At 41.1% G+C, this 128,167-nt stretch overlaps 6 protein-coding genes and 1 long non-coding RNA gene across 19 annotated transcripts in view; 6 read left to right on the top strand and 1 right to left on the bottom strand.

Moving 5' to 3' along the window:
- The window catches only part of LOC132772346 (membrane-spanning 4-domains subfamily A member 8-like), a 16,345-nt gene extending 14,230 nt beyond the window's left edge, over nt 1–2,115 (top strand). For both annotated transcript variants that reach the window (XM_060771346.2, XM_067462176.1), the window contains one exon: nt 1–2,115. This exon is cut by the window's left edge and continues 55 nt beyond it. In XM_060771346.2, coding sequence (XP_060627329.2) covers nt 1–68 — 68 coding nt within the window. In that variant the 3' untranslated portion in view covers nt 69–2,115.
- Nucleotides 2,116–14,089: 11,974 nt separating this feature from the next.
- On the top strand, nt 14,090–20,543 carry LOC132761893 (membrane-spanning 4-domains subfamily A member 12-like). The gene is made up of 6 exons (XM_060754938.2): nt 14,090–14,320; nt 14,803–14,922; nt 18,374–18,430; nt 19,082–19,201; nt 19,732–19,845; nt 20,384–20,543. The coding sequence occupies exons 1-6, from the start codon at nt 14,090–14,092 to the stop codon at nt 20,498–20,500; spliced, it is 759 nt and encodes a 252-aa protein (XP_060610921.2). The 3' UTR covers nt 20,501–20,543.
- Nucleotides 20,544–29,648: 9,105 nt separating this feature from the next.
- Nucleotides 29,649–73,365, top strand: LOC132772285 (uncharacterized). Of its 9 annotated transcripts, none has more exons than XM_067462239.1 (14): nt 29,649–29,777; nt 43,944–44,148; nt 45,561–45,684; nt 46,037–46,093; nt 48,471–48,617; nt 49,347–49,463; nt 52,660–52,714; nt 56,256–56,479; nt 59,136–59,255; nt 60,111–60,167; nt 63,305–63,430; nt 65,485–65,550; nt 66,030–66,146; nt 72,806–73,365. In XM_067462239.1, exons 2-14 carry the CDS (start codon nt 43,961–43,963, stop codon nt 72,887–72,889), a joined length of 1,482 nt encoding a protein of 493 aa, XP_067318340.1. In that variant the 5' UTR covers nt 29,649–29,777; nt 43,944–43,960; the 3' UTR covers nt 72,890–73,365. The 9 variants fall into 9 exon arrangements, with proteins under 9 accessions (XP_067318340.1, XP_067318320.1, XP_067318326.1 ...); XM_067462219.1 differs by having other exon boundaries at nt 29,649–29,773; nt 52,660–52,744; XM_067462225.1 differs by having other exon boundaries at nt 29,649–29,773; nt 43,948–44,148; nt 52,660–52,744.
- On the bottom strand, nt 41,219–73,859 carry LOC132772339 (uncharacterized). The gene is made up of 5 exons (XR_010908861.1): nt 73,798–73,859; nt 71,615–71,651; nt 49,056–49,140; nt 43,532–43,779; nt 41,219–41,275 (listed from the first exon to the last, which is right to left on the bottom strand). It is a non-coding gene; the product is annotated as an uncharacterized lncRNA (long non-coding RNA).
- Nucleotides 73,860–77,169: 3,310 nt separating this feature from the next.
- On the top strand, nt 77,170–94,813 carry LOC132772276 (membrane-spanning 4-domains subfamily A member 15-like). The gene is made up of 7 exons (XM_060771226.2): nt 77,170–77,292; nt 85,094–85,269; nt 86,999–87,118; nt 87,711–87,767; nt 89,391–89,528; nt 91,126–91,245; nt 92,301–94,813. The coding sequence occupies exons 2-7, from the start codon at nt 85,096–85,098 to the stop codon at nt 92,307–92,309; spliced, it is 618 nt and encodes a 205-aa protein (XP_060627209.1). The 5' UTR covers nt 77,170–77,292; nt 85,094–85,095; the 3' UTR covers nt 92,310–94,813.
- A 1,324-nt stretch (nt 94,814–96,137) lies between these two features.
- CCDC86 (coiled-coil domain containing 86) lies at nt 96,138–101,618 on the top strand. The gene is made up of 4 exons (XM_060771214.2): nt 96,138–96,412; nt 98,698–98,827; nt 99,491–99,565; nt 101,099–101,618. Exons 1-4 carry the CDS (start codon nt 96,207–96,209, stop codon nt 101,216–101,218), a joined length of 531 nt encoding a protein of 176 aa, XP_060627197.2. The 5' UTR covers nt 96,138–96,206; the 3' UTR covers nt 101,219–101,618.
- A 4,422-nt stretch (nt 101,619–106,040) lies between these two features.
- On the top strand, nt 106,041–116,740 carry BAAT (bile acid-CoA:amino acid N-acyltransferase). Of its 4 annotated transcripts, none has more exons than XM_060771181.2 (4): nt 106,041–106,114; nt 113,662–114,146; nt 114,702–114,904; nt 116,069–116,740. In XM_060771181.2, exons 2-4 carry the CDS (start codon nt 113,684–113,686, stop codon nt 116,663–116,665), a joined length of 1,263 nt encoding a protein of 420 aa, XP_060627164.2. In that variant the 5' UTR covers nt 106,041–106,114; nt 113,662–113,683; the 3' UTR covers nt 116,666–116,740. The 4 variants fall into 4 exon arrangements, with proteins under 4 accessions (XP_060627164.2, XP_060627175.2, XP_060627153.2 ...); XM_060771192.2 differs by lacking the exon at nt 106,041–106,114 and adding an exon at nt 106,368–106,526; XM_060771170.2 differs by lacking the exon at nt 106,041–106,114 and adding an exon at nt 110,680–110,883.
- The last annotated feature ends 11,427 nt before the right edge of the window (nt 116,741–128,167 follow it).

Here is a 128,167-nt window from a genome sequence, read left to right on the forward strand (position 1 = left end):
AAATCCATCCTTCTGCTCCTCCAATTTATGAGTCTCTGGAGCCTTGTTTCAAGGGGAATGAAGAATAAATGGAGGAAATTATGAGAGCCATTGCACCAGCCATGTCTGCCATCCAGGCACCTCAGAAGTAAAATGTGAAGCATTTCCTTTTTCATATTTTGCAAAATGTATTACAGCTACTGAGAATATATTGCACTAAATGGCATTTAGTAGATTACTGTATATACTCAGGTACAAGTCAACCTCTTGTAGAAAGCAATGGAAGATTTGGGGACCAAAATCAGGGATTTCAATGTGACCCAAGGGAGACCACTTTCAAAAATGCCTGACCACCATTTCCCTGCCTAACCATTCAAAAAGGCCAAAGGCAGCACCATGCCAAAGAAGGTAGAAGAACTGAGTTCTTCTTTGAGGCCCCTTCTACACTGCCCTATATCCCAGGATCTGACCCCAGATTATCTGATTTAAACTGGATTATATGGGTCTCCACTGCCAGACAATCTGGAATAAACAAATAATCTAAGATCAGATCCTTCTACACTGCCCTGTATTCCAGATTATCAAAGCAGATAATCCACATTAGCTGCTTTGAACTGGATTATGAGTCTACACTACCATATATTCCAGTTCAAAGCTGATAATCTGGATTTTAGATAGCAGTGTAGAAGGGGCCCAAGTCTCTCCTGTGCCAAGGTAAACTCTTGCCTAGCAGAATGGGGTGGTTCCTTTTTAAATAGTTAGGATACAGTAGTCACATTCAGCTACGTTTTGGGGGTTATTTTTTTGACTAAAATTTCTACATTTATACATGAGTATATAGGGCAATGTTTTTATTTCAAAAACATCCGCTGAAAATGACAAGAGGTTGTCTTGCTGGGTTCAGAAGCTCCACAGGCTCCATCACCACCTAAGCAAGAAAGGACCTTGCAAAGACTATTCATATTTGGGTGCAGTAAGGAGGATCCCAGTCTGGAACCCAGAAACAGTTATCAAATGTATAAGCAACATTCAGTAACGTTCTCTGGTTCTTCTAGGCTGTGCACTATGGAGGTCCAAACATCACTAACGGAAAGCCTTTTGATCATTTTAAGTGATCTCTTCCTTCATTTTTCCAGCTTAAATGTATTTATACACAAGCAGTATTAAAAATATGAGTCAAAGGAGACACTCTTTCCTTCTTTCCCTTATGTAAAAGGGGTGACACTTCTATGAAAAGGCCAATTGTCACACCCCTTAAAGAAAATATATACTGTCTCCCTCATTAGAATGACTGTATTATTAATATGAACACAATATCACTGATTGATTATTGAAATATGTTTAAGCTATGTATTTTATTTGGAAATGACATGTCTATAAATATGAATAGTTAAGAAGTCAAAATTGTATGTGGTCCACTATGCTTTCATAGCAAATTCTGTAAGCAAATTACTTCAAAATGTTTGAAGCTGTAATGTAAAAGAATTCTGTCATCGGTTTACATGGTCAATGTTGATGTAAACAATAATATACATGGTTGAATATCATCTCAATATTTTGGAATTATGTATGTATAAATCATCTCCAATTTTTAATAAACTTGTTTGCTAATCATCTTTAAATAATTAATATGTGAGTTCAGTCAGAAGCCACAGACCAAATATACACTAATTCCAAATTGAGGATTGGGGGATTTGTGACCAGCAGGGGGTCTATTGGAGAAGTGGACACAGGATTCTGCCTGATCCAGCTGTCCACAAATTCCTGGAACATCCAAAGTAAATGATGTTATGGGAGGGATTGAGGCCTTTTAAAGTGGTTCCTGGCTGGTACAATCCTTTGTGAGAGCAACGTTGTATTCAGGTGAACAGCTCTTGGTCTTTGGCTCCATGTTCTTGGAATTTATGTATTCAAGTTTCTGTTCTTGCTTCTAGTTCATGTGTGGCATAGGTTGCCTGCCTTGGATTCATGCTATTTTGTTTATGGATATATTTGTGGATTATATCTGAAGATTGTATTTGAAAGAATTTTGGACTCTCGGCTATAATGGAAATAACCTTTTGAACTTTTATTCTCTTTTTTGAATTTGCTTATTTTAATATATACTCGTCTTTAAATAAACTCCTACTTACTGGATTATCTGGACAGAGTGTGGTTTGTAATAAAAAGGTGTTTCAGGGCTCATTTCAGTTGTAACTTGCAAAGATTTTCCGTTAGGTCTATGGCAGAGCTTTCCAAACATTTCATGTCAGTGACACATGTTTGAGACATAACTGTGTCATTTTGTGACACAGTCATTCAGTTAAACTGGCAAACTGGAGGTTAAACCAACCCCTTATAAGAGATACAGACACATATATAAATTGTAATAATAAAATATATGGGGACACAACATATCTCATGAGAACCTTTAATTTATATTTATTAAAATATATGATTTGTGAGATAATAGCATACATTTCCAAAATGTTTGTCATTTCTCATTTTGTTTCTGTGACACACTGCAGCCAATGCACCAACATGTTTGGAAAACTCTGGTCTATGTTTGTTAGCTACCCATCTCAGCCCATTTGTTGTGACATCAGGACTTACCTCCAAGTGGGAAGGGATAATCCCTTAAATTCTTTTTTTTTTTTTGGGAGGGGGGGACATCCCCTTTAACTAAGAAAATATGTTATCATTCTATGTGAGAGAGAGTAGATTGACAAGGCGTGAGCAACTGTGATTGGTATTTAATGCTTCATGCCATCACTGGGATGGGCATCCTTAGATCTCGGGCTTTGATCCAGGCAATTCTTGTCAACACTGACGTGCATGCCCTAACCATTTTGGCCAAATGGTATGCAGTCTTCATGGAGAAAAAAAATCCCCATTCTTGCCTTTAAAAAAGAAAACAAAAGAAGAAGGATAATATATACAGTAAACTGGCCACCAACTGAAAAATAGGTTAAAGAAAAATCTTTAAGGTATGAAATGGATTTTGCTTCTCTTTGGTGGCCAGATTGAAATCATTTTTCACTGTCATTATTTCATCAGGAGGGCTAGGAGTCCTATCTGTTCTTTAACTTCACCCACAGGTCATCCAGATTTTCAATGGATTGATACACATTGGTTTATGGACTATTTCATTTTTTTCTTGTTAGCCTGGCATATTTTTTTGCTCTTATTGGAGGCTACCCATTCTGGGGTAGCCTCTGATTTGTAAGTAATAGATTATTTCTTTTTCATTTTCTGTGGGGTTGCTCACACTGAATTTTGTCCTTGTAACTGAAGACCTATAGTCAGCAGTTGACTTTCTGTGTAAAGAAAAATGACAGCTGACAAACAGAATCATTTCTATTATTCCCCGTTTCATTTGTATAAAACTGAGTACAGACATCCCTCCACATTTGCCCTTTTGACCTTTAGAGATTGGATTGTTCACAGATTTCAGTAAAATATTCATTCTAGAATTCTCTAATTTCTCCGTTGTGACTCTATGCTCAGCTTCCTTGAGTCATTTTAGAGCACCTAGGGATTTCTAGAGAGAAGACTTCTCTATGAATCTCTAAGTCCTACAATGCAATTCTATATTCTGCTTCTAGACCAGTGGTTCTCCAGGTGTTTTGGCCCACAACTCCCAGAAATCCCAGCTGTTAGGATTTCTGGGAGTTGAAAGCCAAAAACCTGGGAACCCACAGGTTGAGAAGCATTGTTGTAGACCTTAGAGAGGTTTTTTTTTCAGGTAAAAAATTAACAATGTCTTTATTAGTGATTTTTCAGTTTCAGGAGACCACTTTTAAGAGACAGCTGCTGTCTCTTAAAAGTGTAGGGGATGGCATTTACAGTTATGGCAATCATGCTGCAATTGTGAATATAGAGGAGTTAACGTTCTGTTACTCTAGAGGTGATAAATCTAGAAAAGGGGGCAGTTAACCCCCTCCTTCCCCTGCAATGTGTTCTCACCCACAGCCGAAAGGCATCAGAGAGCTTTTGGCACTGGGACTTTGGCCAGAGAGTCCAGACATTCCTTGAATCTCAAGGCACCTCTCAAGTAGACCATTGTCATGGCATGATGTTTGCTGCTCTACAGCACTACCCGGATAGAAGCTAGATTCCTGCTGGTTTTCCCTGTTGAATCAATTGTTTAATGATAACAATTGATTACATCGGTAAATACCATTTTTTTTACGGATTTGCTCTAGTTGGGATGAACAATATGATGTAGACCCTACTATACTTGACAACTACAGACCAGTCTCAAATCTTCTATTTCTGGACAAGGTACTGGAGTGTTTAGTGGTTTCCCAACTCCAGAGGTTCTATATGAAATTGATTATCTAGATCCATTTCAATCCAGTTTCAGACCTGATCTTCTTCTGTGTCACCTTACTGAGATGGGACTTGGAGGAACTGGTTTAGAGTGACTCTGTTCCTTCCTGCAGGGACAAAGACAGAAGGTTATGCTGTGGGATTCCTGTTTGAGCATCTAGCCCAGACATGGACAAAATTTGGCCCTCCAGGTTTTTTGGACTCTAATTACCACAATTCCTAACAGCCGGAGTTTCCCATGCCTGATCTAGCCATTGGCCTGTGGGGTCCCTTGGGACTCTATTTTGTCCCCCATGCTTTTCAACATATGTATGAGATCTCTGGGAGGCTCATCCAGAGTTTTTGTGTTTGGTGCCATCTATATGCAGATGACTCCTAGCTGTACTACTTTTTTTAGCCCAAGCCAAGGAAGCTGTCCCAGTCCTAAACTAGTGTCTGTCATCAATAATGGTCTGGATGAGAGCAAACAAATTGAAACGTAGTCCAGACAAGATAGAGGTCAGTCAGAAGTCAGATTAAGAAACGGGGATCAAGCCTATGTTAAACAGGATTACATTGCTCCTGAATGCACTTGTGTGCAATTTGGTTGTAGTCCTGGACTTGGCATTGAATCTGGAAGCTTAGATTTCTGTGATGCAGAGACTGGTGCTGCATATTTAAAACTTGTGTGATACCTGTGTCCATTCCTTGAGATGCAGGAACTGGTCACGGTAGTACATGCCTTAGTTACATCCCACTTGGACTACTGCAACATGCTCTATGAAAAAATACACTTTAGATAATCATGTATAAGTCTCAAAATTTTAGTCAAAAAATCAACTCCAAAAACCTGGATCGACTTATTCATGAGTCAATGTAACATTAACATTACATTAAATGTTAATTTAAAAAGGACGAATCCCTTTCTATAGTGAAAGATGAGAGCACGGGAACATATGACTACTAGTCTTGACATCAGACAACTAGAGTGTGTTCTGTTCTGTTATAGAGGACATTTGAAATTTTCACTTTAGATGATATAGATATAACAATTATAACAAATCTTCCACCTCAATCCCTTTCCTCTTCCTCAGTGATATAGTAGACAACATTTATATAGTCCTAATCTACTAATCAGAGCTCCACAACCCTTATCCCATCCCCTTTTATTCCCCTTTTTCTTTGTGTGATTACATTTTTAATGCATAATAAAAATGTATAGATAAAAGATGAGAGTGTAGTCTATCTCAGAAGAAGCAAAAAGAAGCATCAACCCTTCCATGTTCTACTCTCTCCACCATATCACCCTTTCTGGCCTCTTTGAATGCTGGGGTGGGAAAATGGTGATGGAGGCCAGGAATGGCTGGTCTCCAGAGGTGGCAGAGACGTTTTCTCACCTCTTCAGAATGAGCCCTGACTTTTCCACATGTCATTTCACAATCTATAATGTTGGCCCCAGAACCTGTTAGAATCATAGAATCATAGAGTTGGAAGAGACCTCATGGGCCATCCAGTCCATCCCCTGCCAAGAAGCAGGAATATTGCATTCAAAGCACCCCTGACAGATGGCCATCTAGCCTCTGTTTAAAAACCTCCAAAGAAGGAGCCTCCACCGCACTGTGGGGCAGAGAGTTCCACTGCTGAATGGCTCTCACAGTCAGGAAGTTCTTCCTAATGTTCAGGTGGAATCTCCTTCCTTGTAGTATGAAATCATTGTTCCGCGTCCTAGTCTCCAGGGAAGCAGAAAACAAGCCTGCTCCCTCCTCCCTGTGGCTTCCTTTCACATATTTATACATGGCTATCATATCTCCTCTCAGCCTTCTCTTTTTCAGGCTAAACATACCCAGCTCCTTAAGCTGTTCCTCATAGGGCTTGTTCTCCAGACCCTTGGTCATTTTAGTCGCCCTTCTCTGGACACATTCCAGCTTGTCAATATCTCTATTCAATTGTGGTGCCCAGAACTGGACACAATATTCTCAACTTATTATGAGTTTGACTCTTACAGGAGTATATATGATAGGAACTTCTACTTACCGTTGCTGGTTCTTTGTGTTTTTCTTTTGGGTGAAATGGGGTGTGAAAATGAACATCATAAGTTCTATAAAGGCACTAACTGGCATCTTGCTATACCTAATGGATTTAATTGCAAATAGGCCTTCTCGGATATATTATGCAGGGGTAAGTAAACACATTCAAAGAAAAACTTCGTTTATGGAGAAGAATGAAGGAATGCAACATATGTAAATGGAGAGGAAATGTGCACACAATTTACACATTGCTGTTTTCAGTTAAGCAGTTAAGCAAGAGTAGCTTCTTGCTTAAATGGGAGCTTGTACTATTGGCAGTGGAAAATGCCATAGAAGGAAACGAATCCAACATTTCAACTGTGCAGCTGACTTGTCCTAATGATGCATATCCTTTTTTTTGGCAAGTTGATATGTGGTGTTAAAAATATGGATTTCTAGGAAGTTCAGGAATTTCTCTGAAATGTATTTGATTAGACAGGCAGCACATACAAACCAACAACTTTTTTAATGCACCCTTTAGATTTCATGACCATTTATTGTTTCAGGACTTTTTGATTAGTAGACACAAAGCAGTTAACACATAACCAGCTTTTCCCCTAAGTCATTGGTGCTCAGAATATGATTATTACATACTTCCTTAAATTACAACTGAAATATTTTCTTTTTAAAAAAAAAAACCCAAATGCTTCTTGTTCCACATGTTGCACAACTTTTGGTTTCTGCCCAGCTTTTATTGTTCAGCTTGCTGGAGTTTTGCATCAATTTGGATGCCAGGCAACCTGTTGTTACAATGCAATTGTAAATGTTTGAATCCTGATTACTTCTTAAATCGAGTGAAAGGCTCATGTAAAAGATGCCAAAATTCCTCTACGTTTTATTGCTCTCTGTTCACATTATGTCCATCCTTACATCCACTTAGGGACCCATTTTAAGCCACTTCTTTCTTTCAAAGACTTAGATCCCTTCTATACTGCCATATAATCCAGATTATCAAAGCAGATAATCCACATCTGTTTTGAACTGGATTATATGAGTCTACATAGCCATATAATCTAGTTCAAAGTGAATAATCTGGATTTTATATGACAGTATAGAAAAAGCATTGGAGAACCACATGGCCACTAATTACTGCTCCAGTACATTGCTAGAGATGTTCTTCTTCACTCCTTCATGTCTACCTCCCCTCCCTATCCAGATATTCTGTGCTTCCCTGAAAGACTTTGTCCTCTTTTCCATGTTGTTCTGAATTTTCGGAACTGCCCTTCTGAAAACATATGAGATGCAACCAGTTTTATGCACTTCAAACACTTTCTCAAAATCCACTTCTCTCACAAAACCTCTAACTCAACCTACTGGTACTTGTGCCTGACCATAACTCAACTTCCAATAAGCCTACGCATATCTATACTGAATGTATGCAGTTTGACACCACTTTAACTGCCATGACTCAATGCTATAGAATCTTGAGAGCTGCAGTTTAGTGAGTCGCCAGCACTCTTTGCAGAGAAAGCTAATGACCTTGTAAAACTACCACTCCCGTTAATTCTACAATATAGAACCAAACATGAGTTGCTTCCTTGTTTACCCTGCTTTTACACCCTTACCTTTGCTCAGTTGTTTCACAGTGTTGAATTTAAGATTATTAAACTCCTCTACTACAATGTTTTTACTTGATACAAGAACTGTGAGAGTGTAATCCAACAACATCTAAATAGCCACAAGTTTCCCAAATCTGCCAGAAGATGTTTGACACATTGATGGCACACCAACAGCATCACATCTGCAGTCTGCTGTTTAGTTTTCTTCTAGTTTCATTCCTGTAACTACTTCTGGAAGTCTTTTTATAGGAAGTGGGTGTCTAAAATCAGGAACAGGTGAGGTTTTTCTGTTGATGTCAAAACACAGGGGACCATTAATGGATGAGCAGAAGGACATGTTCTCATCCCCTCTTTTCTAGTACACTTGATGACTTGCTCAAAAAATGTATGTATTGTGCAACACATAACCAGACGGAGCTTTGGCTTCATTTACTCAAGTTGTATCCTGCCTTTGTTCCACTATGGAACCAGCATGTTCTCTCTTGATGCAATATAATGGTGACTTGGGAAAATGTCTCTTTTGGCTTTCCAATTCCAGATTCCCGCCCATCTCCCATGGAATAATGACCATTGCTTGCTGGATAAGAGATTCTGGCAGTTATGTAACATAATTCCCATCATCACCAGGACTGGATAAGATTTCTTTTGAAACTGGAAATTACCAGGAGGTCAAAAGCTTTGGTATGGGAATAGCTGTGGATTACCAAAGTCTGGCAGAATGCAAATTGATCCCCCCAGCCACTTAGATGTTGTCTATCCCTGAATGGTTAGCAGCTTCTAGCACACCTTGTTTGTTTTTATGCCAGAACTGCATAACTTCAAAAGTTCAGAGATTAAAAGCTGCACTTCTGAACTTCTGGGTTTTCACATTACAGAAACACCAGTCATATGCATGTTAAAATATTTTTTAAAAACACTTTGCAGTTTAAATACTTTTCCTATTGTGTTTATTCAGCAGGTGAAATGTGCGCTTTTGACCTTTATAGCTTTTGTAACGAGGCAAAATCATATATAACAGGGAAGTTCTGCAAAGTGTTCAATTAACTGGGGAAATACATTTTAGCGGGCTTGGTTCAGGCAAGGACCGTAACAGTTCCTTCATTTTTTTTAAAGGAAGTGATTGGAATAATTGGGATTGAGGAGAAAGGTGTAACCTTTCACTTTGAGGCTGAGAAGGGCAACCCAAAACACACCCCACAATTGACATCAAGTGCAAGGTGTACTTTGAACTTTTATAGTTTTTATAGAGTTGGAAGCGACCACATAGGCCAACCAGTCCAACCCCTTGCCATGCAGGAAAAGTACAATGAAAGCAACCCTGACAGATGACCATCCTGCCTCTGTTTAAAACCCTCCAAAGCAGGAGCCTCCACGACACTCTGAAGCAGAGAGTTCCACTGTTGAACAGCTCTTACAGTCAGGAAGTTCTTCCTGGTGTTCAGGTGGAACCTCCTTTCTTGTAGCCTCCTGTAAAAAAGCTAAAAGATTGGGAGTTCTGCAAAACGTTCAATTAACAGGGGAAATACATGTTAGAGATTTGGTCCAGGAAAGGACAGCACAGTTCTTTCATTTAATTTTTTAAAAGGAAACATGAAGAAATGCTTAACTTTGTGCTTTGCAGCCAAGAAGGACTAGCCACAACACACGCACAATGGACATCACAACCCCACTGAGTCATTATGTCTCTAGATTCAACTTACTGCATTATTGAATCCACTTTCTGAAGCTTTTTTAACGCATGCTCAGAAGTCAAAAGACAAGGAGAATTCATTTATATTTAATACAGCTACAACATGACTTAAAGATCAGTTTAGGATGACATTGTCCAATGGTGTTTTATTCATGTATAGGGAGCCTCCAACACACCTTACAGACTTGTGTGATACTCTCCACAGTAACATAAACCTACATCAGCACAGTTACACCACCGTTCCAGGAAGCAAAGGCAGCTTCTGAGGTTCAGTTCTGCCCCTGAGCACAGGTTCGCCATGGGAGAGGCTGTCTAGGCAAGAGCATCCAAACAGAAGCTGGATATACTCCTTTGGCCAAAGTGTGATCCAGAGGGGAGAGGTTGCAATCAACAGAATCTGGCACAACAACCTTGAGTAACAAGGTGCTGGATGCCTCTTTATGCAATGCCTAAAGAGGTAGTTATGCTGATGTTTCTAGGGGTTATAGGACCAAGCTGTGGCGCAGCTAGTTAGTAGCCAGCTGCATTAAATCATAACTAACCAAGAGGTCATGAGTTCGAAGCCAGCCTGAATTGGAGTGAGCTCCTGACCATTAATAGTCTAGCTTACTGTTGACCTATGGAGCCCAAAAGACAGTTGTATCTGTCAAGTAGAAAATTTAGTTACCACTTTATGCGGGATGGCTAATTTAACTAATTTGCGATGCCATAAAGCCTTCCAGCAGTGTGCAGAAGGATGAGGAAGTACTCCATCAAAGGACCCAGGGTAACAATTGGACGGTGAAGCAGCAGCTCCCCCTGTGGCCTGAACCGGGCATAACCTCATGAAGCCAGAAAAAAACTGGAATGTTATTAAAATGCTTCCATGTCTGTCGTATGTCGTATGCTGTATGTATAATTGGCACTGAATGTTTGCCATGTATATATGCATTGTAATCCACCCTGAGTCCCCTGTGGTGTGAGAAGGGAGGAAAATAAATACTGTAAATAAATAATAAATAAATTATTTTAACATAGACTGCCTATGGAGTTCTGAAAACCCCTTAGTGAAATTCTGGGCCCTTTAAATATGATTAAAGGGACCTCTGAAGAACACAACATGGTGTAACATGGCATGGCATAAAAGACAACTGAGGTAAAAGGTGCAAATCTATTGGGAAGGGCAAGAGTTAAATTCAGATTTAACATCCCTCCTATGCTTAGTGTCACTTACCCTTACTTCCTGGTAAGATAATTTACAAGGACTCTGAAAACAGAGGCAACAAGGAAGACACAGTAAGTACTTCTGATGGGAGTTAAAGTAGTTGGGATATGGGGGGTCTGTATTTCAACTGGGTGACAGCAATACCCTTAAAACATTCCCAAAAACTAAGAGAGATTATAATTCCCATCATTAGTTATTTATTTATTCATTACAGCATCCATATAAGAGGCAAAAGACATATACTTACCTGTTAGGTGTGTTTAATCCGTAACTGAGCCTTTTCCCTTTCCATCATTTCACTTGGAACAGATAGCCAAAACCAAAACAACTGTGGATGTCCTCTGTCTTTCATATTGAGTCTGATTTAAGACATCCTGTCCCCTGGCTTTCCCAGAGTATAGGTATATGTGTGGGAGGGCGTGCACACATTAGCCATATCCAGTGTGGTCTTATTATCACGTAATGGTAATAAGGTGGGCTTGCCTCCCTTGCCTCCCACCCAGGCAAAGTTGAAGGCAGTAACAAAGGAGGGGAAACTACTGCTGATGGGATTGACTCAATCGACAAAACCAGAACCCTAAGTTTGAAGGTGGGGGGTGGGGGGAGCTTGACAGGAAATTGTATATATACACAAACACATATCATGTATAGGTTAACTGATTTAGCTGCTATTACAGGTGGAAAATAAAAATAACAGGAAAATAAGGATTCAGAATGGTTAGGAGAGGGTCTTACAGTCAAATATTTGGAAATGCTACATTTTGGACCACAGCACCCAAAATCTCCCAGCCAGTGTGGCCACTTGGATCTGGAAAAGTAACATTTCAACTTCTGCTTGTGATGCAGCTTCAAGTTATGTTTCAGCGATCACTGCTTCAGTAGAGACACTTAGGAGTCACAGGGACTTAGGGCCACTCCCACCCACAGCTATACATATCGTGTTGCTGGCTGCTTTATGTGATAAAAACCCACTCTTTAAGAGAATGCTATACAACTTGAAACATTTGACAAAATCCTCATGTAGTGGTGACCCCCAACCATAAAATTATTTCCTTTGCTACTTCATAACTGTAATTTTTCTACTGTTTTGAATCGTAAGGTAAATATCTGATATGCAGGATGTATTTTCCTTTCAAAAATTAAACATAATTAAAGCATAGTGATTAATCACAAAAAAAATATGTAATTATATATGGCTGGAGTTATACTTAAGAAATTTACCTATTCTGGCTTACATGCAAATTCAACCTAAGAACAAACCTACAGAACCTATCTTGTTTGTAACTTGGGGACTGCCTGTATATAATTAAAAGGAGGGATGAATTTGCAAAGACTTGAACAGAGATGTGGATGAGAAGGTCTCTTCTTTAGAGGGAGGCTGCTCTGATGTTACTTCACATCAAGCCTGGCTTTTGGACGTCTTAGACCAAAACCATCAGGGTTTTCTTGTTGTTACCTTCCTCTGAGGCTGAGAAAAAAAAATAGGGAAGAAGCAGGAGAGGGAGAGAAAGGGTGGGGGAGGAAGAAAGAAAGAGAGGTGGCACAAGGGAGGGAGGGAGAAAGAAGGAAGGAGAGAGGGTCACAAGAGAAAGAGAAAAAGAAAGGAAGAAAGAAAGAAAGATAAAAAAGGAAAAGCAGAGAGGACAAATAAAGGGAGAGAGGCACAAGAGAGAGAAAGGGAGGGAGAGGAAGAAAGATAAAATGCAAAGGAGGAGGAGAGAGGAGAGAGAAAGAGAAAAGGAAAAAGAAAGAGAAGGAGAGGAGCGGAACAAGGAAGAAGAGAGATCAAAAAGGAAAAGGGAGGGAGAGAGAGGAAACAAGGGCTGGATAGGAAAAAAGGGAAAGAGAGGAGAGGGTGAAAGGGAGGGTGACAGAGAAAGAGAAAAAGAGATGGATAGAAAGAAAGGGCGGTGAGAAATGGAGGATAATAGAGGAGTAAACAGAAAGAGAAGAGTAAGAGAATTATCAATAGAAAAGGGAGGGAATAAAGAAGAAGAGATGAGAAGTGAGAGAGAGAAGAGGTAAAAAGAAGGGAAGATAAAGGAGGGGGAGGAAGACAAAGAAATGAAAGGGATAGAGAAGAGGAGAAAGAAAGGGAAGAGGGAGGCAAGAGAAAGAAAAAGGGAGAGAAGGAAGGGAGAAAGAAGGAAAGAGAAAGAAGGAGGGGAAAAGAAGAGAAAGATATAAAAAAGAAGGAGAAAGGGAGAGAACAAAGAGAGAGAAATAGAGGAGAAAGGGAGAAAGGAGGAGGAGGGAGGGAGAAAAAAAGGGATAGGACAAGAAAGAAGGAGAGTGGAGAAAGGACAAGAAAGAAAAAGAGAGGGAAAGAAGGACAGAAGAAAAGGGGGAGAAAGAGAGAGAGAAAGGGGGCCGCCTTCTTGCCTTCTCCCACATGCTTGCCTGCACCTCTGCCTCCAAGTACCACCCCATTACTCCTTTTTGCCCTATGCCACTGGAGGAAGAAAAAGAGGAGGAGGAGCTCCTTTTAAGACCTGAAGGAGGTGAAGCGGTGACCCCTGTGAATGATCCTTCAACTTCCAATAGGGGTCACGACCCACAGGTTGAGAACCACTGCTCTAGTGAATATTAGGTTCACTAGTTCTTCTAGTTCATTGGTGATCCATTCTTGGTGCTAGTTTCTAGTTAATACACTTTTATATTAATTTGTTGTACATTTTGGGGGTCAAGAATGATACCACAATGTGTGAAGAAGTATAAAGGCCAAAGATAGCTGCTTGCCAGTTTGGTCAGGATCCCAAACACTGCAGAACAAAGTCAGTTTTCTTGAAAATGTGAACCAAGCCTCCCTAGATGACCACCAGGGTTTTCTCTCTTGTTTTGTCTGATGCATTGCAGTAAGTGAGGTGAATGGTGCTAGTGTCGTAGAGCAAAAAATCTTTATGGTGGACAGAGGGGTGCAGCACACTAGTGATGGATCACAGCAGCCAATTCAGGGGCTCCACAACCCAAGAACGCTCCAGTCATCAGATGATCCCCAATGGGCAACAGGTAATGGTTTGCTACTGGCATAACAGAGCTCCAGGAAATGATAGACCCAAGGATGCTCCAGTCATCAGATAATTCCTGATGGGCAACATTCACAATTGGGGACCAAATATTCTTTCCCACTTCTGATGTAGAGTCCATAAATGAGATGCAACAGTAGTCTAAGTCAATATTGGGTACCTTTCTATGTTCTTTTGTGGGCTCAGGGAATGTTGAATGCATGATATTTGTCCAAATATAAGAGTGTGTTCTATTTGTCTTTCATGCTTCTCTCCATTCCCTAGAAAAATTAACTATGACAACAGGTCCACAGAGAATGAACAATGGGATAGTGGTCTTTATTCCTCCAAATGGAGATAATGTAATCCCAACAGGCCAAGGTTTCCCTGTCACTGCCATTTCAGCACCAGGTACAGTACAAGACCCTCAATTTGCAAATCAGCCACTTGGAAACAACCAGTTCCAGCAAAATCGGCCACTGGGAACATTGGAGAAATTCCTAAAAGTTGAGGCCAAGACTCTGGCAGTAAGTATATTTCTTATCTCTTCGTGTTCCTGTCCATGGTGATTTCAGAGGTTTCCTTGCAGAAGCCATAGAAGAAGTGCATTTATATATTAAAAGAAAATGAAATATAAAAACTTTTTTTGATGCTTGTTGTGAGTTGCGGGTAAATTTTCTGTCCTGTGTTCCATTTCTTTTCATTTTTTGTAGTAAGTGAAATACATTATTTGGCTTTTGTCTTAAATTTAAACTGATGTCTCTGGAATGATTTTTAAAGTGCACATAAATAACTAGACTCTTTTTTATCCTAGTTTTCGTGAACTATGTACCAAAAGCCCATAGAATAGATAAAAGTAAATAGACCTACTAATTGTTGAGTATTACATCAATATTTATGTAAATCCCAATGGCACAATGGTTGAGAGCAGTTAGCAATTGAGATTTAGGCCTATATATCCATCCATCATTCCAGAACTTTATTTTGTATGTGTATTTTCTCCCAACAGGCTATCCAGATTGTGATTGGATTCATCCACATTGGCTTTGGGGCGGTCTCAGCTATGGTTCTCTATCCCTATAGCAACTTGTCTACTCTTGGAGGTTATCCATTCTGGGGTGGATTGTTTGTATGTAGAATACCATTTATCTTTGAATACATGTTAGGAATAATGTGAAGAGAGTGTGTGAGAGAATGGGCACATTTATCTTGTACACACACTTCTTGTGACTGTCCCTCATCACCTTCCTTGCAGACCAAGCAAACAGTTGAATTCTTTTGTATCTATGCAGCAATGAAAGATTGCACAAAAGGATAGTGTTGTGGTAGTTTAAAATTTTATTCCAGTATCTTGACTCTAGGTGATTCAGTGGATCTTGCAAAGCAACACCATACCTATATATCTGCAATGCAGGATGTCTTGCACATCTTGATGTGCACACCAAGAAAAATAGGGTTCTGTAATACAGAGGCTTTTCTGTGTCCTCACTGACTATGAAGGGGACTTCCTTAATTCTGAATAAGAATTCAAATCAGTTGGGTGACTCTTGCAAAGAAGAGTTTTCTGAAGGAATGCAGAAATCGGTATTTTGGATTTCTCTGCTCTCTCGTGTCTTTGAGAGAGACCTGGAGAATTGCTAGGCAAAGGTGCTTATTTTATTAATCTAAACTGATGCTCATAGACTGAATAATCCATTTTTACAATGGTTGAATATGGTCTGAATGTTATCAGTGATCTCAAAGTAGACACACTGAATCAATTGTTTCATAACCAGTCAACATTTCTATAAGTCAAATTGATTCAATAGGAAATACTATTTATTGGAAATACCAATACATTTCTGATCAATGAAAAGGAGATGAATTTTTTTTCAAATAAATAAATCAGAGCTAGATCTCAAATACTTCTTTGATTACAGTGACATCTTTAACATCACTTCTGAACGCAGCTCTATCACTTTTGATATAACAGCCTGATCTGACTGGTATCTGAAGATTTTCTTTGGATAAACTCATTCCCTTGAATTTTGAAAGACTCTATAATTATAAACAAATTGGAGACAACTATAGCCTGTGCATCCTCTTGTCAGATTTATATGTGTTATAAGGTCAGTCCTCCACATTTGTTGGGACTACGGATGCAGGAGGCCCACAAATGTGGGAGGATGGGGGGAAAATAACCCCCCCTCACTATTTTTAGAACTAAGGGAACACCTCTTTAAGAATCTGTAGGCACTCCCGCACAGGTCTATAGCAGGAATTGACCATAGAAGACCTAGAAATTCCTAGAAAGAATGTATCACTCAAATCTATGAATAATCAAATCCACAACAGTGCAACCTGAATTTGTGGAAGGCTGACACTTATCTGATGCAGCCTGATGACATGGACCAGCTGTGTTACAATTTACAATCTGCTGCCTGTTGATCATAGCCCTTCATAGGTAATTATTCACACAGGCACTATACTCTGGCCTGAAACCAGCTTGAGGTTTTGGGTATCCAGATAACACCCCCTCCCCCACCCAGTGTGAACTCCAACTCACATCTACCTAGAAACAGCATGACTTACCAGAAATCCCAATTCCAGACAGGAAATCCACTGCATTTTCCTGTGTATAAACAAGTCACAGGAAGGAGTAAATGCCAAATAGGGAATGCTCATGTAAAAAACACTGGAATCATTCAAAATAATAAGACAGATGCACAGCTCAGCAGGAAGGTAAAAAAAAAAAGCCTCCCTCTGAACTTTCAATTTATTGCCTTGCTTTGCAAAGCTGTAAAGCAAGCGCAGGGAAAGCTATTTCCCAGAATTAGGTTAAAATATAAACAAAATTCTAGGTTTTGATACAAATATTTAATCAGGATCAGAATATGGCTTGAGAGATCTGGTGGATGTACAGATTTTATTTGATCTTTCACCCGGTTCCCAAGGTGCCTATGTAGGCACTTTGGAGGAAACTGGTTCTCGTAAATCCACATTCTGTTCTAGATTAAATGGCTGGGTGAAAGCAGCCAAAGGCCACCTAGTCAAATTAAGTTATCTGGGTTTTTCAAGGTAGCTAATAGCACAGCTGGGTGTCTTTTGAAGATCCTATGATGTGGCAATAAAAGCTGCACTAAAATTCTTCTTTGTGGCTAATATTGTGTCCACAAAGAACCGTCCAGCTGAGCTTGAGGATGTGGACAAGATCCTGGAAGAAGCTAGGTATGCCACCCTAGCTTTTTTTTTTATCATCCTGGCTGATAAAAAAAAAGGCCAGAGGGGGTTTGGCAGAAGGGTAAAGGTGATGGTTAATGCCTCCCTGCAGGAAGGCAAGCTTCCAGCGAGCTTAAAACAATCTGTTATAAAACCTCTGTTGAAAAAACCATCACTGGACCCCACTCAATTCGTCAACTATCGGCCAATTTCTGATCTCCCCTATTTGGGCAAAGTCATTGAGCGTGTGGTGGCTTTGCAACTCCAGGAGTTCTTGGAAGACACTGATTATCTAGATCCAGCACAGTTTGGTTTTGGGCCAAGACATGGAACATAAACAGCCTTGGCCGCCTTAGTAGATGATCTATGCCAGGAGCTAGACAGGGAGAGTGTGTCCCTGTTGGTTCTGCTGGACCTCTCAGCAGCCTTCGATACCTCAGTATCCTTCTGAGATGCCTCGCAGACATGGGACTTGGAGGCTCCAGTCCTTTCTGGAGGGACAGTCTCAGAAGGTGTTATTGGGAGACATCTGTTCGTCCCCACAACCTTTGTCTTGTGGGGTCCCACAGGGTTCATTTCTGTCTCCCATGCTGTTTAATATCTACATGAAGCCACTGAGAGAGATCATCCAGATCTTCGGAGTACAGTGTCACCTGTACGCAGATGACATCCAAATCTGTCACTTCTTCCCACCTGTCACTAAGGACGCTGTCCAGACCTTGAATCAGTGCCTGACAGCACTGGATGAGGGCTAACAATTTGAAATTGAATTCAGACAAGACAGAGGTCCTACTGGTCAGTCAAAAGGCCAAATAGAGCATAAGGTTACAGCCTAAATTGGATAGGGTTACACTCCCCCTGAAGACTCAGGTTCACAGCTTGGGGGTGATCCTGGATTCATTGGTGAGCCTGGAACCCCAGGGCAGCCTTTGCACAATTAAAACTTGTGCGCCAGCTGCGCCCATACCTTGGGAAGTCTGATCTGGCCACAGTGGTCCATGCTCTTGTTACATCCTGAATAGATTATTGCAATGCACTCTCCATGGGGTTGCCTCTGAAGACTGTTAGGAAACACCAACTAGTCCAACAGTCGGCAGCCAGATTACTCACCAGAGCAACATACAGGGAGCATACCACCCCCCCGATATGGTTCACTGGCTGCCAGTCCATTTCCAAGCACAATTCAACGTGCTGGCCTTGATCTATAAAGCCCTATACAGTTCCAGCCCAGTTTACTTGTCCGAACTTATCTTTTATATTGAATTTGAACCAGAAAGATGATCAATGCTACTATTATTTTTATATCGCATTTTCCAAATAGAAAACTTTCCACATAAAATTTTGATGAATTAAAATGGTTTTTTTTCTTTTTCTTTGTATAGTTCATTGCTTCTGGAGCCATTTCTGTGTATACTGCAAAGAAATTGAACAAGAATTTGGTGAGAGATAAAACAAAATAAAAATATTTTATAACCCACTTCTATCATCTTGCTTATGCAAACATGTAAACTTTGTCCAGGGTTGCATCCACCAAATGTCAGAACCATTTTCTGTTTTTCTCTTTATATTTCATGCTGTACTCCCAAATGTCAAGGGGCAAAACTGGTCCTCAGAGAACCAACTCATTCCAAATCTCCAAGCCGACATCCATGTTATTTCTTATTAGAAGAATGGTTGCTCCCATACCCTCCAGCACTCTTCACAAGGGAACCAGGACACATTTGACTAAGCAGCATCATGTGAAGATGACAAAAATATGTAATTAGTTTTTAGGAGATGCTGCCGTGGTGTGATTTCATCTGAGTATGTAGGAAAGGAAAGATTAAACCTTCTTTTCCCCTCTCCATGACCCCTCCTTACAAGTTGACTGAGTGTAACTACTTTTGCACTTAAGGAGTACTATGGTGTAGTGATTTGAGTGTTGGAATACTACACCGGAGATTAGAGTTTAAAACTCCAGCCGTACATTGGAGCCCATTGGATAGGCAAGCCCCAGTCTCCCAGCTTCAGAGGAAGGAACACATTCTGGAGATATCTTGTCTAGAAACTTCTGTGATATATTTGCTTCCTTCTTTATCATTTTCTTTCAGGTAAAGTGTAATATGGGAATGAATCTTACCAGCGCTATCATGGCATCAATTGGAATGGTTCTGTTTATAGTTCAGCTGACTATAAATTCTACTCATTATTATGGTCAAGATTCTTTACATGTAAGTGAACCAATTGCAGCAACAAACCATGAATGAGAGAAGTCCAAGAGCATCAACATCTCTGCTTTAAACCTCTGTGGTTTCCTTTACTGAATAAATCCATCTGTAACGTGCTTTCTCTTTTTCTACTTCCTTCAACTTTACAACGCTTTATCGTTTTTCTCTGTGTCATGCTATCTAATGATGTGTCTTTTTGTCTTCCAGTGAGAGTTCAGTGTACTTGCTCTTGGACCCATTGATTTGTCTTTTTGGCATGGTATCCTTGGAGCTTACCTCCAGTGCCCATTTCAAATGTTATCATTCTCTTCCTATTAGTTCTCTTCATTTTCCAACTTTTACAACTATGAATAGAAATTGGAAATACTATGGCATGGATGATCTTGACTTTGATAAAGATATAGATATAGATATTCTGGTACTATATTTTCAACTCAGAAAGTGGTTGCTAAGGTGCCTCTCCATGGCTCAATTATTGCCAATTCTGTAAGATATGTGAGACATGCCATTCCACCTGCTTCTTTTCTTTACAGGCTGTAGGTACTGGTCTCTGTGTCATGCTCTTCCTGTTTACCTTGCTGGAGTTCTGCTTTGCTGCTTCAGAAGCACATCTCAGATGTGAGGAAACCTATAATACGTATGATAGGGTAAGTTTGTTAAAAAAAAAACAGCAAGGTGAGAAGAAGAAAAAACCCTTCACATATAGAAGAAATAATTGAACATGAATATGAATGAATGACTTTAGACTGCTGTGGGGTTCTTACAGATCCTTCAGAAAGTATCAATTGTTAGGGACAGAAGAGACATTCAAATTTGGAATGGGGATCTTCAATATGGCAAATTAGATTCAATACAACCAATTTGAACTGATACGCGAAGGAAGGGAAATAGATATTAGTAGCAACCAACCAAAATTGGGATGGTGGTGTTGTGAATGAATAGCTTGATGAACATGTCAATCTTGGGTGAATCTGTTATAATAAAGCAAAATTGTAATGTCTAAAACACTGACAGGATAAAGAGACCCCCCTCATGATAATTGTGCTTCAGACAAATGGGGGGCGGAGAGTACACGGGATTACTCATAATGTTTAGAGAGAAGATGGCATTGAAGACTCTTTCCATGGCACTGATGGTGAAGGCAAGGGAATGCATTCTTATCACAGCTTTTCCCTCCCGTTTCAGACAATGGCTTTTGTGCCCTACTCTATAATTGAGAATAATGTGACTCCCAGTCCACCAGCATATGATCAGGTGGTGCTTTCTCCCAATGGAGAAGTTCCAAGTCAAGAAGCTTCATAAACTACACAGGAGAGGAATGAAGGATACCCCCACAAACAACCACATCAATTTAGAGCTCACAATTCAACTACGGTGTCTGTCACATTAAATACAATGTGTACAATGTAAACTCCTGTTATAGGGGTTTTGTTTTGGTTTTTTTGCTTTCAAGTTAGTAATGAATGTGTTCATAGTCTAATTATAAATTATATTTAATGCACAAGGTTAATTTAGGTTGAGTGTGTGTGCTCTATGTTTAACATTGTTAGGAGACAGCATGATGAATTGGTTTGAGAGGTGGATGAGGACACGGGGAGATCAGGGTTCAAATCATCACTTGGCTATGGAAACCCACCAGATAACCTTGGACATGTCACATTTTCTCGGGCTCAGAGAAATGATAAATCCTCTCTGAATTCTGCAAAGTGAACTTTGCAATATGTTCACTTTAGGGTCACCATAAGTAAGAATTTTCTTGAAGACACATAACAATTTAAAGCCATATCTCAAGCTCAGTTTCAAATGTATGCATATTTATGCTTTGTGTCCTGCTGTTCTTGTTATTGTGTTTACAACTTATGGCAATCCTCAGGCTGATCTATCACAGGATCTCCTAGAGCTGAGTATATGTGATAACCCAACAAATTGGGTTATCATGGCGGAACAGGGATTTGAACACTGGTCTCCAAGATAGTAGCCCAACATTCAACTCACTACATGACTTTTGATCTAAAAGTGCCCAAATATGATAGATTTGGAGCAATCAATTCAGCTAATAACTTATTGATATGAACTTAGACTATAATCACAAGAAAACATAATATTGATCAGATCATTCTATCACTATTTTGATAAATCTCCAATAGTTTCTTCTGAATACTTTTTTGTCATATGTAATCGTGATGTATGTTTTACTGATGCCCTTCATTAAGAGACTTCTTATAGATGCTGCTCAATAAATAACAGGTTGCCTTCATGTTTATTGTTTCTTAATTTATGTTATAATCTGAAATTTGCACCATTTGTAGAAGTACTATCGAAAAAACCAGCTTGTGCAAGTTGTACTAAGCTGATAATAAAATAATACAGGATATTATTATCCAACTTTCTTTTTCAGCACGAGTAGTGTTCTATGATTTACTTTTATTTAAAATTGAACTAATTTTGTTTCATAATAACATTCAGGAATATGAGGTTCACCAAGCTCTCCATTCCATTTTTCTGAAAAGTTATATTAGATTGTAGGTGTTTTCTCTGGCAAATAACGTTTACATTTTTCCATTTATTTAAAGTCAGTGGATATACTGTCAAAGTAATATTTGCTAATAAAGGCCAAGATGTAAACTCGAGGAGACAGCAATGACAGGTGCAGGGGGGAAATTTTCTGCTCTGGGACCAACTTCCAGAAAATGAGAGAAAACCAAAACAAACTTTGAAGTAGTCTAAATGAATTGAAGTCTCCGGGACAAAATTAGTTGCATCCAAAAGTAATAAAGGAATTTCTAGGCGCAATCTCAGAGCCAGTGTCAACAATCTTTGAGAATTCTTGGCAGACAGATGTCCCAACAGATTGGGGGAGGGCAAATGTTGTGCCCATGTTAAAAAAAAAGAGACCTAAGCGATTGCTGATAACTCAGTTAGATATCAATACAAGGAAGGTTCTGAAACAGATCATTAAACAGACAGACTGTGTGTGCTATTTATTTATCGTGTCATCTGCAACCAGAACATTGTATTACATTTCTAACAGAACAAAACAAACAACAGATAAAAAAACCAAAACACAAATTTTGCAAATTTGGTAGCTGATTAAATGTCCTTTGACCAGTATCTGGCCACTTGGAGTGCCTCTGGTGTTGCCGCAAGAAGGTCCTCCATCGTGCATGTGGCAGGGCTCAGGTTGCATTGCAGCAGGTGGTCAGTGGTTTGCTCTTCTCCACACTCGCATGTCATGGATTCAACTTTGTAGCCCCATTTCTTAAGATTGGCTCTGCATCTTGTGGTGCCAGAGCGCAGTCTGTTCAGCGCCTTCCAAGTCGCCCAGTCTTCTGTGCGCCCAGGGGGGAGTCTCTCATCTGGTATCACCCACGGATTGAGATGCTGGGTTTGAGCCTGCCACTTTTGAACTCTCGCTTCCTGAGGTGTTCCAGCGAGTGTCTCTGTAGATCTAAGAAAACTATTTCTTGATTTAAGTCGTTGACATGCTGGCTAATACCCAAACAAGGGATGAGCTGGAGATGTCTCTGCCTTGGTCCTTTCACTATTGGCTGCAACTTCCCGGCGGATGTCAGGTGGTGCAGTACCGGCTGTGTGTACTATGAGCGGAATGGAATGATTATTAAGTGACAGCATGGGTTTCTCAAAGAGCAGCCATGCCACAAAATCTTATCTCTCATTTTCATAGACTGACAAACATGGTAGATCATGGGAATGCTGTGGAAGTAATATATCTTGATTTCAGTAAGCCTTTTGACAAGTCCATGATGATATTCTTGCAGGGAAGCTGTTAGCCAGAGATGTCAAACTTATGGCCCTCCATAATTTAATGTTAAGAGTTCAACAGTAGAATACATTGCCTCGGAAAGTGGTGAAATCTTTCATCTTTGGAGGACTTTAAATAGATAAGATGGACATTTTTCTGGAGTGCTTTAGATGTGTATCCTTGCATGGCTACATGCAAAGATACCCATGTGGTCCATTCCAATTCTAGAATTCTATATTCTAAGTAGCTCAGGGGCCTTAGGGTTTTGACAAGTGGTTAATACTAAAAAGCTGGGAGAACGGTTGCATATAATACTATATTGCGCAAAGCCATCCTTCTGCGGCATTTGCATCATCATTGATCCTGATGACTTACCAGAATAATCAACCCAAAATTGAATTACTTTGATGGTAGCACAACAATGACACTTCTCTGCTCTGTGGTTCCTTTGTTGTGCTTCCTGTTAGGAAGGGAAAATCACCTTCTTGCAGTTCCCTAGCTCTGTAAGATTTAAAAAAAACTTTTTCTATCAGGTTTACTTTTTTTTTTAAAAAAAATTAACTTTAACTACTGGAAAATGGATTGAGGGAGAGGGGGAGAGCAGGAAAAAAAACCCCTACCCTTACAACACTTCTGCACTAATGTACTAGTACACAAGCATCTGGGGATCATCACACCAGTAAGTCATGGCATTTTGGTATGGTCAAGGGCTATCGATGGGTTTTGCACATCAACAGGAGAGGACAGGTTTGTCATGGGAAAGTAGTGTTGTTATTATTATTAGGTAAAGGTTTTCCCCTGACAATAAGCCCGACTCTGGGGTGTGGTGCTCATCTCCATTTCTAAGCTGAAGAGTCAGCGTTGTCCATAGACACCTCCAAAGTCATGTGGCCATCATGACTGCATGGAGTGCTGTTACCTTCCCACCGGAGCAGTACCTATTGACCTACTCACATTTGCATGTTTTTGAACTGCTAGGTTGGCAGAAGCTGGGGCTGACAGCGGAATCTCACGCCACTCCCCTGATTCGAACCTGCAACCTTTTGGTCAACAAGTTCAGCAACTCAGCGCTTTAACACACTGCGCCACCGGGGACTCCACTATTATTATTATTATTGATAATAATAATAATAATAATACCTCACTTTATCTCCCCCAAAGGGGACTCAAAGCGGCTTAACATAAAAGCATATGCATAACCATTTAAAATATACAAATATACGGACGATAAAACAGAATTAAATATAAACAGTAATTTAAAATTTCCCAGTTAAAAACCATTCAAAGTCAACGATCAGTAATTGATGCAATACGGACAGCCACCAAGAGCAATAATCCCACTTCAATGCTGGTTTCCCACCTCTGTGCGATAAAGTCCCCAACTTATTTACAAGGCAATTTTCCTGTCTTGGAAGCTACCAGGAGAGGTAATGCATGCTCTTTTTAATGTCCTTAAAATGGTGTGTCTATGGAGTCTCCTAAGAGATCAAGGATCACAAAAGCAGCCTCAGAGAGGTCACCCCTGCTTGATATATTCTTCCACTCCAAGACAAGCCTAATACTGATCTAGTATAGTCTTAAGATCCTCAGAGAAGAGTGTTCTCTCAGTTGCAGCTCCAGGCAATGTTTAATGTTTCATTAAATTCTCTGCACTTTGAAATATAAATTTGTTTCTCAGGGGCCTTTGAAATAAAAAGGAGAAATGATGAAATAATTATTTTATTTAAATACGTTAAAATACTTATAAAACACACCTGTGCAGGGCAACATACAAAACAGGCAATTAGTAAATTCATCAACTCCATTATGAAGATACAAAAATATATAGCTCCATTCCATGGTGAACATTGTTAGTGTATAAACACTGGGCTAAAATACGGCACTGTCTAACTCTGATAGAACAACCATTTAGCAAATTCATCAACTCCATTATACATAAACAAAAATTATGGCTTAATTCCACTGGCAACATTCTTTGAGTGTAAACATTGGACTGAAATACAGCAGATTGTCTCTTGCGTGTGTGCTGCTACATTCCACAATTTAAACTGCTCAAGACCCCTCTCCTACTATAATTGCTTTGTCTGTGAAAATGCTATGCAATTGGGATTGCTGTCCTTCTTTGTATATCTTGAGAACCATTCAAGAATTACAGTGTCCATTTGCTCCAAAGCCTTATTGCACGCCCACTACCTCCTTTATCATGATCCTGCTCTTTTTCATTCTTTATTTCCTGGGAAAAGAAGAAGAGGGAGGAGAGACCATACACATGCAGGACACTGCATGGGGAGGGTGGCAACCAAAACTTGCCCTCCTCTCTTTCTTCTCCATATTTTGTGGTCATAGCTTTGTAGAGGAAACTAAGGTATTATATGGAAAGAAAAAGCAGAAAAACGAGGTCTTGTTTATTAAATAAAGAATAACACTCAAAAACAGCAGAATTCCAGGGTCACCTAATTACCACCCAACAAAGGATTCCCCCAGGCGGGAAGCAGTCAGAACTTGAAACACTTACTTACTTCGGCGATCCCTCATTGTCCAAATAGGATAGTCTTCCAGGGTCAGTGTCCTGGCAGTAGGTCTGTAGGTGACTGTGGAGCCCTATTCTTGATCTGCATCTTCTCCCGCAGTGAGGGCATTGGTTTCCAGATGGAAGGCGGTCTTGGTTGGGGTTGGCTTGACGCGCCTTCCTCTTGGCACCTTTCTCTCTTTCACCCTCCATTCATGCCTCTTCAAATTCTACAGAACTGCTGGTCACAGCTGACCTTCAGCTGGAGCGCTCAAGTGCCAGGGCTTCCCAGTTCTCAGTGTCTATGCCAGAGTTTTTAAGGTTGGCTTTGAGCCCATCTTTAAATCTCTTTTCCTGCCCACCAACATCCCATTTTCCGTTCTTGAGTTCGGAGTAGAGCAACTGCTTTGGGAGACGGTGGTCAGGAATCCGGACAACGTGGCCTGTCCAGTGGAGTTCATGGCGGAGGACCATTGCTTCAATTCTGGTGGTCTTTGCTTCTTCCAGGACACTGACATTTGTCCACTTGCCTACCCAAGAGATTTGCAGGATTTTACAGAGGCACACTGATGAAACAGCACGACCATTGAATGCTAGTCAGGGTGGCCAATTGCAACATTCATGCCTGCTTCAGGCAGACAGGAGTTCTTTCTCCCACCTGGACATTCCACAGATATATAAACCCCACTTTCCTAGTTTCCAACAGACCTCACAACCTCTGAAGATGCCTGCCACAGATGCAGGCGAAACATCAGAAAAGAATGCTTTTGGAACGTGGCCATACAGCCCAGAAAACTCAAAGCAACCCACTGATTCCGACCATGAAAGCTTTCAACAATCCAAACTCTTGTTCACCATCTTGTCTTTCTTATCCACCCCAATTCCCATCTATGTATGTGTTTGGATACCAAGAAAGAAAGAAAATGAGGCATTGCCATGCCATGGCATTGCACCATTGTAGCAACAGAGACTCCGGAAAGGCACTGGATCTCCCATCCAAAACACATGCGCCTGATCACCCACAATGGGCATAACAGCACAATTGAACTTTCACACAGAAAATCATAATGTGACAGTAGTGGGAAAGGAGGAGGACAATGGATTTTTTTGTGTTAGTAAAAGAATCACTCGAAAAGGGTCTTTCATAGGATAACAGCAGACGAGCGATAACATTTGTGCAGTAAGCCCCAACAGAAGGCACTATTAACCAGATGCAACTGCAATTTCCTTGCCTTGTGTGATAAGGCCCATAGTCTCTTCTGCTATTCAGGGCAGATCAATAAACACATTAATTCAAGATATTTGAACAACCTTACAAAATGTAATGTTTTTCAGCTTTAATATTTGGGCCAATAAACAAATACAAAAGATTTTTTTCAAACAACAACAATTTTCTCAAACTAACCAACTACCATTCTTCTCAGTGATCTATGCTATGATTCATTGCACCCACTGTTATAACTCTCTTCAAAATGACAGTGGAGATTGGCTACCTTTTATGGGCTTCCACAGAGACTACACACATGGGAGATTTTGTGTCAGTATGTGATGGGAAACAGCAGTTTACCATTAGCTGAAAATTCCCTTCCTCAGAATAAGCTTGTATAAACACAAAACAGTGATCTCAGTTCAAGGAAAGTTCAATATCCTTAAGTAACCATGGGGCTAGTTGACTCTGAAACCAAATCTCTGGAAAACCTCTACTTCCAGAATGGATTTAAAACCTTTTTACACTAAGCAATTAAAGCACTTGATTCTCCTTAAACTAAGGTGTAGCCCTTCCAAAACTGCAAATTCCAGATCTTTTTTTTTTAAGTGAATCAATTATGCACAAAATATTACTCCCATTTTTGTGCCTAGTGGAAACTGCGTATGCCAAATCAAGGGGGCAAGGTAAGTGTCGTGGTTGAGCAGCACCAAACCATTTCCAGAGCTGCTCAGCCATGCAGCTGCAATCTAGCCACCAGGGTGGCTTGGGGCTGTGCAATAAAGGGCCCATCTACACAGCACCTAAAACACCGAATTTCCCGAGTTAGAAGAGGGAAATGGCTACATGACACTAGCTGTAAATTAACGCTGACTCACTGCAACAGGCAAAAAACACAGAGTAAAAAGGTCCCCCTTTATCCTATTCCTGCTGGAAAATGTGCATATGCGCATCACTGTATGTCCCTGCACTCATGAAAAACACATGATCTCCTTCCCTCCCCACTGTGGAGAGTGGTGATTGGGCTGTGAAACAGACTGCTGATTTGGCTGTGAAATGGACACACAGCTGATTTAAAGGAAGCACAAATGGAGAGCAATGAGAACTCTTTGAAACTCTTTATTTAAAACTTTATAATATTAAACAGAGCTTGAATAAACAATTGGGGGGAAAGAGAGATCCAGTAGAAGGTTTTTTTAAAAAAAATCCCTCCATTATGTGCTGAACCTCATATGTGCACATGTGAATCTGCTTGTATTTTTATACTAAGATATTTGCATGTGTGCATATGCGGTCCAGTGCATAACAGAGTGGTTTTTTAAAAACTTCTGCTGGATGTCCCCAGTCATCTTGTTCCAATACAGACAAAGCCTGTGAGGGTGGCAGGGGAAGAAATCCTGGGACCCACAGGTCTGTGTGGAAACATGTTCTCAGGTCCTGGGGTTTTGTGGGGTTTTCCCCCCCCCCCCCATTTGAAATCCGCATTTCCATGCTGTCTGGAAGCACCCATCGTCTTCATTCAGCCCTAAGCTATGTCAGGGGCATGCAGTTTATCCTCTAATTATAGTGATCTGGAATATCCCACTCTGGATCAAAATTGCTATTTCTGGCCTGTCAAGGTGTACCCTCAGTTCCTCCAGTTGAAATGCTTTCCAATTCTAAACATATCCATATATTAATTGAAATAAATTCATCTTCCAAGTTGTGTTTTCCCTGAGAACTCTCACATTTTCATGGTACGCATGAAAATCCCCGGTGGCACAATGGGTTAAACCCTTGTGCCAACAGGACCAAAGACAGACAGGTTGTAAGTTCAAATCTGGGGAGAGCACAGATTAGCTCCAGCTCGGCATCCCCTGGGCAATGTCCTTGAAGATGGCCACTTCTCTCACACCAGAAGCAACTTGCAGTTTCTTAACTCGTGCTTGTCATAGAAAAAAATGGTACACATAATTTTCATGGTACACATCATTTTAAATCCTGCTGTCATTTTGTTGTAGCAGATAAGAGAGATAACACCAAAGAGACCATTTGTTGAGGCAGAGATGTATGTTTATTCACGCCAGCTGCCAAAAGGACCTTCCTAGAAATCCTTTTCCAAAGGGATGAGTGCCTGAACAAAGGAAATCTATTAATTTTATAGATTCCTGTTACATACATGCATCGTTGCTATACCACATCATAAAAAGCTCCTGCTACCTTTCTCAGTGTCGGGTACATACATAGGTTCTTTCTAAAAAGCACTCTAAGGCAGAGTTACAGATAGCAACGGCAAGTAAAGATAACACTCCATCTTCAACTCATCAATCAAAGGGGACCCTCTTATCACTTTAGGTCCATTAGCTCCTAGTGAAAGGCCCCAGGAATGTTTAGATAGCAAACCCCCCTACATTCCACTTTAAACACAGACCTCCCCCCCCCCCTTGCATTCCTGTACCTCCTGGTGCTGCCTCAGAGAAACTAATACAGAGAGTCTGATTTTTCTACATTTCAGTGTTTTAATGTGCATACAATATATGTGTGTGTGCACACGCGTGTGTGTGTGTGATTATATTTATTTCTAAATATTTATTTCTAAATGCATCCGTATCCATTTCTTATCACTTGGCCTTGAGGTTGAAATAGATTGTCAAACTAACATCATGAAATTGTGGAGTAAATTAACTTAAAACTTAGGCCCCTTCTATACTGCCATATAATCCAGATTATCAAAGCAGATAATCCACATTATCTGCTTTGAACGGCATCATATGAGTCTACACTGCCATATAATCCAGTTCAAATAAAGATAATCTGGGTTTTATATGGCAGTGTAGAAGGGGCCCTAGAGGAAGCAGAGGCTCAGCACTTCAGGGCACCAGACAGACATCCTGGTCCTAGGATATGAACGTTAATGAGGGGTCATTAGTAGTTGCACGTTCATTTCTCCTCCTCCATCAGAGTTCATGGAAGAAGCCTGTGTATGTGTGGATCTGCTCCAATAACAAAAACCACCCCACTTCCTTTGTACGTCAAGCATGACATTCGTTTCTTCATACTCCTGGTCTCATTCCAGACTTACTGATTAGCTGTGAACAAGCACTTCAAGGATCTTCCGTGAGTATGTATTCCTTTTGTGCTAAGTTAAATAATATTAGAGGAACAGTGCTTGATTTCATCCAGGGATTAAAGGCTTCAAGGAATAATGGTGTTTCTATGCATGCTCAGAGGTTTTTTTCCTCTCTAGAATTACACATGCAATTTTTAAAATAGAAGCCAGTCACCATCCTCAATGTGTGTGTGAAATGCCTTGTGAATTATTTTCTCTGAGAATCAGATGCTGAGAAGTTTATCATGCTCTAATCAGCTCAGTTTTGAAAGTTGTTGGGATAAGAAGGAAGCGGAGAACCAAGATAAGCCAGAACACTTCTGATATTCTCTGGTATAATCTTGAGACTCAAGAGACAGGTTCTGTGGATGAAGGTTGTTTTTCAAATGAATGATGTTGCACAGCATGCTTTGGCTACTTTACTAGCATTTAGTTATGATGTGCCTATCACTATGTTATAGAAGGCTCTAAAACATAAGCCTTGTTTGTAAAGTTCTGTTTTCGTGGATGGGTGATGCCTGAGGAGCAAAACCAGAGACAGATAACTTTTCTTTTTGAGTCCCACAATCTTGAACAATGGCATTATTCTTTCAGTGCTTCCCTTAATCCCTCATCCCGGATGTAAAGCCTATGATCCTCAATGCTACCAAACAGGCCCGTAGCCAGGATTTTGATTCGGGGGGGGGGGGGGTGAGTTTGATTGGGGGGGGGGGGGGCTGAGTCTGAGTGAAAGAGGATCTACCCTAGCAAACCTTCTGTATCATTACCCCAATACCCCCATGCATATGAGATATATTGAGCATGGTGATCAGATCATGATAGGAATAAACATAACAGTTTAAATAATGTACCAGTAAGACCTTTTCGCAGACCACCACGAGAATTTGGGGGGGGCTGAAGCCCCCCAAGCCCCCCAAGCCCCCCCCCCCCCCCCCCCCAGCGACATGCCTGCTGCCAAATGAACCACAGGTTGAGCATCCCTTATGTGGAATTTCAAAATCTGAAATACTCCAAAATCTGAAATTGTCCACATGGGTGACTGAGGTAATGACAACTTCACTTTCTGATGGTATGCAAAGTTTTGTTTTATGCACAAAATTGTTAAAAATATTTTATATTCCTTCAGATTATGCATATTTATTTGTATAAATGTATCGGTGTATAAATTTTGTGTTTAGATGGGTCTCCATTTCCAAGATATCTCATTATGCAAATACAGGTATCCCAAAATAACTTTTAAAAACAAAATCCAAAGCACCTCAGGTTCCAAGAATTTCAGATAAAGGATACTCAGCCTGTATACTGTTTTATCACTGAAATGTTCCTACACCTCTGACTTCCCCATACGGAGCTCTGAATTGTTAATCACTGGATAAATTCCCTTGGATACCCTGTCCACACATTGATAAATAAGTGATTATAAGACTGGGTCAAGAAAGATGCTGTGCCTACCCCACTGTGTCCATGGAAAAAATGGGCTGAGAGAGACTGGAGGATTGGTTTGACCTGCTGCCATGTCTTGAACAACCCGCAACACAGAATGCACATGAGTTGCCCACAGCATGAAGATCAATGTTACATTATGCTACTCTTGATTCGATACCCTGCTGCTAAGGGGTTGTAAAAGTTAGCCACCTTCTCTCCCCCCCCCCCCCCCCTGTGTTTACCTTTAAGATCTGTGCTTTGACAAAAGAAAAAAAGAGATCGATGTAAGCTCAGACAACAGCTTGAGACAAGTAATAAATAAGGAATATTAGAAGCCTTGTGAAGCATCACATGGACTTTATTTGATAAACACATGAATTCTTCAAAGCCTTACTTTACACCTTCAAATATTCCATATCACCTTTTAAAAACTGCAGGAAACTTATATTCAGTTGAATAGTAGCCAGTTTACAGAATACCCAGTGCTAAACCAGGAATGCTGGTGTCAGAGATATCTATGGTACAGAGAAGAAAGTGTTTGTGCCTATCTACATGGGCCACCTTATCTTAAAGCTAACAGCATAATTCCAATAATCATTCCAGGAAGAATCAGAAAGGGGCATCTTTTTACAACACAAGCTAAACTGAGGGTTAAGAGTACTACCTGTTCCAGATGAAACTGCACACCTCTTGACACATAAAGTTTGCAGCTTGGTGGGAGCTTCTTGACTGGCATTGTTCCTAGATACTCAGTTCGCTTTCTGCTGTTGTCTAGGAGTGTTGAGTGTGAGAAAATATTATATTTATCTGTACAGGGACAACAAGTACTACTTTGGAATGGAGGGATTTATAAGAGAGATACTCATGTGATATTTCAGCCTTATTCTGCTGCTATTGCTAATATTGTGAAAACTTTGAGGTTTGTAGTAGTGTTTGTGTGATTGTTCATGCACTAGAGCAAAGTATGGCTTGGCATGCCCTCCTACTTCTTTTCAATTTTTTGAAACAGGTCAGCCAATAATACAAAATATGCCCACATCTTTTCTTTCTTTCCCCTCTTTCAAATATCAACAAGTGACTGGTTACAGAATTGGAAGTCCGTGCCAGACTGATAAGCTTATGATGCTGCATGATATTATTAATTGCTAGAGTAATATTATTACATTACAGAATTGTGAATCACAAACCACAGACCAAGTATGAAAATCTCCCCATTTCAATTGTAACACAGGATGCCCTATGGATTTGGGCAGAAAGGCATGTACCATGCTAGTACTTGTAGGAATTAGGGCAGTTGTTTAAATACTTACATTGAAAATATTGATCAGTAGAGCTAGGACTAAGACTGGACAGTTGAAATGTCGGAAGAGGTAGGGACCTCTAGTTTTGGAAACATGTTCTGTCCACAGCAAACTTTCTGTATGAGTCCTATGGAATTTCCATGAAATATTATATTTAATTTGTACCTTTTTCATAAAGAATACTGAAATGTATAAGAGGTTGGTGAATGAATATTGGAGAAACTGATAACATGATAACTGCCAGAATCCTTTGCTTGGTTCCTACTAGCATCATTATTTGATTACAGGCAGTTCCCAAGTCGTATCATTATAATGTTAGACCAAGGACTTCATCAGACAGGCAGGAGGGAAGTGGAGGAAAGAAGGGGAAAGTGTTGGCAAGAGTAGGGAAACCATCTTAATGCATTATCTCCTGGCAGGGTTCATCTTTGTCATCTTCTTCCCACTTTCCTTTGCTTTCCCCTACCCCCCCCCCCCCCCCCGAGAGAGGAGTCTCTCTTCGCTGGCAAGACAGAATCCTACAGATGGCCACGGAAATGGCCTTGCATCATGGGATGGCATCCATGGGACTCAGATTCGCCAGCATGTGAAAATGGAGAGAACATGGGGGAATCATCCATATGGTTAGGTCTCATGTTTCCAGTCTTTATCCATTCCTTTCTTAGTTGTTAAATCAAGTCCTTTCATCTGCTAAAAATTGCAGCCATAGCACACAGACTTGCTGGATATATATGTTTGTGAAAACATGAAAAGATCAACCACATTTTTACATTTTGCAGTTTAGGAAGAGGGCACCATGGCATAGAGCAGATGAGCAGACTTATCTTCAGTGGGATCCAGTCCATCGCCAACAAGTGTCCAGCAGTTCCTGCAGTCTGAAACACAGACACTACGTGTGATAAACAATATTCTTATTTCTGTCAGCGTCACCTTTGTCACCCTTTTTTCCCCAGTACCACCATCATAGCACCATCAATAAAACTAATACCTGAAATGAATCTGTAGCAGAAACAGAACTTTACCAGTAGAGTCACTAGGACACTAAGCATTACCCACACATAAAACCTTTGTGGCTATTTTACCAGATAACTTTTTGCAAATCACATTTTCAAAGATTCCATATCCCATTTGTACCAATTTGTTTCCAATTTGCATTCTGCTATCTGAAGACTATTGTCCATGTTTAAATATATAATATAGAGGGGGGGGGGGCATTCTGCTAATTTTCTGAAGTAAAGGGATCCTGTCCTCATATTTGCCAGTAGTTGCCCAATGCTTTCTTGCCTGCAGAGCAGTTGGCCCTAGCCTTGTCCCAAGACACCTTCATGCCAAATGATTCCAAGAAGAATGGGGTCAGACAGAATGAGAGGAAATTAGGCTCCTTATGACTAGAAAGCTGAAGGCATATGATATCCACATAAGGGAGGGAGGGAGGGAGGGAGAACTTCTAGCACTGCCCCAGGCTCATGATCCAGAACTGATATCCAAAATGGATAATACTGTGCAATTTCAAGGCAGTTGCAAAATGTTCATTTGGATACATTTTTATCCTTGAACAAACATCTCTCATAATCCCATTCCCATCTTCTCCACAGCCTTTTCAGCATGATCTGCTTTCTAACTCTCACATTAGACATTGAATCCTGACAATGTCAGGAACACAACAGTGTTTCTACAATATCTTTCTGCGTGAGACTGAATTGATCTGATAATGTAAATAACATTGGAGATGGCGAGAGATCACAGAAGAGCAGTGCTGACAAGTTTCCGTCATTTGATTGAATGTTCTGCCAGACATAGAAATGCCTCTTTGAACATGAGATGGCAAAATGTGCAGATAATGAACAAGAACCTGGGCAAAAATCCTCCTTAGTACATCTGCATTGTGCATCAACACAAAACAAAGTTCCAAATACACAATATTGGTCTGATAGGCAAAGGTAATGGGAATGCAATTCGCTTTACTTTTTACATACAGGATATGCAAAGTGTGTGTGTGTGCATAAAATATACAGTCAGATTTCTAGTATTACTAAAAGAGAAAATTCTTGGCTACCTCACCAATATTTATTTATTTATTTATTTATTTATTTCATTTACATATACCCCGCCCTTCTCACCCCGGGGGGGACTCAGGGCGGCTTACAGTGGGGGCACAATTAGATGCCCAAAACAATTCACAAGCAATACAAATACAAATAATTCAACAATTAATTAAAAACATCAGTACATAATAAAATAATAAAAACAGTCTCATGCTCAGGGTTCAGAGTCCATATATCCATTCCATTCCATTTGTCCTTGTCTATCATCAGATCCTTCAGTTAGCTGTCAGAATGACCAAAGGCTTGATCCCAGATCCAGGTCTTCAGTTTTTTCCTAAATGCCAAAAGGGAAGATGACGATCTAATCTCCCCGGGGAGTGAGTTCCACAGGTGGGGGGTCACCACTGAGAAGGCCCTGCTCCTCGTCCCCGCCAGCCTCACTTGTGACAGTGGCGGGGTCGAGAGCAGGGCCTCCCCAGAAGATCTTAAGCTTTGAGGTGGGACGTAGAGGGAGATCCGTTCAGACAAATACACTGGGCCGGAACCGTATAGGGTTTTGTAGGTCAAAACCAGCACTTTGAATTGTGCTCGGAATTGGATCGGCAGCCAGTGGAGCTGATGCAACAGGGGGGTTGTATGCTCCCTGTACGTCACTCCGGTGAGCAATCTGGCTGCTTCTCGCTGGACTAGTTGTAGTTTCCGAGCAGTCTTCAAAGGCAACCCCACGTAGAGTGCGTTGCAGTAATCCAGCCGGGATGTGACAAGAGCGTGGACCACCGTGGCCAGATCTGGCTTCTCATACCAACTGTGCAAAAGAGAGCAAGGGAATGCATTTGGCTGAAGTTCATGGACAAATTCTGAGAAAATTTCTCTCTGCTCCTATCAATATCTTATGTAGCAGCCATAAGGAAAATTATATATTTTTTCCAGTTTTCAGGCAAGGAGTGCTTCTTTGGGGAAATGAGGTGCCAGAACCTCAATTTCTGCCTTTTTTACTACCTTACTTACTTTATATATATATCCTATAACATTTCTTCACTGCTGTGGCCTCCTTCCCATGTTTTTCCTTGCCTAGTAGGATGTTAGATCAGGGTCCAACAATGCTAATGAGAATAACAGCATTTTATTAATAGTACATTTGCAATTAAAGGTTAACCAGGGCACATTTTTGACCCTCAATATTATTTTTCTTGCTTTCATTGAACCCCTACTTTATTTTATTTTCATTTTAGCAGAATGCTTGTTTGCTTGTTATTAAATGAAGTCATGTCCCTTGGATATTTTATTAGTAGTTTGGTCAGCCACTTCACTTGACATTTACATAGTATGAAGACCTTTTGTTTTAGGGCACTGCCCTTTGGAATCAACCCTGTTCAGCAGCCTTGGATCTCCTACACTGACCTCATTCCTGCAAGGAAACCACTATGCCCCATGTACCTCAACATGACCAGATATCAAACACATTCATAGCCCAGAGTGTTGGGACTTTATCAAAAGATGTCTCCACATGACAGGGTCTTTCTGCTGGTTCCACACAAGGGGATTTTGATGCTGGGTTGCCAGGGCTTCTCAACTACTGTACTTCTTCTATATGTATTGTGCCATCCATGGTGTCTAGAGAATAGAAGTTCAATTATTCCATTATTATTAAACAATGTAAGCTCATGGGCTGTTTGGAGTATGCTGGCACCATTTGGGGAAAATCTTTTGTTGTGTTCAATTTTCCCTGGATTTGTCATTGCTAAGCTGCTCACAATTATTATTGTTGTTGTTGTTGTTCTGCTTTCCTTCCCTAATGTTTGTGTAAAATAACAAAAAGGATTGTAAATACTGAGTCAGAAGGGATATAATATTAAATGATTTCTATTATTATCAAACACACTGAAATCTGAGATGAAACCCTTGAATGTGGAATCTCTGATATTGAACTGACTCATGAGTTGGGATTCAGTGGGGCCTTTACTCAGTGTAAATACATTCATTTTTTTCACTCCAAACACCTCTTCTTTCTGAAAGGGAAGGCAAAGACGGAATTGTCCTTTTTTTCAAAGCTTGGAAAGTTTATTATAGGAAGAACAAGTGTAAGGGCATGATCCACCCACGCATAACTGAATAGTGATATAGGGAATGCGCTCTGATTCCTACTACTTATGTCTGGTATCAAGATACTATTATATGGTGACATTTGGAATCCGTGGGGTGGGGGGTTAGCAGGGTATCAAGCAAACATAAGGTGGAGTAAATTTCACAGCTAATGTTAAAGGGTTGTGGTTCAGTCCATTCAGGATTTGATTCTAACAGGTTGTCTTAAGAAGATGACTATTTAAAAAATTAATAGCAATTCTAAGGAACACAAAAATAGAAGAAGGCAAAAACCAATTGTGTTGTGCTGAAGTATGATGACTGAGAAATGTTGGTGCTAATAAGTATTAAAGCTCTGGCTTCAACTAATGCTTAGGTTTTACCAAGTGGCAGCCAATGGGTTCCATGATCAGTGAGACAGTGGATCTCCTCTATTGCTGGTCTCAACTAACTATAGCATTCAGCACTTTGGAAAGCTCCTTTAAAGTTCAGACCATAACCTCTCACATTATTTCTAATGAAGTTCATACATTTGTATCTGTTTCAATAAGGTGTGAATCTGTTTTTCCTACTAATTATTTGCTGTTGTTCATGTGTTCCATTAGAAACATAAAATATTCCATTAGACTTAGGGCCCTTCCACACAGCCATATAACCCAAAATATCAAGGGAGAAAATCCCACAATATCTGCTTTGAACTGGGTTATCTGAGTCCACACTGCCATACATTTCAGTTCAAAGCGGAAAATGTAGGATTTTATTCAGCTGTGTGAAAGGGCCTGAGAGCCATGTTAAACTGATGTATTTGATGAAACAGAATCTAATTGACATAGATTTCCTGGGCACTTTCTTTAATTGAGCTGTAATGAATGTTTTCATAGATAAGCTTAATTTGGAGCTCCTGGTGGCACAGTGGGTTAAACCGCTGAGCTGCTGACCTTGCTGATCTAAAGGTCAATGGTTCAAATCTGGGGAGTGGGGTGAGCTCTTGCTGTTAGCCCCAGCTTCTATCAACCTTGCTGTTAGAAAACATGTGTGAGTAGATAAATAGGTACTGCTCCAGTGGGAAGGTAACGGTGCTCCATGACGATGACATGACCTTTGGCTTAGAAATGGAGATGGACACCACCCCCCAGAATTTGACACAACTAGACCTAATGTCAAGGGGAAACCTTTATCTTTACTTTACTAAGCTTAATTCTACTGATTTAACTGTTTTTAATTTGTTTTTCTCTTTCTTTCATATTATGAACATTAAAAATGGTGTCAAACTGCATGAATTCTGCAATATAGACACAATCCAAGCATGCATAGAATATCCTAGGTCCATGAAAGACTGCAAAAATTCTCCCTGTTTCTCTATTCTTTTTATGAGATTTCCTAAGCCTCAGGAAAGCCATCATTCTGCCAAGAAACAAATAGACATTAATATTTTTTTCCTTCCATCCCTCATCTTTTGACATCACTAACATCAGTAAACCTCTGAGGACGCAACATAGTGGCCATCACTTGGTAAATAATCTCCATTTATCCAGGTTCTTTGGGACAAGTGATAGCATTTTAAATATTCTGGACTAATTCTGGCTCTAAGTTGGTTCCTGGTGTTTTCCAAACAGATGTTTCAGAAAAAAAGAAACTTCATCCTGGGTGGATTTCTCAAAGAGATGCAGGCATGCTGCATACAGTAGAGAGCCAGCATAGTGAGATGGTTTCAGTGTTAGATGAGGCACTGAGACCAGGGTTCAGATACTTACTTGGCTATGGAAGCCTACAGGGCAAGTACGCATACATACTTTCAGCCTCAGAGAAAGTCAAAGGCAAACCACATATTAACAAATTCTACCAAAAAAAAAAATCCTGAGAAATTTTCCTTAAGTTTGCCATAAATAATTTGAAGGCAACACACTGTGACATTTTTATGTTTACCTATTTCAATTTCAACTAAATTTAACTTGAAATTTCAAAGTATGATATAATTTTTATTTAAAGGAATCTAATGCTGCTATAATCAGAAGTACTGTAATATTCCTTCATGCCTTTCAGAGCTGATCCCTGGGTCAAATTTAGCACTGCCTGAAGTATTGAGCTCCCAGAATGTTTGTGTTGCAGTCTTTGCCTTCTTTGCCTATTAGTAGTAATAAGAAATGAAACCTATGATCAAGTGAAGGCAAAAAGGAAATGGTGTTGTTTTCAACTATTCAGGATGTGATTGAGACAGGGAATTAGGGAAACTATTTGCAGGATTTTACTAAATGCATTTATTAAAAATTATGTTTGGATTTTTGTTTTATTTGCATTATTATTATTATTATTATTATTATTAATTAAACCTGACCTAATGTTACCCATGAGATCTATTCTGAAAATAGTTTCTAAATGCAATCCATCACTGCAAAAGACAATAATCTCATTTTAAACATCTGTGATAGAGACTCAAGTCAAGCAGATGAAGAAATCGGAGAAAAAGGAACATTCACACTGTCCTCATTCTGACATGCATATGGTCAGTGCATTCAAAACTGCTTTCAATTGGAGAAGAAATCCCTGTTCTGATGTGGCCAGACAGAAACAGATAATATTTTAACCAATGTTTAAATGTTCTTATCTCCAAAGGATTTTGCCAGCAGATTTCTTGCAGCAAAAACCTTTAAGAGCTGTTTTTGAAGGCAGCTCCCAAAAGCTAAGTTTTTAAATCTTTTCATCCAGAAAAGTAATTTTCCAAACTAACCGAGTTATAATTTTTGTTAATGGTTTTTACAAATAGAGATGCTCCAAAGAAAAGGAATAAAGTTGTGTCTTTGTCTCCTTATTTCTCTTATGCCCTTTGCTGAGAAATATGAGGTAATCTTGTCCTTCATATAGTATTGAGGGCCGTAGTAAAATGCCCCACTTCCCATTGGCTCTCAAGAAACCTTTATGAAGCTTGATGTGTTTCCAGTTTACAAACCTTTTAAAGTGGGATTGTTGTCTAATATACTTCCTGCTCTACCTCTGGAATCAGGAAGTGTATATGGACATCTTTTTCAAAAGGTATCTCATGAGTAAGGTTAATTCAGTGTTGTTTATTGCAATCATAGTACAGTAAACATACAGGTTGAATGTCCCTTATCTGAAAATCTGAAATCCTCCAAAATTGTCCACATGGGTGGTTGAGAAAGTCACACTTTTGCTTTCTGATGGTTCTGTGTGTTGTATCTCAGAGCAGGAACACCTCTGTCTTTAAACACCACACCAGTGTAGTAAAATCAGAAAGCAGTTTATTGAAGGATAGATGTAAGCAAAGCAATAAAAATGTTAGAAACAGTATAGTGCAAAACGGTATTTTCCAAAGAGTATAGATAGTTCATGAACTTCAGGGTACAAAGGTAAAAGCAAAAAATCCAAAGATGCAAAATCCAAAGAAACAAAACAGTATGGAGATTCCAAAGCTCAGAACAGGAACCTGGCAAAACTTGGAAAATGAGACTAGAAATCCACTTGGAAACAAGACCATCATGAAATTCCAACATTGACAAGACTGAGCTAAAATCCTCACCTCGTATCATATAAAGCTTTTCCTGTCCTGTGAACTGAAAGGAAAGCATTCTGTTTGCCCTTACAGCCAGATAAGGAGTTATTGCCTTTCTTTTCTAGCAGACAGACTGACCTTCGCCGATCTTGAAAACTTTGTCTTAGTTTACAAAAGCATTGTTTTCTATCTTCAAATTCATTAAATTCTGCACCTGACAAATCATCCTCAGAATACAATTTCTCAGAGAAAGACTGCTTTGGGCCTCTTCCAGAAATTTGGCCCTGGGAATCTACAGGAGAAGCACTCTGTTCATGAGAGACTCACGCCTCTCAGCAGTGCCTGGGCTCAGGCCCAGAAAAATCCTCATCCCCATTGGCATTAGACACAGGCCCACGAAAACCATCATCCCCATTGACATAGACACAATCACAGGCTGAAATACAACCCTGTGTACATAAACTTTGCTTTATCCACATTATGAAAATATTGCAATAAAATTACCTTCAGGTCTATGTGTACCAAGTGTACAGTATGTGAAACATAAATGATTTCTGTATTTAGACTTCGGTTCCATCTCCAAGATATGTCATTATATAATTATATGCAAATACAAGCATTCCAAAATTTGAAAAAAATCCAAAATATTTCTAGTCTCTATCATCTCAGATAAGCGATAGTCAAGCTGTACATATTTGTTAATGATGTTTTCGGTGTATATACGAGGGGTATTTTTTAAGTAAGGTCCGTTTGAACATAAGTACACAACAAAAGTTTATTTCAAAAAAGTAAATTTACTTTCAGAAAGTACATACTTCACTCTATTTTTTGACATAGTTGCCAAGTTTGTTCAAACACTTATCATACCTCTGAACCAATTTTAAAATACCCTCTTCACGAATCCTCGCTTCAACTGAAGCCACCAAATCGTCTGTAATCAAAGAGGGGCGACCGGAGCAGTACTCATCATGGACGTTGTCACGGCCATCTTTGAATTGTCGTACCCACTTTCGCACTTTGCTTTCACTCATAACAGTATCACCGTACACTTCACAAATCTGTCAATGAATTTCTGCAGCAGGCAGGTTCCTTGCTGACGAAAACCATATCACTGAGCGAACCTCACATGCGGCGGGTGAGTTGATAGTCCTAAACATTTTTAAAGCACAGAACAGAACCGTACAGGTTAGCTACAGAGCGGAAACTGAGCACAGTTGTTCCCGAGGCATGCCGGTACACGACGCATGCACTCGTTGTAGTATGCGTGTGAACTACTAGTGTCTACAACAAAACGGACGTTACTTAAAAAATACCCCTCATATTTAACAGAATGAATGATCAATATTTATTGTGCCAATGAGAAGCAGTGTGGTGTGGTGGTTTGAGTGTGTGACTAAGTGTGCACCTACACTGTAGAATTAATGCAGATTAACAACAGTTTAATTGCAATGGCTCAATCTTGGGAGTTATAGCTTTACAAGGTTTTTAGCCTTCTCTGCAAAAGAGTGCTACAGTCTCACCAAACTACACATCTCAGAATTTCAAAGAACTTAGCCATGGCAATTAAAGTGGTGTTAAACTGCATTATTTATTTATTTGTTTGTTTAGTTTATTTATATACCACCTTTCTCACCCCTGAGTACACTTTAGATGTACCATAAGATTCTGGGAGACCAGAGTTCAAATCACTGCACAGAAATGGAAACCCATGGTTCATTTTGGGCAAATCACCCCTTCTAAACCTAGAGGAAGATAATGGCAAACTTTCTGTAAGTAAAATAGCATTGAGCCTTGGCAATTAAAGTGGTGTCAAACTGCATTAATACTACAGTATAGATGGATCCTTAATCTCACACAGAAACTACCACACCACTCTGTTTCTCATGCACACAATCACCTAATTGGTTTGCCTCATGGTTGCTCATAGATCATATCAAGAATTTGTGTTAGTTTTTTTTTGTATCATAGTACATTAAGTTAAAATAAACTTGTCAGCAATTTCACAATGACACAATAGTTCACATTCAAAATAAGAAAAACTAAAGCCACCCCCTTCTTTCATATGCTCAGTTTGAGTGCTACTTGCATTTTTGTCCCTCAAATCGGGCTAAAGTGTAAAGAGAAAGAACCTGTGAAAGCAAGAAAGAAAGGCAAATACTTCTAGAGGAATTCAGATGAGTTTGATTTGGGTCAATACTTTCAGGAACCAGTTCTGAAAGGCTTGATGTAATAAAGAGGGTACTTCTAGGCATGTCAGTGTAGAATATTTCCAGTTAAAATCAATATACAAAGAAAACATTCAACACTCTTTGAAGAAGGAAAAATTACTTTCTGCCTTGTGGAGTATGCATTATGTTTGAATCACCTCTTTGAGAAATCAGTCTCTGGATAAGAGTTTTCCCCTTGTTCCCCCTTTTTTTCAACATGGATGTAATCAGGAAAATAATTTAGAATTATTTCCACTGCTCCCCCAAAAAACCAGACTGCCTTAAGTGCAGTTCTGCTGTGTGATTTTTTCTCTCTCTCTTAAAGTCTACAAAAGTTTGTGCCAAAGCTTCTGAAGCTGCTCCAAAAACTACCTTGTTTTTTCTCTGGAAGTTTACTTGTTGAACTTATGATATGATAACCTCACCTCCACATAGTGGATAAATGTAGGAATAGCTTTCTTAACTATTTTCAGTCAGCAACTCTTGGGAATACTAGGCATTAATGAACTTAAGAAAAATTCCATAGAAGCAGAACACCCTTATTGTGTTTCCCCTTGTTATTTAGCAATACCTCCGGGTTTTATTAAAAATGTAAAACAAATGTCTGGTTGCTCCTGACACGATAAATAAATAACCTCCGAGTTACATTTTGTTCCCTAAACATTATGATCTGGATGGCAATCTGTTTCTTTTAACTCAGTGTTATGAATTTTACTTTATTATTACAAATCTGTCACATATTGCTTTTTGAAACTGTTGCAAACGGCCTGGAATCTTTTGTGTTAAAAGTCACTGTAGCATTTTTTAAAAGCAAACAAAGCCAATGGCCTTGCTTTAAGTGATCATGGATCAAAGTGCATGGAGCATAACAATCTGTATACACATCTTCGTGTGCTCCACCCTCTCTTGGAGCAGCGTCACTCACAGTCATTTACTGGAAGGCAGAAAAGGAGGGGAAGAAAGTCCAGGAATAGCTGCAGAGAAATGATATCATTCAGAGAGTTCATGATTTCTGGACCAAAAAAGGCAAAGTTTCTTTTATCTTCTGAAGTAAACTTATGCACTTCGCTGTGGACATGAGACCCAAACATTGCATGGCAATAACATTTTTATGGTTTTACCACTGTTTACCCCTTTGAGTCTCTTTAAAAGAAATGAAAAAAACACCATTATATATAAAATATAATAATATTGTTACTGTTGAGTGATCTCTCGTAGCCTGAGGATGATGGTCCTCCAAGTGTAATGTCTTGGCGGTGGGTCTGTAGGTGGCTGTGGAGCCCCATTCTTGATCTGCATGTTCTCCCGCAGTGATGACATTGGTTTCTAGGTGGAAGGTGGTCCTAGTCAGGGTTGGCTTGATGTGCCTTCCTCTTGGCACGTTTCTCCCTTTCGCCCTCCTTTCATGCATCTTTGAATTCTGCAGCATTGGTGGTCACAGCTGACCTAGCAGCAAAAACAACAATATGGTAACATGACAAGCAATTGTCACACCAAGTTCTTACTGAAAAGTCAATCAAATGACAAGATTCTATCTCTGTTAGGGAATGGTGGTGCACTTTCTCCATTTCTTAGAACGGCCTTGGGTTTTTTTATGGGTTTTTCCCCAGCAAGGCATCCAGTGAGAATGACACTTGGAAGAGTGGTGTTCCTTCCTCCTAATGGTGACAACAAAATCCAGGAAAGCCAGGGGATGCCTGCTACTCTTATCCAGCCACAAGGAACAGTGCAATATGTACACTATAAAGGCCAGCAGCCTTGGAGCCCCAATACCTCACTGCAAAAACTCCTCAAAGTGGAGACAAAGACTCTTGGGTTAAGTGTCTGGATGTTCCTGTTAAGTCTGATATTATGTTAGAGAGTCTGGTCATGCTTCCCACAATGAATCTGCAGAAAAACACACCCACTGGTCCACATAGGGCTCACCTATAGGCCCAAGTACCCAAACCAGGAAGGGATCTTGAGGAGGAAAGGCACAAGGTGAATGACATGAGCCCAAATGCTGGAACCATAAAGTAGTTTGGAGAGGTGATCTATTCCACCCAGGCTGATCCTAAAACTACAATATACAATGTCTAGCTGATGCAATTCGCTTTCAAGCCTTAAAAAAGATAACAAAATAATAACAGCCAATTCATAGCTGACATAAAGAGGTATACCCCCCCTCCCCAAGAATATATTCCACTTCTGAACCTCTGAAGTTTATCTATCTGATGCAAAATTGTCCTTCTTAATGATTTATGAATCAGGCAGCAAAAGACACAGTGGTTGAGATTCTCTGTGGCAGAATAAAGTGTGAACGTTCTGCAAGTGTAACTTTTTATCTCCACTCATCTGCTCCCCAACTCACTGTTTAGTCTGATCTGTGTGAACAGCTGTTTGCAGCCTCTTGCTAGGACCTCAAAACTACTTCATTACATGGAGGTTCAGAAGCCATGGGACAGTGTGGGGCAGCCCAGCTTTGTCACCTTACTGTTGTGGGTCATAGGCTGCCATCCAGCAATGTTTCCATGCTGTCCCTGGCTTCTTCTATGAGGAGGCGAGTAAGCACTCAACTCCTTGGGGCACACTGCCAGCACAGAGCCCAACAGAGCCCTGCCAGAAGTAGCCCTGCATAAGTTGATGGGCTCTGGCGGACTCCATCCTGAAAGCATTCCGGCAGCATGCTTAAATGGGGAAAACCACCCATCTGATGAGGTTGTTAGAGAAATGCCATATTAACTCTATGTCACTGAATGATTTCATCCTTCCTTATTGTTAAACACACAGACGCATACATGCCTCCTCTTCTTGTGGTATTTTTCAACCTCAGTTCCTTGGATGATAGGTGTGGTAAAAATGAGCTTTGTGGGGATTTACACACAGAGAATGTTTGGTTTCAGTGATTGTGGCTTACCGACTCCGTTTTTATCAGAGAGTAAGGATTTGTACCCATGTTTTCATGGTCAAGGGCTGATGTGATGGCATAAATCCAGGCACTAATCCCAACTAAAGCTGATCCATGAATCAATAAAATGAGCTTCATTCTGCTCTGCCATCAATACGGTGTTTGTAGCTTTTTGCAGCCATAGCAAATTGTTTTTCTTTACATCCCCAGTCTAAACAAAACTAAACAAAACTACTCAAATACACAATCCATGGTTTGTTGCCTTTGCTCAGTTCTTGGATCTTACCCATGTCAACATAGAAGAGGACTGGTTTACCTTGTTTGTATGACTTTTCCAACAGGCCATCCAGGTCATAATTGGAATAATGCACATTGGTTTTGGGGCTGTTCCAATTCATCTTTTCAGTTCAACCTATCAGCCTCTTTCTGCAGCTGGAGGTTACCATATCTGGGGTGGACTACTTGTAAGTAGCATTTGTTTCTCTTTGACAGTCAGTGAATTTCAGTATGTATGATATTGATTTTAGCTCCTCATTGGTCATGGTTTCCAAAACCTTTACCATTTTAGACAACCTCCTCTGGACTTATTCCAGCTTGTCAATAGCCTTCTTGAATTGGGGTGCCAAGAACTGATAATAACATTCCTGGTGAGGTCTGACCAAAGCAGAATATAGTTTGATACTATTGCTTCCCTCAAGGATGAACATTTACTTATGATTGCAGTCCTACAAAGAGTGTTATCAGTGCGATCAGAATTTGACCATGGATTTTTAAGTGAACTGCACTGAAATACATTTTACCCCTTCTTTTGCACAGTTCATTGTTTCTGGATCCCTGTCTGTTGCAGTTGAGAAACGTCTGAACCCATGCTTGGTGAGATATGCAATGTTGTGGTTGTTACTGTGTGCCTTAAAATCATTTCTAACTTATGGCAACCCTAAGGTGAATCTATCACGAAGGTTTAATGACAATATTTGTTCAGAAAGAGTTTGCCTTGTGACTGTGAGAGTGTGGCTTGCCCAAGGTTATCCAGTGGGTTTCCATGGCTGAGCAGGGATTTGAACCCTGTTCTCCAGTCATAATATAGTGCTCAAACAACTGCAACAAGCTGTATAATATTTTCCCCCTTTACTAATAACAGTGATGCCATCAATCCATATTTGTTAGAGGTCCAGGTTTATATCAGCTGTCTGTGTAATTCACGCATGCATTTGTCATAAATGTAAGTGGTTTTCTGGTCATGCTCATCGAACACCATCATAAGATACCGAGAGTCAGATAAGGGAATCTGGCAACTCAGACCAGTGGCACCTGTCAGTCCAGGTGGCACTGAAGACCAGAACAGAACTGAGGCTGAGGAATCTTTGACTTGAGTCTCGTAAGGAATGTAATGCATGACGTACCATCCTTAGAAGCAGTACAGTTTGCTAAACTCAGTTTATCAGCCAGCCTAGAAAAACGTTGTGCATTATAGTATCCCACCCCATACACATTAAGGACCAGACCACAGTTGTGGAGGTGGGTGGTCAAGACATTGTTTGCAGGACCTGTTGGGCATTGGTTTGGGAATAAGCAGGGAGAGCAGAATCTATTCCATTATTCCTAGCCATAAAAGAGGAAAAATGCATTCTTTTCCCATTGCCACGCAAACACACTATCTGTGTACTTTTTTAATCTGCATAAGGAGGCAGTTTGCCATCAAAATCTTTGCAACATTTCCAACACAATTCCCAAAAGAAATAAATCCTCCAAGGCAGCTGTTCATATATTCGCAAAACTGTGTTTCTCCAATTGCTTTTAAAATAAGTACATTTGCAAAAGTGCACACAAAAGTGTGGATTTTACGACAATAGTATGATAGCTGGGACCCTACGCTACGCTGGTTGCATAGCGCGATCTGAATTAGGGGAACACGTGGACGCGTGAGCACACTGAGTGAGAGAAGCAGCTGTGGCAGAGTCATTGCAATGGAAGGAAGGATAAAAAAGAGGGGGGAAATATGACTAATGGAAGGAAGTATAAAAGGGAGGGGGGAAATACGACCAATCTTTTGGCACAGATAGCTCATTTCTATGCCATTGAAGGTCTTTGTAAGCTGCTGTTTATCATTTAATATTAAATAACTGTTACATTACTTCACTCTTCTCTGTTGCACGTGAGTTAAATTACTTCACTGCTGTCCTCTCCCAGCTCCATCTCTCACTTGCTCTGCTCACTCGCGCACATGTTCCCTTTATTAATTCAGACCTGCGTTGAGCTACTAGTGTAGGGTTCCAGCTATCATACTATTGCCAATTTTACAAAATGTGTGTATATGTGTGTGTGTGCATGTTGTATAAAATGTTGTGTGGACAAAAGATGTGTAAAAGTAAAACCAAAGCCAATGTGAAAATTAGATGAAATGAATTTTCAAGTAAAGTACAACAAAGAGAAAACTCCCCAAACAGAAATTCAACAGATATTGTGGGATTTTCTGCCTTGATATTCTGGGTTATATGGCTCAGTGAGAGGGCCCTTAAATGCTGCTTTCACAACTAATCCCAATTGCTGGCTATCCTCTCAGCTATTCTAGCTGAATGCCTCAGCTGGGATTTTTATCTTCTATGTCATGCAAAGACAGACACAATTAACTCTTCCTCAGCCTGTTCCTCAGAAGCCTCTTGAGTTTGGCCAGAAGGCTGAAAAGCCGTTACCTCTGGGTGTGGCTACTAGTGAGTTGCTGTTCCAGACTGGGCTCAGCCAAACGCTCACCCACATGATCCATGACAACCATTCTCCCTATTAAAATATGGCTATCTGTATCTACTCCAAAATGCGTGCTTCCAGAGTGAATTGAAACAGTTTGTTAAATGGTATACCCAATTCTAGCCTATATCTTTAAACAAATGGTTCAGGAATTTAATTGTGGTTTAATTGGGTTTTAATTTTAGTTTAATTTTTACATTGTATCCTGGGGATAAACCCCTAATGTGCAGAAAAGCACAACTGTATTTATTGTGCACATGAAAAACCGTTTTAAGTCATTATGTAGTAATTCCATGAGGAAAATGAAAAAACAAATACAAAAAATTATGAAGCCCAATAGAACAATTACAGCCAGATTATCTGAAGTACCGGTACTTTGTTTCCATATTACTGAACCTCAGTACACACTCTTTCTTGCTGTGACATACTCTTTGTTGGACTGTTCAATCTCAAGGAGACTTGGGCTTCCTTTGTATTTTCTGGTGGGATTTTCTGTGTCTTTCAGGTGAAATGCAATGTGGGAATGAACATTGTAAGCGCTATTGTGGCATTAGTTGGCATCGTCCTCTGTATACACGAGTTGCATTTTAATCAACATACTTATGAAACAACTAAAAGATATTTTTATGATGATGACCCAATTAACCAGTGGGTAAGTGGAAAAAAACTTTTGTAAAAACTGGCATATGATGAGCAAGATCCAAAGCATAGGGGGAATTGGGAGGGACCTTGATCTGTTCTTATTGTTTTCAAGAAGCAGCCATCGTTTAGTCTCAAAGCAGCTCATTGGGAAACAGGAAATACTATAGAAAAAATATAGCAGATGAAAATTACATCCATTAACAGCCTACACAAAATATGTATTTATTTAATCCATTTCTATCTTGCCAATGGTCAACTATGATTCACACCCACATTGTCTTCACCCGTCATATCAACTGTGTATCTGGAACTTTGTTTTGCAAGACATTCTTGCACTACTTCATAATGCTGTCACATGCAATTTAAAGCCTTTTGGATACATTTATTTGATCACCTCCATTAGAACAGACCTGCAGAATCTATTGAATTTATATAACTATTGACTTACCGTGCTGTAATTGATAGAATGGGTCTAGTCTAATTGGGACTACTGAATGTATTTAGCCCGGATGTTAGAAGAGGCATTTCTACGCCTGGAAGAAATGGCAGACATAGATCAAATGAGTCAAAATGGTCACCACTTTGCAAGATACATTCTCTCCCACCATGTTTATATTTGTAAACCAATTGCACCAAGATGGAGCTTATGGGGCATTTTGTAGTGCTGTAAATATTAGTAATTTCTCAATAATATGAGGCATGTAAGTTGCATCATTTCACTGGCTTCTCTATTCTGCAGTCAGTAGGTGCTGGTCTCTGTGGCCTGTTCCTCTTGTTCACCTTACTAGAGTTATTCATCGCAGTTTTTACAGTATATTTCAGGTGCCAGGCAGTCTGCTACAACTCTAATGACACGGTAAGGGTTCCACACCTGGCTGAGAATTTGTAAGTCAATTGTGCTGAGGAGAAATTGGAAGTGGGATGGACAGGATGTTTACTCAAGGGTAAATAAAGGCCTTCAGGATCCTGTGGGTATGAGGACTGCCATGTTAAGCTCCTGTACCTTTAGTGGTTGGGTAGAAGAGGAAATTTCAATTGGCATTGCTTGTCATGCAACCAAGTAACAAGCAACACCTGCTGAAATCCCCTCTTCTACACAACCACTAAAAGCACATTAGCTATCTCCAGTTTTCATCTGGCAACCCTAGATATTTCACAGTTGCCCTGAAATCACAAGATCTACTGCTTGGCCTGGATCACTAGTCTGACATAGTCCTAGGAAGCCTTCCTTTCCTTACATAAATATCAAATATCTCCAGTCTTCAGGAGGGCATCTGATTTCCTGATCCTCATGGAATACTTTGGCATCGAGGATTCTGCCTTGTGTATATGGCTGGAGTATTGTGCTCATCTAAGGACTAAACTGTATGAGTAACTGCTGGCAGTATGAAGGAAGGCAGTAGTTTTCCATTTTCCTTATAATGTAATGGCAGGAATATCACAGGTGACATATGCAAGCATAAACTCCCATTATATCTGCATCTGTTGTTTTATGTGATGGCCGAAGGAGATACCAGTACCTTCCTGTGTAATTACCCACTCCCAAGCATGTAGCCAACATATTGCCTGCCAGAGTGTTACCCATGGTAATAGCAACCAGGGATGAGTTGGGTGGGGGAGGGGGGTGCCCAATCAACATCCAACTGTATTTCTGCTGGCAGGTGTATAAAACATGTTTTATACTCCTGACAGATCTAAAGATCTCCAGGAGATCCAGAGGATGGCATGTCCCTTGTGCTGCCAGCTGCAGAAACGCTGCCAGGTCAAGGTCTCTTGCTTACTAAAGGACCATGGAATAGTGCTTGAACAGCAGAGGAGTGGTTGCTGTTGGAGAGAACATGATGAAATTTTTGATATTTATTTGTTTGTTTACTGCATTTCTATGCCGTCTTTCTCAGCCCAAAGACGACTCAAGGTGGCTTACACTGTCACGATTAGATGCCACGATGAACATAAACAAAATTAAAACAAAATTAAAAACATTTAACACACATAATAAAAACCCTGTAAAAACATTAAAAGCATAAAACACCAGTAACTTCCTACTAGCTCATTTTCCAAAGACATAGAACTTTATGTTCTGCCAGGCTGATGTAGCCCTAAAGTGTTCTTCAAGTAATCAGTATACTGTGCAATAGATATTCATTTATCCCTCACTTCTAAGGAGTAGGACACAAATCTTCTCTTGAAGTTACCCTTTTCGCAAAAAGTGCACATCATTTCCTATCTCCTGGTGTGAAATAGCTTTGTCTCTATGTGGGAAAATGTGGACTTTTCTCCAAAAAAATGCAGAACAGTATATTTTACTTTGTGTGTCAGTTATACTTCTAAGATCAAAGGAGGGTAAAGTGTAGCCAGGCCCGTAGCCAGGATTTTGATTCGGGGGGAGGGGGGGGCTGAGTCTAAGTGAAAGAGGGTCTACCCTAGCAAACCTTTTGTATTGTTACCCCAATACCCCCATGCATATGAGACATATTGAGCATGGTGATCAGATCATGATATGAATAAACATAACAGTTTAAATAATGTACCAGTAAGGCCTTTTCGCAGACCACCATGAGAATTTCAGGGGGGGTGAAGCCCCCAAAGCCCCCTCCCCCCGGCTACATGCCTGAGTGTAGCCTATAGGTTATTTGAACCTATTAAGGCACTTAAAGGTCAGGCAAAGTGACCCGCTTCACCTGGCCTTCGGAGAGGAAAGAGGGAGCCACAGGGCGAATCTGTCACCCTGCATGCACATCTCTCTCTCTTGTGATGTTTTCCCATCAAATGGGGAAAGTGTTGTCCTCTCAGAGAGGCCCCGTGCTGGCTCCATTGGAGCCAGTGTAACATGGGATGCCTCCCATGTTGCCGGGGAAAGCGTCTAGCGATACTTTTACCCGTTTGGGGGATGTTGGGTGGCCTCCCATGTTGCTGGGGAAAGCATCTGGCGACACTTTTACCCTGGTTGGAGGATGTTGAGGGTGGAGGCACATACAACGCCATCTGATGGCTGCAGTGGGGCTGCATCCCCCAAGCTGGCTCTAAGGGTCCTAGGACGCTTAATTTGAGCCGTATGTGTGGCCTTTTGTTTTTGCTTTTATAACTTCCACATCTCTCCAACTCCACTCCACCCTATCCCAAAAAAGAAATCCAATTGGGGAAAATATTGAAATGATAGTATCCAGCTTTCATACACTTAGACAATTTACATTTTGTGGGAGGAACATCGTTCCAGTGTATGGGTGAAGTGGGGGATAGAGTGGTGTGACCCACCAAGGGGAGGCATAAATGACCACCCACTCCATCTCCTTCCATCATGTAAAATTGATGTGTTTTATGCAAAGTAAACAAACTCCAAGACACACACACATACCCTAGCAATTTTGCACTGAAAAGCGTGCTTCTGGAAACAGGTTATTTTTATGCAAATGTGTTTTCTATACAAAAACTCACACCGTTTTGTGGATAAAGAAATTGGTTTTCAAATGCAAAATTTCTGGGGGATTTGTTTTTCACAAAGCACACTAAATTGGGGCTAAATTTGTATGTGGAGTCCTGGAAACAGTCTTTTTGGAGTAGCATAAAAGCATGTTTATTTCTGCACAGAGAAATTTCAGAATATATTTCATGATGTGAAAATATTGAGTGAAAATTGCACAGAAATATACGTTTTCTCCTGCATGAGGAATTATTCATCCTTATGTGCAAGGATGAAATAATAAAATATTTACATCCCTATTCTTTGCAGAAATTTGCAGAAACACAAATTGACTTGGATGTCTCACTAACAGGACACCATGCTTTTAAAATGACAGACAGACACTAGTTTTTTTTTTTTCCACCTGGGGCAGGGAGAGATTTTTAACAATTAAAGGAGACTTGCTGGCCTTTTTTGTTCACCAGTATAGTTTTGTTAAACAACTAGCTTACCCGTTCAGCCACTAGCTTTAACAGTGAAGTTAGTGGTAACATTGCAAAATTCTGGTGTGGTTGTAACAATTTTCAAGGTGTCTTTAATACAGATATTGCTTGTCATACATGGTGTTTCTGAATTTATTTATGTGTTTCAGGACACAGTTGCATTGCCATGCACTATCATTGGAAATGAAATGAATCCCAATGAAGGTAACCCGAATCCTCCAACCTATCAGCAAGGTGCCTATTTTCCCGCATAGGCAATTCAAGAGAGAAATTAAGGCAGCCAGATACTGCCTCAGCATCCCAGCAAACCCCATTCAACCTTAATCCCTCTTCCTCTCTATGACATTGGCATGGAGGAAGCCCTTTTCTCAGCAAAATTGTACATTATTATATCTAAATTCAGCCCAGTGTACTTTAGTATTCTTTAACTGCTTCACCTTTATATAATCAAACTGTTCCATCTGTGTAAGAGAAGTGGCTGAGCTGAATCCTATGCATAATATCCCAAGATATAACATTCTGACTATTATTATTGCAATATCTCTTCAATAAACTTTGCATTTTAAGTACATGGTTATCCTTTGACCCCGTCTGGTTCTAATAAACATAGCAGCCTACAGAAATGTTGGATATTGTGTAAATATCAATTTAGAGAGAGAAAGAACAGTTGCAGTACAGCTGTTCAGCTGCACTAGTGGTTGCACTTCTCCCAAGGTAAACAGCAGAGAGAAAGGAAGGCGAACAAAATCTGCCAGATCTAAGCAGCCTACTTTTCCAGTGGCCTGAAACCTTTCATGACTATTGCAAGTGTAGCCTTCTTCCTCCTGTCACAATGTCATCAAATATCAGGGAGCCCATTCACACTGCACAGGTATAGTACTCGTATTCACATTTAATTGCCATTAGCAACTCTATGAAATCCTAGGATTGGCAGCTGACAGACTGGCATTTAGATTTCTCAGGTAGTGAGCTCTTCTGGTATCTTTGAGCAAACTATAAGATCCAGGATTTCACAGGACAAAGCTATGGTAGTTAAACTGGAATAATAATGTGATAACTATGTGGCGAGAATGAACTCCATTATTCATTGGAACTAGGATAAGGCAAAATCTCCAGTCTTATTTGTCTACCCTGCAATATTCTCTGAAACTAGGGATAATGTAATCCCGCCATGAACTGCAGCACATTACCTTACAATATTTGTTGTTAACTGCCTTCAAGTTGTACAAGAAACATTGGAACAAGGTTTTACATACCTTTACATGTTGGGGATATGGTCTTTCAATAAACATCTCTCTACATTCTATCCACACTGACAGATGTAATATGGTTGTTTGAGTGGAGGTTCAGTTCACCCAAGCTACAAATGTATAACATCCAAAAAATGTTGAATGACAAATGGCCAAGCTAAAGAAAAAACTGGGGATCTGTCCAACATTAGAGTAATGGTTCAGAAATACAACTTGTTCTAAATAGAATTCATTCCTGTATTGATTCTGGATGGTCAGGTTTCTTTTGTGGCTAAGAATGACCTTACTCAGCTTCAAATCTGAGGTTCATCAAGGTTGTTAGATAGATTGGTATTCCAGTAAGGATTTCTGGGAAAGAAGGTAATGGAAAGCCATGATTGGGTAAGGCATACTGATATGACCATACTGCATCTATGTTGCCTCAACCGCTACACTGGCTGCCCATCTTGTTTCTGGGAGGTAGTAGTAGTAGTAATAATAATAATAATAATAATAATAATAACCGTTATCAGGATCTCAAAATCGAACTGCAAAGGCTCTGGCATAAACAAGTACAGGTGGTCCCAGTGGTAATCAGCACACTGGGTACCATGCCAAAAGATCTCAGATGGCATTTGGAAACAATAAACATTGACAAAATCATGATCTGTCAACTGCAAAAGGCCACCTCACTTGGATCTGCGCGCATCATTCGAAAATACATCATACAGTCCTAGATGCTTGGGAAGTGTTCAACTTATGATTTTGTGATATGAAATCCAGCATATATATCTCGTTTGCTGTGACATACTGTGTTTGTGTCAGAATAATAATAATAATAATAACTTTATTTTTGTACCCCGCCTCCATCTCCCAGAAGGGACTCGGAGCGGCTCACATGGGGACCAAGCCCGAGATTCAACATAGTTAAAATGTAACAACAAAATTCATAAAAACATTTCAATAGTATAAAACAACCACAGAATACAATATATAGCGAACATCTAACAACCTTCAATGGTCTGAGTAGTGCACAGTTCTGAGTTTGGGCAGGTGCAAAACACTTAAGCTCTTCGTGGCTCATAGTCAGGACACCACGTAGAGCACTTTCTCCTATATCAGACTGCCTCATCTGCTTCAATCCACAAAATAGGCAGACCCCTTTCAGTCTCCTTACTACAGTGGAAACCCAACTGAGACAAAAGAGAAGGTCTACAACCAGACTACAGAAAACCTAAGTTTTACAAGACCTCAATCTAACCCACTTCCACTTTCCAGGATATGTTTTCCTTGCTAGGCGGATAATCTTTTCTGCTGTGAACTTTCTCTTTGTTATAATCTCATCAGCCTGCCTCAATTTTATATCACATTTTTTCATTGTAAATGCTGATTTTTATAGCAAAATTCGTTCATTTTAGCTAGTCTAAAATTGCTCTTCCTAGTGCATATATTATAGAAACCTGAATATTATAGAAAGATGAGAAAGAAATCCTTGAATAAAATTGAATAGAACAAAACAAAACAAAACAAAACAAAAGGCTCACTCAAAATCATGCAGTGAACCTGAATGTACCACAGCCTAAACCAACCTAAGCCTCCCCTTTTCCCATTTTCCTCTCACCTCAAACTCTCATTTCAAATGTTCATTTCTTTATCACACCCTGGTGAAGTGGCAGACCCACTCTCAGAACAAGGACATCACAGAACGTAACACAACATGTAAGTACTTTGACGGTGGGAGTGAATGCACTTAGGAACCTAGCATGATTTGATCAGTGGTTCAGCTCTGAATAGTTTGGCCCACCCACTGGTTCTCAAAGTAAGCCAAGGGTTTTTCCATCTTTGCTATTGAATAACCAGAAGCCATATAAAGAACAAAAGGTAGTGCATGAAGGCTTTTAAAAATATGCTATGGTATACTATAAATTGTTCTATTTTTGTTGGTTGGTTGTGTTCCAAATTTGGAAGGACAGGTTTAAAATGGGGGAAAGGTGCATTTATTTTCTCATTCATTGGTGAGGTCAAAATCTAATGTATTTTTTGTTAATATATATTTTAAATGTTTTACACATATTAATTTTTGTTTCAGCCATTTTCCTGAATTGATAGGCAATCTATTAACAAGAGTTTCTGTTCCATACAAAACCGTGTCAGTGTCCATAGCAGAACTTCTCTTTCATGCAAAATCTAGCAAGTCTGAAATTCAGCATCTTTGTTCCATGTTGTACAACAGAGTTAATTTCACTATTGTTATCTTCCCTGGTTCTAAACAGTTCTCATCTCCAGTTTTTGTTCAGTAATGGGAGATAAGAGACTGATAAGTCAAAATCCACTGTTTATTATTTTAATAATTGCCAAGATTGGATCTTGTGTGAAGAATTGAAGCCTTTTTCCTCACTATTCAAATAATACTAACCAGTTAACCTGTTATTTATGTTATTTCCACGCTCTTGATTCTATTTCCTAGGACAAGAATGAGCTATGTTTTATTTTGATTGGATATATTTTTTTTATAGGCAACATGTCATCAGGGCCAATGAAGAGTGGTAATGGAAACATTGTAATCATAGCCCCAAATGGTGCCAAAACAATCCAGGCAGGTGAGCAGATCCCTAGCACCTTAATGCACTATATTCGATCTGGAGGCCAACAGAATGGAAGTCTGAGTAGCCAACCTCAGCAGAAACACTGTGTTGGGGCATTGGAGAAGATAATTAACCTAGAAGCCAAGACTCTGGGGGTAAGTATATTTATTTAATATTCGCTCAAGCTCCAGCCCAACAAAATTTCAGTTCCAACATACTTTCAGTTCTTTAAGGAAATTGTTAAACTGTAAGAAATAGTTATATGATCAATTAAAAAAATCAAAATGTCTGGAACCAAAGAGGAAGCAATCCAGATCATTTTCTGATCTGAAGTAAATGCTTGGTCACTGCTGCCTAACTGAATGAACTACTATACCTACTATTTTACTTGGCTTGTTAGATGAGAGAGTTTAGCTCACCAAGTGTAAATCCAACCATTATGAATGACCATGCACTAGACCCAAAGATTTCACACAGTTTATCTCCTCTCCTCCTGCATGGCCACTGTGAAAAGATTAACATATTTACCTCCTCTGTTAAAGTTACTTCAGAATTAATGATCACATTCAAACTGGGCAGAAAACTTATTAGTATTACATACTGTTGCAGAAACAATCTAGAATCATGTTTTATTTTTGCACTGCATAATTTTTGTATAACCCATAGTTTGGATTAGAGGTTAATTCCAATTAGTTTAAAACAAGAAGATGGTTTTGGTCTTCTCCCCGCAGCCAACTGGAAGAAGGATGTGGGAAGCTAAATCCACAATGCTAAGGCTTATTTTTTGTCTGTTAACAAACCTAGAACCTTGTCACACAATGGAAATTCAGCATCCTGGGACAATTCTGCCCAGTTAACTCATGGAACCCCACACCACCCATCACACGACGTAGCCTCATTTCTGGCGGGGCTCTGTGGGTCAACTGGGTGGCGAATCAGAACACTGGACCTCATCAATGTGATGAGGACCTTGTTGTTGTGGTTTATTTGTTCAATCAATTCCGACTCTTCATGACCTCATGGACCAGCTCACGCCAGAGCTCCCTGTCAACCGTCACCCCCCCCCCAGCTCCTTCAGAGTCAAGCCAGTCACTTCAAGGATACCATTCATCCATCTGCCCTTGGTCGGCCCCTCTTCCTTTTTTCTTCCATTTTCCCAAGCATCACTGTCTTCTCTAAGCTTTCCTGTCTTCTCATGATGTGACCAAAATACTTTATCTTTGCCTCTAATATCATTTCCTCCAATGAGCATTTGGGATTTATTTGCTGGAGTTTGAACTGGTTGGATCTTCTTGTGGTACAAGGCACTCTCAGAATTTTCCTCCAACACCACAGTTCAAAAGCATCTATCTTAATCCAGCTCTCACATCCATAGGTTACTATGGGGAATACCATTGCTTTAACTGTGCTGATCTTTGTTGCCAGTATGATGTCTCTACTCTTCACTATTTTATCGAGATTGGTTATTGTTCTTCTCCCAAGAAGTAAACGTCTTCTGATTTCCTAGTTTTGTCTGCAATAATCTTTGCACCTAGAAATACAAAGTCTGTCATTACCTTAGATCCCTGCAATTTCCCCTCCTTCCAAACTATAGGCCCTTCCACACTGCAGAAAATGAACAGGGAATCAGAGTTTAAACCTCCAGTTCCCTGCTCATTTGCTTGCCCACACGGGGTCAAAACATTTGGAAAACCACTGATCATGTGATCTTTAGGAAAATGGAAATCTCTAGAAACTTTTGGAGATTTTATGAGCTTTGGAAAGGAATGACCTTGTTGGAAGTCATATCCTTTTTTTAAAAAATGATGCCAACACCTCTTGGTAAAAAGCATGACCTCTTAGAGTCATAACCTTTTCGGAAAATGGCATTCACCAGTATTCATGCAAGGCAACTAAGTTTCTCAGCTGTTAAACTTAGATGTACCTAGGCATGTATTTGAACTGTTAGGGACAAGGATATGCCAATGCGCATACATACATACATACATACATACATACATATTCAGCAGAGTTTCAGAACATCTAAAGGTAAAGGTTTCCCATGACATTTACTTTCCTTAAAATACATTTGTCTTTAAATCATGCTTTCAAGAGATAAAAATAAGCAGGCTTCTTTAAAAGTAACATATTTGGTTTACTTACACATTTCATGTATTCGGCATACAGGTACTTTGCTTATCAACCCAGTTACAAGTAGACTTGAAGTTGTTTCTCTGTGTGGGTAACACAGGGCACCTTCCATGGAATCAACAGTCCATAGTCCAAAGCATCTCTCTGTTTTGAGAGTCTAATAGAGTCTTTGTCCAGTCTCTTAAGCATACTGTTCCTGCTGGCGTCTGAAAGCAAACTTCTCTACAGGCTTCTCAAAGCAAACTTCTAAAATAGAGTCTGAGTCCTGATCACATGATCTGCAGCACCTTCCACAACTAAGAGATTAAAGAAAACTGCAAAGCAATATACACATATACAATACAGTAAGCAATTATATACGTAACAAACAACTAGTAGAGGCTTGAGAAGGTTGCTCTTTCCAACAGAAACATCTTTTTGGTGAGGGGTGGCTACAGTCTCACGCTTGCAAATTTGTAATTGGAATGGGAGGGTATGGCCACCAATCCCGACTTCCCTCATCCCCTTTTCAGGCTTTAAAAAGGTAAAAATACGCTCCTTGCTGAGCCAGGGGGCTTCTCCTTCCACCGTGGTGCCTCTAAAGGATGAATGGAGCTTTTGAGGGGGAATCATGTTCTGACCTCAGGCGTATCCAGGCCGCAGGGATTTGCTTTATTTTCTATGTGTTTTTTATTTCCACAGGTGTTGCAGATAATGATTGGACTGATACTCTTTGGTTTTGGAATCATTGCAATAATTAATGCATTCAAGGCTTATTCCCCTATATTGTCTACGTTTTATCCAGTGTCCAGTAGCCTATTCGTAAGTCCTGTATTACTTGTGTTAAAAAGCTAATGTGCTTCAGTGACTCATGCATCTCAGTTTTCATCTGTGACCTGTTGGAGAGTATGAGCCCCCCCCCCCTAGGGAGTTGAGAAGGGCGGGGTAAAAGTAACTGTAATAAATAAATAAATAAATAAATAAATAAATGGCATGAATTCCACTGGTCCCATGTGTTCTCTTTTCTGGAGGAGTGTGCATGAAATGTTAACCTGATATCTGTGGTTGGGTTGTTAGGATCCCCAAACTTATGGAAATGGTTTATATCAGGGGCCGTATTAGCCATGTTTAAACATTTGAAAGGATGCAATATTGAGGAGGGACAAAGTTATTTTCTGCCTCTTTAGAGACTAGCACATGGAGCAATAAATACAAATAGCAAGATACTAGTTATAAAAGGGAATAGTCTGAAGTAGAAATGTGCTATTATTAACTGGAATCATTCCATAGCACTAACACAAGTGTTTTAGGAGTTTACTACATGAGGCAGGCAAGTCACAATTACAGTAAGATAACAGTGTCTTTGCCTTGGACATGTCCTTTGACGTTCCTATGTTGCTGCTTTGTCAGTGCAGCCTAGAAAACAATTACAGTATTTTACAAACACCAATCACCTATTAATGATCTCCTTCTGGAAAAGAAATACCTTCTAATCATCTCCCACTAAGAGAGCGGCAGGAAAGGAACAATGCCATGTGATAGGTGCAAAGCAAACCCGTTGTCTTGCTGTAATTACACATTGCCTAACTGGTGTGAGAAAGTTATAGTGGGCAGTTTTCTTTAACTTGTGAGTTAATTATCATTATCAAGTTATCTGATTCCCTTTCTTATTGACAGTTTATTGCTTCCGGATCTGTGTCTGTGTCAGCTGAAAAACATTGGAATACCAACTTGGTAAGATGCAATTACTCGCCACCCACCCACCCCACCTGCCAATGCTGCAATGTTTGGTAATACTGCTTTTTTAGGTATTCTCTAATATATTCTTCCAGCCAATAAAATAACATTTCTCTCTCTTAGTAGTGCTGGAAATCAAGCTGAAAATGAAAATGAAGAGTTTTCCTCTTCACTACATATTCAGCGTGATTTCTATAACTAACATTATGCATATAGACATTCCCCATGCATCATAGTTATTTGTTGTAGTATTGCTCTTCTAAAACAAAATGTTTGCAGATAATTTTCTATCATTGCCAATTCCCACCAGAGCTCTGTCCTGGCATGTTTCTTCTATAGCTTGGACAGATAACTGGGCACTCCTTCCACTTCTCTTCCTTTATTTTAGTCACCGTTTTTACTAATTTGGATAAAAACAATGTAATTCACATCTAAAAAGAGGAAAAGGCAAATAACAAAGGAAGGAAACACCTACACTGTAGAATGAATGTAGTTTGACATTACTTTAACTACCATGGTTCAATGCTGTGGAATTCTGGGAAATCTAATTTCTCTCCCAAAGAGTGCTGGTGCTTCACCAAACTGCAACTCCCAGGATTCCATAGCATTGAGCCATGACAGGTAAAGTGGTGTTAAACCACATTAATTATACAGTGTAGCTATACACAAAGAAGACATGTATAGGTAAATATAATTATACATATACAACTAAAACTGAAATTTAACTATGGCTAAATCAAGCTACCAAATACCTAACCTCAAATCCCAAATAATAACTAAATAGAACACTAAGGGTCTTATCACATGAACTCCATCTGGGTAACAACACCTTTGCTGGCAGCTTACTACATGATATTGTTGCTCCCAGTTGGTTTTGAAAGAGATTCTTTGTTGCTGAAAAAGTCCATGACTAAAATTCTCTCCTGCTTAAGTCACATAGTGATTTTCTGTGCAAAGGTTCAGTTGCACTTTTATTCCTATTTTGGATAGTCAGGAGCAGTGTAATGGGTAATTTTTAGGTGATATCAATGGCAGTGGCACTGACTTCCAAAGGCTGGGCTCTTCCTCTGAGGCTTGTGGAAAACTCTGGAAACTGGGCCTTTGGTGCAGCTAGCTATGTTCCTTGGACCGCCATCACATATTTGCTAGGATCAGGTTAAAGTTCAAGGACATTATTGCTTTTTTTAGATTCTTCGTTGTTCTATGGCAGGCATGGGCAAACTTTGGCCCTCCAGGTGTTTTGGACATCCTATAACATTTTCCTAGTTTCTGTGGGGTCATATACCACCTGTATCACATTTTTATCCAATTCTCCTCTACTGCATATGAGTATTTGATGTTTCGATTCCAGATTTCTTCCCATTCTTCTTTCTTGATGTTGCTTCCAATGTTTTCTTTCCATCTTTTTATATATTATTTGTCTTCATTTGTCCCAGTAGTCCATTCCAATAATTTTCTGTAGATCTTTTAAAATATTTTTAAAGAGCGCAGAATGCCTTCATGTAATCTGGAGGCTACGGGTGAATCTAGACAGCCCCTTTACTGCGGGAGTTACTGCAATAAAAAGGGGCTGTACAGATTACATCCTGGACAAACCTGCATTAATGGATAAGTCAATCCAGGTATTTGATGTTGATTTTTTGCCTAAAATGTCCAGACTTATACATGGTTATCTAAAGTATATCTTTTCATAGAACAAGTTACAGCAGTCCAAGGGCGGATCTTGACAGCCCCTTTATTGTGGAAACTTCCGCAATAGAAAGGGGCTGTCCAGACAATGTGTGACGGTGCGTGTGGCGCCACATATATGTAGTACTGTTAGTTGCAGGATTTAAACTGTCGTTTTATTCCTGTCTACCTTGTATATGTATAGTTAAATTTCATTGGTTATTATAGCTGTCAATTTATTGTTGTTGTGCACCAATTGGCTTGTTTCCCCAGTTCATTTGTTTAGGCTCTGCCCCTTCCAAGGGAGAAAGGAAAGGTTTCTCTCTCACCTTTTTACCTCAGAAAAAGACTCATTGGATGGACGTGTGCAAAGCTTGGCCCAAAGCCCCTGGTCAAGGCATTTTTTACTACCAACTCTTAGGTTTTTACCCTTGAGTCTTATACTTTATGTTCAAACCCGTTTTCATTCCGGTTTTTTGGCACCATAGGAAGGTCTTGTCCTTCATCATAGGCCACTGAACTGAGGTTGTGGTTTGCTCCGGCATTCACAGCCATTGAGAGAGAGGGAACAAGAAAAGCTTCTCAGCCTATAACTCCTAGGATCCTGGACTTTAGAGTTTGTAAAGTATTTTTCCCTGTTGAAACATCAAGTTCGTGCCTAAGAAAGTGAACTCATTGTCAACAATAAACCTCATTTCGAGTTACCTGTTGTGTTCTGGTCCTTTGGAGTTCCAGTTTCCCTAAAGGAGGGCAAGAAGCAATCCCCTGGGGAAAGATTTCACATCCATGCCTCTTTCTCTATAGCCCCAGGCACGACTGCATACAATGTTTTGGCCAAACTAGAATTAATCTGCCACAAACCAGGAAAACCCTGGTTTGTGGCAAATTAATTTGATAGTGGGTTTATTGCGCACCTTCTTGGAAGGCACGGGATAAACCCACTTCTTCCGGTGGCTGGACTGCAGAATACTGCAGTCCAGAGAGTATTCCCACTGATTTCTGGGGTAAATTAGCCAGGAGAAAGGTGGCGGGGGGGGGGGAGGAAACCCCCCCCCCTTTTCCTGGTGCATCATTGTCTGCGGCAGCTCTCCAATGGAGGCTGGGTAAGTACTTTTCTTGCTAAAGGGGCTTTTTAAAGGATTTTGGGGAGGGGTAGAGTGTCCCAGTGTTCTCCCGGGCCAGTCCCAGAAGGACATGTGGACACCCACCCCAGAAAGCAAGTGCTTTCTGGGGTGTGTGTGGACAGGGCCTCAGAACATTCGCTTTTTTAAATGCAAATGCTCCTTGGATAAAGCCCTGTCTAGAAAGGCCCTAAGAAGAGTTTTGCCATGTACCTTGACACCCCAACCCCCACCCCCGAATATAGATATGTTTTGTCTTTAAAAAAATAAACTCCTGCACTCAAAAGCATTTGTAGAAATAAGGCTGCCTACTCTATTTTGTTGACTTTTCTATTTCTGTTTCAGAAAAATGCCAGTTTGGCAATGAACATCTTAAGTGCTATAGTGGCATCAACCAGCATTATTTTGTATATATTTATCATAGCTAACACTGTAATATTATCCAAAGTGTTGATTCCTTCTTCATCCGAGGTAAGTGAAAAAGAGATGGATTAATGGAAAAGAAATATGTAAATATACTTTGAGCTTTGAGGAGGAGGGAGGTCTTTTCAAAATATCTCTTACGAGACAAGCCATGTAAAAAATAGCAAGCAAATCTCTAACTGCAGAAATGGTTCTCCAGCACATCCCTCTATTTTAACCATAGTGTTTCAAAACTGAAATTCCAATATGCTGTCACTCCAGTCAAACATGCACATCTTTACAAATGAATCTGGATTTGGCAACAAATCTGCAAGTTTTTTTCCTTCTTTGTTATGAAAAATTTTCAGTTTGAAACAGCACAATGTTTCAAACTGTTAGAATGGACTGGATGTGCTCCTGATACTTTGGGGCATGTGAAAGTGTACACTTTCAGGAAAAAGCTAAAGATGTGGGTGTGGGACCAAGCTTTTGGTCAGTTAACAATGCAATAAGAGAACGCAGAATGGTGCAATGATAAATAAAATGGACTCAAACTATGTTATCAGATTGCATGATTTTAAATAAGTGATTTTAATGTTTGATATGTTTTAGTGACTGTTTTAATGTATATGTTTTATGTTACTTGATATATATTAATGGGGCATCGAATTGCTGCCTATGTAAGCCACTCTGAGTCCCCTAAGAGGTGAGAAGGGCAGGGTATAAATATGGTCAATCAATCAATCAATCAATGATGTTAGTGAGTTGTTGTGAGTTTTCTGGGCTGTATGGCCATGTTCTAGAAGCATTCTCTCCTGACATTTCGCCTGCATCTATGGTGGTGTTAGTGCATCTATGGTGATGTTAGTTCAGCATCTATTGATGTTAGTGCTATAAACAGTTTAAATATCTGTTGCAACAAAACTGATTTCCTCCAACACTTACACTGTGATGTCTTGGCACTTTTTTCACAGTTCAGGTATGTGCCGAGATCATGAGTTCTTCACAGAACTAGAGTTAGTTCAGGAATTAGCATATCACACCTATATTAAAGTCTCTCCACTGGACAAAATACAAAGTGTTGGTCCTTACCTTTTAAATCCTACATAATTTGGGCCCAGGTTATGAAAGGAATTGCCAAAAAGAGATTTGACAGTTAAACAACAGAATAAAAGTGCAATCTCTTTCAGAAAGTTTATGACTATGTGTTTTAATCTATGTGTTTTAAATGGTTTTATATATTGCATTTTAACTATGTTGTTCCCTGCCTTGAACCTTGGGGAGAGGCATAATAATAATAATAATAATAATAATAATAATAATAATAATAATAATAATATCAAAAGTGAACTACAAAGACTCAGGCAGTACAGGTGGTCCCAGTGGTAATTGGCACACTGGGTGACATGCCAAAAGATCTCAGCCTGCATTTGGAAACAATAAACATTGACAAAATCATGATCTGTCAACTGCAAAAGGCCACCTTACTTGAATCTGCACACATCATTCAAAAAGACATCACACAGTCTTGAGCGCTTAGGAAATGTTCGACTTGTGATACGACATCCAGCATATATATCTCATTTGCTGTGACATACTGTGTTTTTGTATCAGTAAAATAATAACTTATTATGTTGACAGTGTCTGAGTCCTCAAGTAATATGTCCTTTTTTGCTTCTTCCTAATACTTGGGAAATGGGATATCATTGAAAATTAAGGAATACAGAGAAGGCAGCTGATTCTTATGTGTCATGAATAAGGCTGAAATGACTTCTCACTTTCATGTGTGTATTTAAAGCAAAGGTGAACAACTGCATAGATGTCAGGGGACACCTTCCTCCTCACTACACCCACACCATGTGCCACTCCACTGTTTTTTTAAATGTCTGTGTTTGCTTTTGATAGGATTTATGCTTATGTTTTATAATGTTTAATTTTTGTATGGTTATTGTTTCAGCAATTGAATGTTTTGCCTATGTTGGAAACTGCCCTGAGTACTCTTGGGGAGATAGAATGGTATATAAATAATAATAATAATAATAATAATAATAATAATTATTATTATTATTATTATTATTATTATTATTATTATTATAAGCCCAAACACTTGTTTTCCTTTGCAGTCCCTTGAAACATCTCTTCACACCATTTTGAGTGATAATGCAATGAAAAATAGAGCATCTGGACAGGTTGTACAGAGTTTTCCTATACTTGTGAAAAGTGGAGATATCTTTATGTGCTTTAGTGTTTAAATACAAGGGTTGGGAAACTGGGGGCTTTCAGGTGTCACAAAATGGGAAAATGCAGCACATGGACTATCCTATGCTCACCTCTGCTTTTGAACATAGTTGCAGATCAAACCATTTAAAATGTAAAAATGCTTTACATCACTGAACCACAACGAACAAATATTTTAAGAAGGATTTTTCAGGGATTGAGGTACCATCCTAGGTTTTGCAATTTTATATCTTCACAGAAAGATGCATTTGTTGGGCAGATTGTTTATTCTGAGAATTCAAACACCCTTAGATCCTCTGTAGGTGAATCGCTCCATGATGTTTTTAAGATTATGAAGGGCAGAAAGTCGAGCAGTTTTTTAATGAAATAGTTTTCCACAATTAGATTAATGCACACAGTAATATGTATCTTCCATCTGTTTCTCTCCCAGATGTCAATACATCTTGCCTTCAGTATACTATTCCTTATATTGACTTCACTGGAGTTCTGCATTACTGTTATAGTGGCACATTTTGGGTGCCGGGCAAACTGCTGCACTGATGATACAGTAAGTATTTGAGCTTTGTTTCAGAGTTTACTTACTTACTTAGGCGATCCCTCGTTGGACGAGTAAGATGGTCTTCCATCATGGGTTTCCTTGTGGGTCTGCATGTGGCTGTGGAGCCCTATTCTTGCTCTGATCTTCTTCCGCAGTGAGGGCATTGGTTTCCAGGTGGAAGGCGGTCCCGGTCGGGGTTGGCTTGACGCGCCTTCCTCCTGGCACGTTTCTCTCTTTCACCCTCCACTCGTGCCTCCTCGAATTCTGCAGCACTGCTGGTCACAGCTGACCTCCAGCTGGAGCGCTCAAGGGCCAGGGCCTCCCAGTTCTCAGTGTCAATGCCAGAGTTTTTAAGGTTGGCTTTGAGCCCATCTTTAAATCTCTTTTCCTGTCCACCAAAATTCCGTTTTCCGTTCTTGAGTTCGGAGTAGAGCAACTGCTTTGGGAGACGGTGGTCAGGCATCCGGACAACGTGGCCTGTCCAGCGGAGTTGATGTTGGAGGACCATCGCTTCAATGCTGGTGGTCTTTGCTTCCTCCAGCACGCTGACGTTTGTCCGCTTGTCTTCCCAGGAGATTTGCAGGATTTTCCGGAGGCAGCGCTGATGGAATTGTTCCAGGAGCTGCATGTGACGTCTGTAGACAGTCCACGTCTCACAGGCATATAGCAGGGTTGGGAGGACAATAGCTTTATAGACAAGCACCTTAGTATCCCTACGGATGTCCCGGTCCTCAAACACTCTCTGCTTCATTCGGGAAAATGCTGCACTTGCAGAGCTCAGGCGGTGTTGTATTTCGGCGTCGATGTTGACTTTGGTGGAGAGGTGGCTGCCAAGGTAGCGGAAATGGTCGACATTTTCTAATGTTACACCATTAAGCTGTATCTCTGGCATTGGAGAGGGGACAGCTGGTGACTGCTGGAACAGCACTTTGGTTTTCTCGATGTTCAGTGACAGGCCAAGCTTTGTGTATGCTTCTGCAAAGGTGTTGAGAGTGGCTTGTAGATCTTCTTCTGTATGCGCACAGACGACATTGTCATCAGCATACTGGAGTTCTATAACAGATGTTGTTGTGACCTTGGTTTTGGCTTTTAGTCTGCTGAGGTTAAATAGCTTGCCGTCTGTCCGATAGATGATTTCCACTCGGAAAAGAAATTCCCAAAAAATTTTAAAAAAGCAATGGATAAAAAGGTAAGGGAAATAAATTTAGATAGAATAGGGGATTGGATGAAGGCAGAAATGAAGAGGGAAAGGATGTTGGAAGAGTTTAAAGAAATAAAATTATCATGGTTTCATTGTATACAACTAGAACAATGGTTAATAAACTGGAAAAAAAATAATAGAAACGGAAACCAACTCAATCAATTTGAACAAATAATACAGAAGGGAAGGGCAGTAGAAGAGCACGAAAACTTGAGAGGTATAATTAGCAAAATCTATAAGATACTAATTGAAATGAAGGATGGGAAAACGAAAAAGAGTACCCTTAAGGAGATTTGGGAAGAGGATTTAGGGATAAAAATAAGTGAAATAGAGTGGCAACAGTTATGGGGACAAAGACATTTAAAAAACCTATCGATACGTGTTAAAGAAAATTATTACAAGTTAATATGGAAGTGGTACTTAACACCGGTAAGAATAGCATATATGAATAAAAACAATTCAACAAATTGTTGGAGAGGATGTAAAGAACCAGGAACATATATACATATGTGGTGGCAATGTAAATATGTAAATAATTTTTGGGAGAAAGTATTTAGAGAAATAGAAAGCATAATGAATATGAAAATAGACAAAAGTCCTAGTATAGCCTTATTATCATTATATACCAATAAGCAACTGAAAAAGGAGGATAAAGAAGCGATAACAAACTTACTAACTATAGCAAGACTGCTCATAGCAAGGAATTGGAAAAAAGAAATGAATATACGAATAGAGGAGTGGTACAAGGAAGCATGGAAAATGGCATTAAATGATAAACTGACATGTATATTAAAGGTTAAAAAAGGTATATGGAAACAAAGTGATTTTGATGCTATATGGGGTAAATTTGTGGTAAATGGATTAAAAAATAAGGAAGGAAAATTACCGTCACAAGAAGAAATGAAATTTTGGACAGACGAAATGTAAAAAATGTGGCTTGAGACGGGTGGAGGGGAGCACAGAGGTGAAAAAAGGGGAAAAAAAGAGAAAAGGGGAGGAAATGTCAAAGCAAAACAACAAAACAACATGTTAAAGAGGTTGATGTATAAAATGCAACAGTATGTAATAATTGTGATAAATCAATAAAAAATAAAAATAAAAAAATAAAAAAGATGATTTCCACTCCGGTGGGAAGCTTCCCATCAGCAAGGTGAAGTATCATGGCGATGAAGATGGAGAATAAAGTTGGGGCAATAACACATCCCTGTTTGACACCCGATTCCACCTTAAATGGGTCACTTTGGGAGCCATTGCTGTCCAAGACTGTTGCCATCATGTCATCGTGGAGGAGCTGCAGGATGTTCACAAATTTGCTTGGGCACCCGATTTTGTGGAGGATGGTCCAGAGAGCACTGCGATTCACTGTGTCAAATGCCTTTGCAAGGTCAATGAATGCCATGTACAGAGGTTGGTTTTGTTCCCTGCATTTTTCTTGGAGCTGTCGTGCAGTGAAGATCATGTCCACAGTTCCTCTGGAGGGGCGGAAGCCGTTCTGGGATTCTGGGAGGGTATCTTCTGAGAGGGGCAGAAGGCGGTTTGCAAGGATTCTTGCGAGGATTTTTCCAGCTGAGGTTAGAAGGGAGATACCTCGATAGTTTCCGCAGTCTGTTCTTTCCCCTTTTTTGAAGAGGGTGATGATGGTGGCATCCCTGAAGTCTACTGGGATTTTCTCGTGACCCACACTTTTTCTATGAGCTGGTGGAGTTGGTGTGTCAGCGCAGGTCCTCCCTCTTTAAAGATTTCAGCAGGGATCCCATCCGGTCCGCTGGCTTTGTTGTTCTTTTGTTGGCTGATGGCATTGCTGACTTCTTCCAAACTAGGCAGTGCTGCAAGCTCATCCCTGGTTTGTTGTTGCGGGATTTGTGAGAGGACCTCTTCGGCCACACTGGAGCTGCGGTTTAGGAGGCTTTGGTAGTGTTCTTTCCAACGTAGTGCAATTGACTTTTGGTCCTTCAGGAGTTTGGTTCCGTCTGATGAGCGTAGAGGCTGTATGCCATGGTTTCTTGGCCCATAGATGACCTTTGTGGCTTTGAAAAATCCTTGAGCATTATGGGTATCTGCCAGGTGTTGGATTTCTTCAGCCTTCTTTGTCCACCAGATGTTCTTGAGTTCTCTTGTCCTTCTTTGGACCTCAGCTTTTGCACTGGCGTAGATCTTTTTCTTAGCAGCACAGTTGATGTCTCTCTGCCATGTTTGGAAGGCTTTCCTTTTCTTGTCGATTAGCTGTTGGATCTCGATGTCATTTTTGTCAAACCAGTCTTGATGTTTCTTGGCTTGGTATCCAATAGTTTCTTCGCAGGCTTGGATGATGGAGGTCTTCAGTTTGTTCCAATGTTCCTCAACATTTTCGGGGTGCTCTGTGGGGAGATGGTCCTTGAGTGCTGTTTGGAGATGGGCTCGCCTGGAGGGCTCCTGAAGGGCTTGGGTGTTCATTTTGCGCCTTGTCTTTCTTCCTTGGAGTCTGCGCTTGGGGGCGATCTTGATAGCCATCGTGGATCGGATTAGCCTGTGGTCAGTCCAGCAGTCGTCAGCACCTGTCATGGCTCTTGTGAGGAGTACGTCACGGCGGTCTCTGGCACGTGTGATTACATAGTCTAAGAGGTGCCAATGCTTTGACCGGGGGTGCTTCCATGATGTCTTGAACTTGTTTTTCTGGCGGAAGAGCGTGTTGGTGATGACAAGGTTGTGCTCCGCACATTTGGTGAGAAGCAGGATGCCATTCGAGTTGCTGTTTCCAACCCCGTCTTTTCCGATGGTCCCTGGCCACAGGTCGAAGTCTCGCCCGACTCTTGCATTGAAGTCCCCCAGGAGAATGATTTTGTCCTCCTTAGGTATCCCCGATAAGACGGTGTCCAACTGACAGTAGAATTTCTCCTTGATGTCTTCGTCAGCATCTAGTGTTGGTGCATAGGCACTTATGATGGTTGCCCGTTGGTTTTTGGCAAGATCGATTCGGAGGGTTGAGAGTCGTTCATTGATGCCAGTGGGTGCTTCGGACAGATGTTTCATCAGATCATTTCTGATGGCGAAGCCAACTCCGTGCATTCTTTTGTCTTCTTCGGGCAGTCCCTTCCAGAAGAAGGTGTAGCCTCCTTTGTCTTCCTTCAGCTGTCCCTCTCCTGCTCTCCGGGTCTCCTGAAGGGCTGCTATGTCAATGTTGAAGCGTCCCAGCTCCCTTGCAATGATGGCAGTTCTGCGTTCGGGGCGTTCACTGTCACTGTTGTCCATCAGTGTCCGTACGTTCCACGTACCGAAGTTCATTTTTCTTTTTTGGCCGCAGGATGGTGACCCCACTGGACGCGGCAGTCACCTTGTCGTGGATAAGTGAGGCAGACTATGTTTAGGGCATAGTCTGCCTCACTTATCCAGTCAGGGATAAGTGAGGCAAACTATGTTTAGGGCACCTTTTCTAGCCCCCTCCCCGTGTGGGGTGAGCAGAGTGGGTCCTAAAAAGGGCTGCTCAGTCGCGGATACAGCTGCCGAACTACTCAACTGCCTCGGACCTTGAGGTAGAACGACTGAGTCCGTACCCACCGCCCATGTGCCAGTCTGTGACTAGGGGCTTCCAGATTTCACAGTCCTGCCCCCGTCGCCACTCGCTGATCGCCATGGGACTTTGGTTAGTTGGTTTTTATTTTCTTTGGAAGACGCCTGTGCGTGGGTTTTTTTAATGTGTGGAGGTCAGTGCACAAATGATCAACACACAGACTTCACAGAGTGAGGTTCCACTGGTGATGTAGTTTAACACAATGACCGTGGCTTCTCAGTCTGTTGCAGCCTTCTTCCGCCTTCGCAGCCGTTGTAACATGTGCCATGTTATCCTCCGCCTGCTCCGCCGTTGAGGTCTTTGGGTCTTCAGACTGTGCTTGGTCTGGGACCTCCCCCGCGGCCACTCCTGGGAGTGCACGACTCCAGTTGTTGTGCCCACAGGTTCATCGGAACACGCAAGCCCCCTCACCACGACAAGGTGACAGTCCATCGAGGGGGGTTTCAGAGTTTAAGCAGATAATGACCCCACTAAATACCGCTGCAAGTTCAGTGACTCTGTGATCAAGCATGTGAAAAGGCAGGCAGACATTTACAGATACAAAATTTTTACTGTAGCAGTTTTTAGTTCATGAAGCTGTCTGTACTGGGAATGTGTGCTGCTGCTGAGGACCAAACATGGGGGAACCCATGGGGAGATTCCCTGCAACTTTTCCTAATATTTTCCAAAGAATTAGCTTATTCTGCAATAATAATAATAATAATAATAATAATAATAATAATTTCTTACCTGCCTCTCCTTGTGGCTTGAGGTAGTTACAACACATCTAAAAATATAATCATTATATAAAATACACATATTACAATATATTCCTACCAAATACATATATTAAAATATACAGAGGGATCCCTTGGTGGTGCAATGGGCTAAACCACTGAGCTGCTGAACTTGCTGTCCGAAAGGTTGGTGGTTTGAATCCAGGGAGCGGAGTGAGTTTGCCCTAGCTTTGGCCAACCTAGCAGTTCAAAACATGCAAATGTGACTATATCAATGGGTACCACTTCTGTGGGAAGGTAACAGAGATGAGCACCACCTCCCAGAGTCAGACACAACTAGACTTAATTCATGGGAAACCTTTACCTTTACCTTTACGATTAAAATACAGTGGGCACAAGATGCGAGTTTAAAATTCATGATTAAAATTGGCTGGGTAGGCCTGTCAGAAGAAATAGGGTCTTCAGATGCATTTAAAATTCCAACAGCTCATTTAGCTGTTGGAGCTCTTTCAACAGGTCATTCCACTGTCATGTGTTTTGAGTTTTTATTTATTTTTTACTAGTACATAATATAGTTGTTTTCTCAAAGCATAATTCTGTTACCTGTATGTTCAATTTCACCACTCCCAATCTCTAACTGGAAATTGTCTGTGATGTGATTAGTATTAATGAAATTATCTTTCTCCATCACTTGTTACTGTGTAGACAGACACACATGAGCCATGATCTTCCACTGAAGATCATGTGTAAAAGGTAAATGTATGTATGCTTTGTGATTACTGAAATAAGAATAAATTCATGCTTTCTTGAATAAATATTATTATGTGCTTCGGTTCTTGCTATTTGCCACAACTTTTGTAGCAAAATGTTCACAGAACAGTATTTGTTTGTGTCTTTCAGCTCACAAACATCTATAATTTATCATATGTGGCTCTTGCATTTGGCATGTTTGGCCATCCATTCTATGGTTATGCATTTATAGCTATGACTATGAATTCTGGCCAATATTTTTTTTCAATACAGCAATAAAAGTATAGATTGACTTGATTCTTCACTGCTGTGGTAGTAACAGCAATGCTTCAGAGTCTTTGGAATGATTTCTTTTATGACGACTTGAAGAGATGGGGCAGCACTGGATAATGTCATCATAAGGTTCCCAGTGAAGATAAATGATAAGTAATGAAAATGTTTTCTTCTGTTTTAGGCTATTGTTTATGTGCCCTGCACTATCAATGGAGAGAACGTCATTCCTACTGAAAAAAAATTGGCTTCCCTGCAAGCAGTTTAAGACAGAAGAAATTATGAGAGATATCACACAGGCAAACTTAGCACATCAATAATCTCACAATTTCCTGTAATTGTTCACAAATATATTTGCAGCTTCAATATTTAGCAGATTAAAGGCCCTCCCTCCAGATGCTCCTAGAAACAAGGGAGAAACTTGGCCTTGAGGAATGTCTCATCTATTGACAAATGTCCCCTACAGAAGGCTCTGTCGGCACCCGAATTGTGATATATTTAGCACAAAGTTTGAATATCTATTATGAATGGTTGCCTCTAAGCTCATTGGTTCTCTTCTATTGTGGCCAACTAAGGGCATTTGTTAAAGCATTTTCAGCAGAGATATCCAGTATCCAGCTAACTTCCTTTACACTGTTCTGTCATTGCAACTAAGATCATAAGTGATGTCCCTGTGTTGTGATGTATCAACCTGTTTCCTTTCTAATAATGTTTTTGGGCAAAATAAAGTCTATGCTCTTCAAACTTCCCTTGCATCTGTGCTATTTAGCTGCTTTCTGTATTATATCAAAGACAGTGAATGATCTATTTTGTGTGCAACACACCTCTCATCACAACTCTAATACTGTCCTTTTTCCTGAGTACACAGGAATATATGTATGTTTGCACAGACAAGGAAGGATCATCCTACCATTCCTGTGGAAGGTGTTCCCCTACTCAGACCATGCATGTGTACATAGACATGTACAGTCATGTATCCATCTGATCTGGGTTCATGGCAACAGACAAGTTTTTTCCCTAGTTCTTACATTCTTTGAGACCTCACCAGACAGGCAGGGGGATAGTGAACTGTCTGCCTTCATTCCCTAAAGTCTTTTGATCTTCAGGGAAGGCTTCTTATCCCACATCCTTTCCCTGCTTCCTCCCTGTGTTCTCTAATTAGGAGTCGGGTAGCACCTGATTCCTGGAAATGGAGTCTTCTTTCAGTTTTCTAGTGCTGGCAAGACAGATTCCCACGGGCAGTCCTCAACTTGTACAAAGAGAAGAAAACAAAATTAATGAGTAATAGAACTTTTACATCTGAAAGGATCACTATAAAGAGAAACACAGAGTCCCAGCTTTGTGTTATCTGTTCCATTGCTTCCTTGAATCTAAACAGATAATTTCAAGTTTGACTTTATTTCCTGTCACTCTTACTCTTCATGAAGTGATGTAGCTTTAGCCAGCTTCCCTGAGTCCCCTTGGCTGTATATCAGCATGTGACTTGCATGAATATACTCATGAATTAGCTGCTGATGGCTATTACCTGTTATTATTAAACACAGCAGTTTAATCTTGGTGTTTTCATGATATAAACACCAACTTGTAGGAGAAGTATTTTAACATTTTTTTCTCATTTATCCACAAACACTTTACCTGCTGTAGGAAAGGTCTGCTCTCTGGTGGACATTTTGAATGGAGCATGTTGTTTAATTTGTTCTTAAAGTATTTAGTTTACAAGCGAGGATCATTTTTGGTTCTTTTCTCGAGACAAAGGATTAGTACTTTCCTGGAATTTAAATTAGGGCTTTCCCATTATAACTTAGAAGTTGGAGGGGGGCAAAGTCTATTCTGCCATCCCCTTCAGTGTTCCCTACAATTTATAGGAAAAGGTGAAAGAGGAGAAAAGACACGGTTTGAGAGATGCTGAAAAAACGGTAGGTTGGGACCAAAGTTTCAAATATTATTTTTTACTTTTTTACTATTTGCAGGATGTTTGCAAGTAGATCATAACTTCTATCAACTTTCTGATTAATATGTACAGTCCAAGACCTGTCCTAAAGACTTATCAGGCAATTGATCTGTAAGAATTGCATTTTATTATATTCATGATTTCCTGGCTCTCAAATTCAAAATGCCAATTCCTGGGCCAGTGACATTTTTCCAGGAAAGAAAGAAGCAACTGGTCTCAAGAGGCACAAATTTAGTGTTGGTTCCTGGCATATTCGAAAACAGTTGCTGGCATTCCACATCAGATGGCCTGAAAAACATACATGTCCTGGAGCATATATGGTTCATAACCTGCCCACCACCCTCAAAAGCTTGCACACCATTTAGACTAGGAGTTCTTAACCAGGGGTTCCTTGGTGGTCCATGGAAAGATTTCAGTGGATCAGTGAGCTTTGAATGTAAAAAAAAAAAAACCCCAACCTTTTATTTTTATTTTATCTGGCCTCTAACTGAAATCTAGCATTTCCTTCACTGATGACTGTATGCAATAAATTATAGTAGTATTTATTTCATATCATATTACACTTGTTGCATGTCTCAAAAATGTGATGAATTTGTGACTGTGTATTGAAATTGTGGGAAAGTTCTAAAATGTAATTTTGAATATTACTAAAATTTAATTTAAAGGCATGCCAATGTTCTGTGTCATAAAACCATCTCCTGCTATATTCCGAAGAGGGATCCATTGCTTTTATCTAACTGACAAAGAGATCAGTGGAGCAAAAAAGGTTTGTTTTGTTGGGTTTTTTTTTACTTGACTAAGGGCCTTTCCACACAGCTCTCTATCCCAGAATATCAAGGCAGAATAACCCACAATATCCGCTTTGAACTGGGTTATCTGAGTCCACACTCAGATAATGTGAGATTTTCTGCCTTGATATTCAGGGATATAGGGCTGTATGGAAGGGCCCTAAGATTTCAGGAGTTGGTTTTTTATTTTTTTTATTTATTTACTTATTTTAAAAACATTTAACATTTTACAGCTGGCTTGTTACATCATCTATTGTCAGATATACACTTGCCCCTACTATCCAACATCATTCATACAACATTATAAAAATACAGCTCTGTCAGTTCTATCACTTTTACATATTCTAATTTCATGCAGTGCATAAAATTATTATAATATATTTTCTAATTGTTCATTCACAGTCTTTCTCGGTCATTTGGTGGCTTGAATTCACCTTTACTTTTCATCTTCATCATCAGTGATCCCTCCTGGCCGAGTATGATTGCCTACCAAGTAGGTTCATAGATTTGATTGCAGATACCTATTCTTAATCTGCATGTTCTCCTGCAGTGAGGACATTGAGGACACACCTATGTGTCATCCAACAAAGATCCGCATAGTTAAAGCAATAGTATTCTCTGTAGTAACCTATGGAAGTGAAAGCTGGACCATATGGAAGGTTTAGTGAAGGAAGATAGATGCTTTTGAACTGTGACATTGAAGGAAAATTCTGAGAGTGCCTTGGACCCAGGCCCATAGCCAGGATTTTGATTTGGGGGGGGGGGTGAGTTTAATTTGAGGACCCCTGGTCTATGCCATTTTTTTTCCGTGTCAGGAGTGACTTGAGAAACTGCAGGTTGCTTCTGGTGTGAGAGAATTGGCTGTCTGCAAGGACATAGCTCAGGGGACGCCCGGATATTTTGATGTTTTACCATCCTTGGTGGCGCAGTGGGTTAAACCCCTGTGCTGGCAGGACTGAAGACCGACAGGTCGCAGGTTCCAATCCGGAGAGAGGTGGATGAGCTCCCTCTATCAGCTCCAGCTCCTCATGCGGGGACATAAGAGAAGCCTCCCACAAGGATGATAAAACATCAAAAAATCATCTGGGCGTCCCCTGGGCAACGTCCTTGCAGACGGCCAATTCTCTCACACCAGAAGAGACTTGCAGTTTCTCAGGTCGCTCCTGACACGACAAAAAAAAAAAAAACATCCTTGTGGGAGGCTTCTCTCATGTCCCCGCATGGGGAGCTGGAGCTGACAGAGGGAGCTCATCCACGCTCTCTCCAGATTCCAACCTGCAACCTGTCGGTCTTCAGTTTAACCCACTGCGCCACCGGGGGCTCCATAAACAGCTTGTATTCCCTGATGAATCTCCTTTGGGGTGACACCTTCTGCTGTCAAGAATTCAATGACTGCATGTTGCTTAAATCGCATTGACTGATCATCTGGGCAGGGTTCCATACTTTGCACTTTAACAACACAACCATTCAATGCTAAAGCTTTCCGCCAAAATGGAACTGTAGAGAAGAGTCTACTGAACAAGCCAGTACCTGCCGCATGCCAGTACTACCATCTGTTGATGAATTACGAAGGTGGAGGCATTACTTTTCACTCAATCCTCATATTTGCTGTGTATGTGGTTTATTTCTGCTCCAAGTTGAGCCAGGACCGGCTTAAGACCTTCAGAAGTCCAACAAAAACAAGTGGCGAGTAGCTGGATATGTTGGAGATGCTCCTGAACTCCTGAAGCCGGGAGAGGGAGGCTCAGGCTCTTCCCTGCACGGGAAGCCTTCCAGGCTGAGGCTCTCAGGGACTGGGCCTGTTTCCCCCCCCCCCCCCTTCCTCGGCGGGAGCTTTGGGGAGAGAGGGAGGAGCTACTTTGTTTTCGCCTCCGGACGCTGGCGCTTCCCCGCCAAACCCACCCGTTCAGACTGGAAAGGACTTGGCCGGCGGTGAGTCCCTTGCGTTCTTTGTCTTTTTGAGTTGTTGCTCTCCTCCTCCGTGACCCTGGGAGATGTAGTTTGGTGAGGTACCTGCACTCCTAGGCAGAGAAGGCGAAAGGCCTTGTAAAAAGTACAACTCTCATGATCTGTGGGTCCCCAGATGTTTTGGCCGTCAATTCCCAGAAATCCTGACAGCTGGTAAACTGGCTAGGATTTCTGGGAGTTGTAGGTCATAACACATGGGAGCCACAGGTTGGGAACCACTGGATTAGACCATTGCATGGCGCTTCATCACACTAGGCAGGCATGGGCAAACTTCAGCCCTCCAGGTGTTTGGACTACAACTCCCACAATTCCGGAATTGTGGGAGTTGTAGTCCAAAACACCTGGAGGGCTGAAGTTTGCCCATGCCTGCCTGCACTAGAAAATAAATCCACTTAAAATCAGGTTTAAGCCTCCTGCAGAATTCGGGGGATTGTAGTTTAGGGAGGAGCCTTTAATACCCTCACTAAACTACAAACCCCGGAATTCTGCAGGAGGTCAAAAGCGGATTTTAAGTGGATTTATTCTCTAGTGTGATGACGCATGGTAATGAAAGTGGTGCCAAACTGTGTTATTGGACAGTGCAGATGCAGCCTTGGGGTTGTTACCCAGAAACTTCCTTTATATAGCAGTGTTTCTCAACCTTCCTAATGTTGCCACCCCTTAATACAGTTCCTGATGTTGTGGTGACCCCAACCGTAAAATTATTTTTGCTGCAACCTCATAACTGGAATTTTGCTACTGTTATGAATCATAATGCAAATATCTGATATGCAGGATGTATTTTCATTCACTGGACCAAATTTGACACAAATACCCAATACATCCAAGTCTGAATCCTGGTGGGGTTGCAGGAGGGATTGATTTTGTTGTTTGGGAGTTTGTAGTTACTGGGATTTACAGTTCATCTACAATCAAAGAGCTTTCTGAACTCCACCTACAATGGAATTGAACTAAACTTGGCACACAGAGCTCCCATGACCAACAGAAAATATTGGAAGAGTTTGGGGGGCATTGACCTTGCGTTTTGGAGTTGTAGTTCACCTACATCCAGAGAGTGCTGTAGACTCAAACAATGATGGAACATGGCACGAATACTCAATATGCCCAAATGTGAACACTAGTGGAGTTTGGGGGAAATAGATCTTGACATTTGGGAGTTGTAGTTGCTGTGATTTATAGTTCACCTACAGTCAAAGAGCATTCTGAATCCCACCAACAATAGAATTGGGTCAAACTTCCCACACAGAACCCCCATGACCAACAGAAAATACTGTGTTTTCTGATGGTCTTTGCTGGGACACGAGGACTGCCTGCATAGTATATCCCAGACATGGGCGAACTTGGACCCTCCAGGTCCAAGCGGAAAGGACTGGAAAGAAAGGAAGGGGCCTAAGGCTGTTAGGAATGGTAGGAGTTGAAGTCCAAAACACCTGGAAGGCCCAAGTTTGCCCATGTCTAGGATATACTATGCAGGCAGTCCCCAATTTACACACAAGATAGGTTCTGTAGGTTACTTCTTAGCTTGAATTTGTATGTAAGTTGGAACATGTACATTTTTACAATTATGATTCTAGCCAAATACATATTTTTAAGCTTTCGATAGCATAGGGAATCTTCTGCAACACCCCAGTGTTGCTTATTTTGTAGTCTGTGCCCCTGTTCAGAAGATTCTACCTCACTTTCCGCCCATGTAATAACTGGATTTTGGGGAAAAAATGGCTTATTGTGAAACAAGGATTGGGGAGAAAGCTTCAGTGAAGACACTTTTCCCCCGTGAAGTCTTTTAGTAGTGATTTTTCTTTCTAGAGGTGGGTTTCTCTCATTCCCTGTTGCCTCAACCCCATTCTTATCTATAAGTCATTTGTAAGTCGGATATTTGTAACTCAATGACTGTCTGTGTAAAATATACTCATCTTTATTTTATAGCAGAGCTTTCCAAATTGTGTGTCGTAACTCATCAGTATGTTGGCTGCAGTGTGTAGATGTGTTATCAAATGCAATGAGAAATGACGAAGATCTTGGAAATGTGTGTTGAATCACATATTTTAAAAATATAAATGAAAGGTTTTCATGAAACGTTGTGTCCCCATTATACAATTTATATATCTTTCTGTATCTCTTGTAAGTGATTGATTTAACTTCCGGTTTGCAAGTAAAAGTGAATTACTGTGTTGCAAAATGATGCATGTCTAAAAAGTGTAACACCAACATGAAATGTTTGGAAAGCTCTGAATGTTGTGGGTAACAAATCATAATATTTATTATTTGGAATATATTCCTATGACAAAGTAGGATACCCTGTGTGGGTTATATTTCCATAGACTATTTAGGATGAACTATATATGCTTCCCTTATCCAAGGAGCCGCAGTGGCGCAATGGGTTAAACCCTTATGCTGGCTGAACTGCTGTTTTGAAGATCAGTAGTTCAAATATGCGAGATGGGGTGAGCTCCTGCCTGTCATCTCCAGCTTACTATGTGGGGGACCTGAGAACTCTTCCAACTCTATGATTCTGTAATTCTATGTCAGGGGTCCTCAAACTAAGGCCCGAGGGCCGAATACGGCCCTCCAAGGTCATTTACCCGGCCCTCGCTCAGGGTCAACCTAAGTCTGAAATTACTTGAAAGCACACAATAACAACAACAATCCTCTCTCACCAGCCAAAAGCAGGTCCACACTTCCCATTGAAATACTAATAAGTTTATATTTATTAAAATTATTCTTCATTTTAATTATTGTATTGTGTATAAGTGTTTTTGCACTACAAATAAGATATGTGCAGTGTGCATAGGAAATCATTCATTATTTTTTTTCAAATTATAATCCGGCCCTCCAACAGTTTGAGGGACTGTGACCTGGCCCTCTGTTGAAAAAGTTTGTGGACCCCTGTTCTATGTCATGAGAGAAGCCTCCCACAGGATGGTAACACATCCGGGCATCCGCTGGGCAACATCCTTATAGATGGCCAATTCTCTCACACCAGAAATGACTCCAATTCACTTCTAACATGATAAAAAAAATCCCTTAACCACAATTCTGAAATCCAAAATTGGCCACATGGGTGACTAATGTCATATTTTTTATTTCTGATGATTCAATGTACATAGACTTGATTGCATGATAAAACTATTTAATACTATTGTGTAAAAAAACCCAACCTATGTTTACAAAGGGTGTATCATACATAAATTAATTTCATATTTAGTGGGTCTCTCAAGATATCTAATGAGATGTTGGACAGGATGGCCCACGTGGGCTATGATTCTGTGTCTAATAAGCAAATACAGGTATGCCAAAATCCAAAACACTTCTGGACTCAAGAATTTTGAATCATGGATACTCAGGATGTAGAGAATTAGAGTAATACTGGTTTGAGCATTTGATTATGATTCTGGAGACCAGGGTTCAAATTCCTGCTTGGTCATGGAATTCCACTGGGTGACCTTGGGCAAATCACACACAATTTTCAGAGGAACACAAAAGCAACCCCCCTTAGACATTAGTCAGCAGCCTTTTTGGATTGACCAGTCAACAGTAGCATTGTTAGGCCACATTTTACCAGCTTCCTTGTGGGAATGTCATGGGGGACCTTGTCAGAGGCCTTATTGCAATCAAGACATGCTATATGTACAGCATTCCCTTCATCTACCAAATTTGTATCTCTGTTTTAAAAAGAGAGATACAGTTCATCTGGCATGACTCTTTTTTGAGAAACTCATGTTAACTTTTTATGAGTTTGGCATTCCTTTCTAAGTGCTTGCAGATTGTCTCTTTAATGGTCAGCTCCAGAATCTTTCCTGGTATTGATGTCAGCAATTGCTTCCCACCCTCAGCTGCATTTTCCCTGGAAGATTTTGGAGAAATTATTAAAATGAATTTTCATCTGTGCGCTGTCAGATTGTGGAAACATTTGTTTTCCTTTGGCATTCACTGCTTTCTTGTCTGTCAAATTACTGTCCTCTTTCTTGCCAGAACTCTGTATCTTATCTTGTATCACAAGTGTGGAACAGATGGTCTTCTAAATGTTGCTGGAATGACTCCCATTAGTCCTCGTGGACATAACCCATAGAGAGAAATGATGGCAATTCGGAGCGGATTTTTTAGTGTAATTAGATGTTGTGTATTAGTGATGTTAGTTTTGTTATCTTGGTTTCATTGTAAATTGTCTTTTATGTACTGTACACCGCCACGAGTCGCCCTAGGGCTGAGAGCGGCGGTTAATAAATGCAAGAAATAAATAAATAAATAAATTGCAGCTTAACAACAACATCTGAGGGCCATAAGTTTCTTCATTCTTGTTTTGAACCATAGGAACATTAGAGCAGTCCACTGATTTATTTATTTTTGTCTATTTTATTACATTTGGTTATTTCTTTCAGTATTATTATTTTCTCAGTTAACCAGCACTCATGGGGGTATTAAATGCCAGATCAATGTAGTTTCCAATTACTTGAGAATTGCTTGAGAGTTACTGTTAAAATAGGCTTAACTAATAGTATACTCCATACTATACTATACCACATCAAAGTACAGTAATTAAAAGCAAAGACAAACTTAATGAAACTGCATTACACATGTATTTTAATTTTTATTTAAAGTGTTATTTCTTTGATAACTTTATTATTATTATTATTATTATTATTATTATTATTATTATTTGAAACATAACAAGATTAGTACACAGCAAACAAGATTGCTATGCTCGCTGTTGTATTGGATCACATGTCAGACACTTCCCAAGTGTCTAGGACTGTGTGATGTATTGGTGAATAATGCATGCAGATCCCAGTAGGGTGGCCTTTTGCAGCTGTCAGATGGTAATTTTGTCAGTGCTGATTGTGTTTAAGGGCAGGCCAATGTACTGATCATCACTGGGACCACCTTTATTGGCTTGTGCCAGAGCCTTTGCAGTTCAATCTTTAAATCCTTGTATCGTGTTAGCTTTTCCAGTTGTTTCTCTTCAATCCTGCTGTCGCCTGGGATCACAACATCGACGATCCATACTTGGTTTTTAACACAATTGTGAGGTCAGGAGAATTGTTCTCCAAAACTCTGTCAGTCTGAATTTGGAAGTCCCAGAGTAGTTCGATGTGTTCAGTTTCTGTTATTTTTTTTCGGGCTTGTGATCCCACCAGTTTTTTGTCGCAGGCAGTTTTTTGTGGCACAAGTTCCAATTAATCATCTGAGCAACAGTGTTATGCCTCTGCTTGTAGTCTGTCTGCGTGATCTTCTTGCAGCAGCTGAGGATGTGATTATTTTTTTCCTGCCTTCCCCTGAGTCAAGTACCCATTTGACAACTAATTATTATTTTCCCCATTTCTCTCCCTATTGCTACCCCATTTAACTTATTTTAAGATTCATACATTTATTTTTTTTATTTGGTTTGATAATTCTTCTCCCTGTCCTTGGGTACCAGAACATCAGACAAAGGTGACCTGCAGCTACATGTTACAGTATATCTTCCTTCCCAAAAGCAGTGTTGATGTTCAAATTGCATGGCTCTTTGACACCCAATCTTCGAAGGTTGTGATGTTGTGGAGAGCATGAGGATGTGTTTCTTTGTGGTGCACTCCCTCTCAGATCTGGATTGGTACCACAGTGTGGAGTGCAAGGGGGGATTCTTTGCACTTAGAATTACACAGTGTAATTAGGCCCTTAGATATCTGGCCTTCATCTTGTTTCGCCTCTGAAGACAATACAAGGGAAGGAATCAATAGATGTATGTGACCAGCTTTTTAAAGAGTAAGTAGTAGATGTCAAGGGCCTGATCTACATCAGAAACACGAATGGCACAGAAAGTAAAAAACAGCTCAGTCCAGATTGTGGAATTAATAGAGTTTGATACCATTTTAACTGCCATACCTCAGTACTATGGAATCTTGTGAGTTATAGCTTTACAAGGTCTTTAGCCTTCTCTCCCTCACCAAACTACACCATGGCATTATTTCTACAATGTAGGTGCACCCTGGGCTATCAACACAAGCGTCTTTTTTAAAGCCAGTCAGACCATTGTGAACAGTAACTATTCTGGTTTGACTCACAGATTTTGCTGCTTTCCTGTTTTGCAGATCTTTTGCAATAATGCAGATCTTTTGCAATAATTTTCAATCTGGAAGGGGATTGCATGAATTTTCAATCTTAACGGAAGCAATGGACCCTGTCAGTGCTGCAACATTAGAGAATCCCTGTACCACATTTTTATTTATTTATTTATTATTTAAACTTATATGCCACCACTTCCCTGGGGCTCGGAGCGGCTTACAAGAATAGCTAAAAATCTAAAAAAAATTAAAAGCAATTTAAAACAATTTAAAATGAAACAATTGGCTGTAATTATTTCTCTTGGATGTCATGTGTTTTCATACAACGATGTGTATGTTTATGTGCCTTTAAGTCACTTGCTGATTTATGGCAACCCTGTAGAATCATAGAATCAAAGAGTTGGAAGAGACCCCAAGGGCCATCCAGTCCAACCACATTCTACCATGCAGGAACATACAATCAAAGCCCTCCTGGCAGATGGTCTTCCAGTCTCTGCTTAAAAACCTGCGGAGTGGAAGACTTAATCACACTCCCAGGCAGCATATTCCTCTGCTGAACAGCTCTTAGCAACTGGAGATTCATATGAAATCTCTTTCCCTGCAGTTTGAATCCCTGCTCCATGTCCTAGTCTCTAGAGCAGCTGGAAACAAGCCTGCCCCATCTTCTGTATGACATTCTTTCAAATACAGAGAGTGCAAAAAATGCACATTTTAAGAAAGGAAAAACGGCATTGAAGTTGTAATCCTCAAAATACAGTATACTGATAACAAAAGATGAATACAAGTCACATATGCCTTCTGCAGTTACAAAAGGTGCTCAAAGTAGTTCCCATCAGCATCCAGGCACTTCTGATTCTGGTGAACTACTGCTTGAGCAATGTTGACCAAGGTGTCCACTTGTATTACTGTGTATGCCGTTTCAATTACTTCCCAAAGTGCCACCAATGTAGCCAGTTTTCTATGATACACTACATCCTTTAAGGTCCCCCATAGGTAGAAGTCAAGGAGTATTAAGTCAGGAGAGCATGGGGGAAACTCAACTGCACCTCTTCATCCTATGAATTGTCCTGGCAAATTCTCATTGAGGTAAGCTCTCACATCTTGGTGGTAGTGCAGTGGGGCACCATCTTTTTGGAAGTAAAAATCAATCATGTAATAATCTTAGGATGAAAACTTTTCAATGTTGCTGTTTTAAGAACACATCCTATGCTCATTCTTCGAACTCCTGTCTCATGTGCACATTGTTTGCTAGACTTCTGTGGTGAGATTTTAAACTGTTCAATACCATAGCAGAAGAAATAGGACTTGTTGCTGTGCAAGGGCTCCTGGGTCTTCCCTTGTGCAAATCGCATTCAGTACCATGCCTCTCAAACTTATTACAAACACATGCAGTTGTTAGGAATGTTGAAGGTTCTGTTGCATACTTACATTTCCATTATAATTGTACTTCCACAACATTCTCAAATTTCAAATACCACTTCAAAATGGTCTTGAACTCCTTGAACGACAGCTGTGCTTCCACCAATTTCTTTGACTGTCCTGTCTCTCACACAGTGACACTAGCATTCCTTTGATTAATGTGGTCTTTTGAGTGAATGCCATACTACACATTGCTACCATACTTCAATTCAACTTTGATAAGTACCCTAATACTGGTAGTTAAACATGGCACCTTTTCACTTCATCTTGCTCTGTTTAATGTGTATTACCTCTCTTTGCTGCAGAAATGTCTTCTACTGTGACAGATTGTGGAAATGTAAGAATCATCACACAGGTCATCCCACAGACGGGTCCGCAGTCGGCAGAGGCTCCTCCTGTCACAATGCTTGGGTCGACTTCGTCACAGATGATATCACCCGAGCCGAAAAAGCTTAAGAATATACAACCAAAAGCACTTGGAGTAAGGAGCTACAGACTTATCAATCTAGGCCCAGATCCAGGTTTATAGAATTTCTTTGTACAAGACCAAGTTTCTTTCAAGAATCTTAATGAAAATGAATGACCAAAAAGAAACCATGCATGAAGTCCCCTTATTATCATATTTCATTGCTTTTTAACATTCCCTAATCTGAGAACATCTTCATTTCTGACCCCCTGGTTGAAGAGGAGGAATCAGAGGACAAGAAAGCTACCAAGAAAACACACACACATGGAAAATGTCATTCATAACTTTTTGGAAAAACACCTTTTGGAGATCATAACTTTTTAGAAAAGCATGACCTTTCAGAGAAGAGCCAAAAACCTTTTAGGATAGAATCCTGAGGGAGGTGATGGAAAGCTTTGCCACATGAGATGACTTTTCCCTTCTTTCCAGTGAGAAAAGTGCTCTCCACAGCAGCGAGAGGTCAAAGGAAGGTCTCTGTCCATTCCTTCCTATGCCAAATTACAGTGAGGTTCACCAAGAAGGTGTTCAGCTGGTATCAAGTGGAAAGTGGGAGAGGGAGAGGCAGAAGGGGGGGGGGATATTAACCAGATATAATTATGCAAGACAGTGGTTTCAGTTGTTAGACTGAATAACCTGTTATCTCTGATCTGTTAGGAAAACAGATTTGCAGTGCATAAAAATAGCAGAGCTTTAGAAGTGTATTTTAGTACCCAAAATATATATATTCTCCAATAAAACAACTTTTTTTATATCATGCACTCAAGAGACCAAAATGAAGTAGACTTTGATAAAAAAATATCATATTTGGTTTACATACAAACTTCATGTGTTCAGCACATGAACTTAGTAGTCCAGGTTCAAATATCTTTGATATAATTCTCTGTGTTATCCGGCCAAGGCATGTCTCATAACAAAACAGCTATCAACAGGTCACATAGTCAAAAGGAGAGAGAGAAAGAGCATGTGGTCTGCAGCCCCTTTTATAACTTCTCAGGAACAATAGAGTAAAGGAAGCTGCATACCAGAACTTACATACAAGAAACAGTAAGCAACAGGATCATAGATAAATATTACTAGAGAAGGCTTGAAGAAGGTTGTCACTACCAGTGTGTTCTCATTTCCTGGTGTTTTTGTTTGTCTGTTTGAATGGCACATACTGTTCATACTTATTGCCATCACAAAGGGCTACTCTTTATATAAGACCCCTCTCCCAGTAACATTGCAAGATGTCATCCCTTGGTTGCATATTTTGGCCCTGCAATTTCAGACCCCAGAGTAATCCTGAGCTGACAAACTGCTTGGAGTAGTATCCCAAAGGAGGTTAGACTATGGACCATTTGATAATACACAACTGCAGGGTGATTGTTCCAGTTTAACTGCTATGCCTCTCTGGTGTTTGCAGTTTGGTCATTGACACCAGAATACCCTTCAGACTCATGTTTATTTTTTTCAAAAAGTAATTATCATCCAGAGCCAGTGAGAGGTTTGGGTGATGGTCTTATATGCTCTGGTAAATATACCTGTTACGACTTCTGTGACTATGAACAAGCTTGGCTCTTGGAAATAGATAACAGTGAGGAAAATGTTTGCACAAGCCAAGCAAGGTTAAGAGAAATAGCTGTCATGGTTAGGATAAGAAGAGAAATATATTTGGTGACATTGAGATGAATTGCAGAATAATTAGGGTTGATGAGATGCATGACATCCACAAATATTGATCCCCTACCTCCTTGTTCTTCTCCAGGCTGTACTGATTGTTCTGGGGGCTACACAGATAAGCTTTGGCATTCTCCTGACTGTAGTGCAGCATAATTTTGAGAGCCTCACCGTGAAGAGTGGTGTCTACTTCTGGATTGGGATCTTGGTAAGCACGCTGTCTGAGAGAACGGGAAATCACTCACTGCTCTATAGAACACCTTCTTGGCCTGATGCCCTCTAGATATAGATGATGGCAGTTTCCATCAGCTCCAATTAATATCGTAGGAGCTCTTGAAGGTGAGAAGGGAGGCATTTATTGCTATTGGCAGAGAGGCCTGAAAAAAGGGGACCAAGTTGCAACAAGTAGTAAATCATCCACCCTATCCCACTGCTGACTATGTCTCACCCAAATGTTTAGTCAGTTGCACATTCTGCTTCTGTCTAATAGATATGTGCATATTTTTGCCATGCAAAAATGAATTTGTTTGTTACACACACTTAATATAAAGTGAGGACCTTTAAGTGGTTCTACAAGTTTATTTTTTTTTATAGAAAAAAATGAATAAACTGATCAGAAAGTAAAATGAATAATTTTGAATTATTTCTGAACTTTATCGTCCTGTCCTGATTCTGGGTACTTTGGCTTTTGCAGAGAGAGATTGAGAGAGATTGAGAGAGAGAGAGAGAGAGAGAGAGAGAGAGAGCAAAGAGGTTCATTCCTGATGCTTGTTCTTTTTTTTTCCCCCTATCTTGTGCAGTTACTGTTTGCTGGGTCATTGCTTGTGGAAATGGAGAAAAGAGAACATATTTGGCTGGTAAATATTTCCATGTGTATATATGGGTTTACTGAAGAGTAAAACCATATAGGTAAAAGAGGTCTCTTGTGATGGTGATACTGCTTGTGCATGTTTACAATGGATTAAGTGTGTGTATGTGTATGTGTGTGTGTGGCCACATCATGAGGAGACAGCAAAGCCTGGAGAAGACAATTATGCTGGGGAAGGTGGAAGGTAAAAGGAAGAGGGGCCGACCAAGGGCAAGACTGCCCTATGATACGCTTCAAACTATGAGAAGAGGCAGGTAAGAAATAAAACTGTTGTTCAGTTCTTCTGGGTTTTTTCGGGCTATATCCATGCTCTAGAGGCATTTCTCCTGACGTTTCGCCTGCATCTATGGCAAGCATCCTCAGAGGTGAGGTCTGAGTGATTCCAGCCATGAAAGCCTTCGACAATACATAAAACTGTTGTTGTTGTCACAGAGAATAACCCTTTGTGCCCCATTCAAGAAATGCCCCCCAACATCTGCCAAGTCTTAGGCAGTAAAGGCAAGGGCAACAGTGGGAAGATGGTGCAAATAATGAAATTGCTACTGCTCAGGGCTCCAAGGGGATGGGATATAAAATACACCTCACTTTGGTGAGTGAATATATATTCCATATTTTGTTTGTTCCAACTACAGTTCCATACTCATGATGCACTTCCCCCCACCTTTAATGAAGGTCTAACCCCATTGTTCGTTCCTTTTGAGCTCCTTTCTCAGAAACACAGTCTTCCACCACTTATCTCATCCAGGGTTTTATCAAATTTTATCCTAGTGCATTTGGCCCGCCCACTGTGTTCTATTTCTCTATCATGTTATTTTGTAATTGTTTATTTTATTTTGTTATTTCATGTATTTATTTTGATTGTATTTTCTGCTTCTTTGTATTTTATTTTGCTATACTGTAATTATGGGCTTGTTAGCTGCCCTGAGTCCCCTTTGGGGAGATGGTGGCGGGGTACAAATAAAGTTTATTATTAATATCATTCTTATTTTACTGACACAAAACCACAGTATGTCACAGCAAATGAGATCTATATGCTGGATTTCGTATCACAGAATCACAAGTCGAACACTTCCCAAGCGTCTAGGACTGTGTGATGTATTTTCGAATAATGTGTGCAGATCCAAGTAAGGTGGCCTTTTGCAGTTGACAGATTGTGATGATGATGATGATTATGATGATGATGATGATGATGATGATGATGATTATTATTATTATTATTAGTGTGAGCACCCTCTATTTCTCTCCAGCAGAGATCAGCTGTATCTTCAACTAAATTTCCTTCTCCTTTCCATCTACAGTATATAGGTTAAGGAGCAATAGCTTTAGCAGGAGACTCTTCTGGGGCTTAAAAGCTGCTGGGAAGAGGAGAGGACATAGAACTTCCACTGCTATCTAGCAAGGCGATTTGCTTTGCAACAATGTACAAATCTTGCTAATCAAAACAGCCAAAGGAGCAAGGGAGTACCCCTTATCAAGAAGTAACTAAGTGTATGCCATGAAATGATAATGAGGTCAGGAAAGTATATTCTAAGTTTGTCAAGTGTTTTTCAAAGACACAGAGCTGATCTAATAAATGCATCACTTCTTTGTTCATTCCATTTTACTGATGAAGGTGAAAGCAGTTCTCATCGCCAACTTCCTCGTCATTCTTTCTGCCCTGATTGCAACAGTCCTCCATGCTGTAGAAATTGCACAAGAGAAAAGGATTTCAACTGTATGCAATGTTTATGGGTATTGCCGTTCTAACACGGTAAGCTTCCCAACTCTTCTGTGTGGGTATGTATGTCATGAAGGTGGCAGGGGATTCAAAATATTCCCCAAACTGTTTTAAATCATGGGTTTTGGGAGCATCAGGAAACTGATGGCAATCTTAGATAGAAGAGAAGCTTCACCGTTTGGGAATTATTCTAAGAGGGAAACACTCAGAAATGTGCATAAAATAACATTTCTGGACAAGAATACTACATGCATTTTTTGCTCATAATAATCTCAAACTGCAGATAGCATAGAAAACTGCTATTGTCTATGAATCTCTTGCAGTGAGGAGAATTTTGGTAAAAGTATTCTTCCCTGAAATTTGAATGACATTTTTCAAAAAACCATATAGTTGCATGCCCTCAGGTCATTCTCAACTTACAGTGATTCTCACGCAACCTTGATCACATTATTTTTTGGCCACATTTGTTCAGAGGGGATTTGCATTGGATTTCCTTTGAAGGTGGGAGTGTGATTTGTCCAAGGTCATCTAGTGGGCTTCAATAATAATAATAATAATAATAATAATAATAATATTTCTAGACTGCTCTCTCGCCTCGAGGGGACTCAGGGCAGTTTATATACATACAAAAAGGCAAACATGCAATTACATAATTAAAATTATACAACATCAAGAATGTAAAATAGATAATAATAAACTTAATGCTAAAAGAAAATTAAAATTAAAGTAATAAATACAGCATAATTGATCAATTCAAACCATTTATCATGCCAGCTCTCATGCATATAGTAGCAGTCTGTTTTCTGATTACAATTTTTCTGACTATTATCTGTATTATTAAAATCTAACTTTTAAGATAGGGCTTTAAGGTAAAACATTGTCAACTTTTTTTAAAATGGTTGAATTTGTGGATATTAATAGGTAAAGGTTTTCCCCTGACATTAAGTCCAGTCAGGTCCTACTCTGGGGGTTGGTGCTCGTCTCCATTTCTAAGTTGAGAAGCCGGCGTTGTCTGTAGACACCCAGGTCATGTGGCTGGCATGACTGCATGGAACGGCGTTACCTTCCTGCCAAAGCGTTACCAATTGATCTACTCACATTTGCATGTTTTCAAACTGCTAGGTTGGCAGGAGCTGGGGCTAACACCAGGAGCTCACACCGCTCCCTGGATTTGAACCTGTGACCTTTTGTTCATCAAGTTCAGCAGCTCAGTGGTTAAACCCACTGCACCACCGGGAGCACCAGGATATTAATACAGTTGGTTTTATTTGCTTTGTTTAGTTTTATGATCCTTTAACTTTTTAAGCCATTACAAAATCCTTGTGGATGATACGTGTGAAGCAAAATACTGTGTGTGTTTTTTAAATGTAAAGGTTAGGATTGGTATAATTCTATATGTTCCAGAAAAGTTAGTACTCTCTGAAACACCCTAGGTATACACTACATTTACACCAAAAATAACTGAAGTAAATAATTTGTATTTTGGTTTTAAACCAGAAAGGGGCATGAATTCCTGCATTCCTAGGCAATGGGTTGTGATGGTCCTTCCAAATCTGGAATGATAATAAGTTGATTTCAAAGTAGCTGGATCACTGGCAATCAGCATGACCATTTCTTATTTTGTCCACAGAATCTGGCATATGGGCTCAATGGGGCCTTTATCATCCTTTCATTCCTTGAAATATCCATAGCGGTCACTGCCGTGGTGACTGCATTCAGAGCCACAAGACAGGAGGTCTATCAGTGGATGGTGAGAAGGGAACTCTACTTTTTTCTCTTGCTGTTGTTGAAACATATTTAATTCTAAAGCAGTCCACCTTTTTTTCTAAACCAATCTAAAATACAACAATAAATTTAGGTGCAGTCTGTTAGCTCCAAACATGCTCCTTCTTCCCTTGCCCCTCAAAAGTAACTTTTCCTAACTCTAACCCTGCCCAGTGCTTCCTTCTGACTTTGACAGCCAGGCTTCAAACTATGAACAAAGCCCTTCAAAGCTATGAATCACTATGCACATTGCCTGATCAGCACTTAGTCTCTCAGCCATTTTACTGTTTTTAAAATGTGCACTTGTGTTTGTAACTGTTTTTCTGATGTTGTTGTTGATTTTAATTTGTTTAATTCGTTCTCTTTTTATTTTATTGTGCATGTTTTACCTTGTATTTTTGGGCTTGTCCCCTTGTCCCCTAGCGATTCCCCTTGTAAGTTGCCCGAGTCCCTCTGGGGAGGTGGTGGCAGGGTATAAAAATAACGTTGTTATTATTATTAGATCCTATTTTTTCAGTCCTGTTCATATTTTTGTGGTCTGTAAATACATGAGCAAAAATGCTTGTAGGGACAGAAGGAATAAAGTACAGGCAGTCTCAGGTTAAGAACAAGATAGTTCTGTGGGTTTGCTTTTAAGCTGAATTTGTATGAAAGTCAGAATAGAAACATTTTTTAAGTGTAACTCCAACCAATTTTGTAAAATTTTGGATATCAAAGGGAAGGGCTGACAAGCCTGTAACATTTCTTTTGCTGTTTGCGCCCCTATTCAGAAGATTTCACCTCTGCCCCAGTGACATTTGGATTTTGAAATTTTGGTGTTGTTGTGGAAATAAGGATTGGTGAGGAAGCTTCAGTGGGAACACATTTTGTCATGACAACTCTTAAAGAGTGAATATCCCTTTCTAGGGGCAGATATCCTCTCATTTCCTGTTGTCACAGCCCAGTTTGTAACTATGACTTGTATGTAAGTCGGATGTCAGTAACTTGAGAACTGCCTTTACAAAATAATTAATACTGGGTGTCTTTTTTGTCTCTTTCCAGAAACTGTAATTCCTGTCACACCACCTGTTGTAGTATTGAGCATCAACATTATTTCTTTGCTGGATGCTAAATGGCTGGGAACGCCTCTCCATCTTTCCAAGGCAGAACACAGTCATGAAAAGAAGTCTCCTCTAAATTCTGATGGCTTTTTGCATTGTATGCCCCTCTCTTTAGAAAACAAACTCAGGATTTGCCTGTGAAGGAGGAAAGAAATCAACAAGCTCTTCCTAAAATTGACATGTTAGATTGGAACTCAAAATCTGTGTGAAAGTTTTTTTTTAATGTCTAGCAAATGACCATACATTTGAGAGTGGGGGTTGTGAGTTTGTTGAAGTAGCTGTTTAATTATCATGCAGCAAATCACATGGTAAATATTTCCTGTGAGGCCCTGTCACAAAAAACCCTCTTTATCAAAACCTCAACCATTTTGTTTCAGAGGGTCCTTCCACACAGCCATATTACCCAGAATCTCAAGGCAGAAAATTTCACAATATCTGCGTTGAACTGTGTTATCTGAGTCAACGCTGCCATATATTCCTGTTCAAAGCAGATGTGGAATTTTATTCACTTGTGTGTAAAGGGTCAAAGAAGAAAGAGAAATATATCTTTATCTACCTTCCATTCTGTAGCTTGCACTAGTATTTTAAGGCTGCAGTGATGTATATACTTGTTTCTGAAGAAGCTACTAAATTTAATAAAATGTATTTGTAAGTAGATATCTGTACTATTTCCCAGTAAGGCTAAAATCTTATGCAAGAATAGTGCTTTGATTTTCCTGCCTGGCAGAATGGGGTTGGACTGGATGGCCGTCTTCCAATTTTTTGATCCTATGATTCTATGAAATGTCACTGACTGCAATGGAGCTTATTTCTGAACAGCCATGCATAGGATCAGGCAATGAAGGAAAGAGTACTGAACCATTCCCTTCTCTGAGTAGAGTGGCAAAAGACTCATTAAGTCATTCAGTTCAGTGACTGAGCCATTTAACATTTGTACCGTCCTGACAGGTTAGCGCTGCTCTATGGTTTGCTTTCTGGAGGCAGGAGAAATAAAACATTAGTGCACAGTTTATACACTTCACAAATGAAGAGATAAGACTTTTCCTCTGAGACTTTCCTAAATATATCTCCTTGATATGCCAGTTTTGTATGTGCAAGATCTCTTTCAGCTCAGGGAAAATGCAGGCATGCCATCTGCTCCATCTCACTGCCTACATCCTGAATAACACACACTAGGAAAAACGTTGTGGCAGTCTTTGTATTCACACACACTTAATTCCCATAGACCCCTGACTGGCTGTGCTGGCTGAGGGATAGGAGTTATATAAACTGGCACATAAAGAGAGAAGGCAATTTCTACTAGATGTGGAAATTAGTCAGGCATTACACTTACAGTAGCATTTATACTGTAGAATTAATGCAGTTTGACACCACTTTAACTGCTGTGGCTGGATGCTATGGAATCATGGAAGCTGTGATTTCTGAAGGTCTTTGACCTTTTCTGCCAAAGAGTGACTGGTGCCTCGCCAAACTACAAAACCCAGGAATCCATAGCATTAAATCCTGGCAGTGAAAGTGGTGTCAAACTGTGTTCATTCTCTGTGTGATGAATCCTATATCTGATTCCTTTTTTCTATAATTTCAGTGAAAATTCAGTATTTTGTTTCTCCTTATGATACATTTTAAGTCCAACACACCTGGAGGGCCCAAGTTTGCCCGTGCCTGCTCGAAAGGAAACCATCAAGATATCAAGAACCTTTGCACTTACAATGTACAAATAATAAAACCATACTACTGCATACATTTGAATTATGTATAGAAATGAGCACTTAGCCTAAGCCTCTGCACTAATATTGCCCTGAAGAATGCATTGCTGGCATTATGTGTTTATATTTTGATCTGGACCAAGCCAATTTCCAAATATGTTTAAATTGTATTTTGGGGTTCGGTTTTTAAGAGTATCTAATATGAATAGCACTTCCCTCCTATTTGTCTTCTGCATTTGTATTAGTGTTTAAAGTCCTCTTCCCCAAAAATAAATGGAACTTGTTTTTTTCTATGTGTTTCTCGTTGTACATTCATATGTAGAAAGAGACACTTCAAGCATGGGAGTTGTGATTTTACAAGGCCTTTAGCCTTCTCGGCTGGGAGTGCAGGTGCCTTAACAAACGATAACCCCCATCTTTCCATAGCATTGAGCCAGGCCAGTTAAAGTGGTGTCAAATTGCATTCCTTCCTCAGTATGGATGCAGCCGATGTTCTACCCCGGCAGAACCCTTGAGAGGGCAGATAGTAAATATAAAGCTTTACATTGTTTTAAAATGTATTTTCATATTTTATATTCCATGACACAAGGGTTTTATTTTTATATTCACATTGTAAGCATTTGTTTTATGTTTATTGTATCATGTTTGCTATTAGCTGCCTTGAGTCCCTGTGTTGGGAGAAAGAAAGCCAAGATAAAAATAAAGCAAGACAATAAATACAAGTATGTTGTTATTGAAACACTACAAATGAACTGGACCTTTTAACAAGGCTTCTAACATATTCCCAGCTCTGCCCTTACTGACTGACTTACTTACTTTCTTACTTAGGCGATCCCTCATTGTCCAAGTAAGATAGTTTTCCAGGATCAGTGTACTGGCGGTAGGTTCATAGGTGACTGTGGAGCCTTATTCTTGATCAGCATCGTCTCCCACAGTGAGGACATTGGTGGAAGGCGGTCCTGGTCAGGGTTGGCTTGATGCGCCTTCCTCTTGGCACGTTTCTCTCTTTCACCCTCCATTCGTGCCTCTTCAAATTCTACAGCACTGCTGGTCACAGTTGACCTCCAGCTGGCGCACTCAAGGGCCAGGGCTTCCCAGTTTCAGTGTCTATGCCAGAGTTTTTAAGGTTGGCTTTGAGACCATTTTTAAATCTCTTTTCCTATCCACCAACATGCCATTTTCCGTTCTTGAGTTCAGAGTAGAGCAACTGCTTTGGGGGACGGTGGTCAGGCATCCGAACAACGTGGCCGGTCCAGCAGAGTTGATGGCAGAGGACCATCACTTCAATGCTGGTGGTCTTTGCTTCTTCCAGCACACTGACATTTATCTGATTGTCTACCCAAGAGATTAACAGGATTTTCTGGAGGCAGCACTAATGGAATCGTTCCAGGAGTTGCATGTGACGTCTGTAGACAGTCCTCATCTTGCAGGGTTGGGAGGACAATAGCTTTATAAACAAGCACCTTGGTATCGCTACGGATGTCCCGTCCTCAAACACTCTCTGCTTCATTTGGAAAAAAAAGCTGCACTTGCAAAGCTCAGGCAGTGTTGTATTTCGGTGTCGATGTTGACTTTGGTGGAGAGGTGGCTGCCAAGGTAGCGGAAATAGACATTTTCTAATGTTACACCATTAAGCTGTATTTCTGGCATTGGAGAGCTCTGCCCCTTATGGGGCTGGTTCTACACTGGTCATATAATGCAGTCTGAATTTAATAGAGCTGCATTATATGACTCTTCCATAGGATGCAGTTCAAACCAGCCTCCCACATTACAGAGATCCCAGCATGGCAGTGAAGGGTAACTCTGTGGAAGGCCTGGGCCAACTTGGGCCCTCCAAGTGTTTTGGACTTCAACTCCCACCATTCCTCACAGCCTCAGGCCCCTTCCTCACAGCCTCAGGCCCCTTCCTTTTCCCCCTCAGCCGCTTAAGCGGCTGAGGGGGAAAAGGAAAGGGCCTGAGGCTGTGAGGAATGGTGGGAGTTGAAGTCCAAAACACGTGGAGGGCCGAAGTTGGCCCAGGCCTGATCTATGGTCACAGTTCGGCGCGTCATTCAATTGCGCGGCCCTGACGTCATCCGAGAGGGCCTGCCTGGAGTCTCCCACGTGGAGAGAGGAAGTTTGGAGTGAAGTCAATCGGGGAAATGGCGGCGCCGGTCGCTGAGGGAGAGGCGGAACGGAATGAAGCGTCCCAGCAGGTTGGGAAGGCAGAAGAAGCCGCTGCCTTGGAGGAAAGAGGCTCAAGGAAGCGTCGGGCAGCCCCTTCGGGAGAGAAGCGGAAGGAGGCGCCAGCCGTCCCCAGAGGGAGGCCGAAGTCAGGCCGAGTGTGGAAGGACGCCAGCAAGAAGCGGTGAGAGAGCAAGAAGAGGGAGATGCGGGAGGTTGTGTTTATTGGCCTTGGGGGCTTCGCGTCTCTTAAGGGGGAGGGATAGAATCATAGAGTTGGAAGAGACCTCATGGGCCACCCAGTCCAACCCCCTGCCAAGAAGCAGGAAAATTGCATTCAAATCACCCTCGACAGATGGCCATCCAGCCTCTGTTTAAAAGCTTCCAAAGAAGGAGCCTCCACCACACTCCGGGGCAGAGAGTTCCACTGCTGAACGGCTCTCACAGTCAGGAAGTTCTTCCTCATGTTCAGATGGAATCTCCTCTCTTGTAGTTTGAAGCCATTCTTGTTGTCTCCAGGGCAGCAGAAAACAAGCTTGCTCCCTCCTCCCTATGACTTACCCTCACATATTTATACATGGGTATCATGTCTCCTCTCAGGAGGAAGAACACTTCGTGGCTGTTGGGTCTCCTGAATCACTTTAATAATTAGATACTACCTATTTCTTAAGGTTCATCTCCACTGTAGAATTAATGCAATTTGACACCACTTTAAGAACACCCTCCCCTCCCTCCTGCACGAGGGAAATGTCAGGGGAAAACCTTTACCTTTAAACCTTTAAAAGTAAAGGTTTTCCCCTGACATTAAGCCCAGTCACATCTGACTCTGGGGGGTGGTGCTCATCTCCATTTCTAAGCCGAAGAGCCGGCGTTGTCCGTAGATGCCTCCATGACTGCATGGAGCGCTGTTACCTTCCCCACAGAGCGGTACTTTTTATTTACTCACATTTGCATGTTTTAGAACTGCTAGATTGGCAGAAGCTGGGACTAACAGGGAACTCACCCCACTCCCCGGAATCGAACATGAGAGCTTTTGATCAGCAAGTTCATCAGCTCAGTGCTTAAACCCACTGCACCACCAGGGGCTCTGCCATGCCGCCATAGCTCAATGCTATGTGCTCTTTACTAAAAAGTGTTTGGTAGAGAAAGATGTGGCTCTTAATGATACATGCCTCATTATTACAGGACGTCTACACCCCACACCACTGGAGAAAGTATACTGTTTAGCCGGGAAGGCCCTCCTCTTGGTCCCACCTCCATCTCAGGTGCGGTAGGTGGGAATGAGAGAGGGAGTGAGAGAGACTGCCTTCTCGGTGGTGGCCCCCCCCCCCCCCATCTTTGGAATACCCTCCCGAAGGAGATCAGGCTAGCCCCCTACCCTCCAAGCCTTCCTTACACAACTGAAGACATGATTTTTTTCCTAAGCCTTTGACCATATTTTGGTTTCTTTAATGAATGTACATGAAGACCCAAAGATTTCATCAAGCACTTTACATGTCTGAGATTGATTACTGTTTATACCTGCAACTACGGCTATATTTTATTGATTTTTCCAGGAAGGGAGGTTGTGAAGTGAATCATCTATGTTGACTGCTTTTTATGTTATTGTTTCTGTCAATTTTTTTATTTTGTGTGTTTGCATCTTGGAGTGCTTTGTTAGCCGCCCTGAGTCTCCCTGGGAGATGGTGGCGGGGTATAAATAAAGTTTTGTTATTTATGATTATATTATGAAATCTGCAGTGCAGATGCAGCCTGCAGTTGATTCCTTTTCTCAAGTTTCAGTGAGAATTCGTTTTCCAAGACCTCTCCACCTCAGAGTGCTGGTGCCTCGCCCAGCTACAATTCCCAGGATTCCTTAGCTTTTAAGCCATGGCAGTTAAAGTGGTGTCGCACTACATTCATTCTTCAGTTTCTTTTTATGTCTTTCTTTTTATGGCTTTGCTCCAGATACCTCAAGATGGTTCACTTGGTTCTTCTCCCTATTTTATCCTTGCAACAAGCCTATCTCATCCAATAAGATTAATAAGCACTTGAACATTGCTTCTGAAGCTCCTGTCCAATACTCTTAATCATTACTTCACTCAAGCTTTTATATATTTTCTTACTTACATCTCATTTACCTAGCTTGCAGACTTGAGGTTTAGTGGAAGAACACTAAAGCCGCCTTGAGTCCCCTTCGGAGTGGAGAAAAGTGGGGTAGAAATAGCATAAATAAATAAAGAGCACTATGCACATTGTTCTGTTGTTGCTTCTTTTATGACTAAACTAAATCATGGCAGGCTGAAACAGTTATATATCATCCACACAATCATTTCCTGTGATTAAATTTAAGCTTTTCTCCAATGTATCTGATTGGACTTGTTGAGACTCATTCAAGCACACAGATTGATGTCTTAACTGATGCCTTAATTAGTGTATCCAGTTGATGGCTGCTTGGCTAGCTATGACTTTTGTGTTTCCTTTTGCTAGGTTCTCCCACATGACTAAGGACAAGCCTTTGCGTACCTCCTGGGAACGCAAGATGAAAGAACGTCAGGAGAAGAAATTAGTGAAAGACTTTGCCCGACAGTTGGAAGAGGAAAAGCAGAGAGAGCGTGAGGTGAGAAATGTAGTGTAGAGTACCTTATTTAGAAACGATTACTTTGTCACTATATATGAGTATAGTTATCCCTCAGTTGATGAAGGAACTGCTTCTGAGCATTACTACTTTAACAGAAAATTTGGTACCAGAGGCAGAAATGGCATGGAAAGAATAGGTGTAGACTACAACAAAAATGTACAATTCGATGTGTTTCATTGAATTTTTTATTCACATCTACTAGCAACATCCATATATAAAATGAAACAATCAAGTCTGGTGAAGAAAAACATTTTAAACCTTCTAGAGACTACTTAAAGGTTTCTTCCAAAATGTATCCAGATTATTATTATTATTATTATTATTATTATTATTATTATTATTAGCTTTCACCAGCCTCTACTGTATTTGTGTAACCCACTGTCACCACCTGCCAAAATGCTATGAAAATCTAGCTAGACCAAGACAAAAATTCAAGGTGATGGGATGGTAGTTCTGGGAAAATATATAAAGAAGCTTCTTTACAAGATTTTAAAATAAAAAGGGGTATTCTTGTAGTATTAAATTAGATAATAATTGCTAGTTGCTAATAATAACTGGAGTGATTGAATTAATATGGTTTGGTAAGCTTTGAATCAATTACAAGTGTGTTTGATCATTTTACCTGTGTTTCCTGCCCTTCAGGAGAAAAAGCAGCGAAGGAAAGAGAACTTAAAAAGACGGCTAGAAAATGAGCGAAAAGCAGAAGTAGTGCAAGTGGTGAGTCTTGGTTCAAGTTCTTTTCATTTGCTAGGAAGGTACTGCAGCAGTACTTCCAATAAGGTAGAGTAAAAGTACTGTTGAAGTACTCAGTTCAGGCCTTCTGATAGCTGAACCACCTTAGTAAATATGTGTCATAACATTACAGGCTTGAGTATCCCTTACTCAGAATTCCAAAATTATCCACATGGGTAGGTGAAATGATGACACTTTTTTCCTGATGTAAACAAACTTAGTTTCATGCCTAAAATTATTTTTACCATGTTGTATAAAATTACTTATGTACATAAAATGTATATAAAGATTTTTTTTGTTTAGACTAGACTTCTATCACCAATATCATCATCTTTAATTACTTATTAATCGCCCTCCATCCAAGATGTTCCAGGCGATTTACATTGCAGAAATTATACAGGATAAAACACATACATACAAATATCAAAATTAACATGGGTCAAATGCTCTAGTAAAAAGCCAGGTCTTAAGATATATCATTATGCACACATATGCAAATACAGATATTCCAAAATCCAAAACACTTAGGACCCTGAGAATTTCAAATAAGGATTATGAGTATCCTAATACAAGCAGCATTCAGTATACTTTTCTTGTTGCCATTTCTCAAGCAAGGAAGTCCTGTAGAGATCCAGAGGACTTTGAATGGCACAGATTTTATTTGAACACTGTCCTGCCCCAGGTTGACCTACTTATGACTACAATCAGGTGTGTTGATCTCACATAGATGTCTGTCTTGGCTTGGTTCCCTGGCTTCTTCAGTATTTAATCACAATGAAGTAGTTACTGTATGCTGAGAAATGAGCTCGCTCCATTATTACATGAGCTGCTGATTGATTATCTTGGCCATAAACTCTATGCCTCTTTTTTTCATTGGCTGTGTGCCACTTCAATTGGCTTGTGAAGAGCTAAACCTTAATGGAGCAACCCTTGCTTTTCTGTGACCCATTTAGTCTCTTGGACATCTTTGTCAGAGAGACTACTGTAGTGTCAGCATTATTATTTCATTTCGTTTTGCAATTACCATGGCTCTGTCCCAAGTGTAATAAAACCAGTCTGTGTGGGCTATGAAGAAAGAATGGCTTGCCCCCAAGAGTAGCAGGAACAGAAGAAAATTCAGGCTTCAGGGGTTCATAGCCTCAACTATACAATAGGAAGCTAATACACTTGAGTGTAGATGAAACTATGCAACACATTATCTGCCAGATAAGATCTTTTGAAGTTGCTCTTGCTATGAAAATTTGGTTGCATGGCTACGTTTGAAGTCATTTTTAGTTATGATAATATGGCAACATAATGTAATAAAATGGATGGCACTGTAGACAGACTGATACAACATCAATGCAGCTAAAATCCACTTTTGTCATTTTTATTAGCAATTTATGGACATTGAGCAAATTCAAACACTAGTTCTTAGTTGACTGTTTCTCAAAAGTGTGGCTAAGTCTATTATACAAGAGATGTAAGATCAGCAATGTTATTGTTTTGGGTTTTTTTTTTTAATTTCATTTCTTCCAGATTCGGAACCCAATAAAGCTGAAGCGTGCAAAGAAAAAGCAATTGCGCCGCATCGAGAAGCGAGACACACTGAAACTTCTGCAGAAACAGCAGGGACAACATAAAGCAGCCAAGGAATAAGAACTTGATGGGAAGTGATCCCTCCTTTGGACATATGGAATTGATTTCCTGGTAGAGACATAAATCAGGGTCCTGCATCCATTGCAGTGGGGACGTTGGATGCACTGGTGGCATTTACCTGGTTTCTCTTGCCACTGAAAAATCAATTCTTCAAAAAAGCATCTGCCTCGCATCTAGCTGAAATTCCTCTTTGCTTTTTCTTGGTGTCGGTGATGCAGTCTGCAGCAGGCTGAACTTTAAAAATCTTATTAAAGACACTTAAATCCCAGAAGGTAGCTGAAATGGAGGAGAGCTTTGAAGGACTTTTTTAGGATATCTAGCTTCCAGACTTTTGTAAGTGTGACAATGAAAGTGTGGATTAAACTTAATATTTGTGTATACCTGTGACACAAGAAAACAAGTAACATGGTTGTCATTTATTAAGGGGTTCTTCACTGATGTCTGGGGTGGAGTGGGGAAATTATTGCAGTCATTACAGCTGTTCTAGAACTTCATTTTATCAATACAGTGTTAGTACTGTTAGTACCTTCTGGACTGCATTTCACAGCAGTATGAGCTCACAAAGCACACGTCCAAGGATTATGTGGGATTTTGATTCCAGAGTGTCTCTGAGCACCCAGCTGAGTACAGCTCTCCAAATATATTGTAGAGTTCATTAAAAATGGACTTAAAAGGCCCACCATCACAAGTCACAGAGTGTGGATAACAATTTTGTATTGTTTTTGACTTGCTGATGAGTTTCTGTTTCAAACCTCTCCTGGAACATAGCACCTGGCAGCTGAACCTCAGGCTCTTGAGTAGGTGAACATCTTCATATTGAAAGAAGCACACAAACAGTACACTCAAGCACTGCAGGGGGGATTCTGTTTAGGAAAGTGAGGATTGAAAGACCAGATGTCAGCATTTTTCCAATTCCCCTCATTTTGGCCTGTGAGCTTGAGGATAGGAATTGTGAAAGCTGTCATTAAAAATATCAGCAGTAAATTATGTTGTCTATAATTGTATGGTAACACAACTCTAATAATAAAACAACTTTATTCTTATACCCTGCCACCATCTCCCCAAAGGGACTCGGGGCGGCTTACATATAGACACAAAATAGTCAATGCAATAGGAGAACTGTAATGACCATATAGCACATAGTGACACTAATATCCCCAATACAGACCTGAATACAATGAAATGAGAAATACAATGAAAAAGGAGCAAGTGCTCTCAAACAGAAAGTATCTCAGTCTGGCACCAGTCCCAATGTATGAGGGCTTCAGGGGTCCAAATCCGATGAAAAGATCTTCCAATATGCTATATGGTCATTACAGTTCACCTATTGTATAGACTATATTGTGTTTGTTTGCATATCTTACAAGCATTCTGGGGTATTGCTTAGCGGCGTACATATGAGTCAAATGCCCATAAGACAGAAAAGCAAAACAATCCATTAAAGCAAAAAACAAAACAAAAAACAAACTATTAAAATTAGAGCATAGTAGAATATAACAATTCAGATAAAACAATTAAATAACACATAAGAATATAAAACAGTAGTGTTAAAACTCAAAATAATACTCAACAGAACCAATTACCAGTAATACAATAGACATGACCAGGCTATAAAAGGGACTGGGTGTGGGATAGTGCAAAACAGCGTATCATAGGGCCAGGGCACTGGATGACGTGCAGAGAACGAAATATCAGGTGATCTAGGGACTGGGCATTGATAACTAGGGACTAACTGTTCTCAAATGCTAGCTGAAACATCCAGGTTTTCATATCTCTACAAAAGGAGGACAATGTAGGGGCTTGCCTAATCTCCCTGGGGAGGGCGTTCCCAAGTCGGGGGGGCCACCATCAAGAAGGCTCTCTCTCTCTCATCCCCACCAGCCATGCTTGTGACAGTGGTGGAGTGAGAGGAGGGCCTCCCTGGCAGATCTTAGAGCCTGTACTGGTTCATAGGGGAGATGCAGTCATGAAGATAGGCAGGACCAGAACTATTTAAGGCTTTATAGGCAATAACTTGAACTTTGAATTTGGACCGGAAACTTATCGGCAACCAGTGGAGCTGCTTTAGTAGGGTGTCCCTATAGGCGCTCCCTATAATTAGGTCCAGTTGGAAGCCTGGCTGCCAACCTTTGGACCAGTTGCAATTTTTGGGCCGTCTTCAAAGGCAGCCCCGTGTAGAGTGCATTGCAGTAATCCAATCTGGATGTAACCAAGGCATGGACCACCATGGCCAAGTCAGGCTTCTTGAGGTACAGTCACAGCTGGCTCACAAGCTTTAACTGAGCAAAGGCCCTCCTGGCCACCACCGACACCTGAGCATCAAGAATCAGCTTTGAATCCAGGAGGACCCCCAGACTGCGAACCTGTGTCCTCGGAGGGAGTGTAACCCTGTCAAGCACAGGTAAGCCACCCTATACCTTGCGACTGACCAAGAGGACCTCTTTCTTGTCTGGATTAAGCTTCAGCTTGTTAGCCCTCATCCATTCCATCATGGCTACTAGGCACTGGTCCAGGATCTGGGGAGCTTCTTTGGAATTTGATGGAAAGGACTAATAAAGCTGAGTGTCATCGGCATACAGATGGCACCGAACTCCAAAGGTCCAGATGATTTCACCCAACAGTTTCATGTAGATGTTAAAAAGCATGGGAGATAGAATGGAACCTTGCAGGACCCCACAGGTCAATGGCTAGGGGTGCAAGCAAGTGTCTCTCAGCTTCACCAACTCAATGTAATCCTCCAGGAAGGAGGGGAGCCATTGCAGAGCAATGCCTCCAAGACCCATTCCGGAGAGCTGCCCCAGAAGGATATGATGGTCGATGGTATTGAAAGCCACTGAGATGTCCAAGAGAACCAACAAGGACATACTCCCTCTGTCTAGCTCTCTGTGGAGGTCATCTACCAAGGTGACCAAAGCCTTCTCCATACTGTGAACAGGCCTAAAACCAGTCTGATGGCTCAAGATAATCAGTTTCATCCAAAAAATCCCTGGAGCTGGGAAGCCACCACTCACTCTAGAACCTTGCCCAAAAAAGGGAGATTCGAAATTGGCCGGTAGTTATTCACTATAGAGGAATCTATGGATGCTTTCTTCAAAATTGGTCTTACTATTTTTTATTTTTTTAAAAAGATTCAATGGTATTTGTCCCTTTTCCAATGAGGCATTTAGCCGGTTCTGGCCCTGCTTACCTGTCTAAATGTATCTCCCCTTATAAAACATCTTGGAAGTTAAAATCGTCTGGGGAGGCCCTGCTCTCGATTCCACACATCCCCTCCCCACAGGTACAACTGGTGAAGATGAGAGGGCCTTCTTGGCGATGGCTCCTCAGCTTTGGACCTCCCTCCAGAGAGAAATTAGATCAGCGCCCTCCCTCCTGACCTTCAAGAAGAAAATTAAATCCTGGTTGTGGGACCATGTGTCTACACAATGATTCCCAGTGCAACAACAATTTCTCCTGGAATATGCTTTTGGACTGTGTGATTTTAAGTAATTATTTTAAGTGGTATGTTTTAATTATGTGATTTTAATGTTTACATTATTTTGTTTTTATCTGTATTCAAGGCATCGAATTGTGCCTGCTGTGAGCCGCCCTGAGTTCCCTTCGGGGTGAGAAGGGCGGGATATAAATGTGGTAAATAAATAATAAATAATCCTTGTAAACCGCTTGGCTAATCCCCCACTGGCAAGTTTGATAAGCCAGGGAGGGCAAGATCTAGTGTATTTGTGATCGCTCTCACCACAAGGATCTTCTCCCCGTCATCGGTCTGAACAAGCTGAAACGAGTCCAACAAAACAGGACAGGCAGATGCCTTCGTTACATTCCTTGATACTGCTATAAGACTGGTGTTCAAGTCAGAGCATATCCAAGCGACTTTGCCTGCAAAATGTTGTGTGAACTCGCCGTATCGAGTTGTCAAATGGTCAGAGGTCTCCTCCTGATCACTAAAACAAAACAACTCAACTGGTCTATTTATTGCAGACGCAATGCAGGCAGTCATGAAAACCTTCCTGGTTACCCCCATTGCTATGGAGTAGGCCTTAAGAAGGGCTCTAACCCATGCTGGCAGAAAACCATTTAAAAGGAACAAAGTCGAAATCTTTTAATACATAGCTGGTACTTTGAGCTTTGTGGTTCTTGGCTGTTATTCAGGCAGCGCAAGGGAGCTTGGGGGAACCATTCAAAACAATCCCAGGAAAGGCATGCCTGCCAAAGCAGGCTTTTCTTCTCTACTATCCCCCACCCGCCCCTCTTCCTACCCCCACCCCCTTTGCTGCCTTTAGGGTGTCCTGCCAGCACAGTACTAGACCAGAGAAGACAAAGGCTACTATTATCCAAAAACACTCCTGCCTGAAGTGAAGTATCCACTGCCCTCTGTTCTGAGTACAACACTGGGTCAAAATGATTTTGGCCTCCTTTCACTATAAGACAGATAACGTTAGGACATAAGAACGATGCACCAGGGGCAGCAACTCATTCATTCTTAACTGCACACATGCACATAGATGTGTGAATTTCCAGACCAAACCCCTTTTTTCAATAGAAGCTGTTGCATTTCTTTTCCTCTGTCATTTTGAAGGTGTGACTCCACAAAATAATTCCATGGGCCTGTTTTCAGTAGGATATGTTGATGGAGGGGGAAGATGTGAAATCAGTGCACATATCCACAAAGTCAGATCACCTGTTAGTGCAAGATAAAAACGAATACATATAAATAATAAAATCGCTGGGAAAAGCTGTCTCGTGTTTGTTTTTCCACAGGGTTGTGCAACAATTGTGCAACTGGGTTGGGCAACAGATGGCATGAAATTTCGAGTTTGGACTTTGGACTTGGTTTTGTGAAGAGTTGCCTCTAAGCAGATGCACAGGAGCAGCAAATGGAAGGGTGAAACCAGAGCGGTGAGCATGTGGCTTTTTTTTACTTCAGGTTGCACCAGACTTCTACACACACTTGGGGTTTATGTGTGTTGTTTTTCCAAACTACTGCCATATGCTGTGACATTTAGTTATAGCCACTGCTGTTTGAAATAAGCCACTGAGCTGATGCCAGCAGTTGCACAGCTCTGTAAGCAGCCTCCTTGGTGGAAGAGGATGATCTGCTCTGAGTGAATAAGTAGCTGGAAACCAAAGCAGGGATTTCACTAAGAAACTTGAGGCAGAGTCCAAGAAATAGGCCAGTCTTATAAGGGCTTGAGAAAGTATGTTCTCACTTGGAGGAAGAAGAAAATTGTCTTTTGAAAGGAACCATTTCTGGCCCCAGAGGGGAGATCCATTATCCACTCACATTATGGATATGCCTCTGGGATCCCAGGTGAGTGGGAGGAAACTATGGATAGTGGCTGGTTTGAATTGATTCTTGGGAACATGAACAGGAGATGGCTGTTGCTCTCATGTGCAGCATGTAGGTTTCTAAGGGGTGCTTACAGTATTTTATCACTATGAGGGAAACATCCCTGGTCTGGCCTTTATTCCAATCTGACAAGGCTGATCTTCTGTTCTTCCTTCACGGGGAGCAGAGGAGGTGATAGTTAGTGGGGAACTGTTGACTGTCACAGCTACAGATAACATCTAGTCTCAGAGGTAATAAGTGTCTGAATATTACTTGATTAGGAAGATGAGCAGTAGAGTGGTATTGCACTCAAGGACTGTTTGTGGACTTCTTGCAAGAGAATTAGGCAGCCCCTGGACTAGAGTGGTATCTGATCTGATCCAGAACAGCTCTTTATATATTCAGAAATTTAAAAATGGATTTAAAGCTAACCTTTAATAATGTGACATAAACACCAAGAATTGAGAATCCCTGGTCCTTGAGTGTTCTCACCGGAGCAGTGGTTCCCAACCTGTGGTCCATGAACCACCAGTGGTCTGTTCCAAAAGAATGAAAATATGGTCTGTGGCTGGCTTCACCATTACTACACTATTACCTCAAAACCACACAGCAATGAGAGCGACTGGTCTTGCGAAACTCTCTTATAGTGCCGACGCAATGGGGATGTTGGGAAAGGAGATGTTGACTACCCACATAAGATTACTACTACTACATCAGCTCTAGATGATTGAATATGGTTTTTGTGGGTGAGCAGATGGCGACTACTTGATGGCATATGTTCTGTATCAGAACTAGAGCTGATGTGGTCTATCCCATGCAGTTTTCTGAATCGGCACCCCAAATAACCAAACCAAATCTAAAGTTGACCAAAAACTGATTCATAACCCTTTTGGTACTAATATTGGAGAGTGGTCCCTGGTTAAAAATGGTCCCTGGACAAGTGGTCTCTGGTCCTGCCCAAAAAAATAAAAGGCTGGGAACCACTGTACTGGAGGTTATCAGCTACCAACAGTGCAATGGATTTTGAGGAGGCATGAATAGAGGGAAATTGCAGTGACTACCTTCCATCTGGAAATCTATGTCCTCATTGGGAAAGACGGGCGCCCCCCAATGGTGCAATGGATTAAACCCTTGTGCCGGCAGGACCGTAGACTGACAGGTTGGAGGTTTGAATCTGGGGAGAGCGTGGAAGAGCTCCCTCTGTCAGCTCTAGCTTTCCATGTGGGGACATGAGAAGAGCCTCTCACAAGGATGGTAAAACATCAAAAACATCCGGGCGTCCCCTGGGCAACGTCCTTGCAGACGGCCAATTCTCTCACACCAGAAGCAACTTGCAGTTTCTCAAGGTGCTCCTGAAACAAACAAAAAAACAAAAATTGGAAAAGACCATGTGAATCCAGAATAACTCTACAGTCACTTATGGACCCACCAACAAGACTTTGAAGACAATTATACTTAGTCATGAATGAGAACCTATTATAATAGTGTTGGATATTGAGGAACAGAAAAACTTTGTGGATAGGATTACAGTGTAGGGACATCCTTAACCTTTCTAGATATCCATAATCCCTGCAAGGATGAGGGGCGGAGAGAAAAATTACCTAGCCAATGCCCAGGCTAGCATACAACACCGTCTGAGCTCTGCGAGTGCAGCTTTTTTCTGAATGAAGCAGAGAGTGTTTGAGGAGCAGGACATCCGTAGGGATACCAAGGTGCTTGTTTATAAAGCTATTGTCCTCCCAACCCTGCTATACGCCTGCAAAACATGGACAGTCTACGGACATCACATGCAACTCCTGGAACGATTCCATCAGCGTTGCCTCCGAAAAATCCTGCAAATCTCTTGGGAAGACAGCAGACAAATGTCAGCGTGCTGGAAGAAGCAAAGACCACCAACATTGAAGCGATGGTCCTCCACCATCAACTCTGCTGGATGTCTGATCACAAAAGATACTATTATCACATCCACTATAGACTATTCAATATGGTTTTCTGTGGGCAAGCAAATGGTGACTACTGGATGGCATATGTTCTGTATCAGAAACTAGAGCTGATGTGGTCTATCCAATGCAGTTTTTTTAATCAGCACCCCAAATAACCAAACCGAATCTAAAGTTGACCACCGTCTCCCAAAGCAGTTGCTCTATTCCGAACTCAAGAATGGAGGAATGTTGGAGGACAGGTAAAGAGATTTAAAGATGGGCTCAAAGCCAGCTTTAAAAACTCTGGCATGGACACTGAGAACTGGCAAGCCCTGGCCCTTGAGTGCGCCAGTTGGAGGTCAGCTGTGACCAGCAGTGCTGTAGAATTTGAAGACTCATGAATGGAGGGCGAAAGAGAGAAACGTGCCAAGAGGAAGGTGTGTCAAGCCAACCTCGACCGGGACCACCTTCCACCTGGAAACCGATGCCCTCACTGTGGGAGAAGATGCAGGTCAAGAATAGGGCTCCAAAGTCACCGAGGGACCCACGGCCAGGACACTACACTTGGAGGACCATCATCCTCGGACTGATATCGAGCTGCTTTTAGTGGGGTCTCCTCAAGAGAGAGGAGCCCGAGGACCGCGCCAAAAAGGGCCCTGGATCCCTTGGTGAGGCCAGCGAAGCCAATCTCAAAATATTACAAATAATAATGCCTCATCAAGGTGGAAGAAGTTTCCAGCAACCGAAGTTTATTTGTGATTCAGCTGAAATCAGATGCATTGCAGGAATCATTCCACTGCAAGCATACCAGTACAGAATTTCCAAGCATTTTTATAGCATACAGACAAAGGAAGACAGTTTGAAATTCCCGCCCGCCCTCTGCCGGCCGGCTTCGCGCTGATTGGCTGGCTGCAGAACAGCTGGGAGGAGGCTGGGCAGCCCGCCCCTGCTCTGGACCAATCAGCGCGTTTCTTCGCCTCTAGAGGGCCAATGAGCGCCCTCCGCTCGCCTCGCAAGATGGACAAATCAGGAGAGAGGAGGCGGTGCGGCCGTGAACAATGGAGGGGGGAAATGATGGGATTAGGAGTTGCCAGCAAGCCTTTGTCTCAGGCCGGCAAGGTGTGATCTTTGTAAACAAAGGTCTTCCTGTCCTTGATGAGCTTTGAGGGTAAATATGAATGGCTTTTTTCGACATCGGACCTCAGGGGGGATCAACGATGCCTTATGTAAATACAATCTTTTCATTCCGAGTGTCCATAAGTCCCTTGATCCCATCAGACAGGCTCAGAGAATGGGACAGGGTCCATTATGGCTATGGCTCCATGCAGGGTGAATTAATCAAGGGTGAGTCTTGGGAGATAGAGAGATTCTCCCTTAGACAGTTCCTGGTCACAGTATTTTGTGGGGCAGAGGTCAAGGGGGCGAGGGTACAGAGGAAGTTCATAAGGGTTACATACATCAAAATCATAGGTAATAGGCATCACTGATACAGAGTTAGTTCATAAGAGGAAACCCCATCCCACCCCATAAAGTTTATTTCAATATTTGATCTTTATTAAGGTAAATCCCATGCTCTTAGGAAGGGCATGTGGAAGCAGAGGTTGCTAGCAGTTCAAATCAAGCATTGATAGAAAGTTCATGGCCAGGGTTGTGGCAAACAGTCCAGTCCACTCAGCAGAGAGTCATGGATTCAGGCTGGAATCAGCAGATGGGCGCTGAGTTGATCAATAACAGAATCCATCGCTCAGCCCTTGGGGAACTACAACTCTCACAAAAGGGCAGAAGTCCCAAGATCCAGCCATTTCCCAAAAAGCCTCGTGGGGTCCTTGTTGTTGTCAGTGCCTTGGCAATGTGGCCAAGACTTAACCCTTGTTGTGTAGTCTGGTGACCTAGCCCTTTACAGAACTATAAGTCCTTATCCCTTAATTCTGAGGAGGGGTGCCTGACATCAGGACTACGAGGGATCGCCTAAGTAAGTAAGCTCGAGCTAGCTGTAGTTTGAGTGTGAACATGAGACCGCAACTATGCTCTCTGGCTGGATTCCAAGCTGAGGCTTTCCTGTGATTCTGAGCGGTAATTCAAGCAGCGCGAGGGAGCTTGGGAGAATGATTCAAGACGACCCCAGTGAAGCCAAGCCTGCCAGAGCAACCTTTTCCTCCCTATACCCCTCCTCTTCCTCCCCAGCCTTTCTGCCTTGGGGGGGGGGGGCGGTCCTGGTCGGGACAGAGTCAGTCCTAGACCCGAGAAGAGCCCTCGCCCTCTGCTGCTCCCTCCCAGGCTGGGGTGGAGGGACAGGCTTCCTCCTTAGCTGGCTGCCTACTGGTCGACACACCGAGCACCCCCTCTTGATTTGCCAAGCAGCAAGAGATCTCACATCACACACACTTCTGGCAAGCTGTACACCAGCGAGGGATCAGGTGAGGGGAGGCAGCAGAGAGTTTCCAGATAGTAAAAAATCAATGCTACTCAATGGGCACATAAAATAATGCTGGTTCCTGGCACACGAGGGGTAGATCCCACTCCCCCTTGTGAGATTTAAAGAATATATGCAAATTTGTGAGAGCCGTTGTGGGATATTAATAGGGCTGGTAAATTAAGACATTCCATTTTCTGGAATGTTGACGGGCAGGGAAAGAGATTTAAAGATGGGCTCAAAGCCAACCTTAAAAACTCTGGCATAGACACTGAGAACTGGGAAGCCCTGGCCCTTGAGCGCTCCAGCTGGAGGTCAGCTGTGACCAGCAGTGCTGCAGAATTTGAAGAGGCACCAATGGAGGGCGAAAGAGAGAAACATGCCAAGAGGAAGGTGTGTCAAGTCAACCTCGACCGAGACCACCTTCCACCTGGAAACCAATGCCCTCACTGCGGGAGAAAATGCAGGTCAAGAATAGGGCTCCACAGTCACCTACGGACCCACCAGAACACTGATCCTGGAAGACTATCCTACTCAGTCAACGAGGGATCACCTAAGTAAGGTGGATTAAGACCTTGGAGACCAGGATCTGAATCCCCACTCAGCCATGGACACCCATCCCAGTGACAGGGGCAAAGGTAAACCTCTTTCCAATAAAAGCACCATCATCAAGTTTGCAGATGACACCAAATTGTCAATACTCCAGAAGACAGGAGCAGAATTCAAAACGATCTTAACAAATTGGAGAGATGGGCCAAAACTAACAAAATGAAGTTCAGCAGTGACAAATGCAAGATATTCCACTTAGGCAGAAAAATGAAATGCAAAAAAAAAATGATACAGAATGGGGGACGATGCCTGGCTCGAGAGCAGGACATGTGAAAAAGATCTTGGAGTCCTCGAGGACAACAAGTTAAACATGAGCCAACTTTGTCATGTGGTGGCAAAAAAGGCCTATGGGATTTGGCCTGTATCGATAGGAGTCTAGTGTCTAGATCCAGGGAAGTCATGACACCCCTCTACTCTAGGTCAGACCACACCTGGAATCACATTGTGTCCAATTCTGGACACTGCAATTGACAAACTGGACAGTGTCCAGAGGAGGGTGACTAAAATGATCAAAGCTCTGGAGAACAAGCTCTGTGAGAAGCAGCTTAGAGAGCTGGGCATGTTTAGCCTTCAGAAGAGAAGGCTGAGAGGAGACATTATGAGGGCCATGGATAAATAGGTGAGAGGAAGTCATAGGGAGGAGGGAGCAAGCTTGTTTTCTGCTGCCCTGCAGACTAGGACACGGAACAATGGCTTCAAACTACAGGAAAGGAGATTCCACCTGAACATGCTTCTTGGCAGGGGGTTGGACTGGATGGCCCATGAGGTCTCTTCCAACTCTTTGATTCTATGATTCTATGATTCTATGAGGAAGAACTTCCTGACTGGGAGAGCTGTTCAGCAGTGGAACTCTCTGCCCCGGAGTGCAGTGCCTTTCATGTTCCTTGATTCATGTCTGGGCAATTCTGCGTTTAGTGGTCCATGAAACCATGAAAACCATGAAAATGAACAAAATCTGGCTACCAGTACCAAAAGCCAAAAGACACAGTAGCACAGGCCCTTTCTTTGTTGTTGTGTGCCTTCAACTCACTAATGAGGATCCTAAGGTGAGCCTGTCATGGGGTTGTCTTGGCTTGATCTGCTTAGCGGGGCTTTGTCATTGCCTTTTTCTGATGCTCAGAAAGAGTGACATGCCTAAGGCCATCTTACTGTGGTTTCAAGTTTTAAATCCCTTACTTTGATCAATTTGAACATAGATGCAAGTGCAATCAAAGAGGGGTCAATAGCGATCGCCTAAGAAACCAAGCAGGGTCATCCCTGGTTAGTAATTGCATCAGAATCCAAAAATATGAGGTGCTGTAGGCTACATTACTGAAGGTGGAATTTACAAAATCACCTCTGAGTATTCATTGCTTGAATATTCTATGAAATTCAAGAAATTGATAGATGACTTGAAGGCGCCTACATGCAAACAAAACTCAGGGCTCACACCCCAGCTACCTCTGATGAGCTGCCGCTGTGGAAAAGCCCAGGAATTGTGTACAACAGGAATACCCATTCAGCACAGTTGCTTTCCAAAATGTGAGGGGTGGTTGTGAGGGAAAAGTACCTAAGGGTGCTGACTTGGCCTTTCCAGTTGGATGTGGGAACTAGGGCTGGCCTCCTAGAAGAAATGGGTATCTGTCACACAGCTTCTTGCCAGCCTTGAAAAATCCTGCATGCTGCAGAACTCTATTCCTGAGTTTCTGGGCTGACCCTAACATTAGAACAGTGGTTCTCTACCTGTGGGTCCCCAGATGTTTTGGCCTTCCACTTCCAGAAATCCTAACAGCTGGTAACTGGTTGAAGGCCAAAACATCTGGGGACCCACAGGTTGAGAACCACTGCTCTAAGCAACTGATGCTGAAAGGTGGCAGCAAGGTATTGCAAGACAAAACTGTGTGCCATGAAGCTCCCCAGAGCCCCTTCTGACATGGATCCTGCATGTTTTTTCTTTCTATAGAAAAGAAAGGGGTGGTGTCTTTTGTTAAGTCATTTTGAGCAGCCGGGTATCTTGTGCTAGTCATGCTTGAAATACAACATACGGGGAGCTTTCACCACACTTTAAGAGCTGGAGATGCTGTGTGGAACATACTATTAAGGATGTGGAGTTCGTTCACACTAGCTTTAACTAACTTGATTCCTAAAATATAATTTTATTTTTTTCATTAATGACATTTGCTCATTTCCCCAGGTATTGTCAAGATCTGGCTACCATGGTCCACCTCACCGTCACCCCTGGAAGCACACTTGCAGATGCCCCGGTGTGGATTTGTGCCTCTGGCCTTGTTCCCTCTCAGACTGTGACCCTGCATGCGTCACTGACAGATGAAAGGGGAGTGCAGTTTGAATCCAGAGCCTTCTACCAGGCCAATGATGCTGGGGAGGTAGATTTGAAGAAGACACCTGCTCTGGGGGGTGACTATATCGGAGTGTGGCCCATGGGCCTCTTTGCCTCTCTGAAGGCTAATAAGAAGTTCCACCGACTGATGAAACGGGATGTGATGGGAAGCCCTTTCCATATCCAGATCAGTCTCTTTGGCCCTTTTAAGATTTTGACTTCACTGACCGATGTACCACTTGCAACCAGTACGGTGGAGAGATGGTATGTGGCTCCTGGAGTGGAACGCTTCCAGATCAAGACTGGCCGAGTTCGGGGGGCCCTTTTTGTGCCTCCAGGTAAAAGAACTGAATTCACCTTCTCCTTTATTTAATAAAATAATATTTGTTTTTTAATGTTTATGTTTAGAATGTCTGAATATTACTACAAAGTTGTGTGTTATACATAACCCTGAAATCTCTATATAAATACTAGTACAGAAAAAAAACCCTATTCATTTGGTCTTCTAAGAATCCTTCACCCAATGTGGGAAATTTGTGTGTGTGTGTGCATGTGCCTTCAAGTTGCCTGTCAACTTATGGCAACCCTATGAATTTCATGAAGTTTTCTTAAGAGATACTCAGAGGTGGTTTTATGATTTCATGATCTGAAATATATCCTATAGCACCTGGTATTCATTGGCAGTCTCCCAATCCTAATACTAACCAGAGCTGAACTTGCTTAGCTTACAATATCACACAGGATTTGGTGCCTTTAAGGTATTATCTAGTTTTTACCCAGAACTATATATTATTCCTGTTGTTCATGAGGAGGAGGAGGACAATTTTTTTGGAGAGGGAATGGGAATGACTTTTCTTGGTTTTAATGTCAGTCTTCCTTTAATCTCTCTGCAGGGCCTGGACCATTTCCAGGTGTGATTGACCTGTTTGGTGGGAGCGGAGGTCTCTTTGAATTCCGAGCTAGCCTGCTGGCTAGTAAAGGCTTTGTTGTTCTGGCCCTGGCTTACTTTGCCTATGATGACCTGCCACAGAGCCTAACAGAAGTGAACCTGGAATATTTTCAGGAAGCAGCAATATTGCTCTTAAACCATACTAAGGTACATCTGAAAGGGCATGTTTCCTTCTGTATTATTTTGAGGCACAAGAAATCATAGAGCTGAAAGAGATCACAATGGTCATCCAGTCCAGCCTCATTCTGCCTTGTAGGACAAGACAATCAAAGCACTCCCAACAGATGGCCATTCAGTCTATGCTTAAAAACCTCCACCACACTCCCAGGGCCCTTCCACACAGCCATATAACCCAGAATATCAAGACAGAAAATCCCACAATATCTACTTTGAACTGGGTTATCTATTTATTTATCGTGTCCGAAGTGAACCGAGGGTACAGTTGTAATGTATTTAAAAACACAAACAAAGTTTAAAAACTTGTCATTATACTAAATATCCTTTGACCAGTTCCTGGCACTTGAAGTGCCTCTGGTGTTGATATAAGAAGGCCCTCCATTGTCCATGTGGCAGGGTTCAAACTGCATTGTAATAGGTGGTCTGTGGTTTGCTCTTCTCGACACTCGCATGTCATGAACTCCACTTTGTGGCCCCATTTCTTAAGGTTGGCTCTGCATTTCATGGTGCCAGAGCGAAGTCTGTTCAGTGCTTTCCAAGTCACCCACTCTTTTGTGTGCCCAGTAGGAAGTCTCTCATTTGTTATCAGCCACGAGTTGAGGTTCTGGGTTTTAACCTGCCACTTTTGGACTCTCACTTGCTGAGGTGTTCCTGCTAGTATCTCTGTAGATCTTTGGGGAAGGGGCCTGTCAAGCATCATTATATGATGCTCGGCAAGCCCTGCCCCATTGCTCCTTGGTGAGGAAGTGGTGAGGAAGCATCACAAGCCCCTCATTTTTCACCTATTTTCCCCATCTGATGGGGAAAAGGGCAACACATTATGTTGCCCCCTTTCCCTTGTCTGGTGGGGACAGGGTAGGAATGGAACACACAAATCCGGGGTGTGGGGGGTGGAATAGGGTGACGAGGTCCTTATTGTCAGGAATTTCTTCCTAATGTTTAGGTGGAATCTTTCTTACTGAAGATTTTAATGGATTGCTCCATTGTGTCCTAGTGTCTAAAGCAACAGACAAGTTTCCCCCTCCAAAATCTGGCATCTTTTTTAAATACAGGGCATTTCAAAAAGATAGATCCAATCTGAGTCTTTCATTAAATGACTTTTTTAAACTTTGTGTCTATCTTTGTTTTCCTCAGGTAAGAGGCCCAGGAGTTGGAGTCATTGGTTTGTCCAAAGGAGCAGAAATTGCACTAGCCATGGCTACCTTCTTACCACAAATAGTGGCTGCAGTGTGCATCAATGGGGCCACATATATGAATGGTGCACCACTCTGTTTTGGTGATGTCCATATCCCTGCCATTCCTTATTCTGCAGAGAAGATTATCATCACTGAGATGGAAGGAATGGCCACTCTACATGTTTGGGGAGATCCTCATGATGAAAGACACCAAGCCTCTGCTATCCCTGTGGAGAAAAGTCTGGGGCCAGTGCTCTTTGTGGTTGGTGAAGATGATGAAAGCCTAAAGAGCAAGTTGTATGCTGAGATAGCCATAGCTAGAGCAAAGAAATATGGGAAAAATAATTGTACCCTGTTGTCTTATCCAGGGGCTGGGCACCTCATAGAATTCCCTGGATCCCCACATTGCTACACCTCCCGAATGCAGAAATCACCTCTCCCCATACAGTGGGGAGGCAAAACAGAGCCCCACGCCAAAGCCCAGGAGCACTCCTGGAAGGAAATCCAGAAATTCCTTGAACTTCATCTTGGCCCACCTGGAAGTAGCAATTTGTGATACCAGAAGAATGAAAGGGAACATTGGGTATCTTATTCTACACCAATGATACACAAATAAATCAGTGGCATGAAAGTCCCTACAATATCTCTTACTGCATTAACACTGTGAGTGTGCATTCAAGTTACTTGTCAGCTAATGATGACTGCATGAATTTCATATGGTCTTCTTATGCAAGGAAAAATAATAAATTCTTCTGATGGCTCAAGGCGAGGGACAACAAAGTCCAAAACATATGAACACAAAACATAATAATAATAACATATGAACACAAAACATAATAATAATAATAATATGATATTATAATTATATATTTATATTACATGTAATATTACTAATAATATTACAGTTTAGTGGTATAGTACAATATAGTAATATATAATACTAATATTGTGCTATGGTCAGGCATGTAGCCGGGGGGGGGGGGGGGGGGGGGGCCTCGGGGGGCTTCAGCCCCCCCCCCCCCGAAATTCTCATGGTGGTTCGCGAAAAGGCCTTACTGGTGCATTATTTAAACTGTTATGTTTATTAATATCATAATTTGATCACCATTCTCAATATATCCCATATGTATGGGGGTATTGGGGTAATGATACAAAAGGTTTGCTAGGCTAGACCCTCTTTCACTCAAACTCAGCCCCCCCCAAAACTCAGCCCCCCCCCAAACCCCCCCTGAAATTTTTTTAGCCCCCCCCCCCCCCCCCGAAACGAAATCCTGGCTACGGGCCTGGCTATGGTAATAATATAATATATTGTATTTACATATTACTTGTAAGCCACTCTGAGTCCACTTTGGGGTAAGATGGGTGGCATATAAATGCCATAAATAAATAAAATATATACAATTAATTACATAAATAATAAAAACATTACAACTTGCACCAAACACAGATACACAATTGACATATAGTAGCAATAGATTTTGATTTTGGACTGCGTGGTTTTTAAGAGTTTCTGCTAAGATGTTTTCCATATTTTTGAAGTAATTGTTTATTTTAATTGATTGTTTTATATGGCATTGAATTGTTTTCAGTCTGTAAGACCATCTTGAGTCCCCTTTGAGAAGGACTGGGTATAAGCATGGTAAATAAATAGAATGTAAATCAAAACTCAAGGTTGAAAGTTGACTGGGTAGGTCTGCTGGAAGAGATAGGTCATCAGTTGTGTGGCAAATGTGTTTTATATATGTTCCCATTATGCTACTCTTGAGGTACATTGTTTTAATTGTCTTATATGTTGTATGTGTTTTTGTTGCCTTTTTATAATCAAAAATTGAAAATCTGCACACATGTCCACCTGCTGACTACCCATCCACTGCATTTGAATGGCTTACTTGGCTCACAACCAGGGGTTATCTACTCCATTTTCTAAATAGATTAAGGTCTATTTAGTCTGTGGCTAATAACAATGAGAATTCCAAAATGACCTGGAAATCATAGCCTCATTCCATCCCCTTTTCACTGCCTTGCCTCTACAGCAACACGTCAATTATTCTAGATATTTTCTTTTGGGTGAAAGTAGCTTCACATGTTCACACCATGATAACAGCTCAACACCATTGGATATGTGGTTTTCTTCTTCCAGGTCTCTAGTCTGGTCATCTGTCCAGAAGATGGAGATATTTTAGCAACTGAAATGAGTCATAATGATTACACAGAGGAGTCATAATGGTTACCCAGAGGAATGTATAGGATTAGTTCATCTCTTCCATGGATTCATTTAATGGTGTGTTTGCAGATGATGCAATATAATAGGTATATCTTAGTTAAACTTTTTGCAGCATTGGCAGTTGGGAGAATGATGAAGGAAGACTATCAGTGTTGTGCTGTTGCAGCATGTCTGCAATCAGGTACACAATAAAACGACCTGTGAAAGAATAGGATTCTGCTCTAGGTACTTATGTGCAACAGGCAAGGTAGGCAGCTGCCTACAGATTCACTTACAGAACATGTGTGAAAATTTAAAAAAGGGAAAGCAGATTAGCCTGCCTCACCAGCTCCCCTTGCATGTTGAAAAAACATTGCTCTCTTGAGTTCACACTCACTTTGTTAACTGAAGTCCACTTGTTTTGCCTCTCGCTTTCCAATTCTGCGTCCCAGAAACAAGGACACGAGACAGAGAAACCCACCCACTTATAAAGCAAATGTCTAATCACCTGGCTTTAGGCAACATCTTTCCTCCTTTCCTGCTTCTGCCCCCTACATACCATCATTAAAACTGAACTTGTCACCTCTTCACCATACTCACAAGTGTTGCATTGTGATGGCTAGTCACATATACACTCTGCTTATACATATCTGCTCCTAGGCACTTCATTCCATGCACCTACTTACTTAATTACAAAAGTACTTTATGCTATCAATTTCTTTCCGTTAGTCTTTGGCTGAGATTCCAGACAAACAGTGACACGGCTGCTGAGAACATACCGCATCATTGGGGGGCATGGGGAACCCGGCACAATGCACCCCACATTGCCCAGCTCCAGCTGAGGGCAATCACATGGGGGGGGGGGGACCATGGAGCATGTGGCTTCCCCCCATTTATTCCAATGGCAACACGGGAAGCTTCCTGTGTTGCTATGGTGGCAGCATGCGCTGGCTCTGCCCTCCATCAGCCACGGAGATGCACCGGCATCATTTGATGGGGGCCGGTGGACTCTGTGGGTGACCTGGGCTAAACTGGTGCATGCCACTGATTATAGCCCCATGTGAAAAGGTCGTATGTCTTTGAGTTGTATATTAGACTGACCATCATTCATTACAAAGAGAGAAAATAAAGAGAAGAGAACCTTAAAAGTTTGTTTTCACATTTGAACCATCTCAGAGATTAAGATCTTCTGGGAAGGCCCTACTCTCGGTCCTGCCTCCTTTGCAGGTGGGGTTGGTGGGGACAAGAAACAGGGCCTTCTCAGTGGTGGTCTCTTGGCTCTGGAACTCCCTCCCCAATGAAATTAGATCAGCACCCTCCCTCCTGGCCTTCAGAAAAAAGTAAAGACATGGCTATGGGACCAAGCCTTCGGGCAGTAAAGTAATGCAGTCCAAGAAATGAATAGGAAATAAGTTGAATTGACAATAGGAATTGCTTTGGATTACAACTCTGGATTATGTGATTCTAATGCTATGTTAAGATGTTTTTAATTCTATGTTTTAAATGTTTAAATGTCTGTTTATGTTCTATGCTTAATATGATTTTAATGGTTTAATTTATAGTTATATGTTATCATTTTAGTTGTTATGCTTTGATTTGTATTTATGTTTGCATTAAATCTTGCCATTACTTTATGTACACTACTTTGGGTCCCCTCAGGGGTAGGAAAAGCAGTAAATAAATAAATAAATAAATTTTATCTGACTGTATTGCAGCTCAAATGGCTGTCACTTGTTTTCTGAAGAAGCTACCACTCCTTGACTTTTTAGTGTAAGTGATCTCAACTGATCTTGAAAGCTAATCTTGGTCAGCTCTGGTTAGTGCTTGGATGGGAGACCACCAACAAATACCAGGTGCTGTAAGTTATTTTTGAAAGGAAGGAACTGGCAAAAAATACCTGTGATCCTGCCCAGGAGAGCTCTGTGAAAATCATGAGATTACCATGAGTCAACAGGTGACTTAATAACATGCACACAACACTAGGGGCGTGTATTAACTTTGGTGGTGTGTTCTCACAGGTATTTATTTTATTTATCGTGTCATCCACAATCAGAACATTGTATTACATTTCTAACAGAACAAAACAAACAAACAGATTAAAAAACCTCAAATTTTGCAAACTTGGTAGCTGATTAAATGTCCTTTGACCAGTATCTGGCCATTTGGAGTGCCTCTGGTGTTGCCACAAGAAGGTCCTCCATCGTGCATGTGGCAGGGCTCAGGTTGCATTGCAGCACAGGTGAAAGAAAGGAAATTTCTATTTTCAGTGGGAACAGGTATGGAAAGAATAGGGCAAAAATAAGTTCCCAAACCAACAAAGCATAAAGTCCGAAAGGTGAAGCATATTAAGAGAAGCATCCCAACGTTTCCAGTTTTCAATCTGTGAGTGATACTGTGTAGTCAAAACAGCACTACTCCCACAGTCACACAAGAGATGGAGCAGCAGGGCAGGGAACACCAAAATCTAAATTAAAAGAAAAGCTCATGATAACACACCATTGAGCTCTAGTAGTTCATATAAATTAGAAAGAATAGAATTAACAAACCTGTTTTCCTAACAGTTCTATTATGTTTTAGCATTTATGTAGTGGAAAAAACATTTAACAAAACTATTTTCCCAGCAGAGTTCTATTGAGTATTAGGTAGTAGAAAAACATTCAGTGGGAGAGGCTTGATGCTTAAAGAAAACAGAACAAAATTCATTTATAATCTACTAGCTGTGCCCTGCCACGCGTTGCTGTGGCCTATAGTAAAACTTATCAAAGTTGAGGTAGATTTCTCGACTATTATGAAAGAGAGGTCCCTACCTATTCCCCCTTTTCCTCCCCCTTTCTCTACTTTCTTCCTTCTCTACCTCTTTCTTTCTTTCCTTCTTTCACTACTTGGTTTCATCCTTCTCTCTTTCCTTCATTCCCTCCCCCTTTCTTCCTTTGCCTTTCTTCCCTCCCTGTTTGCTTCCTTCTTTCACTTTTTATTTCCTTTTATTTCACCACCATCATAACAATAACAATAATGCAATGCATTGCCTCTGGGACCTGACACCTCTCCCATTCCCCCTAAAAGGGTCTCATAGGAACAATAGCATAATAATAATAATAGAAATAACAACCTTTACCCGCCACGTGTTGCTGTGGCCAATCTTCCCTCTTTCTCTCCTTCTTTCCCTTCCTCCCTCCCTCCCTCCTTCCTTCCTTCCTTCCTTCCTTCCTTCCTTCCTTCCTTCCTTCCTTCCTTCCCATCTTTCCTTCTCCTCTTCTTTCTCTATCTCTTTCCTTCCTTCCCCCTTTTTCTTTCTCTTCTGCTGTCTCTCTTTTCTTTCCTTCCATCTTTCCTTTTCTTTCCTTTTCTTCTTCCTCTAACTTTCCTTCCTTCCCCCTTTTTCTTTACCTCCCTTTCTCTTTCTTTCTTCCTTCTTTCCTTCCTTCCTGTCTTTCCTAGATTTTGACAGGGCGGGAAGGGGCGGGGTGGGGTTTGGAGGTGGCCTGAAGTAAAAGGTGGTAAGATTGGGGCAGGGGAGTGATGGAGCGTGGGGTTGCGTGTGTGTGTGCGGCGGCGGGGGGAGTGATGGAGCCTGGGGTTGCGTGTGTGTGTGCGGCGGCGGGGGGAGTGGGGTTGCGTGTGTGTGTGCGGCGGCGGGGGGAGTGGGGTTGCCTGTGTGTGCGGCGGTGGGGGGAGTGATGGAGCGTGGGGTTGCGTGTGTGTGTGCTGCGGCGGGGGGAGTGATGGAGAGTGGGGTTGCGTGTGTGTGTGCGGCAGGGTGTGTGTGTGTGCGGGAAGCGGCGCGGCGGGGCTTGGAGTGGGCATGGTTTCCGCAGAGGGAACGTTGGCCGGAAGTTTTGTTGTTTTGCCGTTTTGTGAGTGTGTTGTTGTGTTGTTTTTCATTTTGAGTAGATATGTTTGTACCTTGTGGGTTGTGTTATGGGCACAGGGATTTTGGTTAAGTTTCGTTGGGGGATTTTTGAGTTTTGTTGTTTTGCCGTTTTGTGAGTGTGTTGTTGTGTTGTTTTTCATTTTGAATAGATATGTTTGTACCTTGTGGGTTGTGTTATGGGCATGGGAATTTTGGTTAAGTTTCGTTGGGGGGTTTTTGAGTTTTGTTTCCTTGTTGGATGCCCCTAACAAATTTATATATATATATATATATAAATTTGTTAGGGGCATCCAACAAGGAAACAAAACTCAAAAACCCCCCAACGAAACTTAACCAAAATTCCCATGCCCATAACACAACCCACAAGGTACAAACATATCTACTCAAAATGAAAAACAACACAACAACACACTCACAAAACGGCAAAACAACAAAACTCAAAAATCCCCCAACAAAACTTAACCAAAATTCCCATGCCCATAACACAACCCACAAGGCACAAACATATCTACTCAAAATGAAAAACAACACAACAACACACTCACAAAACGGCAAAAGAATAAAACTCAAAAAAACCCCAACGAAATTTAACCAAAATTCCCATGCTCATAACACAACCCACAAGGTACAAACATATCTACTCAAAATGAAAAACAACACAACAACACTCCCACAAAACGGCAAAACAACTGAGCATGCGCATTGGCACCCAGCCGCAAGTTCCCTGGCGCGTGCACATGGCCTTCCGGCCAACGTTCCCTCTGCGGAAACCATGCCCACTCCAAGCCGTGCCGCTTCCCGCACACACACACACCCTGCCGCACACACACACACAACCCCACACTCCATCACTCCCCCTGCCGCCGCACACACACACGCAACCCCACTCCCCCCGCCGCCGCACACACACACGCAACCCCACACTCCATCACTCCCCCCGCTGCCGCACACACACACGCAACCCCACTCCCCCCGCCGCCGCACACACACACGCAACCCCACGCTCCATCACTCCCCCCGCCGCCGCACACACACACGCAACCCCACACTCCATCACTCCCCCACCCCAATCTTACCTCCTTTTACTTCACGCCACCTCCAAACCCCACCCCGCCCCTTCCCGCCCTGTCAAAATCTAGGAAAGACAGGAAGGAAGGAAAGAAGGAAGAAAGAGAAAGGGAGGTAAAGAAAAAGGGGGAAGGAAGGAAAGTTAGAGGAAGAAGAAAAGGAAAGAAAAGGAAAGATGGAAGGAAAGAAAAGAGAGACAGCAGAAAAGAAAGAAAAAGGGGGAAGGAAGGAAGGAAAGAGATAGAGAAGGAAGAGGAGAAGGAAAGATGGGAGGGAAGGAAGGAAGGAAGGAAGGAAGGAAGGAAGGAAGGAAGGAGGGAAAGAAGGAGAGAAAGAGGGAAGATTGGCCACAGCAACACGTGGCGGGTAAAGGTTGTTATTTCTATTATTATTATTATTATTATTATTATTATTATGCTATTGTTCCTATGAGACCCTTTTAGGGGGAATGGGAGAGGTGTCAGGTCCCAGAGGCAATGCATTGCATTATTGTTATTGTTATGATGGTGGTAAAATAAAAGGAAATAAAAAGTGAAAGAAGGAAGCTAACAGGGAGGGAAGAAAGGCAAAGGAAGAAAGGGGGAGGGAATGAAGGAAAGAGAGAAGGATGAAACCAAGTAGTGAAAGAAGGAAAGAGGTAGAGAAGGAAGAAAGGAGAGAAAGGGGGAGGAAAAGGGGGAAGGAATAGGTAGGGACCTCTCTTTCATAATAGTCCAGATATCTACCTCAACTTTGATAAGTTTTACTATAGGCCACAGCAACGCGTGGCAGGGCACAGCTAGTTAACATATAAAATTAACAACCAACCATTTGCTGTCCTTTCATTTCACCCCAATGTGCTGTCTTATGTGGTTTTGTCCCAAATGGTAGAGCTTGTCATATATCCACAGGTATGGTAGGACTTTAACACTAATGAGAAAATATGTCTAGTGTTGTAGCAGCTCTATTGCTTATCAAAAAGGATGAGGAGGAAACTGGTGGAAGAGAGAAAGCAAGAAAATGTCTGCAGAGGTGGATAGCACATTTCTCTTTGGGCTGAGATTTGCACTTTCCCCCTGATCCCTCGTGAGTTCCTTGCACAGCACCAGGTGCAAACTCTGCTCTGTGAATCCTCACTCCAGCCAACCCCACACCTCCATTGACCCTATAAAGCTAGACTCTGTCAGCAGCTGAGGTCTTTCAAAGGGTGGATGTTTGGTCCTGTTTATTGCTTCAGCTATGGGGCTGGGTTGTGGGGTGTTGGTGGCATCACTACTCTTGCTGATGTGGGGGGGTTGTCTTGGGCAAGGTGACTTTTGGAGAGCTGGCTCCTCAGCTTTGCAGTATCAGTATAACTGTGGAGAACATGGCATGCAGCTGCTTGTGTTTCCTCGCCAGAACTGGGATGTCCGCTTTAAAGTTGTGGGTAAGGAGTTCTTTCTTTGCTCTTGCTGAGTTGATAAGGATAGGTTGCTTTCTGGATATTGAACTATGTCTACTCTGATATCTTGTCTTTGTTAAAATAAGATAAAAAAGGAGGCTTTGGAAACTATTCAATAGTGGCAGACCTTTTTAGGGTGGATACAAAACAGATAGCTTTCTGCTGCTTTAATATACAATAGAGTTTTGCTTATCCAACCTTCGCTCATCCAACATTCTGTATTATACAACGCAGTCGGCCTTCTGTCCAGATCCACATATGTTTCAGTACATTGTGATGTTTTGGTGCTAAATTCGTAAATACAGTAATTACTACAGAACGTTACTGCGTATTGGACTGCTTTTTCTGTTGATTTGTTGTAAAACAGTGGTTCTCCATCTGTGGGTCCTCAGGTGCTTTGGCTACAACTACCAGAAATCCCAGCCAGTTTACCAGCTGTTAGGATTTCTGGGAGTTGAAGGCCAAAACATCTGGGGACCCACAGGTTGAGAACCACTGTTGTAAAACACTATGTTTTGGTGCTTAATATGTAAAATCATAACGTAATTTGACGTTTAATACGCTTTTCCTTAATCCCTCCTTATTATCCAACATTTTCGCTTATCCTTATCTGCCGGCCCATTTACAATGGATAAGCAAGACTCTACTGTATTCTGCTATTTCCTGCAAACTCTGGTCTCCAGTTCGAGTGAAGAATACAGTCAATTCTCCACATTCACTGGGCTTAGGGGTGCAGAATCCGTGTTAAACATCTTTATTAATGACTTAGATGATTATCAAGTTTGCAGATACACCAAATTGGGAAGGATAGCTAATACCCCAGAAGACAGGAGTGGAATTCAAAACAATCTTAACAGATTAGAGAGATGGGCCAAAAATAACGAAATGAAGTTCAACAGGGACAAATGCAAGATACTCCACTTAGGCAGAAAAAATGAAATGCAGAATGTGGGACGATGCCTGGCTCGACAGCAGTACATGTGAAAAAGTCCTCATGGATAACAAGTTAAACATGAGCCAACAATCTGATGCGGTGGCAAAAAAAAAGCCAATGGGATTTTGGCCTGCATCAATAGGAGTATAGTGTCTAGATCCAAGGAAGTCATGCTACTCCTCTATTCTGCCTTGGTCAGACCACACCTGGAATACTGAGTCCAGTTCTGGGCACCACAATTGAAGGGAGATGTTGACAAGCTGGAATGTGTCCAGAGGAGGGTGATTAAAATGATCAAAGGTCTGGAGAACAAGCCCTTTGAGGAGGGGCCTAAAGAGCTGGGCATGTTTAGCCTAAGGAAGAGAAGGCTGAGTGGAGACATGATGAGGGTCATGTATAAATCTGTGAGGGGAAGTCATAGGGAGGAGGGAGCAAGCTTGTTTTCTGCTGCCCTGGAGACAAGGTCACGGAACAATGGCTTCAAACTACAAGAAAGGAGATTCCACCTGAACATGAGGAAGAACTTCCTGACTGGGAGAGCTGTTCAACAGTGGAACTCTCTGCCCTGGAGTGTGGTGGAGGCTCCTTCTTTGGAGGCTTTTAAGCAGAGGCTGGATGAGGGTGCTTTGAATGCGATTTCCCTGCTTCTTGGCAGAATGGGGTTGGACTGGGTGGCCCACAAAGTCTCTTCCAATTCAATGATTCTATGAAACCTGCCTGCCTTTTTTTGCATCCCTTACATTCAATGGTATGCAGTTATTTACAGCTTCCTTCCAATGTGGCTTGGAACATTATATCTGGGGTAAAACAGGTGAGGCTAGAGGAAACACAGAACCATTTGTTTTTATTTTATTTAAATTATGTTAATTTTAATCCATAGTTGTTTAAATTTTTATCTGTATGCTGCCCTGGGAGCTCACAATAAACCTGCATCACGGGATTAGAATAGATGACCCTTGTGGTTTCTTTTGTCTCTTAGGAGTCTGCTCCAATAAATTTCCACTTTGTACATATATGGCTAATACTAAATTTATAGGGCAGAAATGACCATTAATACAGGTTTAGGAACTTAAAATGTATACACCTGTTGCCAAAGCTTGCCTGCCTTATTACGCTCAAAATCTTTTAAACCATTTCTAAATTGATAAGAGTCTGGTGGTAGATGTCATGTTGTTCATGCTGAATTTGACTCCAGTAAAATATTATGTCTGGATATTTTGAGTTGGGCTGCACGTCTAGCTTCTACTTGACAGTAGTGTTATGAAAAGCAGATAGTTGGAATAATCATAAGAGCATGTAGGTGTCATCACAACTTTAGGAGTTAAGGCATTTGAATCTGGCCTCAGCTTAGTCAGACTTGGAAGAACACAAATGACAACTGATGCAACCATGAGGACACTGGCTTTTGCAAGTGAGACTTTGTGAATGCTTCATATATCCCTTGCATAGTGCTACAGTAGCTTGCATTGCAAAATTATTAAGTTAACATATGTCCTGATGTATTGATTTTTGTCAACAGATGAATTTGGGACAACCTTTGAAGTTTCAAATTGCTCCATTTGCCGTCACTGGATCACATCAACCAATGGATCAGTTACTTTCTCCGCTGGCTATAACGGCTGCCATGTGGTAAAGAAGGTGAGGGTGCGGTTATACACAGACTTCTACACTGCAGTGGTGTCACATTTGTACTAGTATTTGAATTGTGTTCTTCTTTCAAAGTACTAAAGAACAGCTATATAAATGCTCATTGTCCATGGAAGGTGGCTGCATGCTCCTCACATTCCTGATAAGGGACTCCTGAGGATGTTTCCTGCTCCATTCATTGTGACAAAGAGCCAGGTCATGGAAGTTACTGAGAGACTGCCTGGTCCAAATACACAGGTTTGGGCTGAGCAAGAATTTGAAGTAGGTTCTCCCTGTTCCATCTAAACATACTGTATCGACTTAAGGAAGCTTTTGATATAAAACATGCAGCAAGCCAGTGTGCCCTCTTGGTGGTATTGCATTGCAGCTCCCATCCATCTTAGCATAGCCAATGATGAGGAATTCTGGGATTTGCACTCCAACAGTATTTGAATTGCCCCATGTTATCCAACCCTGGCCTAACTAGGGTTTGTAGTGTTGCAATATTTTTTGAGAGATTGTGCCAACAGGATTGTAGGGCCCAATGCAAGATGAGGTAGAAGACGGTGCTGAAATTACAAGCAGCATGTCTTTCCACAATAGAAAGGAAATGCTCTCGGAATATAGGAGCTTCACCCTCTGATATTGTGATATCCTCTGTCTGCAAAATTGGATCTGATGAAGCTCCAGAGCAGGGTTCCCCAAACTAATGCCTGGGGGCCAGATACGGCCCTCCAAGGTCATTTACCCGGCCCTTGCTCAGGGTCAATCTAAGTCTGAAACGACTTGAAAGCACACAACAATCACAACAACAAGCCTATCTCATCAGCCAAAAGCAGGCCCGCATTTCCCATTTAATATTAATAAGTTTATATTTATTAAAATTGTTCTTCATTTTAATTATTGTATTGTTTTAAGGTGTTTTTTGCACTACAA

This window comes from Anolis sagrei, chromosome 1 (assembly GCF_037176765.1).
Source record: "Anolis sagrei isolate rAnoSag1 chromosome 1, rAnoSag1.mat, whole genome shotgun sequence".
In the NCBI taxonomy this organism is placed as follows: domain Eukaryota; kingdom Metazoa; phylum Chordata; class Lepidosauria; order Squamata; family Dactyloidae; genus Anolis; species Anolis sagrei.

Coding starts and splice junctions, on each gene's coding strand:
- BAAT (XM_060771181.2), top strand. CDS start 113,684: ATGGTCCACCTCACCGTCACCCCTGGAAGCACACTTGCAGATGCCCCG. Junction 114,147..114,701: donor GGCCCTTTTTGTGCCTCCAG/GTAAAAGAACTG, acceptor ATCTCTCTGCAG/GGCCTGGACCATTTCCAGGT. Junction 114,905..116,068: donor TGCTCTTAAACCATACTAAG/GTACATCTGAAA, acceptor TGTTTTCCTCAG/GTAAGAGGCCCAGGAGTTGG.
- CCDC86 (XM_060771214.2), top strand. CDS start 96,207: ATGGCGGCGCCGGTCGCTGAGGGAGAGGCGGAACGGAATGAAGCGTCC. Junction 98,828..99,490: donor AAAAGCAGAGAGAGCGTGAG/GTGAGAAATGTA, acceptor CCTGCCCTTCAG/GAGAAAAAGCAGCGAAGGAA. Junction 99,566..101,098: donor AAGCAGAAGTAGTGCAAGTG/GTGAGTCTTGGT, acceptor CATTTCTTCCAG/ATTCGGAACCCAATAAAGCT.
- LOC132772276 (XM_060771226.2), top strand. CDS start 85,096: ATGTCTTCTACTGTGACAGATTGTGGAAATGTAAGAATCATCACACAG. Junction 85,270..86,998: donor TACAACCAAAAGCACTTGGA/GTAAGGAGCTAC, acceptor GTTCTTCTCCAG/GCTGTACTGATTGTTCTGGG. Junction 87,768..89,390: donor AAAGAGAACATATTTGGCTG/GTAAATATTTCC, acceptor TTACTGATGAAG/GTGAAAGCAGTTCTCATCGC.
- LOC132772285 (XM_067462219.1), top strand. CDS start 43,961: ATGACACTTGGAAGAGTGGTGTTCCTTCCTCCTAATGGTGACAACAAA. Junction 44,149..45,560: donor GTGGAGACAAAGACTCTTGG/GTTAAGTGTCTG, acceptor ACTTTTCCAACA/GGCCATCCAGGTCATAATTG. Junction 56,480..59,135: donor TAGAAGCCAAGACTCTGGGG/GTAAGTATATTT, acceptor TTATTTCCACAG/GTGTTGCAGATAATGATTGG.
- LOC132761893 (XM_060754938.2), top strand. CDS start 14,090: ATGACAACAGGTCCACAGAGAATGAACAATGGGATAGTGGTCTTTATT. Junction 18,431..19,081: donor AGAAATTGAACAAGAATTTG/GTGAGAGATAAA, acceptor ATTTTCTTTCAG/GTAAAGTGTAATATGGGAAT. Junction 19,846..20,383: donor CCTATAATACGTATGATAGG/GTAAGTTTGTTA, acceptor CTCCCGTTTCAG/ACAATGGCTTTTGTGCCCTA.